The sequence below is a fragment of the Dermacentor silvarum genome, chromosome 7, assembly GCF_013339745.2.
Source record: "Dermacentor silvarum isolate Dsil-2018 chromosome 7, BIME_Dsil_1.4, whole genome shotgun sequence".
In the NCBI taxonomy this organism is placed as follows: Eukaryota; Metazoa; Arthropoda; class Arachnida; order Ixodida; family Ixodidae; genus Dermacentor; species Dermacentor silvarum.
This window is the reverse complement of record NC_051160.1, coordinates 176,540,902-176,685,080: the sequence shown is the minus strand read 5'-3', so window position 1 is coordinate 176,685,080 and position 144,179 is coordinate 176,540,902. Positions and strand designations below refer to the sequence as shown.

Here is a 144,179-nt window from a genome sequence, read left to right as displayed (position 1 = left end):
AGCACCACTGGATTCTCCGCTTTCTTTCTCCTTCACGGACGCGAACCTTCTTGTACCATGGACACTATTCTTTTATACCGACCCGACGCCTCCGAGTCCACGACTCTATCTCAAGCAGCTACATACGCTGAAGAATGCCGCCAACTTGCACGTTCATTCACATCACAAGACCAGTGGCGCCAGAAGGAACACCACGATGCCTCCGCTACTCCTACGTGCTATGCTCCTGGCTCGCTAGTCTGGCTGCGTGTCCCGTCCACTACACCTGGCCTTTCAACGAAGCTGGTCTCCAAGTACCAGGGACCATATCGGCGGGTAATCGGCGCTCTGTCAGGCTTTCTGAGCCTTTACGCCGATCCCCTAGGCAACTATGTAGACTGGTTGTCTGAAATAAACATTTCATTTCATTTCATTTACTTCAACAAACATCTCCGGTGAACTATCTCATCGAGCCGTTAGAACCGTCTTCTGACCATCGTCGTCGTGGCCAAGAAATTGTCCACGTGTCCAGACTCAAGCAGTGCTACGATCCCCCTGTGTTTTCTTGCCCCTAGGTCGCCAGGATGGCTCCTTATTCCGCGGGGGGTAATTGTACTGAAGGCGATTGACCGCGCTTCGATGTCTGGGGAAAGAAGACGACGATGAGTGTGGTTGTTGTTGACGCTCTAGCTCGCGCTCGCCGGTAACCAGACCTGCCTTTCGGATAGCCTTCTGTAACGCCACATCGAGGCCTGCTTGAAGACCAACACCCCCATTTTTAAATATATATATATATATATATATATATATATATATATATAATATAGTTGGTGAGAGCTACATGGCTTCCAGGAACGACATGCTGCACCGCAGAAGCCATTCGAGATCCACGAAACGCAGAACCGATACGCACTCAACACGGGCGCAGGTTCACAAATCAACCGGGGAAAGCCCCGGCACCCTTCCAAAACGTTTCCAGCGGCATGCGGCAGAGGGCAGCACAGGAAAATGAAAAAGGCGGATTGAAACGCGATACTCGAATCGCATGGTCGCCAGCGCTTTTTGCACTGACTGTAAGCGCTGGGGACACCAAACTGACGCATTGTGGTGTAGAGTGAAAGCAAGAACCTTCGTAACGCATTATGACAGCAGTTGGTCCCACGGCGCTCACCTGTGGCGCGATAAAAAAAACGGTGGCAGCCGCGAGCTGCCAGCACTTCAATCGCTGGGCACTGTACATTTCCGACGCTGATTTGCTATGGTCTAGTTGTTCTACCGTTAATGAAAGAGCCGTTCATACGCAAGAGCTTCGTGTCCCACTTGCCTGTCTTCGCCTCCGCAGTGTAACGGCTCCGGAGCTTGGGCCCTGAAGGCGAACACTCAGATTTGTAGTCATTTTGCCGTCTTATCAGTGTATCAGTCTCCCTTTTAATGTACATTTTCCTTCCTAGCAATTCCCAACTCTGGTTGCGTCCGGCTGTGCTGTGCATCGACGGCGGACGCCGACGCAGTGGCGTATTCCCACTCGCGCTAAGCTACGGGAGCCGTCGCTATATAAAATGGGCCGTGACTGAAGATTGGGCTAGTTTATAAGCAATTAAGAATGGAGAAGCATTGCAAAGATAAAAAAACTACAACGGACAGAGAACGGGAACTTACACATGTGCGATCGGCGATGCAGCTCAAGAAACAGAATAAGGAAGACGTATGTCTCCTTTTTTTTCTGTCCATAATTTATGTGTTCTTCGCCTATTTACATGATGAAATACGCGAGAATGTTAACGCGCATAGCAAAATAACATCTGGAATATAACTGCTGGAGTTCCACGTCTTAGCTTGCCGCGGTGAGCTCCGTTCGCGTGGTGCATTTGCATCGCTATTGGCGCTCGTTTTCTGCTTTATATACTACCTGATGCCACGAATGTGATCTGCCTCGTACAAGTGACGACCTTTCTCAAAAGCACACACACGAAAATGCGTTTTCCGGTGCGTCAGCCCTTTAAAACCTGCAGTGCCAAATCACTGGGAGCACCGAGCGCTTTCGTTCCGTCGTCTGCTCAGATGCCAGTGTTCTGACAGCTGCCGTTCGCGGCGCTGTTTGCCAGCATGTCGTAAAACCCCTTGATGTTAGAAAGTAGCGACACTCTCCCCCACGCGCGCGCTTTCCTCCTCAATTCTCCTCGGATTTCTCCCCCTCACCGGGCCGGCGCGGTGCTGAACCCTCCAGTGGCTCGCTGCAGCCGCATTAGAATCAATGCGCGCGCTTGTTTATTCGGCCCTTTGAAGCGTTGTATGGGAATTTATCCCTTGTGAAACTGTCATGACGAAAGTACGTTTCCGATAGAACGTCGTGCCATTTTTTAGGACGATTCGATAAATACAAGCGGAAGCGCTCCGAAAAAATGAGTACCAAGCAGTGGCTGAGCTCTTTACCTCTACGTCGCCACTTGGGTTGTCCGTAACGCGGAGGTGTATTAGGTGCATACAATATAAGCAGCGTAGAGTATAAACGAGAATTTGGTTCACAATATTGGCTCTTAAAAGACTCAGAGAAGGTAGCCAAGAAGAAATGTGATAGTTCACTTAAAGTGAATTCGCCAAAATGAGTGGGCCAAAAGCCTTTGTACCAATGCCACTGTGCAAAATACGTGCTGTGTTTGCCAAACAGCCAACATAGAACTTTACGCACGCGCCTGTATTCCATCACTATGAAACGACGAGAAATTACATTCCATCACCTCTGGGAGTAGCCTAAGTCTCTCTCTCTCAAAAAAAAAAAGGCTGATTGCTTACACGGAAACTGCTAAGACTGGCACTTGATAATTAACTTACAGACTTCAAGATGTCAAGTTTATCAGAATTGAGGGAGATTATCAGAAGCGCGTGGCTCGTACTTAATGAGCATGCGCGAATAATACATAATACCACTTATCTACCTATATATTGCGGTTCATGCCTTCGCAACATAAAGTACGTAAACAAAAAGAAATGCTCGCAGTATTGAAACTTTGCAAAGATACAATAAGCACGCAATAAGAGTAAAATAGTTACTTGGCTTCGCAAGTATCAGGCGCAAGGATCACACGCACACACACACGCGCACACACATACATGCACACAAACACGCACACAACTACAAAATATGTGTTACAGGCATTAACTCACAAATTACATACATTTGAAAACTAACGCACGCGCGAAAACACAAAAAGCTTTGTCACGGCTCGAAGAGTCAACGACAATTTCAGCCGACTCACTTAAAAAAAACTATATGCACAGTTATCGGTGCTCTGTATTAAACTGAACGAAGAGTCCGGCTATGCGAAGAGCATTAAAATCTCCATGCAACTTCATCCACAAATATGAGGAAAGCTGCAACATTCACCTCGCAAAGAACGGCGTGCTTAGAAGGGGCGAAATCCCTTCTCCCGATGTTATGGAGCCACTGCTTCCGACGCACGACTATCCGTTCACCTCGGGGGATATAAAATAAGGCTTGCCCTTTCTCTGGCCTGCTGCTGCATTGAAACGCGCAGCAGCAAGGCATTTTCACGGAGAACAAATCTCAGATTCCTACGAAAGGATGGAAAAACTTGGGAAACACACGTTCGAAGCGGCAGGGCGACCACCACTTGGACTGCTCACTAAAGGCGCGCGAAAGCAAGTTTCGCGCCGTTTTCGTGACGTCAGGGTCACTTGACGGGGTAGTCTCGAGCGCCGCAGCCATTCAGCGTGGCGGATGCGCTGCCTCCGCGAAAGAGGGGGAGAAAAAGAGGAGGTTCACCGCGCCGGCGAGGGTCTTGCGGCGTAGATCAAAGCGTGTCGCTACTTTCTAACATCAAGGGGTTTTAGCATGTCGTAGGGCGCCTCGATGCCAGCGCGGCTTACAGGGTGGAGACCAAGGAGGTTATAAAAAAACTTCTGGACTGGAGATCCCGTATGCGCGCTCATGCTACAGTGCCTATTCTAGCCACTGTACTCATGCGACCGGCTGAAGCCTGGGAAACCGGTTGACGGCCATCTCGCTCCGGGCAAGAGCGAGGGCTGCTTGCGCGCTGGTAGCGTAACCAGTGCGCTTTCGTGGTGGCGTTCTATGATGACAGCGGGAGAAATACTATGATTTATTTAGCGCAGATGTTTTTTTTTTTTAATGCGACAGCATATTATGCATACCTCATGGTGGGGTGTCCGTCTCAAGGCCGTTTCAAAATCCTGTTGTTGACACAAAATGACCCTCTTATAGGATAAGAGGCGATAACGCGCGCAAAACCACTATTAAATATACAATATTAATTAAGCATGTGAACTGAAGTAACAAAAGAATGCAGAGAGGTGAAAGAAGTGTATTAAGACTGCAATAGTGTTGAATTTGCAGTAAATAATGGTGGATTAAAGGGGTTTAGCTGGGTGATAGGAGTTTAACGAAAGGTAATGATGGCAAGAACACGCGGTGCTGTTCTAGTTGATGATGATGATGAGAAAGCCACATTTAACAGCCTAAAAGTGATTACGCAATTCAACTGAGGCGATAATGCGTGCACAGAGAGGTGAATTAGGCGAATTTAGACTGACTTTTTGCTGAAAAACCTGTGACGAATTAAAGTGACGAAGACTCCGTAAAAGAAGTGTAAAGCGGCTGTCGTATCATTGAGTTAGCGACGCTAGAGCTTTCATGTCGCCAGTTGTATCATTAGGAATCCCCAGTAATCTTTGTCATGTCAGGTTAAGGACAAATGCACAAGGCAGTTGTTAATGCAAGAATACGTGGGCTGAAGCTGGTAACGCCTTTTATGCGCGTCAGCTGGCCACATTACCGAAGTGACACGAAGTACAAGGTGAAATCAGCAAACTGTTAAATAAATTTTTATTATGTCCTGGCTATTTTGATAAAAATAAGCATAAAAGAACATGGTGGAAAAAATGAATAAAAATATTGCATAACTACCAGGTGCATCACAGTGTATACTATAGGAAAACAATACCGAAAAGGCATACATAAAATTCAAACACATCAAAACAAATATACTTTTGGCTGCGCAAATACAAAAAATTGCACCAATGCCCAAAATTAAAGGCATTCTGATAATGTCACTTCTTAAGGCGCACGGTTCAGTAACTACGAATAATGGTTTTTAAATATTGTAAAGATCGTGAGCACGGTGTAAAAAGGAAGGTGATCTGACGGCGGCGCGAGGCGCGGCCACTTAGTGTGACTCTACGCACGCCGCTGCCGCAAGGGGCAGCACCTGTTCTGGGGGCCACTTTTTCGCTCGCTTTGCCGGCGCTTTTATGGGCACGCGCGGCAGAAGTGCTTTATTTCGATGAATATATGTCGTTCGCCTGCTTAAAACGACTCTACTTGGTTGGAGGAACGTCCCTTTATATTTCTGCCGACATTCCGATTGACTCCGACGCGGCGAGCAGCCGTAAGCGCAGCGCGCCGTCTGCTCGAGCAGACGACGCGTCTCTCTCGTGTTCGAAATGACGGTATTTTGACTGTAAATTAGAGCACTGCACGGGCCGATTTTTGCGGCCCGGGCCCGGCCCGGGCCCGTTTTTACATTGCGCGGCCCGCCCGAGCCCGATCAAAACTTTTATGGCGAGACCCGGGCCCGGCCCGGGCCCGGAAATAATCTACGTTACCCGCCCGGCCCGGCCCGCCACCCCTTTACCTTAAGCCCGAGCCCGGCCCGAGCCCGGCTCGAAACCGGCCCGAACCCGGCCCGAGACCGAAAAATACATGTTTTCAGAGTTGAGAAGCCCAAGAATAACTCGCAGAAAGCCCGAGCCCGGCCCGGGCCCGCGTCAAAAAACCCGAGCCCGGCCCGGGCCCGGGTCAAAAAGCACACGCCGTGCCCGAGCCCGGCCTGAGCCCGTGAAAAAACTGCTCTACCCGGCCCGGCCCGGGCCGGGCCCGGGCTTTCGGGTAAGCCCGAGCCCGTGCAGTGCTCTACTGTAAGTGGCATGAAACCTTCTACCTGCTCAGGATTTGGCGTCTAAATAACGAAAAATTGTATATCTTTAGGTATGGGTGTTTAAATGCTGACGGAGGTCGTAAATTATGCACTGTTGTGCCGCTTCTCCGAGGCCTCCTGAACACGTGCTGCCCCTAGCGGCGGCGCTCACTTCCGGTCACACGAAGTGGCCGCTCTCTCACCCCAGCGCGGGCGCGCCGTCGGAACACCTATCTTCTTACACCGTGATCGTGAGTTCGCAATAGATGAATTTGTATGAACTCTGATTTGTATAGAACTTTACACGACGGCATGCAACAGCAACTTGATCTCAGAAAACAGTAATATTCGCAATCCAACCTAAGTTAAATTACGCCAAGATAGGATACCTATGATTCCAAAAGAACTGTTGTTGCTCCAGGCACATATCGTGTTGTTACACACACGATATGTGACTGGTAATACTCTTTATTTACCAGTTACGTCAGTTATTTTATTGTTTTCATGCAAAACAGTTGCCTGCCGATATTTATGGACGCTTATAAACAGTCAACGTGTGAGACGCCGCTACGATGTCCGCCAGGTCTCAGAGCTGTATCATTTTATATAAATAAGTAGTAAATAATTCCTCTCGACAAGCGGAATCCCATATGCAAGCGCACTGAAAATATATACGAACAGCAAGCATTTCTTACGAACTCGCTTTTTTATGCAGATGTGCGGAGAACACTAGAAAAATGGTTGGAATGCTGCCCTGTCGCAGCCTTGTCGTTTGACCAGACCTGTAAAAACAACCCTCTTCAAAGTGCACGAGCAAAGAACATCCGAATATTTAGGCGCCCAGCCATCTCTGCGAACAGCGGGCTTCCATGCGTCACGCAGCGTTTTCTCTTTCGGAAACCTGTCGCACAAACATACGCAGAAAAAAGCTTGTTTCAGCCTATATTCGCCAGTTAAAAGGTATATTTCAGGTACAACAGCGCTCCTCGACGGAGATAGTGCACACGAATGGTCGAGATATTGAAGGCTTTTTCGCGCTACTTACACGTGAAGCATTATTCCTGACTTTTGCTTCGCACGATTTGTGCAGCCGAAGGCGACGCAGGCGTTCACCATCCCGTTCAACAGAGCTTGGATGTTCCCTTACAAACGCAGAAGAGAGGATAAATGCCGCAACTGCCGAACTACCGCAAGGGCCCAAGCGGCGCAGCTGCGTTTTCTGCCGGGAGCAATATGGCGGTCGCCGGCATCAGCGGCGGCGCGGCATCTCCACTCCAGAAGGTTTTTTATAACCTCCTTGTTGGGGACAGCCTTTGAACTAGAGTGTACTAGAAAATGGTCGAGTGGGACGAGCGGCTGGGGCGGCGCATGCTTTGCAGTGAGGCGCCCGACGTGGAAAAAAACTGAGGCGGCGCTGCGGTCGAAGTGGATTGGGCCGCATCAAGGTCGCGCCGTGGGAAACTGCTGGCGATACTGCTCGACAGGGTCATTCGTACTACTTCGCGCGCTGGTATTTGCGTTCAGAATGCTCAAATGGGGTTCATAATTGCATATGACATGTATTTATGCCTTAAGAATAAATTACTTTCTTTCTCTTCTTTATTTATTTTTTATTATTTTTTTAATACCGCTCGGTCATTGCGCGTGCATTGCGGCCGCAGTGTCGGCTTTCATTCCACTATGTTATTGCACGGTTCCCTTCGGAGAAAAAAAATACTTTTCTGGTTCTTCAAGCAGCATGCATCTCTCGTGTGTATTGTTGCGCATAAAGTTTTTCATCAGTAGGTCCTGCGAAACGCAGAAGGAGAAACATATGCAACCTTCCTGTTTGCCGCTTCAAGCAAATAAAACATAGCTGCCCCATCCGGCGCCTTGTCCTCAGATTTACGGGAAGTATTGTTATAGAAAGAAAAAGCTGCAGCGCAACATTTCATTCAAATTTTCGCCTTTCTCGCGTAACAGAATGCGGAGTAATCGGTAATTAAGGGGTCATTTATTGCAGTTGGACCTCGAGCACCGAAAACGGTTTTAGTTAATTAAATCAAATCAAAGGGGAATTTTATTAGACAATAATATAAAAATGCGTACAAAAATATTTGGTATCATAGCCTAAAGCGGCCATTCTATATGCTAATCTTTGGCCGTAAGCCGTACGTGGAATTTTTTTTCCAGTCGATACTTCAAAAAAAAAGAAACAAAAGAAAAAGAAAAGAAAGCCTGCGCGGTAGCCTAATAAGTGGCTATATAGTATAGTGGATACGGTCTTGAGCTCGTGGGTTTAATCCAGGTCGCGGAATTCGATGGGAACGAAATGGAAAAAGACTCGTGTACTTCTATTTAGGTGCACGTGAAACAACCCCAGGTGGCAAAAACTATATAAACCGGGTGCCTTAATCATATCCTGGTTTTGTCACGTAAAACCGAAGAATTTGCTTACATTAAAAAAAAGAAAAAAGCAGGTGGCTGCGTTCTTCGGCCTATTTCTGGGGGTGTCAACAAAATAAATTATTCTCGAGTCTGATTTCCGAGAAAAACATGTTACGCTTATCCTACATTTCATGCATAAATGTAATGCCGTTCCGAAATGTATGACCGCTTAACTGAGCAGCTTGTATATTATAAACAGCTGCTTTCAGTTATTCGGTGCACTATCATAACGACCATAATGAAACAAAGGAACGGCATGTCTCACATACACGTAGAGATATGTGCAGATGTGTTGCGTTCGTTGAAAAAGATAAGTGTGGCACCACACGGGGCACTCAGTTTTAATGGGTTGAAAACACGGTGAGACTGTCAAAAATCCTTGTCTGAATCAAGTTAGCAGATTTACAGGCTGCCCTAAAACGGGGCGTTTATATTGATTGAGAGCTAGGAACTTGTTAAGCAGGACTTATTACCACCCGTCCGTTAATTCTCTCAGGAACTGCGCCTCTGCGCAACAGCCACGACCCTCCGGCAGCACAATCATTCGGAATGACAGTCCTCACTTGCATGCAGTCACTCACCTTTGAGACTTCAATAGTCCTGTTATGCGTTACATTCGAACGGAAACGACTATTCAGCGTCGTACACACTTGCTCTCTCTCTCTCACACACACACACACACACACACACACACACACACACACACACACACACACACACACACACACACACATAAGATGGTTTTGCCTGCTATGCATATTATTTCTGTGAATGCGAGTTTCATTTGCAGTATTCACTAGTAAGCGTGTTTGTTACTGCAAACACGTGCGCTTATTCCAGTCGGGAGTTCTCACTTTTTCAATTATTGCATTTAGAAGATTTGTTATTTTTTCCCTTATATATATATCGTGAATATATATGTCTATGTACCCTTTGTTTTAATTACCTAGAAACACATTGGTCATTCTTCGCGCCACGCAGTTAATAAACCTGGTTTATTTCACTCTAATATTGTTTTCTTCGATCATTGTCCCTGATCAATATCCAGCAACAAGAAGCGCGGTATCAATAATAAAATTTTCAACGTAGCCTTCATGGTGCGGAGATACCAGTTACTTTTAGAGGACAGTGGTAAAAACAGCAGTTCACCTGGCTAAAACTACATTTGGTACCGACCGTCAAGAGTCATGGGCACACCGAAGCAACTAAAACATAAAAAATGTACTGCATAGAGGTTCTGCGAGAAAACTGGGCGTCCCGCGCTCGCCAGCAGACGACACGCTCGACAACGACAGCAAAATTGAAGACGTCGCGTTGTATATATAATTCATGCCTCAAATATATACGTTTGGCAAAATGGTGTAAACATAAATTTGCAGTTGAAATAAAGCACTATTTTAAGAGCGTACTATGCGCAATCGGCCTCGGCGCCCGCAGCGAAAGTACGTTGAATATGCCGCGGAGCGCGTCTCCGCCCCAATTCGCGACTCCAGCAATTCATGCGACACCTAGCGGCGAGCGCCGGAAACCTCGTATGGAGGTCGGAGCGTCGGAGCAGACGCTCCGTCCGTAGCCTTCGCACTGCGATCGGGTGCGCGTCACCATCAACGAAACTCCGCACGGCCGTGGAATTATGCTGCGCTTTGCAGTTTTGCGGCGTCGAAGAGCCACATGGATTGCGAATCTTATCATAAGCTGCGACAACGGCAATTGTTATGTTCGCAACGTCTTGCTCGAGAAAGTTCTTTTTTTTTTTTTCAGCCGAGTTTCGGTTTGTTGTTCGTGTGAAGAGAACGCGATACTGTTGCTTGTACTATGTTTGCAGTAAAGCGCTATAGCGAACTTCAGGAAGTTTGCGTTGAGGTTGTTACTGCCATCGTGATAACGTTCAGCGTATTGCTGCAACATGCAGTTTCATGTGATAGCCGGCGTGGTAATGCAGTTTATGATGCAAATGTCGCCGCGGTACTCAAGCTTTCCTTCATTAAAGCTGTTATATCGGATACATGCGGCGCACAACGTGGAACTACCGAGTATGGTACATCAGCGAAAATCGTTACATCGGAGTTTCAGATACTCCCTGGTAACGTCGGTAAATCGTTCTATGTAAACACATGTACGCGCCAGCGTGTAAAATAACTACGGGATGGCATAGCGGTACGCCTTCCTTGCGACCTGGACACGCTACCCGTGTAACTAGTGCAAATTAGTAGGCGCTCATTTGAAAATGCGTAATTATCAAAGCAATTGTATCTCTTATCAGTGTCTGAAGGAAATTGGCAGTTCAGAGGCGAACACAGTTTTGGCCACTTAAAGTGCAGGCTACGTAAATTATAGAATAACATGAAAAATTAATTAGATTCATAATGCAGTAGCTTAGTTAACATTAATTTACACAGATACATTTGTTTTATTTCATTAGTACACAGCAGCCATAAGCGACATGTTCGTAGACAGCGGGGAGTAATCAATCATGGTCAGGCCACGCAGCACAAGCCATACATGTACATGGTGTGCAAATGTGTTTTTATTGTAGTAAGCAGATCTTTCAGTTTCTTATTTATCGTTTTGTTCTCTACAAGAGAAAAAATGGTTCGCCACAGATTCGTAGTGCATGCTGGCGATAAAGTGCAAAGCTTGATTTTAGGTTCGCTTGCTCTCTGGACTGAAAAGAGCGTGCAGAGTTTGCGCCTTCGCCGAACGAAAATGTGGCAACAACAATGAGAAAGTGCGCGCCGGCTGCGCATTTATCCGCATTTACAGCGGCAACAGCTGATCGAGCAAGTCGGTGCGCTGCTGCGGGCCATGTTAACCGTACCAAACTGAGCAGGTTGTAATATTTCGGCAATCCTGGCGAGGCCAGCGTGACGTATTCAACTTCGCCGGCCGCCGTCTCGCACACTCGAAACACCGGACTATCTATCCACGCCTTAAAAGTGACTCAAAGCAGCAGAAACGTGCTTGTACTTTTCCGGCCATCCAACAGTGCACGAGCACTTCGGTTCCAGGACCAATGGGTTCAAGAATCAGAATCTCGTGCGGGTCCGCTGTCACGCCAGATGTTTGCACACACCGTGCGACCACTTCAGCCTCATTACCCACTGTGCCTCTCTCAGATCGGCTAAAATGATTTGGCCGGCGTAAGCTCCTCGCTTTCGTTCCACAAAACAGCGCAAACCGGCATCACACTATGTTCGCTCGCAGTGCCCTCGCACTATTTTTCCACACGCGGCGCCTCAGCGGCAGAGCGCCGTTCGGCCCACTCGACCATTGTCTAGTACACTCTACTTTGAACTAGAGTGTACTAGAATATGATCGAGTGGGACGAGCGGCTGGGGCGGCGCATGCTTTGCAGTGAGGCGCCCCACGTGGAAAAATACTGTGGCGGCGCTGCGATCGAACTGAATTGGGCCGCATCAAGGTCGCGCCGTTGGAAACTGCTGGCGATACTGCTCGGCAGGGTCATTCGAACTACTTCGTGCGCTGGTATTTGCGTTAAGACCTCTCAAATGGTGTTCATAATCGAATATGACGTGTATATATGTCTTAAGAATAAATGCCTTTCTTTCTCTTGATTTTATTTTTTAATGCCGCTCGGTGATGCGCGTGCATTGCGGCAGCAGTGTCGGCTTTCATTCTACTATGTTATTGTACGGTTCCCTTTGGAGAACAAATATTTTTCTCGTTTTTCAAGCAGCATGTATCTCTCGTGTGTATTGTTCCGCATATAGTTTTCCATCAGTAGGTCTTGCGAAACGCAAACGGAGAAACATATGTAACCTTCCTGCTTGCCGCTTCAAACAAGTAAAGCATATCTGCCTATCCGGCACCTTGTACTCAGATTTCTTTCTTCTTTTGGGGTTTTTTACGTGCCAAAACGAGTTCTGATTATAAGGCACGCCGTAGTGGAGGGCTCCGGATTAATTTTGACCACTTGGGGTTCATTGACGTCCACTACAACGCCAGCACACGGGCTTCTTGCATTTCGCTTCCATCGAAATGCGGCCGCCGCGGCCGTGATTCGATTCCGCGACCTCGTCCTCAGCAGCGCAACGCCTTAGCCGACTGAGCCCCGCGGCGGGTACTCAGATTTACGGGAAGCATTGTTATTGAAAAAAAAAACTGCAGCGCAACATTGTATTCAAGTTTCCGCCTTACTCGCGTAACAGAATGCGGAGTAATTGGTACGGGGTCATTTATCGCGGTCGGTGTCATTCTGGTGTCATTCTGGAAATTCATTTCAAGTTGATGCGTTTTGCAACCTCACCGGCTAGATTCGTAAATTGCAATATATGTGTCCTAAAGTAATTAACTAAGAAGTTCATTAATCAATTTTGTTAATCAGTTGAATAGATGTTTCGATTTCTCGTGCTACTAATGTCCGCCTCTTCGAATAACCTAGCTCATCAATGAGAATTGTGCTAACTGCCACAGGAGATTTTTAAAAATTCCCTAAACCTTAATTTCGAACACCCGGTATAGTGGATACGGCGTTGCGCTGCTAAACTGGAGCTCGCCGGTTGAATCCGACGCGGAATTCGATGGGAACAAATGGAAAACACTCGTGTACTTCTATTTAGGTGCACGTTAAAGAGCCCCAGGTGGGGAAATATAAACCGGATGCCTCATACTCATATCGTGGTTTTGCCACGTAAAACCCACAAATTTGTTTGAACTAAAAAATAAAAAGACAGGTGGCTGCGTTCTTCGTATTTTTTCTAGGAGTGTAAACAAAATAAATTATTCTCGAGTCTGATTTCCGGGAAAAACATGATACGCTTATCCTATATTTCATACAATGAATTTGGGAATGTAATGCCATTCCTAAATGTCTGTCTGCTCAACTAAGCAGCTTGTATATTATAAACGGCTGCTTTCAGTTATTCGACGCACTATCATAACGACAATAATGAAGCAATTAGAGAAACGGCATACCTCACATACACGTACAGATATGTGTAGATCTGCTGCGTTCGTTCAAGAAGATAAGTGCGGTACCACATGGGGCACCCAGTTTTAATGGGTTGCAAAGATGGTGAGACTGTCAAAAAAAGTTTTCCTTGCCTGAATCAAGTTAGCAGATTTACAGGCTGCCCCAAAACGGGGCATTTATATTGAATGACAGCTTATTACAGTTATTAGCAGGGCTTATTAGCAGCTTATTAGCCAGACTTATTAACACCCCTGCGTTAACTCTCTCAGGAACTGCGCCTCTGCGCAACAGCCACAACTCTCCGGCAGCACAATCATTCGGAATAACAGTCCGCACTTGCATCGGTCACTCACCTTTGAGACTGCAATAGTGCTTTTATACGTTACATTCGTACGGAAACGACTGTTCGGCGCCGTACAGCATATGAATAACACTTGCACATATATATATAGTTTTAATTGCCTGCTATGAATATTATTTCTGCGAATGAGAGTTTTATGTGCAGTATTCACTAATACGTGTGCTTCGTATGCAAACGTGCACGGTCGGGACTTCTCACTGTACCATTTGTGCCATTCTCAATGTACCCTTTGATTTAATTACGTAGAAATACACCGGTCATTCTTCGCGCCACGCAGCTAATAAACCTGGTTTATTTCACTTTAATATTGTTTTCTTCGATCATTGTTCCTGATCAATATCCACCGACAAGAAGCGCGCGTAAAATGACACGCTATCAATAATAAAATTTTCGTACGTAGCTTCGTGTTGCAAAGATGTCAGTTGCTTTTAGAAGACAGTGTTAAAAAACAATGGTTCACTTGGCTAAAACTACCTTTGGTACCCGCCTTCAAGAGTCATGGGCGCACCAAAGCAACTAAAACATTTAAAAAATGTACTACACAGACGTTCTGCGAGAAAAACTGGGCGCCGCCAGCGTCCGCGTAGCGAACGTGCGCTCGCTAGCAGACGATGCACTTGACAACGACAGCAAAACTGAAGACGACGCGTTGTATAATCCATGCCTCAAATATATATGTTTGGCAAGATGGTGTAAACATAAATTTGCAGTTGAAATAAAGCACTATTTTAAGAGCGTACTATGCGCAATCAGCCTCTGCGCCCGCTGCGCAAGTACGTTGAATATGCCGCGGAGCGCCTCTCCGCCCCAATCCAGTTCGCTCGCAGCGCCCTCGCACAATTTTTATTGCGATAGCAATTATATGGACACTTCAACCGGATTTCTGCCATCGGCGTCGCCGTCGCCGTCGCCGTAGCCGTCGCCGTCGCCGTGAGGTTCCGTATAGATAAAATCTTCACCGCGCGCCGTATGCCCGAGCGGAAGCGTGCGGGGACGCGCGCTATCACGGAGAGCGAACACACTCAATCTCCCACGCGCAAGCAACGAAGCGGGAAGCCAGCGCCGGAGGAAGCGGGGGGGGGGGGGGGGGGGCGCACTTTTCCTCTGCCAGCAACCGCGCTCGTCGCTCGCCGCACCGTCTCTTATCTCCACAGGGCTCTGACCTTTATGCACTGGCCGCTCAGTTTCCGTTGAAGCGATAGACCGCACGTACCTTCGCCCGCTGCTTGCTGCCAGCGTTTTGACAGTCGTTGTCTGCAGTCATTCAGTGTGATCTGTTCATGTTTGTTTGTGCGCGCTCACACCGCGCTTGTTCATTCAGTTAGTAATAGTCGGGCCACAATTTCCAACGCACGCTACACATGTAATGCTGCCCGGATCGGCAGTGCAGCGCTATAGGTGTGTCCCTTCGCACGCGCGCTGCCCACGGGAAGCGCTTCTCATCAACACCACCGTTTCACACGCGCCTTCTCGTGGTCATCGAGTCTCTCTTCATGTCGGTCTACTTACGCCGCAGCACACCTGCTTACTTAATCAGCTCATGTTTACTACAATTCATATTGCTACCAAAGCCGCTCACCTTACATCGTATGACATTGCTGTGTTGCTATCGCATTCATTGCTTCGCCCTTAGGGCGAAACTGTGACATTTTTCCACACGCGGCGCCTCGGCGGGAGAGCGCCGTTCGGCCCACTCGACCATTATCTAGTACACTCTACTTTGAACCGCCCCGCACCGCCGCTCTGGCTTTTCGGCGCCATGTTGGTTCTTTCGAGCCGGCTGTCGAGCTGAACGGACGCGCGCTCGATTTGCTTTCTTTGTGGCGTTGTGGTGCAAGAGCTCGTGTTTTGTGTAGTCCCTTGTGATGTTCGTGCTTGTTAACGAAACATGACGGGCTGCTTTGTCTCTCTGTACACTGGATCGACCGCAAAAAAGCCGCGGGTATTTCCTTACTCCTGCAACGTTGAACGAAGGAAGAAAAGGGCAGCGCAAGTAAAACGTGACAGCTGGGTACCGACGGACACAACGAAGATATGCGAGTGAGGATCATGATTTTGTTAAGGATAATGTCCCTTTGTAATCCTTTTCATTTTCACAGAGAAGTTGCTTGTATATGTTGGCGTGCTTTTTCTAGTGGTTATAAAGCTGCAGTATGGTGTGATCGCCGTGTTTGACTTGTTGCAACGGCGTAAGTTTATTCTAGACGTTTGTGAATTGACATTTTTTTGTAGCTAGAAGTATTGGGGCACTTGTAAACTCGTTTCCTGGGGTGCTATGCAGGATGCGCCGAGTTTGGCGAAACTCGGGATCTTCCCGAGCTCTGGCGACGCCCCAAGATGAAAGAACTAATGGTAACAAGACAAAGTTTGTCCGTTGGCACGCCTCCCGTTTCATTGGCTTATCTAGGTTCCCTCTGGGTGGCTATAATCTCTTGGTCGTTGCCATATGGGCGGTCGACAAACTGGGGCTCACGTGATCATACGGTCGGTGCATGGTCGTGCCTTCTTTCACTTGTTTGTCGTTCCACCGAGTGCGTTACAGGCACAAGCAAGTTATAAAATAAATGCATTTAGTACAATAATATTAGTCACTTTAACCTGGCTTATACGTATATTAAAGTTTACAAGATGTACGCTGAATGTGTATTAGGCTAATTTGTAGATTAATACGTTTCGCGTTATACCACGAGGGGACGCTAACCTTTCTTTTTTTCCCTCTTGATTGGATTGGCGCGGCTCAATACGTGCTTGCGCTAGCATTCCCGAGCACATATTCGTGTGCGCTTGGTTTCCGCACTAAGCTTTCAACAGATCGCTCGCTGCTCCTTCTCTTTCCTCTGGATTGAATTGGTGCGGCTCGCTGCGTGCTTGCGCTCCCATTTCCGAGCACATATTGGTGTGCGGCTGGTTTTGCACTGGTCTTGCAAGATCTCTCGTTGCTCGCGCTAAAGTAAGGCTGTGAGACGAAGTGAGCGCCGGCTAGCACAGAAGTGGTTTGCCGCACGCTTAGCGTGTAAGCACGCAGTAATGACGGAAATCAATGGGTCAGAAAACTGCGCTTTATTTTCTTTTATATTGTGATGCACCTTCATACTAGCTAGCGCCATGCGATGGCTTCTAACAACCGCAAGAAAGAGTCTTCATAGTGGGTAGCCCGAGCGATCCGTGGCTTCTAACAAACGCAAGAAATTGTCTTTGCAGCGTACGTGGCCGTTGACTGCCATCACATCCATCCCAGGTGGGACTGCAGCATTGGTGCAGTTACCCTGTACCCACCGCTGACGAGGTGGCGCTTCAGTTTTTGACAATAACATTCTATGTTTCTTTTTTGCGTGTGAACGCCCGTGATGGGGTCCACAAAGTTCACGCTCTGGTTTACTCTCCCAATGCACATTGAGCCACAGCCCCGTTATCATCAACTAAATTTGGGATACAGTTGTATGCGGACAATTCGGTGCTATGAATAATGGTCCCGATTGAACATTGGCTGCAATAATGGCGCCTAGCGTCGTCGCCTTTTGTCAGTCGACCTTGAAAAGTCGCAGCACCCCTCTGGTCGCGCAGACCATGCCGAATATCCATGGGCCACCATCTTTAACACCGCCCTAATTTTGGCGGCTCGGTGAAACGTTGTCGCCCGTCATTAGGCGGCCTCGACTGTACTTTTGCTCGCCGCGAAGAAGGCACTCATCAATTTGCGCTATCTTCCCGGGGCCACCGAGTGGAGGTCGCGCCAGCAGTTCGTTCCTCGAGACCTCACGGAGGTATTTCCTGCAGTCGGCGATGATGTGCTCGGACAGAGGAAACAAGTCGCCAGTCATCTCCTCCAACAGCCATATGTATACGCTTTTGCTCACGCAGTACGTGAGCCAAATCATTTGCCGCCTGGAGGGGTGGTCGTTCGGAGGGCCGAGGCGGACGGTGTTGGCGAAGTAACTTCTTTCGCCTCTCTGCCCGTGTAGTGCAGCGGTACCGTATAACTGCGAAAACTGCTTTCGGCACCTGTTACACCAGAGGGCAGCCCGCCATCCATTCTGAGTCTTCCTATATAATGAGACCACTTCTCCTTCACAGGTTGGCTAGTCCGGGTTGAACCCCAGGTGCTCGCAGGTGCCCCAGTACTTCAATGACGACACCGGAACTGTCCTGGCGCTGGGGTGCAGTGGAAGAACAGCGCTTGAAGCCGGAGGGAGCCGAAGCGATCGCACGAACTATTCCTCCACAGCCTAGTCACACCAATCTGTGCTGAGAAAGCATAATTTGCCCGCCACGCTGTCTCCGCAGACGAGAGCCTTCGCCTAACTCGTCACACAGCCAGCGCACTCAAGTTTTGGAAAGGCAAAAATGACGCTGAAACTCTACGTCGGACATGTAGGTGAATGGGTCCAGACGATCATATTCACGCTTGCTGCCGCTGTATGCGATGGCACATGCTGCTGCTGCCGCCACCATGTTCCCGAGTTCAACTCGAGGGGGGCTTCGCGATGTACGAGTTTGGTACGAATTCGCGTGTCAATCAAAACCATAGGTCACGCCCTGTGAGAAGCATGTAACTCTTGTGCGCACGCCCACCACGGTTGGGCCACGCCCAACTTATTTTCCGGCAACAGTGACGTGGTGCGGAACTGAGAGGCATCAACAATCTTGACCGCCGACAGAAAATACGCACAGCACACTGTCATCGGTGATGTACTGAGAACCACTACCAAAAACAAAGCGGTGACTTTCGCTGGCTTATGCATCTATCTTCTTAGGTAGTGGTGGCCCCACAACACGGTTCATTGTCTGCATTGTAGCGACGTAGCGCACAGCAAATAATTATTGGCACGACACTGTAGCTGCTTGCAAGGCGTCGATGTGCCATGGTGGATGACGATGCTGAGCAGTGCGTAGTGTTTTCCAACGTCAAGGTATCGCAGCTGTCGTTTGAGATGGCTACTCTGTCATCGGTGATGTATCGGACCCGCAGTGTCGCAAACACGGTGAGCGCCGAGAAACGCTCGCTTTTTTAAACCCAGTGCGATGACATTTCTTCATCACAAGCACGGCGCACAGTAAACAGTTGCAACCCCTTCCTGCTTTCGAAGTCTAATTTCCTAACTGTACACAGGAGCCACCACCCGCCAAAATGCGATTACTGCGCGGTCGTTACTATATCCATCTGCGATCGCTGTTAGCTCAGCAGCAAAGGCAATCGGCAAGCACATGGGAGAGAACAACGCACTCAAATTCTGCGTACATGCGCACGGAGCACCTTAACTGGGCAAGCGATGACAAGCGATGAATTAATTGTGTCGCTGGGCAGCGTGCTCTCCTTTGCAATGCATCGCGGAGGCTTCGCGCACGCAGATAAACGGACTCATTTTCACTGTGCTGCGTCACTACGGACCCTAGAATACCGCACAGCTGTTTTGCAGTGACAGTCGTTGCTCCCGTCTTTATGGCTAGAGTGTCGTTTCAGTTGGTAAAGCGGCGGCCTTAATAGCCGCCTCAGTGAAGCACCTGCGGTGAACAATCCATGCCGCAGCGCTGCGTTGCCATTCCCCCAATAGACAGGGAATTGAAAGATCATTGTCATGACTGACTTTATCGAGGATAGCACTGCAGCGCCATTGGCGACTGCTCACCGTATGAACTCCCTCGTGCGTGCGATCCTCTACAATGTATCCGCTTGTAAGCTTTCGCCTCACTGTCGCCACTCGCGGCAAAAAAGTGCAAAATTTATTAATTCGCTCGATCTCTGTTTGCCATCAAACATTTATAGCATTCCAAACGAAAAAGCGATACTTTAAGAAGTAAAATTTTCGTTATTTTATTTGTTGTATTTTAAAGTATTCGATTGAGGGAAAGTGTAGGTGCAAGAATGCACCGCATGTGCCCTGTTCGCGTTCGACTGAGGATAGAAAGATAATGGCCAAAAGAGGAGGCACGCCCTTGACGCGCCCGAGAGAGGCGTGGCAAGCGGCTCACGGCAAGTGTGCAGATAGACAGCGGTACAGTCACGGTATTGCTAAATGGTGATAATACGTTGATAACAATACGCGGCGCTGGCGCGTTTTGCTGCGCACTCTTCTGTGTTGAAGCAAGGAAGCACTGTGCCGCGCAGGGTGCGCTCATGTTGTCATACGCGGCTTTATCTCGACATTTCTTTTTGCCTGCTGTTCTTGCACGTTCCTTGCTATCTCCGTTCACTGACTGCCATCGAGCAAACTCGGGTAAAACTCGTGCGAACGAGAAACTCGGCGCATCCTGCATAGCACCCCTGGATACGCGATCGATGACAGTACCTACCTGGTCGATTTTTTCTCGGCAAACATTAAACAAGCACAAGGCATCACTCAGTCGGAAGAGAGTGATGAGAGAAGATTCTCGACTTAGAGGAAGTTTCTTCGCGTGGGGAAGGTGTGCTCGCCCACTGGCAGGCTTTTTGTTAAAGCCGATTATCCGCACTGTGGAACACTGCTCTTGTGCATGTGCATGCTAGCGGCTGAAGAACCTGGACAGGAACACCACCTTGCTCAACTAAATTAATATGTCCAAGGCGGCAAATTTTAATTTACGCAAGCAGACAAATTCTGGATTTAGTTTTTTAATGTGAGGGTGTTCTCAAGTCTTTTGCTGAAGCTCAAGATTTGAGCTGTCCGAGAAACACCATTGAAACCACTGAAGGAAATTATCGGAAAGAATGTAACCTTGCCAGAAAACCCATGTTATCAGCACAAAGATGTGATTAGAAAACTCCTCGAGCGATTTGTGCCCACACAACTCCGCATCTATCTGCGATGGCATAACACTCCAGAAAAGGCACCTGAGTGTTATGCTAGCGAGACCGTATCAGGTACGAGCTTGCAGTAGGACAACCACATTTTAACCAGATAACCTCGCTGAGAGCTTATAAAGTGGATTAATTAGTGCTTTCTTTTGTAAATAAATTGTGTTCGAGTGTTGAAAACTCTTCTCAATGCATTTTTATTCTTCAGCAGGCACCTGAACTGCTGCAGGCCTACTCACGCGACGTCTCCTAATTTTTCTCCTAGTTTCATATATATGACGGGAAAACCCCAAGAAGCAAGATTACTATTAAAAGAGCTTCAAACTTAACATTTCATCAAGTGTCCAATTCCAGTAATATTTTTGGGTCGTTTACCAGTGAAATGAGCAAATAAAAAGAGGGGGGGGGGGTAACCTCGCAAACAAATCGTGCTACCTTCAGGTTGCGATCGACGCAAAAAGTGTCGGACAACCTCTTTTGAAACGAGCACTCTATGCAAGCAAACTGTTTATCAGATGGTAAAGCAGAAAATCTGCATTTAAATCGCGTAGGTATCGCCCTTAGCACGCCCGCGGCCCTTTATTTCTGCCCAATGGTTAATCTGTAGCCGCCACACGCCCAGCGCCTCCGTATTGGAAACAACCAAGATGGCGCCGAAAAGCGTGGGTGTCCCCACCCTGAAAGCGGCGCTGGGCATCGAGGCACCCTAGCATGTCACCGGCGCGCTGCTGGCGCCTTACGACGGCCGCCCGGTGCCTATTACCATATGGTTTGGCAGTGCAACGGTGTCACGGAGGTACCAGCAAATAGAGCGTCATCTGAAGAGCAGTGGGAGCTGACCAGCTCGATCTGACCCGGAGGACCAGCGATGATGGCGCACCGAGCAAGGCGGACAGCTGAGGGCCATTGCATCCCGGACTAAGGAAGCCACCCACCGGAGGGTGACATACACAAGATCGCCAAAGGCGTATTTTGCAACCGGGCGTAAGGGGAATTTGCCACTCAATCTCCCACGCGAAATCAAGAAAGCGGGAAGGCAGCGCGCGAAGGAGGGGGGCAGCTTCTCCTCTGCCAACAACTTCTCTGCACTTTTCCCGGCGGTGGCGGTCGCCCGCACCGTCTCTTATCTCCACATGGCTCTGACCTTTGTATGCGCTGTGCATTCACTGCTCAGTTTCCGTTGAAGCGATAGACCGCGCGAACCTTCGCCCGCTGCGGCTGTGCTTGCTGCCAGCGTTTTGACAGTCGTTGTCTGCGGTCATTCAGTGCGATGTTTGCTTGTGCGCGCTGACACCAGGCATGTTCATTCAGTTAGTAAGCGATTGTGTCCAAGTTTATGCAGCCAATAAAACTACTATCCCTACTCCGAATAGCTCTCTGCTAATTTGCTATCGCAATTGATGCTCGCCTTTCGGGCGAAACTGCGACATTTTTTAGAAAGTTTACTTCATCATCATCATCGTTCCCATTTTCTTGTTAAACTGGGCCCAACACCAGAAATATATGCATACACACGTGAAAACAACTTGTTTTCTTTATGCATATGTCGGTTGTGCCTACTTCTATCCAGTGATGTCGAATCAAACCCCGGGCCGGATGTGCTGGATAACGTTCTTGCAACTTTGCAACGTATTGAATCCGGCCAGGACGAGATTCGAAATGACCTGCGAGCACTAAAGAATTGGCAGGCGTCAGTTGATGTCGAGCTAAACCAGTTGTCGAGTAGGCTGCGTGCTGTAGAAGTGGATATTATTGCGATAGCAATTATATGGACACTTCAAGCAGATTTCTGCGGTCGGCGTCGTCGTCGCCGTGAGGTTCCGTATAAAGTCCAAGGGCGATAAAATCGTCGCCGCGCGCCGTTTGTGCGAGTTGGTGCGCGCGTGGGACGCGCTCTATCACGGAGAGCGAACGCACGGCGGAAAGCAAACGCGACTTCCGTGGCGCGAAACGCCGAGGTGGTATGAGAGGGAGGGAGGGGGGCGACGCTTTGCTGCGGCACCAAATGCGTGTCTTGCAACCGGGGACAAGGGAAACTGGCGACGCAATCTCCCACGCGAAAGGAGCAAAGCGGGAAGGCAACGCGGGAGGGAGGGGAGGGGGGGCGGCTTCTACTCTGCCAACAAATGCGTTCATGTACTTTGCGCTTTACGCTTGGTTCTTTATTATATGTTTGCGCCAGTACGGACTGCCGGTGTTGTCACGCGCGCCGTATCTTGCAAGCGATCTCCACACGGCTCTGACCTTTGTATGCGCTGTGCATTCGGCCGCTCAGTTTCTGTTGAAGCGATAGACCGCACGAACCTTCGCTCGCTGCGGCAGCTGCGCTTGCCGCCAGCGTTTTGACAGTGGTTGTCTGCGGTCATCGAGTGTGATCTATACATAGTTTGCACGTGACGTCATATCAGCCGCCTACCCCGACCGTCCGCCATCGCTAGACACCTCGCTACTAGCCGCTGGCCCGCTGCGCTTGTGTTCGGCGTTCGCTTCTACGTGTCAGCGGCGCATGTTTGCTGTCGTGAAAGCTTTGCGATGGCAAAAGTCAGGAGCCCTCAATTGGAAGAGCTTGTAGGGCCGACGTGGGCTCACTACAAAGAAAAGGTCGGAATGTGCGACGGCGTGGACCAATACTAGCTGCACGTTGGCGTGGATATCAGTTCAGACCCCGAGGTGCTCCCGGCCACGACGTACGTGGATATTGTTACGGTGAGGAAAACAGACAATGTCGACGAAGGGGAAGAGGACGAAGTGGCAACAGCCTCTCTGTGTTCTCAGCTGCTGTCTATCTCCTGTAAAATTGTAAAATGTAAAAGAATGTAAAATTTACATTCTGTAAATAGTTTATACCCGTGACATTTTGGTGGAGGTGCGGGGTACGCGTCTTCGCCACGGAGCTCCGCAGCGGCCGTCTCGCCCAGCCTGGGAACATGCATTCAGCGGCAGGCACCTCGTCTGCAGCTGCATCGCCGACTACGCTGACCCAGTACGTTGCTCTACCTCAGCCACAAGACCCCGGCAATTTCAACGGCCTCAATGGTGTTGACGTAGAAGAATGGTTGAAGATGTATTAGCGCGTCAGCAAGGTAAACAGGTGGGATCCGACCATAATGCTGGCCAATGTCGTGTTCTATCTCAACGGAACACCGCGAACGTGGTATTATACACACGAGGAAGAGCTCACCAGCTGGGAGTTGTTTAAAGAGAAGCTGTCCGACGTTTTTGTCAATCCGACCGGTCGACAGCTAGCCGCTAAGCAACAACTCGCCACGCGTGCCCAAACTACTACCGAGTCGTACGTCTCCTACATTCAAGACGTCCTCGCCCTCTGCCATAAAATCGACACGTCAATGCCAGAGGCGGACAAGGTTGGGCACATTATCAAGGGTATCGCGGACGACGCATTCAACCTTCTGGTCTTTAGAAACTTATCGACCGTCGACGCCATCATGAAGGAATGCCGCCGTTTCGAGCAGACGAAGAGCCGCCGTATACATAATCAGTTTACAAGGCTTCCAAATACTGCAGCGACCTCTTCTTGCACCGACCCAACCGACCAATATAGCGTGCCACCACCAAGTGATAACGTGACCCGCATTGTGCGCCGCGAACTCGAAGCAGCGTTTCCTGTCTCGCCTCAACAGACGTCTTGGACCAACACAGCTGAGACGATATCGCTGATCCAATCCGTGGTTCGCCAGGAAATCGCTAATATGGGTCTTCCCAGCGCCTGCTCTTTGAGTGGTCCTGGCACCGGCCCTGCACCTATGCCTCGGTCCTATCGCAGTCCACCGTACAGTTCCCGTTATCACTACACTGCCCGGAATCCCTCGGACTGGCGTACACCTGATGACAGGCCGATCTGTTTCTGCTGCGGCCGAATCGGTCACGTTTCCCGTCACTGCCGTAGCCGTTGGTCGTCCCCGCCTCGAAACACGTTCTGGAATACAAGTTCGCCCCGCAGTTCTTCACCCCGTCGCTTCTACGACGCTTCCGACGCCGCTACCTCTCCTCGCCGCTATACTCGCTCGCCCTCGCCTCAGCGTCGCCAGCCATGTTCGGCCCAGCTTCACCGCTCGCCCTCGCCGACCTACCCAGGACCATCCCAGCCGGAAAACTAGGCAATGCGGCACCTCGGGGTAGTGCTGCAATGTCGAATTCGCCGCAAAATCCTCCTTTGACGCTGTTTACGAAACGTAACCTTCTCGACGTCCACGTTGATGGCACACCCGTCACAGCACTCATAGATACCGGAGCACAGATATCGATTATGACCAGCCGCCTTCGCCGCCATTTGAGGAAAATTGTTACGCCTGCCGTTACTCGGGTCGTACGAATCGCCGACGGCAGCATGGTGGCCGTGGTCGGTTTGTGTACTGCACGCGTGAGCATTTCCGGCCGCCATACTGTCGTCCTTTTCACTGTGCTTGACCAATGCCCCCATGACCTCATACTAGGCCTCGACTTCCTCTCTGCCCATTCAGCGCTCATCGATTGCTCCTCAAGTACTGTGCGTCTTGACCTGCCTCTGCTGGACGATCCTACAACACCTCACGAAATTCGCCTGAGACCGACTGATTTTGTTCCCGTTCCACCACAGGCCTTGCAATACATCGAAATGGCGCCATCTATGCCAGTTCCCGATGGTGATTACATCTCCGCTCCAATAACTGCCATCGTTCTCAGCCACAACGTTACTGTCCCGCATACAATACTGAGAGTCAAAGACAATCGCACCTATCTCCCTGTGGTGAATTTCGGGCTCACAAAGCAAATTCTGCCTAAAGATATTACCCTGGCTACTATCATTGCTTTAGAAGTTCATTGCGTTGAAACTTTTGCCGTCGACACGTCCTGTGAACCTTTCCGGTCTACCAATTGTACTGACCACGACATTAAGAAAATGATCGCCCCAAGTCTCACGCCTGTGGAGGCTAAACAGCTCTGCAGTTTATTTCTTTCGTTCAAGGATATATTCGACTAAACAACCGTCCCTTGGGCCAGACGTCTCTTGTCAAACACACAGGCGATAATCCTCCCATCCATCGGCGACCCTACCGAGTTTCAGCTTCGCAGCGCCAAGTCATCAAAACGGAAGTGGACAAGATGCTCGCGAAAGACATCATTGAGCCATCGTCAAGTCCCTGGGCGTCACCTGTTGTGCTAGTAAAGAAGAAGGACGGCACATGGAGATTCTGCGTCGACTACCGGCATCTCAACCGCATCACGACGAAAGACGTCTACCTACTACCTCGTATAGATGACGCTCTTGATTGCCTATACGGGGCACAGTATTTTTCATCCATCGACCTAGGGTCCGGATATTGGCAAATCGCTGTGGATGATCTCGATCGTGAAAAGACCGCCTTTATAACGCCTGATGGTCTTTACCACTTCAAAGTTATGCCTTTTGGGCTCTGCAACGCTCCGGCTACCTTTGAGCGTATGATGGACTCATTACTCCAAGGATTCAAGTGGTCGACTTGCCTCTGCTACCTAGATGACGTTATTGTGTTCTCGCCCACTTTCAGCACACAGCTTGAGCGCCTTTCAGCTGTACTTGCTGTGTTTCGCGAGGCCGGTCTGCAGCTCAACTCGAAGAAATGTAACTTCGGCCACCGTAAAATTACAGTTCTTGGCCATGTCGTAAATTCGTCTGGCATCCGACCGGACCCGGAGAAAATTCGCGCCGTGAAAGATTTTCCTGTCCCACAGTCCGAAAAAGATGTCCGCAGTTTCGTGGACCTTGGCTCCTACTTCCGTCGCTTTGTTAAAGACTTTGCCACCATAGCACGCCCTCTGACAGATCTTCTGAAGAAAAATGTGCCGTTTTCATGGGGAGACTCTCAGGCCGCCGCCTTTTCTCGCCTTACCACCATACTCACCACCCTGCCGATTCTAGGACACTTCGATACGTCAGCCCCTACAGAGGTGCGCACCGATGCCAGTGGCCACGGCGTCGGTGCCGTCTTGGCACAAGTTCAGCACGGCCGTGAACGTGTTATCGATCGCGTACGCTAGCCGTCTTTTGTCACCTGCGGAGCGGAATTACTCTATTACCGAGCGCGAATGTTTGGCACTTGTGTGGGCAGTAGCAAAATTCCGCCCCTATTTATACGGCAGGCCCTTTTCTATTGTAACGGACCACCACGCCCTCTGTTGGCTTTCCTCCTTAAAAGATCCCACAGGGAGGCTTGGGCGATGGGCTTTGCGGCTACAGGAGTATTCCTATTCTGTGGTGTATAAGTCTGGTCGCCTACACAATGACGCTGACTGCTTGTCCCGTTACCCTGTACCCAGGCCCGCCAACGCCGACACGGATGCTTCCGCAAGTGTTCTTTCCATTTCCCAGCTTTTGGACATGGCCCACGAGCAACGCCATGACGCTACCTTGAGGACCCTCATTGACCGAGTGCAATCTGCTCCCACTGACCCATCGTTACGGTGGTTCGTCCTCAACGACGGGATATTGTACCGCCGCAATTTTCACCCTGACGGTCCTCCCCTTCTATTTGTCGTTCCCCAACACCTCCGCTTAACCGTGCTTCATGATGCACCTACTGCCGGACACATTGGGGTTGCTCGCACTTAAGACCGCGTGCGCCGCCGCTTCTACTGGCCCGGCCTCCCGCGCTCCGTACGGCGATACGTAGCTGCTTGCAAGTCCTGCCAACATCGGAAAAAGCCAGCAGTGCTTCCTGCCATGTACTTACAGCCGATCGAGATTCCAACTGAGCCATTCTTCCGCGTGGGTTTGGATCTCCTTGGCCCTTTTCCTGAGTCCAGCTCCGGCAACAGGTGGATCGCTGTGACTACTGATTACGCGACGCGCTACGCCATCACTCGAGCTCTTCCCACGAGCTGCGCAACTGACGTTGCCGATTTCCTACTCCGGGATATTATTTTAGTCCATGGCGCCCCGCGACGGCTCCTTACCGACCGTGGCCGCACTTTCCTCTCCCAAGTCATCGCCGATATCCTACGCTCCTGTTCTACCAAGCACAAACTCGCTACCTCCTATCATCCCCGGACCAACGGCCTTACTGAGCGACTTAATCGGACCATCACTGACATGCTATCGAAATACGTCTCACCCGACCACAAGGACTGGGATGCTACCCTATATCACGTTCGCCTATAATTCGTCACGCCACGATACTGCTGGGTATTCCCCCTTTTACTTGCTCTTCGGTCGTGACCCTGTATTACCATTGGATGCTTCGCTCCCCTTGGTACGGAATTCACGGACCCAGTATGCCCGCGACGCCATCGCCCACGCTGACCATGCGCGCCAGCTTGCCCGTACTCGTTTGTTGGCATCGCAGGAAACTCAAAAGCACACTTACAATTGCCGCCATCGTGAGACATACTTTGCACCAGGCTGTCTCGTACTCCTTTGGTCCCCTTGCCGACGTGTGGGGCTCTCCGAGAAACTCCTTCCGTGCTACAAAGGTCCTTACCGCGTTCTACGTCAAGTGACCAATGTCACCTATGAGATCATCCCAGTGACATCCGTCGTGCCAACCGGTTCCACATCACCCGACATCGTACACGTCTCTCGGCTTAAGCCCTATTATGCCCTTCCCGATATGGCCCCATCTGAAGCACCGGGACGGTGCTTTTTCCGCCGGGGGTTGTGTTACGGTGAGGAAAACAATGTGGACGAAGGGGAAGAGGACGAAGTGGCAACAGCCTCTCTGTGTTCTCAGCTGCTGTCTATCTCCTGTAAATACATTCTGTAAATAGTTTATACCCGTGACAATATTATTAGTTATCTTGTCCCGTCCACGAGCTACGTCACGCTGAACGAAATAAAGGCTTACAAATCGCTGAAGGCGCACAATTACTTCACGAGCGGTTGGGTGAGGAAGGTTGCAGCGAAGCGCTTGTCGTCGGGTCTTACCATCGTCCTCGGCGAGGTGAGTCAATGAAAGCATATGTTCCTTGGCGCGCGGCAGAGAAAACTGTCTCAGTATTTTTTGTGCTGCTCCATTTAGGGACAGCTTTCTTGCCACGAAGGTTCACCTATATGCACTTTTTCCCCAAGCTTCAAAACGTGTGTTCGCTTCTTTCTGCGAGTTTTGGTTTACAGTTCGGTGCATGTCCGTGCATGTGAATTTTGTTGCGTTAACTAGAAGTAGCCCATTATATTGAAAGCATTCAGACATTCAAATATTGCTTAGCATATCGCTAAGCGAAGCACACATACCATGAAATGACGATGCGAAGCAGTTTGCAGGCCGTTAAAAAAAAACAAAAAAACAAAATTGGGGTTTTCCGTGCTAAAATCACGATCTAATTATGAAACACCTGGCAGTGGAGGGTTCCGGGATAATTTTGACCACCCCGAGTTCTTTAACGTGGACTACAACACAAGTACACGGGCGTTTTTCAGAGCGGTAAAAGCGACCATGCGTGTGCGAGCAGGCGGTCACCAACCAGTACGGGGGCTTTCGCTGCCGCCCTTTTACGATCATGCGTGATATGCAGTGTTTTGGCGTGTTATATACTCGCCCGAAACAAAGTGACGACACGCAGGTTGTTCAGGTCCTTCCGATTTATCCGGGAAAATCACAGTCACCGACGTTTCTCGGACAGCATTCTTGTGCGTTCGCGCTGCCATGTTATTACTTTTGGTGCAGACCTACGCCCGGTTCTGCGTAGCTCGGCTTCGCGGCGATGTGACGCGCGTGCGAACTATGTATTCATGTGTGCTTGTGCGCGCTGACACCACGCTTGTTAATTCAGTTAGTAAGTGAATGTGTCAAAGTTTATGCAGCCCTACTTCGAATAGCTCTCTACAAATTTGCTATACCCACCGTGGTTGCTCAGTTTCTATGGTGTTGGGCTGCTGAGCACGAGGTCGCGGGATCGAATCCCGGCCACGGCGGCCGCATTTCGATGGGGGCGAAATGCGAAAACACCCGTGTACTTAGATTTAGGTGCACGTTAAAGAACCCCAGGTGGTCCAAATTTCCGAAGTCCCCCACTACGGCGTGCCTCATAATCAGAACTGGTTTTGGCACGTAAAACCCCATAATTTTTTTACAAATTTGCTATCGCAATTGATGCTTCGATCGCCTTTCGGGCGAAACTGCGACATTTTTTTACTGGCCTCGGGAGCGACTGAACTATCCCGCACCCCGCCGCCGAGCTCTTTTGCTGCACTGTCTTGAGACCGCCCAGTCAAAAAAAATCTATTGACTCCAATTGGCTTTTCCAATAGGAATCAACTGGGACCAATAGGAACCAATTGGAAAATGCTTACTTCCAACCGGTTACGATTGGATCAGAGGAGAAACGTATTGGAGTTGCCAATTGAAATGAACTGGACCCAATTGGAACCGATTGGAAAATCCCTAGTTCCAACTGGTTACGATTGAGTCAAAGTGAAACCAATTAAGTCCGATTGGACTTGCCAATTGGAATCAACTGGCCCCATTGGGAAATCCTTACCTCCAATTGGTTATGATTGAGTCAGGGATGGAATCAATTGAGTCCAATTGGACTTGCCAGTTTGATCCAGCTAGGCCCACCTTACATTCCCAACTGAGTCTAATTGGACTAGCAATAGGTCGAATAAACTAACTAGAATGTAACCAACTGGGAAATAATACTTTTAGATTATGAACCCATTCAAGCAAACTGGTATGAGTTATAGCTATATATGCATGCAGTACTAAGGCTATAGCAAATCTGTTTCTGACAGCTGGAATCCTATTTAGGTTTGCTTTGTGGGGTATATATGTGTATTGGTATTGCCCAGTGCTGGTGCAATTGGCCATTCTAACCAATTGGTTTCAAACCAATTGGCACCCATTGGGTACAATTGGTCACTCCAACAAAAACCCATTGGTCACATTCCAGTTGGTTCAATTGGTCCAGTTACGTACTAATTTACGATTGGAAATTTTCCAATTGGTACCAATTGGAAATTTCCCAATTGGAGTCAATTGCTTTTTTTGACTGGGCGTAGGACAGCAAATTTTCGGCGCGCTTCCGCCGAGTACGCTGCAAACCAAGATAGAGCAACCGAGCGCCGCAGCCGCTGCCACGCCCACTTCACATGACGCTGCCGTCACAGGAACCGCCGCAACTGCCAGAACGCAGACGCTGCCGCACGACGGAACCGCAGAAGCCCCACGCTTACCCAACAAGTACGACGTGGCCCTCGACATGCTAACAAGACCCTTGCAACATTCGCTTGCAACGCTATCGATTACGTGAACGTCGCCAACTGCAGGGGGAGCCCATCACGGACTTCGCTATTGCACTTCGCGAGTTGGCGGCTCTTTGCGATTTCGCCACTCAAGCCGACGAAAACGTGTGAGTAGCTTGTAGCCGATGTCGAGTGCCCGCGGCTCCAGGAGAGATTGCTACTCGAGGGTGACAAACTGCATGACGTTCGATCATGCTGTCCAGATAGCACTTCTGCGTGAGCGGACCCAACGCGAATCTGAGGCCTTCTCCAATCCAGTGCACCGAATTCAGCAGCAGTTGCGGGATAATCAAACTAGACAGGGCCGACGAGAGGATCGCTCCGATAACGGCACACGCCCCCCGAGTCACCGCCGCTTCAGCTCACGCAGGCACACCGCATCTGCTCCTGATCTGAATTCCACCGCCGCCATTCCTCTGGGGACCGGAACTGCAACTGTCTGCTGAAACTGCGGCGCAGAAAGTTGCTTGCCATCAGCATGTCCCGCTCGCGGTCGCAGATGCTTTGCTTGCGGACGCCGCAGTCACTTTCGGAGAGCTTGTAGAAGCTCCCGCCGCACATGAGAATGGCACTCTGCCGAGGTCCACGAAATCGCACCGCAAGAAAATGCTGCAAGTGTCATTAGCATTTTGGCGGTCTCTACGGAAAAGAACACCGGCGTCTACATCGATGTCAAGGTTGCATGCGCAAGTTACCGCGACGACACCCGCACTTGCCATGACGTTCCTGGTTGATACAGGTTCGGCCGTGTCCATTATGGGGGAGCATCTATTCCAAAGCCTCTTCAGCCACGAAGCACAGCCGACAAGTTCCCACCTCACGCTGCTGGACTTCTCGCGCAGGAAAATTCCCGTTCTCTGGCCATTTCACGCTCGAGTCTGGTACAAAGGGAAAGCAGCCATGATAACATTTCATCTTACGCCATGTGGGACATCTCTCCTCGGCCTGAATGCAGTTCAAGCCCTCAACCTTCGCATTATGGGAGAAGAATTGCGTTGCCTGCACATGTCCACGGAGGGACATGCAGAAGTTCCCGCCATGAGCCCTGGTTTTCAACCTCGAAGCGCCACACCAAAAGCAGCGCTAGGCCCTCCCAAATTTGGTATGCCGCCAATACTATGGATCATGTTTGGCCATTTGTTTTTGCCTGGCTTGGGACTTCTCAAAGGCATGCAACATAAGGTCACGATGAAAAACTCGGTCACGCCGGGGTCACGCCGGTCTCGCAGAAGCTAAGGCCCCTACCATTTTCTGTAGCTTCTTGATCTCCAACGAGATCAAGAAGCTACTTGCAGCAGATGTTATAGAGAGAATTAATGCCTCCGAGTGGGCCTCTCCAATTGTAGCAGCTCGCAAGGCAGACGGTAGCATTCGACTGTGCGTCGATCTACGAGAGCCTAACAGAGCTGTAGTAGCTGACAGCTTTCCCTTGCCTCAGATGGAGGAACTGCTCCATGCCCTCAACGGAGCACGCTGCTTCTCCAAGGTGGACCTGGCATCAGCCTACTATCAAGTTGTGCTCCATCCAGAAAGCAGAGACGTAACTGCGTTCATTACGCATGAAGGCCTTTTCAGGTTCAAGAGGGTCTGCTTCGGGTTGGCGTCGGCACCGGCTGCATTCCAGCAGATCATGACGAAGATTCTTGAACGCTGCAAAGGGGTCTTGTGATACTTGGACGACATAATCATTTTTGGGAAGACTGAGAACGAACACAAACAGAACCTGAAGCAAGTTCTTGAATGAATAGCGGAAGCTGGGCTCTAGCTCAATGAGAAATGCGTCTTCAAAACATTGGAGCTGTCTGTCTTAGGACATCGGTTCAGCGCAGAGGGTACAGCACCGCTCCAGACCAAGGTTGATGCAATTGGTAAGGCTCCTGCGCCTACAGATGCAGCCACGCTACGCTATTTTTAGGGCTAGTTGAATACAGTGCCAAGTTTGTCCCATGACTGGCAGATGAGGTAGAGCCAATGCGCCGTCTCTTACGCAAAGACGTAACCTTCGACTGGGATGATGCCACTAAAGAATGTTTAATGAGGATAAAGAGACTCCTAGCATCTCACAAGTTCCTGCGAATGTTTGACCCGATGCTGACCGTCATTGCCTCAACGGATGCATCTGCATACGGTCTGAGCGCTGCATTGCAACAAGTGGAGGGACCCCACATGCGAACTGTGGCATTTGCATCGTGAACATGAACAGAGATAGAACGAAAATACTCAGCTGGAGAGCGTGAAGCCCTGGCCTGTGTACGGGCCTGTGAGAAGCATCACGTTTATCTCTGGGGCCGGCCGTTCACCCTATTGACAGATCACCAGGCTCTGGTCACCTTGCTCTCGTCCCGGAGCACAGGACAGCGGCCCCTTTGTATCGCAGGGTGGACCGCATGACTCCTGCGCTACAACTTCAAAGTCTAGCATCGCAGCGGAGCCCACAACCAAGTAGCAGACGCCTTGTCCCGACTGCCTGTTCCAGAAACAGAGGGTGGCTTCCAAGTCGATAAGAGGTTGTGTCTTTAGTTACATCACCTGTACATCTAGAGGATCTTCGGGTTGCTACCGCCGAGGATGGCATACTACAGCAGGTGATGCACTTCATCCAGTCATCATGGCCAACCCGGAAAACACTTCCTACGGAACTGACACCATACCATGATGTACGAGAGGAGCTTTCTGTAGATGGGCTTGTTTTGCGCACAGAATGTGTTCGGGTACCTGCCAAGCTAACTGATACCTTCATCCAGTTAGCCCACGAGTCCCACCCGGGAGTAGTCAAGACCAAGCAATGCATCAGGGAAAAGTACTGGTTGCCGTGTCTTGACAAGCAAGTGGAGACCGCCATCCGAAGCTGCACTGCTTGCCAAGCCTCGGACAAGTGCGCGAAGAACTTACACACTCCGCTCCAGCCTGTCCCACTGCCTGACAGGCCCTGGGACAAAGTGTCAATAGACATCATGGAGTCCTTTGAACGTGCACCAACTGACCGTTGGTTTGTCATCGGGGTGATGGACTACTCCAGATGGCCATAAATTGCGTTCAGCAGTGACATCACTTCCCGTACGGTGATCAGCTTCCTCCTTCATGTCTTTGCACGAGAGGGTTACCCTACAGAACTCGGACCATGGCCTCGGTCTCGGACCATGGCCGACAGTTTACGTCAAGTGAATTCGAGTGTTTCCTAGAGGGCAGGGGTATTAAACATTTCTTCTCTGCAGTTTACCACCCTCAAACCAATGGTGTGTTGGAAAGGTTCAACAGGGTTCTTAAATCATATATACAACTCTCTCTACTGGAGCAGCGACCCATCAAGGCCACCATTACGTAATACTTGGGTATTTACCGCACCACCCCCCACAGCGCTACTGGTCTGTCAGTGTTGCTCCATGGACGCCACATGAGGACATCGTTAGATGTCATCGGCCAGCCAACCGCAGACTTCGGCAGCCACCCCGCCCGGGAACTGTGTAGACTTCGGCGCCGTGTATACGATTACCAACAAAGAAACAAGGTGTGTTCAGACAAGCGAAGAGCAGCCAGGGAGCCCAAATTCAAAGTGGGTGCCTATGTGCGTGCCAAACGTCCTCTACCTGGATAGAAAGGCACCCCCAGTTTTGGTGCTCCACTCAAAATCCTGAAACGTATAGAACGTTGGTCATTCCACCTCGAGGACGGCCGGACGTGGAACGCCTCTCAATTATCCGCTGTGCCCTACGAAGCTGTACAAGAAGCAATGGTGAGACAAGAATCCCTGCGAGTGGACACGGACATAGACATGCCGGCAGGCAATGCCAGAACTCGGACACCGTCCTCAGGAACACAGAGCACCACATCCCAAAAACACCAATGCCTGATGACGCAGTCTGCAGAACCGCTGGTGTCACCACTGCTTCCTTGCATGCCAAGTCCACCGACACGGCCACTGAGTCCACTAGCTGGAACCATGACCTCTGGACTGTGTGTGCTGATCGTGGTGGCGAATCAGGAAACTCTCATCAGCCAGTAGAGTCAGGGCTCCGCCGTTCTACATGGGAGCGGAGACCGCCAGCAAAGTACAGGGATTATGTGCAATGAACTTACTGATTTCCGTGACTTTATTAGGCAATCGCCACCAGTGAGTTTACTATCAATTTGTTAGCGCAATAATTTAGTTGGCCGCCACAAGCAGTGACGGTTTTTTGGTTGTGTGCATATAACCTGAGTTCTCTTGCTGAGGGAGGGCTAGATGTAGTGTCGTGCCTTCTGCTGGCAGATGACACTGCTGACGTGACGCAGGTCACATGCGACAGATGGCACCGCAGTGCTCTTGTGTATAAGTTATGTTCGCCGGAATAAAGGTGGTTATCGGCATGGAGCCGGCAGTGGTGTAGCGTGCTCACTCCGTGTTGCTGGGCCGGTGACACGACAGTTCTAATGTGTTGCCTAGTGTGCTTGGGAGAAAAAGTACGACTTGTCAACAGAAATATTGGTAGATGGTCACTAATCGGTGTGCTAATTACACCAGACACTACGTGCGTGCTTTCAATATTAGTGATATACATGTCTAGTAATGTAGATGAATCCCTTTGAATATGGGTAGGAAGAGTTACAACATTATGAAGTCCGTTTAGTTCTAAAAACCTGCACAATTCCTGCTGTTATAGAAAACTCTTGCATAAGTCCATGTTCATCATCATCATCGTCCTATATTTATGTCCACTGCAGGATGAAGGGGCCTGTCTTGCACTAGCTGATTCCAACTTGCACCTGCAAATTTCCTAACTTCATCACCCCACCTAGTTTTCTGCCGTCCTTGACAGTGCTTCCCTTCTATTCGTAATCATTCTGCTGATGTGTATACTAAGAAAGCAGAAGAAATCAGTAATAAAATTTTCTAAAGAGCTTTCACTACCTTAATTACGACAATGTCTGTCAATTTTGCATTAATGCTTTCAGCCCGATTGCATATAGAATTGAAGAAATTGCTGCAGGGCTACTTCATTCCCATAACCCATTCATGGCAGATGCTGTGCCAATTCACACTGAAGTAGTCCAAGGCCTGCTTTGGTGAAGGTAACTTGAGAACTTTGTACAGCTGCAGATATTCATCCTCATTTGGAGAGTAGCCAATACGCTGCAGAAGATCCAATGCAGTCCCTTGCTCAGGTTTTGATATCCCAAGCTTCTGCATGCTGATTTCACGCTGGAATGCACAGATGTGCAGAGAAGCCTGTGGAAGAAGCTCGGTTACGATTTGCCTCTCCTTCAAATCTTTGTCGGCCATTACTATTCTGACAGCAGCTCAGTTCTTGTTTAATTGCTTAAAAATATAGAAGAACCAGTGGAGGGTGTCACCACCTTCAGCTGCAAACAACCCAACTGCAACTACCATCTTCTACTATGACTAGGAAACATGACATCCGTGTCTCAAGAAGTTAGTGGATTGCATCAATGAAGATGATTTCAGGGTAATCCCCAAAGGATTTTTTACTGTTTCGTCTTGGAAATACATTGCCCTCAACTCATTAGTTTCATCAGTTAGCAGTTACTTATGTGAGCATGCTGTGAGCATTAATTGCATTAACTGTAGCTTCATAATTGTCTTGCAACACCTTGACTGTGGCTAGCAGATCATTCCACGGGTTGTCCATTTTGCTTTTGGCTGCAAGGTTTGAAAGGTCGCGCAGTATCAAAACCTTTCTTGTACAGATGTCCAAATGCTCCCTCAACAGCTTCTTGTCTGGACGAAGACATAGCATGGTCATGGCCTCTGCTTGTAGCTCAGGTGGCAGTCTTCGTAGCTGAGGCAGGTGCCTCAAAAGTGGCTCGATGCTACATAGTTGCTGTGTTCAAGGGACATGCTTTGGACCTCCAGACTGCCACCATCTTGGGTGGCCACGAGGTTTAAGTGAAACCAACAGTCTTGTTTCAGGGTCCTGCAATAAGATATGAAATTTGCTGTGAGCATTAATTGCATTAAAAACTAAAAGTCGTGACATGGCAGCAACGTGGCTTACAAAGTGGTTGCAAAAAGTGAATTCTCAGAAACTCTGACCTACAGCGCGTAACTGGACAGGGACGAAACGAGGGGCGAAGACAAGTGCTTGTCTTTGTCCCTCTTTTAATCCCTGTCCAGTTACGTGCTGTAAATCAGTGTCATGAACAATCAACTAGCTTGGTCACACAATTCCCAGAAGTTCATTTTCCAAAAACTTTACAACTGTATTTTAGGCTTGCTATAGACTTGACAAAAAGGCATGTTGCGTGACATATTATGCCCGAGTCACGCGAGGAACTTTCGATCGCTATCAAGCCCGATAGGGCTCGAATTCACCGATTCCGATACACTCACTTCTATAGCTTGCACAAAGAAGCCAATTGCGAACGAAAAGTCCGATCTTGGTCGGGCTCGTTGGTGATTGAAAAATGCATCGTGTAACACCTGCGTTGGGTCACCTGCACCTGCACTTTCAGAGCTAGTTTATGGCGCTTCACTGCAGGTTCAGTGCATGTGCAGAATGAACCTGAGGGGGGATGCACCTCTCTCAGGACGTGCAGGAAATTGCGTGAAATATGTCTGGCCTTAGTACAGACAGATTGACTCAAATGCAGACGCATCGAATGGCTCTTCCTATGGTGACAACGTAATGCGAGGCAGAGTTCTGAAAACTTGTTTACTTGCGAATATGTTCCTGTCAACACTTTTGGCGTGAACCTTTTCCATCCGTGAACGCATAAATACTTGACGCTGTGATATTTCAGCACGTCCGACGTCTTGCTGGCTATCTTCCCGACTCGCTTTTTGCGGCCTCAATTGTGCGCACATTTCTCTTCCACAGCTGTACAAAGTAAACAAAACTATATGCCGTGATCTTCTGCTCGAGTTCAGCAAAACTTGAAAATTGGTCGCCTAAGTAAAAAGTCAGTTGCGATGAAACCGGGAACCTGCTCAATGCTTTCCGTTGATTCAATGACGAGGGTCCTACCTGACCCACCGATGGCAATGTCTCTACGAAATCGTTGTCGTCTGACATTGTCCACATCACAAGCTCCAACACTTCCGACAACGTTCGTTAACGCCTGACCACCACCACATGAAAAACGTACACACCTAAGAGCGACACGCAGCAACGGCGTACATGCATCACGCACGCACGAAGGAACGGCACGCAAGCTCCAGTCCAGGTGGATGGCACTAATTTCATGGGAGCCCACCAATGGTGCCATTTTAGTTCATGACATTTTAAATAATTGCTGGTATGAAAAACAATTACTTTTAACTATGGAAACTTACTATAAGGAATAAATAAATTTTGGGCTGCAGTCCCCGCAGTCACGACAGCCAACTGGACGACAGTGCCGGCACATTATCCGGGGACGGTAAACTGCCGGCTGCCGACACAATATCCACTCCCATATACTTATAGTAACACCTGATTAGCGTGTTTTCTCTCTGATTTGCAACACCCTTCCGAGTAAAATTTTGGTCTTTAAATTATTAAGAGTACACACATCGTTTCGTAGAAAAAATTTTGCAACATGAAAAAATATACAGGGCTGGGAGAGAAACTGGTGGCATCGATCCCATGCGCTGTGAGCATTTATTTGTTACACATTTTTTACATTAATATGGTGGCATTCGATTCGCGAACTATCAACCTGTCTTCTTTGATAATCCACGAGTATCAGACATGACACGATATCGTTCCCGACATTCCTGGATGATTATTTTATGATGATAAAAGGATGATTATTTTATGATGATAAAACAAGTTCGATGTTCATATAAATGGTTGTGGCATGAGCCCTGCTGCAACAGTACCACTTACAACAGGGTCAAGCTTAGACAATGAAATTCTTTGGTTTTACTAGTCAAAACCACAATCTCTTTATAAGGCACGCCGTACGGTATGGCTCTGGATTCATTTTCATCCCCTGGGGACCTATATCTAAGCACGAGCGTTTGTGCATTTCACCCCATCCAAATCCAGCTGCCGCGGCCAGAGTTGAACCTGCGACCTCGAGCTCGGCAGCGCAACGCGATAGCCACTATAGGCATACCGCCACGGCTAGGGACGAGCATGAGAACACAGGCGCCCCTGTTTTAAGTGGTTTGATCTCGACAAACTTGCCGTCCAGATCAGCAGGCCAGGCCGCTAAGTGCTCATCTTAAATAGACGAGATGCCCGCACCTTTGTGCTCAGTCAACTTCAGGCGGATGCAACACACGCACCTGGACCGGCCCCGCACAAAATCTTTTGACACCGGCACCACGCGTCAATCAGACATTCAGCTGAGAGCTGAGTAATACACACAAACGAGACAAGCGCTTATCAAAGTAAAAAAGTATTGTCGAGTCGGCCAGTGCTCCTTTCTCCATGCACGCTTCCATGCAGCCCAGCATACCTCCGCGTCAGCCGATGCACGGACGGGATCCAGGGTTCGCAGCGAGTGCTTTCCCATGTGAAAAAAATTCATCCCATCTTGCGCCCAATGATGAACTGCACTCTAAGAACAGTTGCACCCTTTGGGGTGCATTTTTGCCACACAACAATAATCGTCATCTGTCTTGCTTGCGTTTCCTATCTTGAAAACTCTGCACTTGCTACTTTCCTGTCGAGAACGCTGTGTCACGCTGATAACGCTCTAGTCGTTCGTGACCGAGAAGTGCCGGGCACACAGCGTTTATGCATTTCACCCCATCCAAATCCAGCTGCCGCGGCCAGAGTTGAACCTGCGACCTCGAGCTCGGCAGCGCAATGCGATAGCCACTATAGGCATACCGCCACGGCTAGGGACGAGCATGAGAACACAGGCGCCCCTGTTTTAAGTGGTTTGATCTCGACAAACTTGCCGTCCAGGAAAGCCACGCAAGTCAGATGACGATTATTGTTCTGTGGCAAAAAAACGCCCCAAAGGGTGTAACTGTTTTTAGAGTGTGGATAGCTGGGGACCCCGACCATATTTAGGGCCGTGCCGGCCCATTGTTAATTAAGGCAGACTGTCCCAGTCGACGCTGTCATTCTGCTCAATGCCTTCTGCCTCTCAACAGACCGGCGAGACTCAACAGCGTACCGACGTTGCACGACACAATCTTACAAAATAGTGCACGTGAATCTCAAGGACAGGCGACGACTTCGGTTTTTAGAGCACAGGCTAACGCTATTATTTAATTCACAACGAAAGGCGCACAGCAGAACCTTTTACTAAGCAAACACGCAACAAATAACTATCACGTGAAACATCTCGTACAAGACAGCGGAACAGAAATTAGCAAGAAAATACGCACCGCAGTTTAAAGTACACAACGGCTGATTTGACGAAACAATAGACCACGCTCGGGCACACTCTGGATGGGTTTCGAGGTGAGAGCACTCTAACTGCGGTGGTAAGCGTAAATGATGTTTTGAAAATTATGTAATCATGGGTCTGGCTCCCCAGTCTTTCGCCACATTTCAAGGCAATGCATTTCAAGTGAAGAACGACACCCGTGGTAGCAGAAACCCACGCGTTATACTCCCTACGTGCCTGCATGCCATTGACGTCGGCAACCACGTGGGCCTATTCATACCCAAAAGGCACTGCGCAGAGAACCCCCAGAGAGGCGTGCGTCTAAATGTCGTACAAAAATCCCTCACGTGACTCGATCCTAGGCACCTAGGGACACGATCATTTAGAGACTTTTGAGAAGGCGCGATGGTGGCGCCAAGCGACGACGGCATGGGATGGCGTGATCATTCTCTGGCCCGCGCCGACCGCGCGTTGTTCAACATTGCGTGTGTGATTGTGCTTGCGTTGCTTGTGTATTGGTTGTAGGTTCTGTGTTGCTTGGCGGAAAGCCGTGAGTAGTGCTTGTGTGGCAGTGCGGCTTTGGCCTCGGTGAGCTCTGGCAATACAGAACCTGCGTTATGTGATCCATGTTCCTTGACAATGCGGAGGTGGTGACGATTGAAATGTCGAAGTGGCGTCGCCGTGTCCGCCTTTGCATAACGGACGTCGAGGGATGTGCTGCTCTCTACAAGTCGCAAAAATGTGACTGCGTCGACCGCCCACGATTACATTAATCAATCATTTTATTATTATACATTAATACAGTTACAAAGTAATAGTAATACAGAAGGAGGTCCCAAAGTAAAAACTGTCAGGGGGACCTCCTGTTAGTACATGCATAAAAATGTAGAGCATACGATTAGCAACTAAGGTTCAGCGCTGAATGCGTGGTTTGAGTACTGTGCTTGAAACGAGTGATGCAGCTGTGGTGCCCTAATTTCGCACAATTGAGACGCGTGTTTTTGTGCAAAAAGGGCAACAAATCGTATCTTAACCCGCTGAGGCGATGCTACAATGTCAACAATGCCGTGCATGTTTATTATGATGGTAGTCTCTACAGCAAGCAAGCGTGCACTGCAGCTATGCTGTGAACATAGCCTCAATTCGAATGTGGCGTTTGCAGAACCCTTACATTTGTTTCTGCTTTCAAACAAGCTGTATGTTGTTAGGATTATCACTCACTGCTCACATGAGACATAGGAGTCCATCGTGTGGGTTGGGGCTCAGCACGAATGTGTGGTGAGGGGGGTGTGGAGTTGGTGGCTGTGTCAGGTGCCTCACTGAATTTTGTCATTGGAATAAGCTCAATGTAGAAGGACACACCCTATACCTGATGGCTCACTTTCACGGATATTGCCTTTTTTTCCTTGAAATTTCCAGCCTCTGGACGCGCCTCGCATTATATTCGGGTTCGTGACACATATAATCACAATAAATGTTTCTTTAGGAGAGACCAAAAGCAGCTCATTGCATCATATTTGTGGTCGTGTTACTTACATGCAAATCCAGTACTTTCAGTGCCCATTGACTGACTGAGGGGTGCAGGACTTTGGCAGTGGTAGCAGCACCAAAGCAGCTGCCCAAATGGTATACCCTATAGTGTTAGATTTCTTGTGCACATGGGTGTACTGTGAAAACACGTGAAAGGAATTCCACAGTTGCTGCAGCATTATGTCTGTATCTGTGGATCACTGAGCGGTTGTTTGATCACATGTCTGAATTTCTGTTGTCACTGAGCGGTTCTTTGATCATTAGCGTAGGCTGTCTGTTTTCTACATATTATATTATAGCAATGGCGTCAGAGTAGCTGCAAAAATGGGATTTTGCTGTACAATCGCAGGTTGGTTGCTTTTCTGACTGTTACATTGCTCTATTTGCTGAAACTGCCGCCAAATGTTGCTTTACCATGTCTGGTGAATGCCTTGAACGTGAACCACATTTGGATGATGCTTGTGAAAGTATAACATACTCCTTGTATGTAAAGAAAACTATCACACCGGTAGGTGTGGTGGAGTCACTGATGAAATAGAAGTTGAAAAATGAAAGTTCTCACAAAATCTGGAAGTGTTCATGGCGCTTGCCATCAAAAATGTGTAACAATCCAAGCAAACATAAAGATAACCTACCTATCCTGAAGAATATGAAAGTGATGCGTCAAGTTGTCAACTTAAAGCTTGATATACTGGTGCCGATCAAGGAAAGAGTTGAGATTATATAGAAGGATTCAGTGCAATTCATGTTTAATCAGCTTGGCAATCTTGTCAAAACGACCAAATAAAATTGTGACTTTTAAGAGATTGCCATGATAACGTGATGAGGTTGCCGGCATTATTTGGTGCTTGGGAAACAAAGCATCACACGTATGTGGTGATTGAGCTTCTCAAAAAAAAAAAAAAAAGAAATTAGGTGTGCCACTAAAGATATCTAATGAATTGAACACATAAACCACTGAAAGAAGTTGAGTGTGCAAAGGCAAATGACTACAGCTATACTTGCACAGTAATAGAAAAGTTGTAATCGGGCTGATGGTGCACAGGTGATGGATGTATATTGCATGTTCGAGTGCTTAATTTTTCATGAGCTACTCATTCTTGTTTTCCTGTTTTGTTTCCATGTGCCTTAGTGAGTGGAATGCCTGACTGCAGACTCCCGTCATTATGTACAATTAATGAAAAGTAAAGTAAATTTTTCTATGGAACTCTTTTTTTGTAACTTCTGTTCAGTTGCAAATGACGCAGTTGTCCCTACTCTGCACTGAATGGTGAAGGGGGGGGGGGGTGAGCGCATGCAGGCACCCTATTTACTGGAGCTTTGGGGCGCCCTCACCATGGCTGCTCACATTCCCATTTTTCTGGCTGTAACAACCTAGAGTCAGTGCACAGGTGTTTTTAATGTTCCAGGATTAAGTAAACTTGACGTCACTATGCACAAAATTTAGATTACGACAGCCCAAGATGGCAACTGCCATGAACTGAATATAAAATTGCTACAAGCATGCATTGTGCAATTGAATGCCTGTGAATTCTGTAATGCCACTTTCATGAAATTGACTGGCATGGTTTGGTTGAAACTGAAAACATGTTCGATCCTCAGTTGTAGCAGACTCACTTCACTATAACATATTTGATAATGCAGGTGCAGATTGTGAAGGAATTGAAGTGGCTGTTACTCTTGGTGAGAATCAGTCATGCTCATTAGAAATTATAGCTAAGGCTATATATACATTACTTCAGTTGAGATCAACTAATGTTGAGATAGAAGCTCAGCTGTGGCACATAGGTACAGGCGAATAAATTTAGAAAGAAAAATTCTGGCACAACCCATTTCACGATGATGCTAATGCTAATACGATGGCATTGAAACAATGTAGAGAAATTGTATTGCCACCACAGAGATCAGTCATGTATGAGCCGGGCTCCTCTCTCGCGAGTCCCTCTGGACATTCTATGCCTGTTAGCAGGGTTGCCGCTAAGTCGGTGCTTGACATTCGATTTGAATCTGCCCAGCACCTAAGAAAATTTTTTTTGTCATTGGTGAGCGGCCCGGCCCATACCTCGTGACCTATTTTTGTTTCAAACTGGGTGTCCTCAGCACAGCAGCCCCAGTGCTCTACCCATTTTACCATGGATTACCCAGTGACTCAAGTTTACGGAAAAATGGATAAAGATCCGGACAGACAGGATATTCCACACTTTTCAGGGTCTAAGAACGATAATTCTAGGCAATATACACAACTGGCCTGTTATGGATACGTTGCCGGCATTGCAGGAGAACCATTTACAATTTAGAGCTTCTATTGGTAAAACCACAACAATATACACAATTTTGATTTCACAAGAAACAGTAGTGCCATCTGGTTTATGTATTCATCTACGTCACAGGCTCCAGAAGGAGTATTGCGTGGAGGGGGGATGGCATCGCATAACAAAGGAGCAAAAAAGTTATACAACGTTAGAAATATAAACAACGACACAAAATCAACGCAATAAATTGAAAAGAAGAGAAATTATAAAATCGTGAAGTCATATTCTACCATTAGAAAGCTGTGTTATACAGTGAATAGTACGATTGCATAATTACATAAAAAAGTTACATACACCAAAAACAGAAACACTTGCACACTACCCAAACATACTGATTTTTTGTCTGAAGGTTACAGTATTGTTAATGTCAGCAATATGTTATCGAGAAGACCATTCCAATGCCTAATGGCACATGGCAAAGCAGACAAGTCAAAGGCATTAGTTCGACCAAAAATGTGCTGGATGCTAAGGCGATTGTGCGAGCACCTATAAAAAAAAAAAAAAGTCGGGTACAACTTTAGAAGACAGGAGGAGGCCCCGCCCAGTTGACCGAAGCGCAGCAGCCAATTCCTCCAACCCTACCATTACAAACAGCCCAACCTTATCTGCTTTTTTAACATTAGTCAAAAACAAATTGCATGCTTCACAATTCTGACCTACAATATATGTGTTACCATTCATTTCTGTGCCATTTTATTCTATTTTATTGTATATAATATTCCAATTTATTTATAGATTATCACCTCTTGTGTAAACCTAATATTAATACCTTGTACTTTGTCATAGCTGAGTTCCTTGGTTTATTTATGCTAACTTTTACCTCTTTACCAGTTGTTTATTATAAAGTTTTTTGCCTTGTATTATTCTGTTATTACTTACTACCATTCTTTACCGCTTATAATTGTTATCCTATTTCATTACCTCTTGCTATTCCAAAGCATATGCAATAAATATGTTGTAATTAATGCTACGATTTCGTTCACCTTTGACAATTGTCTCCCTTTTTTTGTACTCCTCGTTCATTTTTTCATACGATTTATTTGCTTTGTTATTTCTGCCAACCTTACTGTTTGTCTTTGCTAATTGTCAATATATTGTATGTAAACTAAATATTGTATTAATTGTTATCGTAATATTGTAAGACAACTATGTACATGCCCTTCTGTTATGATCCCTGATGGGATCGACAGTATTAATTAATAAATACATAAATAAATAAATAAATAAATAAAAAGGCGTATTTGTCGCTATAATTAATATTTGTGTATCTTGACGAGTGGTTTGGTAAAACTATCATGATGGAAATGCTACCGCACATGCCGGATTGCGAGAGAAAAATAACTCCGTGCCTTCTACAACGCTGTGCAATTTCTTTCTCTATGGCTGTGCGTCGTCTGCTACAGAGCAAGATCGACGGCACCGGGCGTAGCAGTCGCTGGCTTAAAGGGAAACTGAACAGGTTTCCAAAAAAATCGAGTTATAAGCACCATTTGATACTTTTGAACACCCTGAACACGAAAATCGACAAGAAATTTGACATGGCGCAGCCAAAAACGCGTTATTAGCAAAAAAACTCTGAGCTGCGACTGGGCGGCGCGCGCGAATCCGGCTCGCATCGATGATTGGTGGAGCGCACCGTGACGTCAATCCATGGGTCCACGAGAGCCCGCCGCAACGTGACAGCTTCTCACCAGGTACTGCGACTACCTTCCAGACGATTTCGCACAGTTCAATTGCTGTTATGGATAATTTTGATCACTTATGGGTGATTGGCGTGACACCATACGCGTTTGAACCAGTGGCCCGACAACGAGAAACACCTACGCCAAGCGCGAGCGCGATCGCCAGCGCGGAAGTTGGAATGGCCGGAGCCCGCCGGATCCGAGAACCTAATTGCGACATTTGCCATTGCGGCGTTTGTGCCAGACAAATATACGCCGCACGGAAGTGAATTTTGCTTATTTTTGCAGTATAGCTGTACTGTTTTGTGACCCACGGTGCTAGAAGCAGCGTTCGACATTGCCTTAGCAGTCAGAGTGCGATTGTATTATTTCATACCGGGCGTCCTTATAACAGAATACGGAAAGAAATACTCGTTTTGTACACGGTAGAGAGACTCGTTTTGTACACAGTGCATTCTACTGTTGCTGGTTTGCAAGTAACAAAGTGCGACTGCCGAATTGCCCTGAAGGTACACATCGCATGGAAATTATTCTATTTGCAATATAATTTAATTCAGTGTAGATATTTCTTCCACAGATGCATTCTGCTGTGCTGTGACCGCAACAAACAATGCGTGCAATCATTGTGTTGTTCGATCTTGCAGCGAATGCGGAGACGCACTGTCAGCACAGTGAATTTTGCAGTTACCAAGTTACTAAGATAACAATACAAGGTGCAGACGTGCCAGAAAAATATACGCCGCACGGAAGTGAATGTTTCTTATTTTTGCAGCATAGCTGTGCTGTTTTGTGACCCACGGTGCTAGAAGCAGCGTTCGACGCCGCGACGGCGTGCTTGGGCTGCTTGCAATGTCGTGCGGGAATTTGACGAAAAACACAAAAGTGTGCCACTGAGCGTTGTTATGCATATCTCTGCGGTTTACTGTAGTTCTATTTTATGCTTTTTGGCCCTCGATTCCCGGTTGTGTTGAAACGATCAGAGGTAAAAGCCCACTCTTGTCGTTTCACGCTTTTGAACAATCTGCCGCTTTCCTTAAAGCAAGTGATGTAAGCACTCAGGCGTATGGGCACTTAGGTATCCGATTGAAACTTCATTTTAGGTGTCTTTTCTACGTGACGTATATTTCTGTTGCGACAGGTGTTCCTGCATGCACTGCAGTGCGATGGAAATAGAAGAAGAATGTTTGTGCTGCCAGGAAGTAAACGAAATTCTTGCAAGACAGAAAAGAACAAAGTGTATCACAGAAGGCTGCTCTCGGTGGCGGCGATTCATTTCGTTTATGAGCGAAGATCGATGGCACCACGCCTGGCCTTAGTCGAGCAGATTTCACCAGAATTCCCATTGCACGCATCAGCGATAAACTCTGATGGTAATCACTGTCCCAAAAATGTTTTGAACAGAGAAGAGTGGTTCTTGAAGGTTTGAAATTAATTCGTTTCACCGCTGCGATCCACTGAGCAGCTTGTTTTTTCTGCCGTGGGAAATTGTGAAAGACGACGTCGTCTCGGCCGCCGTTGGTCGTACAGCCGTAAGCAGCGCAAAATGACGGCATGGTGACACTGTATGCTTCTTAGACGGAGTTCTCCTTGCGGTAACAGTCCTTTGAAGCGTTAGCCGGAAACGCAGGGTGGAGATCTTGATCATTTGCGATAAAGGCCACGGATACAACACGACTGACGCACAAAACCTGCACACGCTTTACGCGCGGGTGCCTGGGACCCCTATATTGACGTCATTTCCGCTAGCTTTCCCCTTCCGCCGCCGCCGCGGGCTGACTCCGCGAGCCGCGGTGGGCGGAGCATAGCTGCGATTTTAATTCTTAATTACGCCGCCGCTATTTGTATGATGGAAAAACAAAACTTCGTACCGGGCATTTCAAGTGTCTGCGCTTCAGGAAAACGTCACTTTTTAGAAATCTAAAACCTGTTCAGTTTCCCTTTAATAGCATAAGATTCATATATACTTTTTGTGTGTTTGCACAACCTTATTTTTTTAATGTGTTGGGCTTATTTTTAATTATTATTTTTTGTTCTTTTTTTTTTTTCTCGGTTGCGAACCTGCGATCTCGTGAGTTCGCGAACGATCGCGCGCGGCATTCCGTGCCAGTTTTCCGCCATGGAGCCCAGCGAGGTGACATCGGAACGCGATCCTTTGTTGCCGAACGAGCCTTGTGTCGCCTCGATGACCACACCACCAAGGAGCCTCGGTAAGAATAAGAGCGGCCACATCCTGAACAGCGATTCACGCAACATGATCTTCCACTGCTACACGTTTTGGCGTAACAGGCAGCCTGAACGCAGCGTGGAGGACACGAGCAAGTTTGTCACCGACATGCTCGGTGTCAGCGAAAGACTGTGTTCAGGGTGAGGGAGGAAGTTAAAGCTTCGCATTTTTCGAGTGGCAAACTGACGACGCCCTCGCGAAAGCGCCCACGCAATGCGGAGAAGAGAAGACGCAGCGCGAAGTTTGACAGCTTCACGTTGTGCGCGCTGAGGTCATGTGTGCACGATTTCTTTCGCCGCAACGAGATACCGACGGTCGAGAAGATAACTACAGAGTTCTCGGAGCGTATGGAACTCCCATCACTAAGGCGGTGTACCGTGCGTCGCCTGCTTGCCGAGATCGGCTTCAAGCACGAAAAGAGAAGCCGCAACTCGCTGCTTATCGACCGGGATGACATCTTCGATTGGCGGAATCGCTACCTCCGTGACGTGGAGCGCTACCGGGCGGAAGGCCGAAAGATCTTCTACCTGGACGAGACATGGGTGACGGCGGGACACACTCGGTCGATCGTGTGGACAGACACCGTGGTGCAGAAGCGCAGACGCCTGTTCGCTCGAGCAAATGGCCTGACGACGGGTCTGAAACAACCTTCTGGGAAAGGTCAGTGCCTGATCGTGACGCACATCGGCAGCGAGGATGGTTTCGTCGACGGCTGCTTGGATGTATTCAGAGGTCAAAAGACAGGCGACTACCACGAAGAAATGGACGGCAATCGCTTTGAGGGCTGGTTCAAGGACGTTCTGCAGAAGTTGCCAGCTGGTAGCATCATTATTTTTGACAATGCACCTTACCATAGCCGACGAGAAGAGAAATTGCCGACGACGGCCTGGAAGAAGGAAAAGATACAGGAGTGGCTCACAAGCAAGAACATCACCTACGGTGAAAGGATGATAAAGAAGCAGCTGCTTGAGCTGGTGGCATCTGTAAAGTCACGCTTTCTGAGCTACATCGTAGACAACACAGCTGTACGGGCTGGTTGCATTGTACTCAGGCTCCCGCCGTACCACTGCGAATTTAATCCCATTGAGCTTGTGTGGGCCAAAGTCAAGAATGGCATCGCTGCGGACAACAGAGACTTCAAGCTGTCCACGGTCGACGTCATCTTGAGCGAGAAAATCAAGCAGGTAACGGCGGAAGACTGGAGGAAGAGCATTCAGCATGGTGATGGACTTGGAGGCAAAGGTCAGACTTGACATGTCTGGGAGTGAGCACATTCAACCCATCATCATCCAGCTGAGTGAAGATGACAATGAAGAAAAGCGACTCCGACTGCGAGCTGTCTGGCATTGAGCCACTCGACGAAGCATAAAGGCTTCTTATTAACAAAAGAACAGCCCTTATTAGGGCTACCAAAATTTTGCTGGTGGGTTCCCAACAACCAACCATCCATTCCGCGACCTCTCAAATAAATAAGCAGTTCCATTTATGGCATATTCCTTATAATAGAAGCTCAATTCTGATAAGCAACGTGCTGCACACATTGTGCTCGATTTAAGAAGTGGCATAGAAACGCATTTAAATGCTGGCATATCTGAATTGAAACACTATTGTTAACCCTGATTATCGTTGGCGGGCTCAAAAGCTCATTCGGGCAGCCACCGTCGAGTTTGACGCGCCCCATAGTGAAATAGCAGAAGTCAGAGCACGCTTTATGGTTCTGTTAGCAGTCTGCACTGGAAATCGCAGTCATGTCATAGCGAGTGGTGGTGAAACAGCAGCCACACGAAACTGACAGTCACTGTCAGCAGCTTGAATGCCAAAGCACATTCATGTGGTTGCATTGTTTACTTTGTTATCTGGCTCACACAAGTAATGCAATTAAGAGAACAAATATAAGACATCATTAGCTTAGTGAGGCCCAAAATGCTAATTCAGGCAGCCACCGTCGAGTTTGACGCGCCCCATAGTGAAATAGCAGCATTCAGAGCACGCTTTATGGTTCTGTTAGCAGTCTGCACTTGAAATCGCAGTCATGTCATAGCGAGTGGTGGTGAAATAGCAGCAGACAACACGAAACTGACAGCCACAGTGAGCAGCTTGAATGCCAAAGCACATTCATGTGGTTGCATTGTTTATTTTGTTGTCTGGCTCACACAAGTAATGCGAATCAGAGAACAAATATAAGACATCATTAGCTTAGTGAGGCCCAAAATGCTCATTCGGGCAGCCACCGTCGAGTTTGACGCACCCCATAGTGAAATAGCAGAAGTCAGAGCACGTTTTATGGTTCTGTTAGCAGTCTGCACTTGAAATCGCAGTCATGTCATAGCGAGTGGTGGTGAAATAGCAGCAGACAACACGAAACTGACAGCCACAGTCAGCAGCTTGAATGCCAAAGCACATTCATGTGGATGCATTGTTTATTTTGTTATCTGGCTCACACAAGTAATGCAATTAAGAGAACAAATATAAGACATCATTAGCTTAGTGAGCCCCAAAATGCTCATTCGGGCAGCCACTGTCGAGTTTGACGCGCCCCATAGTGAAATAGCAGAAGTCTGAGCACGCTTTATGGCTCCGTTAGCAGTCTGCACTGAAAATTGAAGTGTTGTCATAGCCAATTTTCAATTTATTAATCTGACTCGAACAAGTAATGCGAATGCAAGCACAATTATTAACGTGATTAACTTTGCTAGCATTTTTTTGTCATATTTACGTACCGGAAAAATGCTCGGTAAAGTTCAACGTGTTTTAGTGAGTCACTTTGTTCATTACGAGCCACAGGCAAAGTGACGGACAGATTCAGACAGTGATATTGGGGAAGTAATAAATGGTGAAAGTTGCAAAAGCTCTCACAGCACTGCTTTGCTGGACTCCATTCACTAGAAAACTGCATTTGTAATGATGAAAGCGTCAAGACAGGAAATGATACCCCACTGCAGTAGCGCACCCAGGATCTCTGCCAGGGGGGGGTTGACAGTTTGCCAATACCATCTAAACAGCACTAATTTCGATTTCTTCACGGGAAATGGTAAAAAAAATGCGCTTTTTGCGTGTGCAGACGATTGCGCGTCTTACATCTTAGTTGCAGTACTCAAATGCGTAAGGAAAGAAAAGGGGTTAAACAAAAGGGGGGGTTAAGTCGGCCTCAGGGGGGGGTTCCAACCCCCGAATCCCCCCCCGTCGGTGCGCCACTGCCCCACTGCACAATGTTATATATGTGTACGACCACATGTGATGGGCAGCAAAACCATCGGTTTATTAAGACTGAATGCAACAACATAGCAAGGGGCTGTTTCACAATATGGCACCTTTTCATGTGCACTTCTGGCAAGCTACCGTATGCACTGATGCATAAACACATTAACAGGGGTAAGAGACGAAGTAACTGTGCAAGCCATGTGATGCTTTTAACATTTTGTATCTGTCAATGTTTCTGTTGTCACAGCTGATAGAACTTTCTTTGGTGTAAGTTGGCTAATCACGTTGCGGCAACAGCACAAGAAGCAAGGTCAGAATAGTAGGAGGAAACAAAGCAAGGTGACAGACTGAGGAGCCAAGGTAGACAAGAGAGAATGGCTTTAATGACATCGAAGAGGCCAGCCCTGCTATTCACAGGACTTGGTGCTTTGAATGAGACGAGTTAATGGAATTGCAGAGTAAGTCGTGGCTGCAGCATGCTTAGAAGATCGAATGGAAAAATAAAAGGATAAAAATAGGAATAAATACATACACACACGGAAGAACTCACATATTCACACACATGAACACAAACGCGAAAACTAAGATCTAAAATACAAAAAAGGGCAAAATAACAAATATAAACAAACACACAAGAAAACACGCACACATTTAACGCAGACGCGAGTAGAACTATTAGGAGTCAGTTCACAAGCAGCTGTGCCTACTTGGTCGTACTTTTTTTTTAATGCACACATTGGCTCTGTTGCCTTCACTGTCATAGGAATTTTTTAGTAGCGACATATCACGACAAAGCGCAAAGCTGTGTTGTGGGAAAGCAAGTCGAGCGCTAACAGCACAGCTTATGCGCGATTGTATCACAGCAGGCTTTCTAAAGCTGGCGCGTGCAGTGAGCGAAGAGTTCTAAGCCACACAGCGACGCGAATACATGCCAAGCTCCCTTGCAACGGCACCAGTGTATCAGTCATAATTTTATATTAGCATTCAGGCTGACATTAAGCAAACAAACACTGCTTCCAAACGCCTGACCGTTAACAATCCAATGACATTCGCTCAAGCAGCACGTGTTAGTCACTGATTGTTAGCATTGGTGGAAAGCAATCAATCGACGGTGCTACACAACACTCGAACGACGCTGCTAGACGCTCGGCTATCTTATCACACTGCTGCCAACGATCGGTCGTTTTCACGCTGAACTGGCAGCAACGAATCTTTGCGTTGGAGGTTGCTTTCACAAATCTTTTCTGTTGAGAAACTCGCAGGTTGGTTTCATCCGCGCACGCTTTTCTCATTTATCCTGATAATGGTTTTGCTCCATCACTTCACCACGTCCGACGAGAAACGCAGGGGCACAGTACACAAACACACCCGCCGCTAACAGTAGGTACCAGACTTTGGCGAACTCTCCTCGTCGTAACTTCACTTAGGAGCAAAACAAAATACCACGGAACAAACACGTACGATGTTTGTTTGCAGCGGTATGTCGCCGCGGGATCCTGTTTCCACACGAAGCGCAGCGTCACCGATGTTCGCTGCAATCTTTCTTCGCCAGCTCACGACTCAGAACAAAAGCACGCGGCACAAATTGTGCATCATAAGCTCACAATAATATTTCCGGCATGACAGACCACCACAAACAATTCGAATTCACTCTGCCGAAGGGAGGCGCACAGAGCTGACGCGACTCGGCCCAGTTCGAAGCGAGGGCGGCCATGTTAGGCATGTTCTCCGTCGGCGGGGACGTGGGCGGGGACAACGGCCGTCCGGCTCATGACGTCACTTGAAGTGCGCGCCTATTGGTGCCAGCTCGTGTGCATCCGCCAACGCATCCGCCTTTGAGGGGCAAATGCCGCTGTCTTCTAAAGTTGTATCCGACTAGAATAATATTGGAGAGTATCCAAAGCGCCGGCTCCGGCGAGGGCCTTTTTCTGTGAACTGCCGCGCCGCTGCTGCTCCCGACCCGTTAGGGTGCCTCGATGCCAGCGCCACCTTTGACCGCCCCCGCGCTATAGTGCCTAGAATATACTTACATTCTAGGCACTATACCCGCACCGCCGCTTTCTCGCTGCGACGCCATCTTGAGTCACAGCGAGCGGTTGCGAGTGCTTGGTGCCGATGCTTAGTTCGAGACACAGTGCGCGCGGATGCTTCGCTGACGCTTCTACTTGCTGGACAGTGTTCAGCCGCATGAATGACAAGCTTGTCAAGTGCATCGAGTCGACATGACGGGCTGTTGTGTTCCCAAGTGCACCGGATCGACGCGTAAAGGGCTTCGTTGTTTACGCTTCCCCCGGGACCCAGAGCGAAGGAAGAGATGGGAAGCCCAAGTAAAGCGGTATCACTGGAAGGCAACGGATAACTCCTACATTTGCGAGGTAAGTGTCAAGAAAGTTTAGACTATCGCATCGTGTTTTTCATAAATAAGAAAGTATTCTCTGATCCTCGCTCACGTACCTACGTTCGCTCACGAACTAAGCACTGCACCGATGCTGTCTGAGTAGCCTATGGTTTGTGAGCGCGCGTCGCATAGGCTTTTGCCGTCTTGATCGGCGCAGCTAGTCTATGCGAGTAGTAGCCTTATTCTTCGCCGCGAAATAGTCTTGCATTAGCTACAAATCGTCATGTAAACCACCTATTTTACTTACGGGAAGCACACATCGTGTGTCTCTTGTTTCCTTTATTTTTTTCCCTCAGTTTCTTTTTTCGCTACTGGTTATTTGGGACTAAAGAACGCAGTGCTTCTTCTGGGGAGAGCGGCTGTTGTGTACGTGGCTAGCGAAGCATTGTGATTTTCTCTGATTTCTCAGCAGATATCTTGCGGATCTCAGGTTGTTACGTTATATAGCTGATTTTTTAGACGAATATATTTGTAGCGTGGTGCTCGTAAGCCGATGGTCATTCGTGCTCATTCCCGATCGTAGTGGGTACTGTGACGGTCTTTAAATGCCTGTGCACGGTATGCCCAGGTGTAGTAGAGTTAAGGGGCATCATGGGACCAAAATGTTTCGGCGCTTTCTGGCATGGTGTCTGTTGTAGCCTGTGCATTTCTTCGAAACGTGTGAAGCGAGGTAATACAGCATTACTTCTGCGAAAATTTATTTTTAGGCACTGTAATGGGTTCTCTGTATTTACAAGGCAACTTTTCATATCAATAATCACTTTTGTTGTCTTGTACTTAGAAACACTTTGAAGAGGACCAGTACGAGGGAAATCGACAGGATGGGCGCCGTCTGTTAAAGTCAACAGCCCTACATCATCATGGACTATATTTTGGAAGTGAAAAACATTGCTAATCTGTATTTGACTGTCTTAGTTTCATTTACGTTTTTTTTTACGCGATATGTATGCAGTGTTGTTTATTTTTTCAATGTAGTTATCAGTGTTCTAATGGTTATTTATAAAATGTTCTGTACTCGCCATCGATGTGTTTGGCTGATGCGACGTATTCGATGGTAGCTGATGTATTCTGGCTGGATATGTTGATTAAGATTACCCGCGGTTGCGTTTTCTTGTTTGGATTCTTGTTTTCGATTTATATTGTGTGTAATAAGGTTGATGTACTCACTTGACCCCCCTCCCCCCCCCCATGTAATGAATAAATAAAAAAAAACTCTCACTATCCCGAATTGTGTGTCGAGCCTACCTTGCGCATTTTTTTTTAATCTCGTCTTTCAACATAACCTTCAGGCGCCACACAGTACATATAATTTTTCATGTACATATCTCTTTCGTGATTGATTGTACTAGACATTATAAGTAAATGTATTTTGTGCATCGTTTGGTTTCTTGTGTGTACTACGCAAGATTGACACAGACAAGTTACGTTACATGTTTCTCTACAGCACTAACGAAACCTTATTTTCACATCGCAGTTATTTTTACACCAGCTTAATCCTGTCAGCACACAGTTTTGTGGGCAAAAAAAAGCAAAATTGCGCGTAGATATCGTGAAATAATTGCAACGAATGCGAACAGCACGCGCAACGCAAGGGAAACTAACCGCCGTGCGCGAGTGGCGGTTAGTTTGCGTAGCGGTTAGTTGAGTAGCGAGTGGTGGTAAAGGAGGCGTGACGTGTAAACCAAAATACAACAGCGAAAAAGAAAAACTTCCACACACAGGGGGTCGCAAACCTTATATGCCAAGCATCGAAGCGCAAAAAAAAAATAGTGCGTATTTCAAACATACACACGGCATGTTAAATGTAAATTGAATTAGGCAACTTGGGGCATGTTCCCGGCGCCATACATTTACGTCTTGGACCTTCTACGAGTTAATGGCTATTGGTTATAAAGATGTGCAGATGCGATACCGATAAAAAAATCCTCATCAAGGCAAAGCACTTGGAAGTGCGCCGCGAGTAACACTATTTATGAACGCAAGCGTAGCTGAGTCTCAGCTCGTGTGACTCAATATGGCGGCGCCAGCGGGGTTGTCTCCACCCTGGACGGCGGCGCTGGGCATCGAGGCACCCTAGGACCCGTGGGCTTTTCGCGCTCGCGAAGCGCGCGGGAAGCGAAGGTCGTCTGCTACGCGCTGTAGTTTTTTGCATTCATTTCCCACGCAAAGCACTTAAAGCAGACAAGTCAAAGGCGATTGTGCAAGCACCTAGATGTGTGGGAAGGACAAACAAGAGGCAAGGTGGACGACTGCTCACTATGAATGATTTTATGTAGCAGACAAAGCGACACTACATTCTGGCATGATTGCAAGGGTGGTAGTGACAATGACAACATAATGTTCGATACGCTCAAATATTGGTTGCAATTATGGCGATTAAACGTGCAGCACAGTTTTGGCTATACTCAAGAATGCGGATTAGATATGCCTGGTGAGGTGACCAAATTGAACCTGCCAATTCTAGTTGGGGCAAGAATAACGTTTGATATGCAAGCTTTCTTGTGAAGGAAGGAGCAGCATGAAGGTTGCATTTTTGAAGATTGATGATCAAAGCACTTGTGTACGTATATGGAGGCTAATCGATAGTACATACAACACTGCCACGGTGCAGTCAAGACATTGCAGTAGTGAAAAAAATTCAGAGCACTTATCGAACAAGGACATGTATGCAAACAGCAACACAACACACATGGAGATGAGATGCAGTGCAACAATGCCTTTGTCGCCTACAATGTGTGGTTACTCAATATGTAGAAGCAACAGTACTACTAGGGCAACTAGAAGTGTTGTGCACGGGTGACGAGTTGACCGTAGTAGCAGCAGAAGGCACAGGCTGTGAACTTGCAGGGCGATCAGCTGTTGCGACAACAATGAACAACAACGACAACAATGAGGTCGAAGGGAACACAGTACGTTGGCCTGTTGGCTCTTCACTGATGTTGCGTAAAGGCCTATAATTTGTGCAGAAAGCATGTGGCCATCCATGGCTCAATCACAGTTGTATGGTTGTGGGTGCCGATATTGCTCTTAAATTTTCTAAAAATTCGGGCATGACCAACTTAGTCGTCTGCAGTTTCACTTTTCTGTCACCACCAAAGAACACTGCCAATGGTGCAGTTTTTTGGTAGGCTTAACATCTTTTAAAAGCACCTTAAAAGAATATTGCCAAGAATTTCTCATCAAATTGACAAAACACAAAGAAAAAACCAGCTTAGCTAGCCTCCCCATTTTGCAAACAGAATAGCAGCTCACTTTGAAGAAAATGGGCCCATATTGTCATCATGCTTACTGAGGGCATCCAAAGCGTGGAATGCCAGATTGGGAGCAGTACTGGGGCACTCCTGACAATCTTGTCATGGTAGACATTGTCTTTTAACACATGCTAGGCATGTATATATGCTACATGTTTTTAATGTGAGAAAAACTGCAAAGCTGGCCGGTAGCACATCGCAGCACCTTCACCATCGGCGTCTGTCAAGCAAGGACTGGTTACGTAAATATTATTGCGTCGGCGCTACCGAATAGGGCGGGCACAGAGGCGCCGCTCCAGGGCGCCGGTTCGCGAACTGGCCGTTGCCAAGACGCCGACGTGAATTGGATATTTCGAGCGTCTGCACAGCACGGATTTCACGGCGTTCTGCCACAACAGCTGCACCACTCGTTTGAAGCACAGAGCACAAACTGAGGCCTCATGGCATTCTGCCACCACAGCTGCGCCATTCGTTTCAAGCACAGTACTTGAACCACACATTCAGCACTGAACCGTGGGCGGTCGACGCAGTCACATGGAGATGACTTGTAGAGAGGAGCACATCCCTCGGCATTCGTTATGCAAAGACAGACGCGGTTCGCTGAACTGCGCTGCCGAGGCCCTACGCCACTTCGACATTTCAATTGTCACCACCTCCGCATTGTCGAGGAACACTGATCACACAACGCAGATTCTGTATTACCAGAGCTCACCGAGGCCAAAGCCGCACTGCCACACAAGCACTACTCACGGCTTTCCGCCAAGTAACACCGAACCATTAAAAAAAAACTTAAACGGATTCAGTGTTGAATAACGGTTCTGCGTGAAGTGACATTGCGAGGTGTAGTGATATACGCTGCTGGTACGCTAAAGGAGATTTCTCAGCTTCTGCTTTCCGACATTCAACAAGGAGGATGGCCAGATTTAACACAGATTGGATGTTCGCCACCAGTCAACAGGTGTACTACATGCGTGCCCTATTCTGAGCCGACAGAAGAGGATATCAGCTTGTCCTGATTTGGCTGAGCGAAATTTTGTATGTGGTCTATTTTGTATTTCCTGTTTAAATCGTATACTCTAACAGCATTTGTACAAGTTATGTATTTTTATTACGCCTGTTTCGAGCAAGAACTCCACACTTGGTGCTCTATAGGGTGTATTATAAACGTGCAAGATAAATGTTTTTGTAGCCTGTGAATTCATTTAAGCAGTGGTGGGTTGCCGTACCTCACACTAAATGACAGTAATTAAGGTGGGAATAGAACAGTGAGTTATACAATAATAACTTTATGGGCTTTGGAAGAATAGCTCTAACAAGACCTACTATACCAGTAACTGAACTTAGACATCGTAACAAGCGCTGATGGATGGGAAGACAAAGAACAGACAAGTAGACTGGACGGGCGCTAGCCATCAACTGAAGGTTTAATGACACTAACAGCAACATATATACCACCGCAGAAACATACAAAAAATACAAAAATCATCAGGCAGAATTATCAGCAAAAAGACATCGTGTTTCGCTTTAAATACATTTTTTCTTTTGCCTGCAAGGCCAGTGAAGGTGCGCTGACACAATTATTACCTTGGGTACTGATACATAAGGCTTCAAAGATCTCCCTTGCTTGCTGTGTTGAAAAGCTGCGCAGAACACGTGTGCCCTCAAAGTCAGGCTTGCATGAGGCGGCAGTGCACCGCCGACAGTGATCTGCCAAATGTCCGCCCCCGCCAATGAGCTAACAGCTGCGCGATGCTCCCTCAATCTGTCGTTGACGCAGCGGCCGGTCTGGCCGACCTAGCGTCTGCCACATGAAAGTGGGATGTGGTACACAACGCCCACTCTGCACTCCACGAAACGAGTCGTGTGCTTTGTTGTGCAGCCGGCCTTGGAATTGCCATTCACGACATTGCACATACGTGCCAGCTTACCAGGAGCCGAAAAGGCGACCGGGATGCCACATTTCCCCGCAACCTTCTTGAGGCGGTGGGACAAGTCATGAACGTAGGGCACAATCACAGGCCGCGCCTTTTTGTAATCAGGCTGATTGTGGCTTGTCATACTCCGGGAATTGACTTCTTTAATCAGGCTTCCTGCAATTGAAGATGGCAATTCCGCGGGAAAGCCAGCATTGCGCAGGCGTAGCACTTGGAGCTGAAGGCTGCACGCAACCTGGTGGTCGCAAGATTTTTTGAGAGCAGCGTGCATGCAGTTTTTTGCAATACCCCTTTTCACAATCTTGGAATGGGCCGAATTGAGGTATCTCCAGCAAACCTGACCGTCATGCATCACGATACAAACATCAAGATACTGGAGGTATCCCTCTTCAGGTAACTCAAAAGTGAATTGAAGCCCTTTGCCACAAGCTTCAAAAATACCTAGCACTTGGTTCACAAGCTCTTCAGAAGTGTCAGGTCGCACATCCCTCAAGATAACTAAGTAGTCATCGCCATATCTAAAGATTTTGGCTGCGCAAGCGGTGTCAAGGCACGAAGAAATGCGCTTGTCACAAAACGATAAAAAGAGATCAATTAGTACGGGGGCAATACATGAACCAATACAAATCCCCTCCTTTTGAAGGACAGGGTTATGATTAAAATCGACTGTGTTAGATGACAGGTAAAATGTTAAAAATTCAATAAAATTGTCGATGTACAAACCAGTGGAATTCTGAAAGGTAACGGGACCAAAGTCACCGATGCTTTCTCGAACAGCGCATAAAAGTTGGCTTAGTGGGATAGAATAAAACAGATATACAACATCGATAGAAAAGGTGTAGAGGCTGCTGGGGATACTCAAACTTGGAAAGGTAATCTAAGACACTTTCCGAAATGTCAACAAGGTAAGGGTCATTCACTTGAAGCAACTTAAGGTGCTTTTGCAGAAATCTAGAGAGGGCTCCTTGCCATGAATGTTGCTCAATCACAATCGTCCTGAATGGCATTCCTTCCTTATGCGTTTTTACAGAGAAAAACAAATCTAGGAAGTCCTTTTTTGCACTACCTATGGTCTTCTTGAGGCTTAGCATGTTCATCTCATCACAAAGAGCCAAGGCTTTCTTCCTTAACTCCCTCCATGAGCACTTGACCGGCTTGAAATTCTTTGAAACAGCCTGTTCAGCTTTTTCTGAGAAGACAGCCTTAGGAAGCACCACAAAACCACCTTCTTTATCGGACAACAATAATGCTAAGTTACTTTTCTGCAAAAATTTAACGGTGTCCCGAACCTGTAAGCTAGCGTTACTACGTGGCCGTCTGGCTAAGAGGCAGTCGATGCCTTCAGACAGAACTCGGTTTTGATCATCAAGCTCAACGCTATTAGCAACATTCCTCACCATAGAAAGCAATTCAACAGGATTATCAATGACCTCAGTACAAAACTTTGGTCCATTGTCCAAGACATTTACTACATTCTCAGGCAAAGTGCCAGTTCCAAGACACGTCAACTTTCCAGAACGGCATTCATTCTTGACACGTCTCCTGGTCCAGACAAGCAGTGAAGGGAGAGCTGTTGCCCACAGGAATTCTGTCACATACGCGGCCTCATGTGACCAGCTCCGGAACACGACTTCACCCTGTTGGCCGCTGCTGACCAGGGATGCCGAGAGAATACGAAGACAGACCTGGTAGTGACGATACTGGTGACAGAGCTCAGAGCTCCACAGGTTCACTATTCTTTTAGAATGGTGAAGCGATCGCACAAACAGCGCAAAAAGCTTCAGCACCTCAAGAGGGATTAGCTGGTGTTTCATGCAGAAGGTCACCGCTCTTGCACGGCAGGCTGTTAAGGCAACAAGGTTTACCAAAGACGCAGAAGTTGCGGATGGACTCAGACATAAAAAGTTAGGAAGAACAGAGCCCATTGTACTAGAAAGCAGACTATTTAAAGCAGAAATTTGGGCTAGTTGGTTGTAACTGAACTTAGACATCATAACAAGCGCTGATGGATGGGAACACAAAGAAGAGACAAGTAGACTGGACGGGCGCTAGCCATCAACTGAAGGTTTAATGACACTAACAGCAACATATATACCACCGCAGAAACATACAAAAAATACAAAAATCATGAGGCAGAATTATCAGCAAAAAGAAATCGTGTTTTGCTTTAAATACATTTTTTCTTTTGCCTGCAAGGCCAGCGAAGGTGCGCTGACACATTTATTAGCTTCGGTACTGATACATAAGGCTTCAAAGATCTCCCTCGCTTGCTGTGTCGAAAAGCTGCGCAGAAGGTTAGTGTCATTAAACCTTCAGTTGATGTCTAGTGCCTGTCCAGTCTCTTCTTTGTGTTCACGTCCATCAGCGCTTGTTACAATGTCTAAGTTCAGTTACAACCAACTAGCCCAAATTTCTGCTTTAAATATACCAGTAACTTGAGATGCTTTTGTTAGGAGACAGCTAAAGTGGTTTTCCCATGACATACTCGCCAAGAACACAACGCCTAAGGATTTAAAATTATCTCAATCTCTATTTCTCGCGAATTTAACATAATACTCCGATGCAGAATAGCTGGCTTGTTTTTGGTTGAACTACAACTGTTTCAGTTTGATTTTCGTTTATTCACATGTAACTAGCATCAGATCATTTTTGAAGTTCTATTATTGTCTGATTGCATTCTTCTACTAGCCGATCTAGGTGAAGTCCTGAAAAGAAAATACTTGTATTACTGGCATAAATAATAATTTTAGCCACGGGGTTCACATTTATAATATTGTTACGGCACAATCAAGAGTAGTGCCAGTCAGAAGAAGACGATTTGACGTGTAGAGGTAGAATCGGTCTCGCCAGCCATCTCGTTTATGTATCGTTGCTTCTATTGTAAATATTGTAAATATACCTTTATAGGAGACTTCCGCAACCTAACAAATTGGTGGTGGTGCTGGATTGCACCTGACCTTCTTCCCGGCACAAGCTGCTGACCTCCGCCGTCTCTTGGAAACTTACTGCGACATTTATGACCTTGGCGGCCGCCCTTTGGCCCAGACATCGGTGGCCACCCATTGCATTTACACTGGATACGCCAATCCGATACGCCGCAGGCCGTACCTTGTCTCACATGCTGAACGAAAAGTGATCCAACGAGAAGTCGATAAGATGTTCACTAAAAGCGTTATCGAGCCATCTTGCAGTCCGCGGGCGTCCCCTGTTGTCCTTGTCAAAAAGGACTGCAGTTGGCACTTTTGTGTCGATTACAGACACCTCAACAAAATCACGCACAAGGATATCTACCCCTCGTCGCGTATTGATGACGCTTTGGACTGCTTGCACGGAGCCAACTACTTTTCATCCATAGACCTTCGATCAGGCTATTGGCAAATCTCGGTAGATGGCATGGACTGTGAGAAAACTCCCTTCATAACACTTGGTGTCCTCAGCCAATTCAAGGTTATGCCGTTCGGCCCTTGTAATGCCCCAGCCACCTTCGAAAGAATGATGGACTTCTTACTTTGCGGCTATAAATAGTCGACATGTCTGTGTTATCTAAACGACGTGATAGTCTTTTTACCAACTTTCGCGAGTCATCTCACGCGTCTATCGGCCATTCTTGCTATTTTCTGACACGCCAGCCTGCAGTTGAACTCATCCAAGTGCGACTTTGGCTGTCGTCAAATTACCATTCTTGGCCATCTTGTCAGTGCCACTGGCATTCAACCTGACCCTGACAAGATTTGCCCTGTCCAGAACTTTCCTGTTCCGTCTTCCCCCCCGCAGACGTAAGAAGCTTTGTTTGGACTGTGCTCGTATTTCCTGTCGTTTTATCAAGAATTTTGCTGAAACTGCCCGCCCACTTCCCGACTTACTGAAGAAGGAAATTGCTGTCATATGGGGCCTTGCTTAAACCAAAGCCTTTCTCTGCCGTCGTACGCTTGCTAACAGCTCCCCCTTTCCGGCTCATTATGATCCATCTGCCACTACTGAACTTTAAACGGATGCCAGTGGCCATGGAATTGGGGCTCTACTTGTTCAATGGCAGCGCAACGCAGAGTGAATAATTGCATGCGCCAGCTGCCTCCTGCCACCCGCCGAGAGGAATTTTTGAATTACTGAACGGGGGTGCCTGGTGTTAGTTTGGGCAGTAGCCATATTACGAGATCGCTCCACTGAACTCGCGTGTCCCCACTGACATTGCACATGTGTCCCGCCTGAAACCTTACTTTGCCGCGAATTCACCTTCCTTACAGTTAGCACCGAGACGGCGCCTTTACACGCGGGGGCTATGTTACAACGCAACCAAGAGTGGCGCAAGTCAGAAGACGATTTAACGCGTAGAGGTAGAATCGGTCTCACCAGCCAGATGAAGCAGATGAAGCAGATTTGCCCTGTTGAGGAAGAGCTAGCGAGGCGGCAAGAGGAAGCAGGGAGACTGGTTGGGTGTCCACATAACAAGTCCCTGCAGAGCCTTGAGGTAGGAGGATTGTCTCAGTGGTCGTGTTTAAGGCGATGATTAATGCAGAGCTTTCTTTGAACCGCGCCAGGCAGGAAGCAAAGACAAACCCACGGGCAAGACAGCGGCCGTAAGGAATGATGAACACGTCGCCATTGGTGATGTCCGTAGAAGAGAGAGTTATGATTTGCTCGTGGCCGGGAGGCAGTAAAGAATCAGCAGCAGTGAGAAAATGCAGTTGTGGCTCATCGGCACTTTGAAAAAAAAAAATTAAAAATTAATAGGACAAACTATTTCGAAATTTCTACTAATGAATCCTCTAGACATCGCCACAGCATGTATATTCCCCCACCTGTAACCCGTAATGACACATTTAAATATAGCTTCTTTCCCAGAACGATAAAAGAATGGAACATGCTCCCCGATTTTGTAGTCCAGTCTGCTTCTTTTAATAATTTTTTGAGTAATTTGCATGCCGTTATTATTCCGAGAGCGTGGTGCGTTAATCATCTGACTTTGTGAATCATCTGATTTTATGATTTCGTTATTATATGTGTATGTTGTTCTTATTTTTACATGCCTCAAGCGATATTGATTGGTTTTTTTTTCTGCTTTCTTTATTACAATGTATATGAGCTGCAATTTATTTTTTGTATGTTGTACTCAGATGTATTGTACGCCCTGCCTAAATCAGATGTGTTGACTTTGCTTGTTTTATTTATGTTTTCTCCACTCCTGTAATGGTCCTAAAAAAAGGGCTGACAGTATCAATAAACAAACACACTCCCGCTGCAGTGAACTGTCTCGGTCATATAGACTACACGTTGACGGCAAGAGATTAAAGCGGACGCTGACGAGAGGAAGTCCCAACCTAAAATGAGTTCATGAGCGTACAGGAACAAAATTGCGAACTTAATGTGATGACGGATACCATCAATGAAGACGCGTGCTGTACATTGGGCGGATGGCCGAATGATTGCTCCATTAGCCCCAATCAAGGATGATCCAACATAAGGCGTCTTCACTTTCCGCAGACGAGAGCACAGATTCGCATGCATAACAGATATAGTAGCTCCCGTATCAATCAGAGCTAACAAACGCACACCCTCCACAGACATCAATAACATGTTCGACGGACGTTGTGGGGATCGAGGTGCCTTCCCGCGCCTCGCCCCCCAGCTCGCAAGTGGCGCTTAGCTCGATCTCCGGGAACCGCTGCCGTAACGGCAACATGGCGGACATGGCTAGCGCGCCGGACCTACTTTCCCGCACAAACCGTGCTTCTTCCCCCCAGGATTGGACTTGCCCCGCGAGAACACGTCACCGGGACGCGCCCTGATTGGCCTCCTGCGTGACGGCCCCCGGGCACCTTCTCCACCTGAGCTCTTGTCCGCTGAGCGCTTACTTGCCGTGGCAGATGCTCACAGGCCCGCAACGAGGTGGTTGCATAAGACCTTTGTTCTCGCGACTCCTCGCTCTCGCGCTTGGCGGACCACTAACCGGTTAGCCCTGGCGTAGCGGGCGCGCGTACTCGATCGGTCTTGCGGTGAGCCTTGGCCCGTAAGCGCCTTGTCGCACTGTGCTGTATCTTGGGTGAATAAACCCATGTTTGTTGGTGATCTGACTCCGGAGCCTTCTCTGCGCCGTGTCGGAGAGTCGACGAACCCTGCCATAGCGCCTTTGTGCATTGCGGAGTGGAGGAGCGTCATGCCCTTTCCTGACCGTTGCTCGTAGGGTAACCCTTGTGCAAACCCGTCTGCACATAACTGGCGCCCAACGCGGTTTCGGCATGGCATCAGAGCAGGCCCCTTCACGGCCCTCGTTCCTGCTTGACCCCCTGGCTACAGACTTAATGTCCTTCGAAGCGGACGACACCGTTAGCACGAGGTAGGTTCGCCTTCGCGACCCTCTGCTTTCGGCCACCGGGAGCAATCCCTTCCTTGGAGCGCCCTAGGTGACGTCGACCTCTCGGATGTGTACGCTAGTCCTACAGCCACGCCAGTTACGGGTTTTCTCAACTGTTTGAGACGCGCGGGGAGCAGGTGCCTACTAGCCCCTCTGGCGTGCTGTCTCCGCTCGCTGGCCACTCTTTCTCCCGAGCGCAGTTGTGCCCAACGTGCCGCATCGGAGCCACCCTGCTTAGATGCCATCACGAATACGCTCGCCGGCCTCCCTTTGTCCCGAGCGTCATTCACTGCGCCATGTGCCACATCGGAGCCACCCTGCTTAGATGCCGACACGAATACGCTTGCCGGCCTCCCTTTGTCCCGAGCGTCGTTCGTGGGCCTTTCCCTGCACCGAGCACAGGCTGGTGTCGCACTGGAGCTACCCTGCTTAGGTGCTGGCACAAACTCGCTCGCTGGCCTTCGTCCCGAGCGCAGTTTAGTACCCAACGTGCCGCATCGGAGCCACCCCGCTTAGATGCTCGCATGCATACGCTCGCTGGCCTACCTTTGTCCCAAGCGCCTTTCTCGGTCGAATACGCCACGGTGCAGCCTTCCCGCTCCGCCGTAGGCGCGAGCTCGCTCGCTGGCCTTCCTTTGTCCCGAGCGCAGTTCGGTGTCCCGCGCGCCGCAGCTGAGCCTCCCTGCCTCGCTGTTGGTGCAAAACCGCTCGCTGGCCTCTCCTTGTCCCGAGCGCAGCTGGGAGGCAATGTCGAGCACGAGCCACCTCGCTCAGCTGACAATATCGCCGCGTTTTCAGACTACCGCTCGCTTCATGCGCATCCGAGCGACATTTCCGACGTACGTGATCCACCCCGTTCCGCCGTCGATCCGTCTGCTGGTCATGTGAGGCCTCATGCGCCTGTCGCAGCGGCAACCAAGCTCTGCTCATTGCCATTTACTGGCCCCACTGGGTCGGTCGCGCATTGAGTGGGCCACCTGACCGTTGGTCATTTTTTCTCTCCAGAAGTTGGCGTTAGTGTACATACCGTTTGCCGTGGAGACGTACAATCCGGCTTAAGCACTTGTGCGAGCCATCGGGCCGCCTCGTGCGCTGGGCGTTGACATGGTAGCGGTACCTTGTTATGCGCTACCGGAAAGGGAATTCAAACGTGGTGGCGGGCGCCTTGTCGCGAGCCCCCGTTTTGGCGTCTGATCCTTATTTAGTCCGCCACTCCTGTGAGCATTTGCACCAAGTAGAAGCCAGAGCCTCAGTCTCCAATGGCTCAAAAGGCGCGAACCTCACGCACTTAGTAGACACCGGAGCCTGTGTCTCCAATGGCTCAAAAGGCACGACCCCCGACGGCAAAGTGATCCCCGCATTGCCAGCCTCGGGAGAGGACGTATATACCCTTTGAACCCCATTAATCCCGCTGGTATCGTCTTCAGCAGGCAAGAGCTGCTAAAGGCTCAGCAGAGCGATCCATTTTGTAACTATAAATTGTTGACAGGCTCAAAGAGCCGACCCAAGCAAAAAAATTAGCTAGGCAGGAAATCGGGCGGGCACCCATGGCCAGGTAAAAAGACGAAGGCCCAATCTCGGCCTTCTGGGTCGGGCCGGGCTCGGTTGTTGCACGTGGCCAATCTGTTTGCCGACCACCAGTTGGCATCGGGCCAACGCCATGGCCGCCGGTTACTTCATTGTGGCCATCGTTGGCCACCGTACGGCCCAATGACTTCTGCACGGCGGTCACAACGTGGCTTGTCCACGGCCAACATTCTATTGCCGGCATTTATATGTAGGCTTTTTTTTTTACCTCACATGCACTGAGTGTTTTTTTTTTCTTTCTTATGTCGACTCTTTAAGGCCCCTGCTGCAGATACCAAATATTCTGCTTGTTCAGAAGAGTTACCTTAAGGTAACATTAGACATTACATTCTGGTGCAGCAGTGCAGCAGCTAGTGCAGCAGCATTTAATTGAAAGAGTCGCGCTAATTATGTTTTTAATTAATCGCGTTAGGGTACATGTCGTAATGGTGGAATTAGAGGCCGTAGCGGCAGGACATATTCAATCGGAACCAATTTTTTAACTAGCATCAATTTCGAGATATACAAGGTCAAATTAAGTCAGCAAAATGAGTTGGTGTCCTGAATACTGCCCTCGAGCATTGCATATATTCACAGTGCCGCAAGAAAATACAGATGACACCAAGGCATTTTTGCCCCATATTTTGACGTTTACCTTGAAACTGCATGGTACTAGTTACAAAATTGGTTCCAGCTGAATAGGCCCTGTATGTTAACAGGCTCATTTCCACCATTGCAACATGTGCACTAAAGTTAATAATTAACAAGATAATTGGCACGGTTTTGTCAATTAGCAACTTATGCAGTAGTATATCCTGATCATTTAGAAAGTAATGTCCACCTGTTAAATGCAACCCAGATGAAGAAACGGATTGCTGGTATCTGAAACAAGAATTAAAAAAATATATATGTAGTTTGACATAAGGAAGGACACCCTGTATAATTCGCTATTTATAGCATGCACACCTTTGTGTCCTTAAGCGCGCTATATAAAGAAGGCGAGCGCTTTGTAGACAAATTATCACTACAGTTGATTTTTGTCGACTTTTATTGAACTATTTAGATACAAACAAAACAGAAACTGGAATACTTTGTTGTGAAATGCCGTAATAGTAGGTTAGTGGTTGTGACAAACATAAAATGGGAATTAATCAATGACAGCCTTGTATGGATACTTGAAAATGTCCCTCCTTGAATTGCGTAAGCCCATTTACCGAAGAACTGTGCAGCCAGGTCACTTGACTAATTCTGCTATGGTCCCACTCTAGTATCTGAAATACAGACATGTACTACGTAAGTTTCAGAAATGGGACATGTATAACTATAATATTGGACCAGATGGTTTGTGGCCTCTCAATAACTCTTTAAGCATTGTACCTAATTATGAACAAGTTCTGACAAAACCCTGATTTTTCATGACAAACCCTAAATACGCATCGCACAAGCAAACGCAGTCTCACATTATTTAGCCTCAAAACAAGCGTCGCAAAAATCTCACGCTAGCGGGGCAAAATTCGCCTTTCTTTAAATTACCTGCACCACGACTGCAACGTAGTACACACATCGTGCGCACGGCATATACTAGTATAGGGTGTCCCAACTATCATGCACCAAGATTTAAAAATATGCAAATACAACATAGCTGGATGGAACCAAGGTAATATTGTTTGCCATCGCTTGGAGATACTCAGATCATTTTTTTGCATTCCGCCTAATTACATATTTAGTCCTAATTATTTATGAACTTCTCAAATAATATAGATGAAAAGTGTCAACGAGAAAATTGTAGAGCATTATGAAAAACTCCCGATACAGCTTTCTGTTGCTTAACACATGTTACATAAAATTGTTTTTCCAAGCGTGAAAGAAGCCCACAAATACACTTAAAATTGCCGTGCAACTCGCCGCTTCAGGCACTTTGCGTGTATTCGCCAGTTTCTTTCACACTCTGAAAAACACTTTTATGTAACACGTATTCAGCAACAGAAAGCTGTATCGGGGATTTTTCGTGTTGCTCTACAATTTTCTCAGTGACAATTTTCATCTATAATATCTGAGAAGTTGATTAACTAATTAGGACAAGATATGTAATTAGGAGGTGGAATGCAAAAAATTATCTGAGTATCTCCAAGCGATGGCAAACAATATTACCTTGGTTCTGCCCAGCTACGTTGTATTTGCATATTTTTAAATCTTGGTGCAAGATAGTTGGACCCCCTGTACAGTATACGTTACGGGCACAGCATGCACACATTGGTGCTTCATGCATATCACGACGCACCCAGTCTCTTAATTTGCTTGCACGACAAGCTTTGGCATGTGAACTCTTGCACATTGAGTGCAGCTCCATAAACCACAAGACATGACATTTGGACGCGCTATTATAATGTCGCTTTCAACAGATCGAAAAGGGCAGACGAGCTCTCGAAACTAAGAAATGCAGCCTTACGCGCTCTCCTTCCAAATTAACGCTACAAAAGATAGCCTCTAATAGCATAAATAATACGTGCAACTTGCGAGTAAATGTGGACGTCCATAGGAGGTGAAAATCCGCATTTGGAAATGTCCATTTTTCGCAAACAAGAAGCGCAGCGCCATAGAACCCGTGCGAAGCTGCGCCAATCAAGCAGCGACTGAACGTCTCTTCCCGCCAAGAGCTCCCCCGAACAGCCACCATCTACGCGCCTGCCTCTTGCCGGTTCCTCCCCGTGAATGCTGCATAAACCGACATGCCATGGACGGTTGAGGCGACCTCCTCCTTTCTATTCTTTTGCGCCCAATCCTCTCGCCCAGGTGGACGTCGGCGCCAACTAGGTGGTGACTTCTATTTGGGCGCCGAGTAGGCGGTGGGCGGGGGCATCCTGTATGATCGGCCAGCCGCATCAGGCCAGCTTGAAGCCGATGTCTCTGGCCAGTCAAAACTTTCGTGTTCGGCATTATGCAGCCCTACGCATCTGGGCCAGCATCCCTGACCAAGCCAGCGCCAACAGAGTCGGCAACATAAGTCGGCCTTTTTGCAGCCCAAGCTCTTCAAGCCGACATGATTGGCTCCCAGCGATCTGCCGAGCACCACCCGATGGTCGGCCCTCGGCCAATTTTGCTTGGGGAGCTCCCAAGAGGGGCGGGGCGGCAAAGCCGTCGGGCACACATGGACAGCTGGTATTGCTGTTGGCGCCGAGTGCCACGCAGCTTGTATTGTTGTGAGCACGTGGGATCCGTATCTGCTTAACCAGAACGATCCATTTTGTAAATAGAAATCGTTGACAGGCTCCAAGAGCCGAGCTCCCAAGAGGAGCGGGGCGGCAAAGCCGCCGGGCGCACCCGGACAGCTGGTATTGCTGTTGGCGCTGAGTGCGACACAGCTGGTATTAGACAGTTTTAGTTTAACGTTAGCGTAATAGTGGGGTTAAGGGATATAGCGTTACTGTTCCGCAAACAAACTTTGCTGAAAGAGAGTTTTAGTATAGCGTGAGTTTACGCGCGGGACGCTTTGAATTTCGCATACATAGGGCACCTAAGTCTATGTGTGTGTGTGTGCGTCCGGAAAGTGCCAGAGGCAGCACAATGGAAGCCAGGAGCGCGTTGTATTTTTACTTCCCATGTCTGCTGATCTGCAGTGAAACAGACAAGCAGTACAAGCCGTCTACCATGGCCTCCGAAATGTTCCCATCTCAGAGGCCATATGCCGTTGTCGCGCCTATCTCCCGACTTTACCGACAGGTGGTGCTCGCATCTAGGAGAAAATTTATCTCGTTAGGCTTAGGCGCGTTCGAAACGAGAAGCGATCTCGAAAATTCCTCAAGATTAGCCATAACACTCTCGTCGAAGCTGGCATGAGACTAAGCAAAAGCCGTTTACGCAGTCATTTGCTACAAACGAAGTGAATTCTACAAAAACAACACCAAATTCAGTTCGAAGCGGGTGACCGGGACTGCCGCCATGTTTTACATAAACTACGTAAACCACGCTAACACGGTAACGTTAACTCTGAGAAATAGCGTGCGCACGGTAAACGGTATGGGTTGTTTAGCGCTCTGCGCATGCGCATTTTGATCCCGCTATTCCGGTACGCCCACTATTCCGGTAACCACGCTAAACTAAAACTGCCCATTGCTGCGGGCACGTTGGATATGTATCTGCTTGACGCCGATGAAGTTCTCCTGCGCTATATCCCATCTGAGGAGGCTCCCCAGGAGTCTTTCAAGGTGTTGATACCCCGAAGTCTAAGGAAAGCCACCCTGGGCTATTTCCACGACTCGCGGCTGGCCGGACATGCGAGTGACCTTAAGACTTTCCAAAAGTTGTGCCGCTTCGCTGCCTGGCCAAGCATGAAGCGCGACGCTGTTCACTATGCCCGCTCATGCCGCGTGTGCCAATGTATGAAGCCTCGTGCGGGCGAACCCCCCGGGCTCATGCAGCCAATTAATCGACAGGCAGGTCACAAGGACCCTTTCCCAGAAGCCGGCTAGGCTACGTTTTTCTCTTGGCTGTCACAGATCACTTCACGAAATGGGTTGAACGTTTTCCCCTTTGGAAGTTAATGGCGCGTGCAATCTGGGACAAGTTGACCGAGGTTTTTAACCACTTCGGCTTTCTGGCGGAGCTGATAACGGACAACGCGTCCTACTTCACGGCCAAGGTGTTCGTGGATGCGTGTGCTGCCTTTGGCATTAAGCACAGCAAGACAACCACGTATCACCCACAGGCCAACCCGACAGAGTGGATTAACCGGAACCTCAAACACTTGCTCGCAGCCTTTGCCCAGCAACCCAGGGATTGGGATGTCTGTCTTAACAAGATAGGCTTCTCCTTGCAGTCCACGGTGAACCGTTCGAACACGTCCGCTTTCCTCAACTTCGGGAGACAGTTGCCAAACCCCATGGACCGCGTTTTGCGGCCCGGCAGCAGGGCGTGCGCCACGAAAGCCGGCCTTTCCGGCTACGTGGCGGAACTGCGCTCAAGGATGGACGCGGCCCTTGACCTGGCCCGTTCCAACCTGGCAAAAATGAGAGCTGGACAAAAAGCCCAATACGACCGGTCACATCGGGACGTGCACTACGGTGTCAGCGATCTCGTCCTCAGACGCAACCATGTCTTGAGTGACGCCGCCAAAGGCATCTCTGCCTCCCTGTCGGCCAAATGGTTGGGCCCGTATCGAGTGGAGACCAAAATGTCCCCTCTGGTACACAAGCTGGCTGACTCCCAAGGGTGACTAGTTGGCGGTCCAGTTCACGTCTCGGACCTCAAACCTTTCGTTGCCCGTAGCAACGACTGGGGAGAGGGGGAGACTGTCAACGAACCGCAGGCAAACCCTGACATGGCTGGCCTCAGGCCACGACACCGGTACAACCTGCGGAAACGCACCTAGACAGACTTTCTCCCACCAGATGGTAGCCGGAATTTATTACCTACCACGCCGGTGAACGGAGAAACGCAGCTACGGTGCGAGGGCGCACATTGAAGCGGCGACAGGCCCTTTTAGGCCTAATATACCCTCTCGTGCTCACCCACCTCCTGACGCGCCTAGTCAGCCTTCTCCCACTAGCAGGTAGCTGGACTTCATTCCCTACCATGCCGGTGAATGGAGAAATGTAGCTACGGTACGAGGGCGCACATTGAAGCGGTGACAGGCCCATGTGGCCTAGTATACACTCTTATGTGTTGCCCAAGCCTCAGCCAGGCAAACGCCCCTTTTTGGGCAGTCAGTCAGGCGGGCAACTTCCTTGGCACGCTGGGGGACTTTCCTGTCCTTTCCCTTGTGTCGTCCAGTCTTCTCCCTGTGCCTGGCTTCACTGTGCCTCCAGTCTTGCTGACCACGAAGCCAGCTGTCCCTGGTCCTACCATGCAAGTCTGTTGCTGACCTCAAGACCTGCTGCTCCTGGTCCTTCCGCCATGACTGACTCCCGCCTTGGGGGCCCCGAACTCGAGCAGCCTTGCCTCCTGCTGCCTCGGCTGCCGCTAACTGCGGCTGGTCCACCCACTCAGACGCTTTACCCCTGGCCGAGGATGGTCACTCCGACTTCCACTGCTGACCTGGCTGACGGTTATCCCGGCCTGCTGTTCCTGCTAGTGCGCAATACGGAGCGCCCTGCGACCTTTGTGGTGGCTGCTGCGCCAAAAGGGCAGCCATGCCACGCGCATTCCTGGCAGCTCCTGGCCGGCGGACCTCAAGGTGCAGCCGTGTGATTGTGGAGACGGTGCGGCTGGAAATGCAGCAACCTGGGCGTAAGAAGCCGGTTGTGGGCAAGGAGAAGCGTTGGCATGGTGGGCGTTCTGCAGGGAGGCCAATTCCTCCTTAATAATGCCGCGCAGGTCAGTAGAAGCAGGTTGGACGTGAGCGCTGCTGCAAGGGGGTGAGCCATGCACTTGCATTTCCTCACGAATTATGGCTCCAATGTTAGACCCGAGCTCAATACTGTTTGCCTGGGGGTTGTCGGAAAAGTCCGGTTGCAAGCGGATTGATTGCAGGGCGTCGAGGCGCTGACAGACGGAGACGACGTCTGACACCGCCGAAGGGTTTTGAGCGGCAAGTGCGCTGAAGGCAGTAGATCTGATACACTTAAGTAGGTGTCGCGCGCGGTCAGTTTCTGGCATGGCATTGTCGACATGGCGGCAAAGCGCAAGGATGTCCTCAATGTACGAGGTATACGACTCGCCATAATGCTGGACGCGCTCAGACAGCCTCTTTTTCGCAACTTCCGAACGAACCGTGGGTGTGCCAAAAATCCACCGCAGCTGCTCCTTGAAAGAAGACCAATCACGGAAGTTTCTCTCGCGATTCAGGAACCATGTCTTGGCTATTTGAGAGACGTAAAATGGTACGTTTTTTAACCTCGATGTATCGTTCCAGTTGTTGTACTCACTGACACGATCATAGTTGTCGAGCCAGTCTTCAACGTCCTCACCAGGCAAGCCAGAGAAGATTTCAGGATCGCGATACCGGTTGTTGGCAGCGCTTGGAGTGGGGGTGGCTGGCACTTGAACCGAGCTGGTGGACGCTGCGGGTTGGTCTTGCGACATGGCGGCCTCTAGGCGTAAGCAGCATCCTGAACGTAGCTCCAGGAGAGATCTTCAAGAGGATTGAGGTCAAAGGGATCTTAAAACGCCTCCTCCACTTGAAATATCATGGTCCAGACAACGCTTTATTACAAGAAGGAAAAATGGCGCCAACGCAAAAACGAACACGAGCTGATGATTGATGATGGCTTTGTGCAGATGAAGATGAAGTCGGCATAAATGCTCACAATACACCTTTATATGCGACATCCGCAACCTAACAATATAATATCACGGTCCTATTGTGATAATTAAGGAAAATTCCACAGTGCGCTAGTTGGTTCAATAATTAACACTGTTGCGCAAAGCAACGGAGGGAAGGGACAGGTATCGTGCGTTGTTTTTCTCACCCAAGTCCTGTTCCTTCGTCGTTGCGTTGTGCAACACTGTTAACTATTACGTTACTTTGTGGGACACCTGATACTAGAGCATTTGTTTCAGGATTACCATTGTTTATATGAACTAGTGCCTGCATTCTGTAGCCCAAATATCACTATTAATTAGCAGCATGACCCCGAATGCCATAGTACCCCTGTTTATTTAGAAGCAATTTATGATTAACTAAGTCAAGTGCCTTTGAAAGATCTATGAAGATGCCAATCAGAAAAGGCCGGTTTTCAAATGGTGCCAAAATATATTCTTTTTGTTGAAGTAGCACTAGCTCAGTGGATTTGTTTTTCAGAATCTAAATTGATTCAGTATTAACCGGCTGCATTTCTCTATAAATTTAGATAGCCTAATATACAATAGCTTTTCAAAGAGTTTTGGAAAAAATTGGAAGTACTGACACAGGCGTGTAATTTCCAAGGTTATTGCACTGTCCTTTTTTATAAGGAACTGTCATTTTCCCAACTTGCATTTTTAAGGGAAATACTTCTGTACTTTTAAGCTGATATTAAATATATGCGTGAGGATTGGCGCTATGAGGTCTGCGACATATTTCACAGGTCATGCTTGTATATTGCTGTTATTTTTAATTACAGATATTACTTCTTGTGTCGTAACAGCAAAAATATGGACTTTTCGTAATGAGTTTTCACATACTCATGTGCGCCGTATACCCACCCGCTAGAGACAATACATGAAAAGAAATTATTAAACGCGTCCATTGTAAATACACCTTTATATGCGACATCCGCAACGTAACAATATAATATCCCAGATAGTTCCTCCTGATTAACCTTCAGATTCTTAAGGGTATTACGTGGTTGATGATGGTGTGGCAATGCGTTTAAACGAGCCCAGATTGAATAATGTTGTGCTCCTGCTGTGCTCCTGAAATCCACAGTAATAATTGATTCGGGTCAATGCTGGAGCGTAGTTTGAACAACCTGTTGTACGAGTTCAGCAACTCTTTTCCGCAATTCCTTGATTTCAGTTTCATGATGGCAAACTGTTGTTTCTATGTCTTCGGCTAGGCACGGTAAGCTTTCTAGTTTCTGGATGACACATGCGGGGATTCGCTTTATGTCGATTTTGGGCTCACTGTTATCCCTATCACTCGCCTTTGTGTCCCACTGCAGCAAGAAAGGCATGGCTGTGTCCCACGTGCATCTCTGCACGTGGGACACAGCCATGCCTTTCTTGCTGCAGTGGGTTTTGCTTTAAACGACTTTTCTGTCACCATGGCGCATTTTCCAAAACTATATATTCAGTCACATTCCTTGCACTTCACTGCTACCTCATTCTCATGGATGGTCAACCCACATGACAAAAAAAACATCAGACATTGTTTCACTGGAGCATACATTTAAGTCAGCAGCATTAAAACAAAGGCTACCATCAAGGACAGGTCAATGACAGCTGCAGCAGTGGTGGTAAAGAGTTACATTGAATAGGATATAGGACTCGGTACTAACCTACAACAGAGGCAGTTTTCAGCTCAACAATGTTCTTCGTATGCTGCCGCCAAGAGGCCGCCGGAGCGCTGTTGGCCATTTATCTTGGCGAAGGCTTGTCGATCACACTTGCGCAGACAAGAATTAGTCCAGCGAGCGGCTGTCAGGTGTGGCAGTGAAGCAGTCAGAAAACTGATGGTCGTCAGCAGTGTGATCTGGTGTTCGTCTCCAGCAGATTTTGCCATAAAACAGCAGGCAGGAACATTTCCGAGTTGGCAACCTGCAAAAGAGGCAGTTTTCAGCTCAACGATGTTCTTCGTAAGCAGCCGACGCCGGGATAGGGTGATGGGTGCGCAGTGCCAACAGCAATGAAAGCAATCTGCAGCCATCACCAAGTGAGGATTTTGTCGATGAGCAGCTCCTTTTGAAGCCTGGAGTGTTACACGTTATATACATATGCAGAATAAAACGTACTACGTGGAATTGAGCTCCAAGAAATCCATTTTACAATAAAAGAGGTACAGCTAAGTACATCACTCTGTTATACCCCCGTTTCCTCTATAAATGGCTTAGAGAAAGCATTACTAACACTGAATGTATGTTTTGATAAGTAGCTTTCAATTAAGCTAAGCTATTGGAGCCGGCACGCTTGCCGACATGCAGCTCACGCCACTGTTGTTTCTGCAGGTTTTCCGTGCTTCCTGGATGGTCATTGCACATCGACCGCTTGGTGGGCGTGCGGTTAATCCATGCTATCCTGAGCAATCTTCTGACCCATCATGGCACATACCAACAATCGACGCAAACTCATTGCTGTACGAAGAACGCTGCAAGGCTCACGGGGATGGTTTCTTCGACCATGAGGTCGATGGCAGGCTCGTCGAGCGTTGTGAACCACGTGACCCGGGAATGGCTTATATAGCTGCGCAGACACCTTGACTGCGTGGGATTTGGAGCCGGCACACTTGCCGACATGCAGCTCACGCCACTGTTGTTTCTACAGGTTTTCGGTGCTGCCTGTATGGTGATCGCACATCGACCGCTTGGTGGGCGTGCGGTTATTCCGTGCCATCCCAAGCAATCTTCTGACCCATCATGGCACATATCGACAATCGACGCAAACTCATCGCTGTATGAAGAATGCTGCAAGGCTCATGGGGACAGTTTCTTTGAACATGACGTCGATGGCAGGCTCGTCGAGCGTTGTGAACCACGTGACCCGGGACTGGCTTATATAGCTGCACAGCACCTTGACTGCGTGTGCGGGCGAGTGTTGCATGTACAGCGCTAGTACAGTGCACTAGATGTGATACACGTTTTTGTTTCGTTGTGAACCGAGTTTTAAGACTCGTTCTGCTCTTGCTACTTTCCGGCGACATTGAGCTCTATACTGGGCCTTTAGATAAAGGCGAAATGAATTTCTTGAAGAAACTACATTGATACCAGGATAACTAGTCATGATGCCAAAATGGCTGAAATGGACAGCAAGCTTGACAAAACACAAGACCAGATAGGTAATGTTATGAAGCTAGTACAAGAACAAGCAACCCTAATTAGGGATCTAAGTCGTCAAGTAAGAATTCTGCAAAAGAAAAATGTAGACCTCGAAAACAGAAGCCACAGATTGAACCTCGTGTTTTACAGGACAGATGACAATGATCGGTCTGAAACGTGGGCACAAGTTGAAGCCTTGGTTAAGGGTATCTGCGCTACTAATTTTGGGAATCGAACTGCAGTCGGTTCAAGGGGCACATCGGGTTGGCCGCTTGTATGAACGGAAGAAAAGACCTATAATTGTAAATTTATCATCTGATAAAGAAAAAATGGCCGTTTTGAAAAATGCAAGCAAGTTCAAGGGCTCCTCTTCCAGCATAGAACAGGAATTTTCCTTTGAAACTCGAGCAGTGCGAAAGAAACTTAGGGAATATGGAAAAGTAAAGAAGGCGGATAAGAAAAAAGTTAAGTTGAAGGCCTACAAGCTGATCATAAATGGCATAGCGTTTACATGGGACGATGAAAAGGAAGAAGTTGTTGCCCTGTCAAAACAGTGACATACAAAAGATATTTGCTGTGTTTATCGTGATTTAGTCATTGCGGTGGTAACTTGCCATACTATAGTCAACAAGATAGATGAGTTTGCTGGACTGGTTGAGTCATTAAAGGCAGATATAGTGTTTGGTACTGTATCCAGGCTTAACCCATCCATCACTGATAGCGAGGTGTTCCCCTGCAACTGTACTGCTTATCGCAACAACAGGCTGGGTCATGGCAGTGGTGTTTTTCTATTAGTTCATTCGTCCCTTTCATCTTCGATACTGAACATCGGTCATGACTCGGTCGAGTCGGTTTGGTGCACAGTTACACTGGCTAACAATCTTTCTTTGGTCACTGGAGCATTTTATCAATCACCAAGCATGAATTTCTGTGTGCTGGAAATGCTGTACCATATCGTTGCGGAGGCATCTGGCCAAATAATATTGCTTGCGGATGATTTTAATTTGCCCGACGTAAAGTGGGAAAACGGCACATGCGAGTAAATGAATGCAAACCGTACTAATCTAGAAATGAAGAACCTGGTTGATAGTTTTGGCTTTTTTCAGTATGTCCTCGAACCCACTCGAATTAATAGTACCCTAGATCTTCTCTTTTGTAATTTGCCAAATTTAGTTGCTAATGTTGGCATCATTCCAGATATTAGTGATCATCGGTTGTGGTTGCAGGGATTAAAACGAAAGTACAGCGCATAAAAAGGCGCATCAGAAGAAGAAGAGCTTTCTTCTTTGAAAAGGGCAATTATTCATCAATTTCTGATAAACTTCTTGATTTTCTTCCTGTTTTTGAATGCTTTGTGGAGGAACATGAAGTAGAATATTTGTGGAACACATTTAGAAAAAAGCTGTTTGACCTTACAGAGAAGTTCATACCAAGTATTGAATCGGCTGGGCTCGAAAAGTGTAAAAACAACCTTTCGTGTATTGAGGCTAGTTAAAAAACGAAGGTATGTGAAATCGTGCCCACACCAGATGACGCCCAGTTTTAATAATCAGGTAAGCCGTCTTTTGGCTGCAGGGTTCCCCGTCTCGGTCTTGACTGCTGTTTCTGAAACCCTCCTTCAAAAATTCAAGCGTGGAACGGGAAGTACAATGGCGGAGGATCACCGGAAGGCACATAGACCTGAGGTGGTCCCCTACATCCATAAACTCTCCCACAATCTTAAGAAGGTGGCAAGAAGGCACGGCGTGCCAATTTGTTTTTCTGCCCAAAATAAGCTGGGAAAGTTGTGCTCACGTATCTGCAACACCAGTAAACGTGGATGCCAGAAGAACCACCAACTGCCATTCGTTAAATGTTCCACTGTATTGCATTCCCATGTCTCGTGGGATGTTTTACGTCTGCGAAACTGGTCGCTGTGTCAATGACCGTTTAGGGGAACACGCTCTAAAACTGAAAAAACGAGATGACAAATACGCACATATAGTTGAGCACGTTAGCAAGTGTACTGATTGTGTGGCCCGGTTAAAAGAGACGAAGACCGCGCGCATCAGCTTAGAAGCCTACCACATTAGGAAGTTCGGTAGCAAGTGCTTCAGCAACCCTTCCCTTGCTCTCTTTGATTCTGAATTTGATCTTCTGGATGTGACTATCGGGGGTTCAGATTGGAAAGAAAAATAATTGTTTGCGTCTTGTTGCGCTTGGTTGGCTGCATTGCGCTTGCGTTGTTGGCATCAGTTTACCCTTCCTATGTTTTTTTCCCCTTTCCCTTGCTTTACTCTGGCATATATAAGGTGTGTTATCCTTGCCAATAAAACCAGTTGTTAGTCAGCGCTTGTGTGTACGTGTCTCCCTTCTTGTGGTCGTCTGTGTTGTGCTGTTACCCAATGTTTCAAGATGTACCTAATGAAGTATTGATGGTGTTTCAAAGATATAAAAGAACAAAAACACACACATTTTAAAAGGCTACAAGAATTAACACGCGAATACAAAAGCCTGTTGAAAAAAGCAAAAGAACAGTATTTTAAACGATTAAATGAGAAAATGAAAACAAATCCTAAACCGTTCTGGCAGTATTTGAAGGAATGTGGGTCTGATCCTGTTGGAATAAATGAAATTATTTACAATGAATGCACTCTTTCTGACGATGCAGAAAAAGCAACATGCCTAAACAGATACTTCCAATCAGTCTTTCTTTCTCAATCTGCATGCAGCCCACAATCATCAAATAGCAACGTTCCTCTTATGCAGCCAATCGAACTTAGCGTTAGCGGCATTGAAGCTCTGCTAAAGAACCTTGACAAAAGTAAGGCTATTGGTCCTGATGGTATCTCTCCAAGAATTTTAAAGCAGTGTGCTCACGCCGTCTCGCTTTACCTTTATTTAATTTTCCACAAGTCGTTAACTACAGGTCAGATGCCACAGGACTGGAAAATAGCAAATGTAGTCCCAATTCACAAAGGAGGCTCGGCTCTAAAAAAGAAGTTACTAATTATAGACCTATCCAGTGTTGCCAGGTTTGGCTATATATAGCCAAATTGAGCTACAGGAAAAAATGTTTGCCGTCGACTTGGACGAGTTGGCTATGTCGCTATATTTGAGTTGCTGAAAATCTGCGACTTTGCTGCTGAGACGAATTCTCAGGATGACACCAGTTTCGAGATATTAATGCCCGAACTTTGCGGAGAAATGCATTGGCGTTCAAGTTAGGTTCTTAACAGAATGTCGCTTTATGCATTGAAGCACAAAATTAACTGGAACGCCAATGCATATCTCAGCCAAGTTCGGGAATTAATATCTCGAAACTGGTGTCATCCTGAGAATTAATTCTAAGTGGATCCGGATCGCCTTGCGAACTCCATGGCTACAATTTGTAAATTGCAATATGGGCCATCAGGTAAGTAGTTATAAACTTAATTAGTGAATTTTTGCTAATTACTCAATTATGCATTTCATTTTTTGTGCAAGTAATGTCCGCCTCTTCGAGTAGACCAGCTCATTAACGAGAATTGGGCTATCTGCCACAGGCAACCTTAAATAAATTTTGAAAGTGTTTGCTGAAACAAGTGATTGCGGTTATTGCTTTCTCTCAACTAACATGTGTAATGAAGATTGATTCATTAGACGCCGCTGATTCCGAATTCAATTGTCCATTTCATGGCTCGTAGGCCTAACACGGATTGACTTGGCTGGGTGAAGGTATGTAAAGTTGGTTACTCAAAACTAAGCGCAACAAGTTGCTTGCTGCTAACAGAATAAGTTCTAAATTGTAATTAAACGCAAAAACACGAAAATCTAAATCACTCTTCTTAACATAAAATGGTATATTTTATTTTAATATTTATAACAGCTTTTCTTTGACGCCGTAGTGATGCTGCAAGCGCAGCACACTATCCACAAACGCAAAAGGCCTATTCTAAAACTGTTCACGCCTGCATGCACCAACCCTAATACCCGCAAAGCTCTTTGGGGGCTCCTATTCTAAAACTTTATTAGCACATCAACATGGTTTGCTTTTTGACAGTAACCGGTTTTCACAGCATAACCACTGTTATCAATTTGTTGTTTACCTTTGCTCTTTGTGTGCCGTAGCGACTTTTACCATTTCGAGCGAGTTACGTTTGGGACGTGCTCGTCGCCGAAAATGACTACGCGCTTCTTACACTGGTGGGAAGTTTTGCGCAGTTATCTTCTAAAGCTTCGCTTACACCGATTCAGGCAGCCAATGGCATCTGTTATCTGACACTTCTTGCCATTCTTGCATGTTCTTGCCGTACAAGAGACCTAAGATGGCGGCCAGGTTGATGCAAATGGACAGTACTATATAGAGCATGTACCAGCTAACTCGGGTCAAGCTCATTGAAAAAAAAAAAAAACGAGTAAACAAGATAGGATGATGAGATAAATAACACGAGATATCATAGTGCAAAAGACTTGTTATAGCTCATTAAAAAAAGAAGCCGTGAGCACGTTGCAGATCGCTGGACAGCTGAACTTCTACGCCGTAGGTAGAGATAACGGACATATCTATGATGCTAAACATTATTTTTCGTTCACGACCGCTAAATCTAAAGCAGAGTTCGTGTTAATATTACTGTAAATAACTTAACATAAGACCTTAGTACTATCTGTAATAAAATAAAAGCACCGATTTCGCCCTCTGCAGCAATTCGCTAGAACTCAAGAGCTTCCGGCGTCAACCAAAAAGTGTTCTCTGCAAGCATGATGTCGCTGTTGTTGATGTCATGGGCGGACCGTCACGGCGGCACGGACATTTTGTTACGACGGGTTGTGCAAAAAGGATTGCCGTAGTCGAATGTGAAAATGTATCACAAATAACACTGCAAATAAAAATGACTATATTTGGCTACAAAATTTTTTGCACTTTTTAGTGTTTGGCTACATTTGGGCTACAACTTCTCTAGCTTTTGGCTACGCCACCTCGTTGGCCCTGGCAACACTGCGCTTAGAATATTGACACGTATACATGTTTATCTTTCACCGGTGGCCGCTTTCCACCGGCTACAGGAAGAGTTACAGAAGTTATGTCCAAGGTCGCCGCCTCAGGTGGCCTCGATCGCTGACATAGTTAAAGAAGAGGTTCAGCGGTCACTGGGAGTGCCAGAAGTTCCGGCATCACCTCAACCACAACCGGAAGCGATGACCTGAAGGATCCTTCAGGTCGCCTCGCACGATGGAGTCTGAGACTTCAAGCATTCGACATCACCGTCGTTTACAAGTCCGGGCGAAAGCACTCTGACGCAGACTGCTTGTCTCGTGCCCCCGTCGAACCGCCGCCACAGGATGACCAGGATGACGACACTTTCTTGGGACCCATCAGTGCCGACGAATTCGCCGAACAACAGCGAGCCGACCCGGAACTAAGGAGCCTTGTAGACTACCTGGAAGGCAAGACCGCCATTGTGCCCAAGGTGTTCAGGCGAGGATTGGCGTCGTTTTTCTTGCAAAACGACATTCTCCTAAAGAAGAACTTCTCACCTCTCCGAGCCAACTACCTCCTCGTGGTACCCTCAGCATTGCGTCCAGAGGTTCTGCAAGCTCTCCATGACGACTCAACGGCTGGACACCTCGGTTTTTCCCGCACGCTCGCGAGGATACAAGAAAAATACTACTGGCCTCGCCTTTCTGCCGACGTCGCCCATTACGTAAGGACATGCCGAGACTGTCAGCGACGCAAAACACCGCCGACAAGGCCAGCCGGACTTCTACAGCCGATCGAGCCACCTCGTCGACCGTTCCAGCAGATCGGGATGGATTTACTGGGGCCTTTTCCGACGTCGACGTCCGGGAATAAATGGATTGTCGTAGCTACGGACTACCTCACCCGCTACGCCGAAACAAAAGCCTTGCCCAAAGGCAGTGCTGCCGAGGTAGCCCGATTCTTCGTTGAGAACATCCTCCTGCGTCATGGTGCCCCAGAAGTCCTCATCACCAACAGAGGTACGGCCTTCACGGCTGAACTAACTCAAGCCATCCTGCGCTACAGCCAGACAAGCCATCGCCGGACCACCGCCTACCACCCGCAGACGAATGGCCTCACCGAGCGCCTAAATAAGACCATCGCCGACATGCTGGCAATGTACGTCGACGTGGAACACAAGACGTGGGATGCCATCCTTCCGTATGTGACCTTCGCATACAACACGGCCATGCAAAAAACGACGCGCATGGCACCGTTCAACCTGGTCTACGGAAGGAAACTGGCAACGACGCTTGACGCCATGCTACCGGATGTCTCCAACGAAGAAAATCTCGACGTTGGCACCTATTTGCAGCGTGCCTAAGAAAGTCGACAGCTCGCCCGCCTGCGCATCACGAACCAGCAGAGAACCGACAGCCGACACTACAATCTTCGACGACGCTACGTCGAGTACTAGCCCGGAGACCGTGTTTGGGTCTGGACTCCAATACGCCGACGAGGACTTAGCGAGAAACTCTTACGTCGCTATTTCGGACCATATAAGATCATCCGACGTATTGGCGCACTGCACTATGAGGTCGCACCAGACGGTATTTCGCAATCACAGCGGCGCCGCGCACGACCTGAAGTCATCCATGTGGTGCGTCTTAAGCCTTTCTACGCCCACTGACGAACTTAGGTCCTTTGTTGCTTTGTTATTTTTGTCCCTTTCTGTATGCGTGGTTTTGTTTTCGCTTTCGTGTGCTTTGTAAGGGGAGGGTATTGACACGCATACATGTTTATCTTTCACCGGTGGCCGCTTTCCACTGGCTAACAAATGTTAAACGTTATCGCTTGGCGCAGGATGCGCCTGTATCGGAAGTTTCTAGAACGTTATCGATGCTTCTTTCCGTTGCCTGTTTTCACCGACGCTTATGTTATCTGATTGTATAACCGACGCGAATTGTCTAGAACTTTCTGGAAGACCCGCGGGCATCAGGGATTAATCTGGAACCTTCGATGACTCAGGTATAAAAGCCGACGCGTTTCGCCGCTGATGAGATTTTTGACGATCGCCGACTGTGTTCGCCGCTTTCGTTGTGCTCGAGTGTAGCTTGCTTTTAAGGGCACAGGTTCGCCCAATAAAGAATCAGTTTCGTCATACACAGTTTCACGACTGTTTACTTCAGCGTCACTACTACGTCACAATATGTCACAGTTGTGGTTATGTATCACCCACCATTGGGAAACAAACCGACGTTCTTTGATTTCCTAGAACAGGTTCTACATTTCCGGAGCCATTTGTCCTCCCCCTTTATCCTAATGGGTGATGTAAATATAAATATGTTGTCGAACGACATATCAGCCAGACAGCTAAGCAATTCGTTCATGTGCACAAACGTGATTTCGGAAACCACAAGGCTCACGGTGCAATCGGCTACTTTACTTGATATATGTATGACCAATATACACCCAACTGACTGCCTTGTGGGACTGTTACCCGTTGAGATCTGCCTGTATTTTGTTTCATTCCTTACACGCACAGACGAGGGGAAGGAGGGAAAAAAACAGATTCATAGTTCTCACGGAAGAGCATTATAAAATTTTGTGCCCTGATCCTATCAACAGACTGGTCATTTGTATTTGAAAAACAAGATCCAAATGCAGCATATGAATTGTTCTTTGATAAAATGATTACACGCTATGACCAAGCGTTTCCATTGAAATTGTGCAATCAGAGGAGCAGAAAAACACGGAAACCCTGGATAAATGCTGCTTTGCTAAATATGGTAACAAGACAAAACAAAATGTACCACTTGTTTGTAAAATGCAGGAGTGCGCAACTGTTTACTGATCTAAAAAAATACAGAAATAAGGTCACCGCTGAATTAAAGCAAGCAAAAATTAAGTACGATGAAATAACCCTAAGGCCCGTATTCACAAATGGAACTTACCCTTAACTTACGACTTAAGTAGCCGGTCGATGCTTAACATGTTTCATAGACAAATCTTGTACTTAAGGTAAACTTAATCGACACTTGAGTGCCGGAAAGTTAAGTACAGCCATTGGCACCCTTAAGTGCGACTTTCGCTACTCTCGTCTAGCAAGCAAGATGGCCGACTGCTACGGCAGCCTCACCGACTTTGCCGATTTCGCCGGACGTGTGCACGATATTACGGAGGATGAGGCGTACCATGCGCGCCGCCACACGGTCACGGCTTAGGGATCGACAGAATCCCATGGAAGTACACAACGAAGCGGAATTCTCGTGGCGCTAGCACTTTTCCAAGCAAGCGGTGCTGCGGCTGTTGGAAATGCTGCCACTGGCCCGAAAAGGCAATGAACGCGGTCACTCCGTGCCGCCGCTGCTCCAGCTTCTGATCGCGCTGCGATTCTACGGCGCCGGAACTTTTCAGGTTGTCACCGGAGAGCTCGTTAAGTTTAACATGTATGGGGGCACGACACCGTTTCGGACATGGAGTGCTCACCTGTGCTCACGTTTCAGGTGTCCCTTCTTCTGGCTATGCCTGCGGCCCCGTGCGCAACAGACCCGTTTATCTGGAAGCAGTCACCGGACCGTTTCACGAATTGGATGCAACTGCCGGCCTTGGATGGTACTCACTTCCTCGGTTGGCAACTGGGATCATCAACTGGTTCGACTGACGACATTGGATACGCCGCATTTAAGCGACCATCCGCATCGGCCGCGTCGGGGCACGACACCGTTTCGGACATGGAGTGCTCACCTGTGCTCACGTTTCAGGTTGGTTACTTGAATCGCTGTTCTTGTCTGAAAAGTAGCAACCGCTGTATTATTGCGGTGTCGTGCCCCAGTGAGCTACTGCCGTTACTGAAGCGTTGGAAAAACTTGTCTTCTTTATGCCTATGTCGGTTGCGCCTACTTCTATCCGGTGATGTCGAATCAAACCCCGGGCCGGATGTGCTGGATAACGTTCTCGCAACTTTGCAACGTATTGAATCCGGCCAGGACGATATTCGAAATGACCTGCGAGCACTAAAGAATTGGCAGGCGTCAGTTGATGTCGAGCTGAACCAGTTGTCGAGTAGGCTCCGTGCTGTAGAAGTCGATATTGTGTCAATGAAAAGTTCCGTGACCAATACATCGCCCGAATCACTGACGATAGCTAACGGCATTTCCACACAGCTAAAGACAATAGAATCGCGCTGTGAAGACACAGAAAATAGACTTCGCCGCTGCAACTTGCTATTCTTTGGAATCACAGATGACAAAAGCGGATCATGGTCATCATCAGAATCAAAAGTCATTGACATATGTAACCAACACCTTGGTATCACTATCGATCCAGCTCAAATAGACCGCACGCATCGCCTTGGCCAATACAACGGTGAGAAGAATAGACCAGTCATTGTCAAGTTCGCATTTTTCAAGGATAAGCAGCGCGTAATAGAAAAAAGCTACAAGTTCAAGAACACTAATTTTGCTGTTCGTGAGGACTTTTCTTTGCAAACCCGTATCACTCGACGCAAACTCATTGAATTCGCAAGAATTAAAAACGCGCAATTTAAGCTAACCCTCGATAAACTAAGAATCGATAACAATGTGTACACATACGATGCAGCATCCGCCACTGTAGTTCCCCTCCCCGATAGCAAAGAACTAGCCTGGGAACACGTGCATCTAAGAAAAAACCCAATTCACCACATGAGCCTATCGCGCCCTCACACCTATCGATATCATTAACTAACATTCATAGCATTCTTCCTAAACGCAACGAAATTTCGTCATACTTAGATGACTGTGAATGCGACATATTGGCACTTACGGAAACTTGGCTCAGCTCTGAAATTACGGATGGTGAAGTTCTACCCGATTCTAACGATTACATTATCTATCGCAGAGATAGGGACGACAGAAGAGGTGGTGGGGTGCTGCTCGCCATAAAAAAACATATCACGTCATTTCTTGTACCGATGTCTTCGAGTCTAGAAATTCTGTGGGTCTGCGTATCATTTCCCCAATCGAATGCACTTTATGGTATATGCTACAGACCACCCGATAGCTCCTACAATTTCATTTCCGGATTACACGATAACATTACCTCTATTCGATCCAAATATAACAAAGCTGACATGTTTCTTCTTGGTGACTTTAACTTTCCAGACATTGACTGGCAGAACTTGCGAGGCCAATCACGTGCATCTTGTGAGTTCGTTCAACTAACACTTGATTTTTCACTTGTGCAATTAACCGACCAACCAACTCATATCAATAACATCTTAGATCTTGTTCTATCGTCCGCGCCCGAGAGGGTAAACACTATCACTTTTGCGGATGGGTTCAGTGACCACCGGTTATTACAATTCAGAGTTCATACACCTTCATGCTCACATCACCTGAAAACTAAACAAGTATTTGATTACAAAAGAGCAAATGTCAGCGCTATTAACAATGGTCTGGAAAGCTTCACGTCGTCTTTCTTGGCAACTTTTTCTGACCGGACAGTGAACGAGAATTGGTGCTTGTACAAAGATAAGTTAATAGAATTAGCACATGCGCATATACCAAAGGTTTCATTTTGCGTAAACTCATCGAAACCATGGTTCAGTAAAGCTCTTCGTACTCTAAAAAATAAAAAGAAGCGTCTCTACAGGACTGCCAAACGTGTGGACACACCTGTATCTTGGAGCAAACATAAGTCTTGTGATGCAGCCTACTGCAATGCCCTGCGTCAAGCTAAGCAAAAGTATTTCTCTTGCGATCTGCAATCACTGCTTCAAAACAACCCCAAAAAATGTTGGAAAACGATCTCTCCCGCTAAAGACTCCGACATTTCACAACTACTTGATAGTTCTGGCTTGCCGATTGCACGAGAGCTTTCAGCATCTATCTTTAACAATTACTTCACGACCGTATTTACAAAGGAAGACTATTCGAAAATACCAACACCCATCGAACTCGAATATCCATACACGACCTCTATCAATATAAAAACCACTGGCGTCGCTGAGCTGATCAACAACCTTAAGATTTCAACTTCTTCCGGCATGGACGGTATAAACTCAAAAATCTTGAAATATACAGTAGTACCCTCTAGCACCGTCCTTTCTCGCTTGTTTCAACAGTCCCTCTCAACAGGGGAAGTTCCGTATGACTGGAAGGTCGGTAAAGTTATACCTTTTTTTAAGTCTGGCGATAAGAGCACTGTTAACAATTACCGGCCAATATCACTAACAAGCATTCCCGGTAAGCTATTAGAACACATAATTTTTTCAAACGTAGCAAATCACTTGGAAACTAATAAGTTCTTTAAACATCAACATGGTTTTAGAAAAGGACTATCATGTGAAACACAACTAATCGAATTGACTACAGATATTTTCCTTAACATGGATGCCGGCCCACAGACAGATTCCATTTTCATAGATTTCGCTAAGGCTTTCGATCGCGTTGCTCATTGCCGTCTCATAGCTAAACTTTCATGCTTAAACATCGATTCCCTAACAGTATCTTGGATAAGAAATTTCTTGTCATTCCGTAAGCAGTACACCGTCGTCGATAACTATACTTCCAGTATCAGCGATGTAACATCTGGCGTACCACAAGGAAGCGTACTCGGACCATTACTTTTTCTTATCTATATTAACGACCTGCCATCCGAAATAACGTCATCCATTCGCTTGTTCGCAGATGATTGTGTGATCTATCGTCAAATCTGCTCACCTTCCGATCACGTGGCTCTTCAACGAGATCTTGACCGTATTACTAACTGGTGCTCTTCTTGGCAAATGACCCTAAACACTGATAAATGCAAACTAATAACATTCACCCGCAAAAAGACATTTTCCGCTTTCGATTACTCACTGGATAAGAACCCCGTTACTCGCACCAACTCGTACAAGTACCTCGGCATTATCCTTACACTTAACCTGTCTTGGTCTGCGCACATCGAAAAAGTAACTGCTAAAGCCTCACGTACGCTCGGTTATCTTAAACATAACCTGCGCGATGCTCCGGCCATCACCAGACAAATCGCCTATCAGACATTCGTAAGGCCACAACTGGAATTCGCAGCCCCTATCTGGTCACCTCATCAAGCTTACCTAATCGCGACTCTCGAGTCAGTCCAAAACCGCGCCGCCCGCTTCATTGTCAGAGATTATCATCGCGACTCTAGCGTGACTAGCATTAAGTCATCTTTATCTCTCTCATCTTTTGCATCGCGAAGAACCATAGCATTGCTTTGTCTGTTTCACAAAATTGTCCATAGCACGCGCCCGTCCACCCTGCCGCTCACACGTCCATCTCGTACATCTCGGCGTCTGCATAATCATCTCAGTTTCCGGTGTATCTTTGGCCGAACTAATGCTTTCAATTCATCCCCGTTACCACGTGCCATTCAGCATTGGAATAACCTACCAAACGAAATAGTTGACATTCTTGACCCTGATTCCTTCAAAGCATGCTTATGCATATTATTTCCATAATTCATCACAAGTAACCTTATTGCGCACCTAAGTAATTGCCTATAGCGCAGTTGTATAGTTTTTTTTTGTATTGCGTTAACATTGTTCTTTCATCTTCACCTGCTACCAATTGTATAATTTCTTGGTACTCCTTTTTTGCTGCTTAACACAGTCGTTTGGTTTCATTTATCGCGTTATTTATATTGTTAGATATGTGTTCTTTCATGTTTACCCGCTAACAATGTATAATTTCTTTGTACTCCTTTTTCCTTTTTGCTAATTTCCTGTACCCTCCCCTCACGCAATACTCCTTCGGGAGCCTGTGAGGTAACTGAATAAATAAATAATTAATCGATTATTTAATTAATAATTGATTCGCTTTGGCGCTCGTTGGCCACATCTGGCCCTTGCGCCAATAAACCACATTAATCAATAAATGTTTAATTAATTTCATTAATTTAACTAATGCATGAAACGAGCTCCAGGGGCATGGCGCATTCTTCTTCGGAAAAGTTTTTCTTTTTTTCCATCATCCACGCGGGCTGATAACACATAATACACACACACTCTCTACGCACAAACACCGCACGTTTTCTGCAAAAAAAAGTCGGGACGGCGATACAAACCGCAGTGGCTGCGAGAATCAATGTGAACTTGTGGCCAGACGAGTTTGAGTAAAGTGCTAAAACCAAATAGTTCTTTGCATTTGACTCAGCAGAATGCGCGTGCAAGCACTGCAACATTTATATTCACAGTAATGTGCTGCAAAAAAATTTTTTTTACGATTGAACCAATCGTACACGTAAATTATTTATGTACCCTCGACACCAGATGACATACTTGACCCGAAAAGTGTTACTTTCGAGAGTGATACTTAAGTTCCTAACCCTTGTACTTTTCCCACACTTATTGATGCCCTACTTAAGTTCTGTTTGTGAATACGAGCCTAAAAAAGTTTGGAATAAAGTTAGACACCCAACTTCTACAAAAAGACCAAACACAGAGATAAACATAAAGAAGAGAAGTAGCAGCTGCTCTGAATGAATATTTCGTTTCTAGTACCCAGCATCCCGACCCAGGGCCACACCCTTAGTGAACAAATTCAGTCTTAATAACTCAGGGATACTTACACCTGCTGAAGTTGCGCAACTACTGCCTAAAGTAAGAAAAAACAAAGTCTATGCTGGGTATGATTATGTGAAACCAGTGCCAATGAAATATACTGCGGATATAATTGCAAATGTCAATGTTCACATCATAAACAGAATGTTCGAAAGCGGTATCTTTCCTGATTGTCTAAAGACAGCAAGTGTATGCCCTATTTCAGAAGGGTTTGGGTGCGAGCTAGTTGGTATGGATCTTTCATATTTAAAACTGCGCCAAAAAACACGGACAAGAGAGAACACAGGACGAGCGCCAAAAATAGAACAGCGCTCGTCCTGTGTTCTCTCTTGTCCGTGTTTTTTGGCGCTGTTTTAAATATGAAAGTATGCCTTATTTACAAAGGAGCTGATAAACATTTAACTACAATTTTCCGGCCGACATCTGTCTTACCTGTTCTATCAAAGGTGTTCGAGAGTGCCATGAATGTTAGACTACAAGCATTTTTCAGTAAATATCAATCAATCAATCAATCAAAATGAGCTTTATTTATACAATTAGAGGAATGCATACAAAAAAAATCACAGCATATCCACGAAGTGAATGATGATGAGTGGGCGAAGCACCGGGGAATCATTCGGGTAAACCACAGCTATGGACGAGAGATAAAGAGAGAGCGCGTCGGGAACGAAAGAGAAAGAGAGCGCGCGTCGGGAACGAACGCCCTTGTGCATGCAATGCAGCGCCCCTAGCTACGGACAACAAAGAGAGCGCGCGTCGGGAACGAACGCCCTTGTGCACCGCAGCGCCCCTAGCTAAGGACGAGAAAGAACGAGAGCGCGCGTCGGGAACGAGAGAAAGAGAACGCGCGTCGGGAACGAACGCCCTTGTGCACCGCAGCGCACCTAGCTACAGACGAGAGAGAAAAACGCCGGAAGCGTTCTCCGGAAGCTGGCTTCCGGAACCGGAAGTAGAAACGGAAGCGGAAGTCGGCTTCCGGTTATACTAGACATATATATGTATATATGCGTATACATACATACATAGCGGTCTCCATGCCAACCAGAGCTACGGACTTACGCTATCTAGTGAACACTTCATAAATCTACAGGTGGCTACCACTTACGCCATCTAGTGAACACTTCATAAAACTACAGATGGCTACATACTACATCGGAGGAAGGACAGACCCACGCCCTAAGGAGCTTCGCCCCTAAAATAGTTGGACCAATAGCCTATGTGGCTATTGGATATAATGTAATCAGTGACATGCAGTACGGTTTCCAAAAAAATAAATCTTGTGAAGCAGCTCTTCTTAATATCAAACATAAAATAATAACAAATAGGGAGTTTTAGTATAGCGGAAATCAGCAAACCCAAGGATTTAGCGTTAGCGTTGCGTGCTGCAAGCAGCACATGCACAGAACGTAAACGTAGCCAGAACTCTTACGTTACGTACGCTATTTCAGGATTATAGCGTTCAACGCTAACTCACGCAAGGGATTCAGTACGTAGGGCAAAATGGCGGCGCCTGTTGAAGCGAGAGCTGTCTACTTCGGATCTATCGAGTCGTTGGCCTGCACTGTTCAGCTCATTCGTTCCCGACTAATACTCGTGTTTGCTTTAGATTTGTGTGATGATGCTTCGACAGCGGCGTACAGGTGACAAATGGCCGTTGTTTTCGATATACGTTCTCGATTGGCGGTGGAGTAGGCTTAACGAGAGGGTTTGCTCATGTTTGCTATATCCGCCTAGAGATGACGCCCAAGTGTATTTGCGTTAGTGTTTTTATCCGTTCCGCTATGCTAAAACACTACCTTGTACCGCGCAGTGCAGCCTTTCTTTCCGTTAGCGTGTGACGCAACGCTAACGTAAGCATTTTCCGCTATACTAAAACTCTCTAATATTGAAAATAGAATGTATACATTAGGTTTATTTGTAGACCTGCCACAATTTATTAATTAGCAAATTGGAGCAGTACGGTGTACGAGGTATTGTACTAGAACTTTTACGACATTACTTAAACAATCGTTATCAATATGTCAGTATAAATAATGATGTTTCATCTTACATGTAAATCATAACAGGTGTTCCACAAGGATCAATACTTGGACCTCTTTTGTTTATAATTTATATTAGTGATCTGCGTGACATCCCCGAGTGTCCTGAATTAGTTATGTACGCAGACGGTACCAACGTTACTAGAACCAACTCAGTTTTGCAGCTCCGCATATTGGCCAGCGCAAGCATGTGGGCCACTAGGTGGTTGCGCTAACTAACGGCGCTGCGGTCGAGTCCGGCTACCAGTTGGCCGTGTCGGCTGCTGCTGCAGCGGCACGGCAGCTTCGTATTGCACACACATTCGCTCGTCTGCGTCGATTTATTGCTCCACTGAAAGCTACACTGCCTTCGTAATTAGAGTTCATGGTTTCTACTATGAGTGACAGCTTCACAAGTGCTGTACGAATTCTAAGGGCGACGTTAACGCTTTGATTTCAACAGCTACTCCGACATCAATTGTGACGGGATGTCCTCGCCACATAAGGCAGTTCATAATCGATTATGCAGCAGGGGTATAAAAGCAGAATAATGATAGCTAATGAGGGAAGAAGCAAAAAAAAAAACTACTAAAAAGCGTGAAAAAGCTTTAAAAATGATTGTTTATTCGGCCATCTCCAAATGGAGAGTTCCCTATAGGAGTGTCCCAACTATAACACACGAAAATTTTAAAATATGCAAATGCTACGTAGCTGCACAGAACCAAGGTAATGTTGTTTGCCGTCGCTTGAAGATGCTGACATTATCTTTTGCATTTTGCCTAAATACATAATTAGTCTCAATTAATTAATCAACTTCTCAAATATTATATTTAGATTAAAAGTGTCAAAAAAAGTGCCTCGAGCGGCAACTGGCCACTCGAGGCACATAGCGTATATTCACAGGCTTGTTTCACGCTCAGAAAAACAGTTTTATGTAGCACGTATGACCAACAAAAAGTTGTATCGGGAGTTTTTCATGCTGCTGTACAATTTTCGCACTTACACTTTTAATCCAATAATATTTGAGAAATTCATTAACTAATTAAAATAATTATCTACTTAGGCGGAATGCACAAAATAATCTGAGTATCTCCAAGCGAGGGCAGACATTATTACCTTGGTTCTGTCCAGCTACGTGGCATTTGCTATCTTGGTGCATGATAGTCGGGACACCCTCTATAAGCCATGGATTTCCTTGGAGAAAATTAGTCGTATTGCGCGCTGGCCCGCCCCAAAATTTCATTTGGCTCACCCCTACTATAAGCTTCCCCATGCATTTTCTAAGGAGCCCTGTGTATCCCTATGGGTATTCCCTCTGATCAATTTTTTTTTTGTTCCTTATCTCTGTTTATGTTTCAGCAAAAACATGCTAATGCAGTGCTGCCAGGATCCTTTTTCACTCACGATTGACCGGAATGGAATATTGTCTTTGTGGGTTTTAGTTGAAAAAAAAAATACTTGCAGTGCATTTTTAGAACATTTGTTGAGGTTGCTAGCCAAACGAGTAAAGTTAACTTCCTTACACAAATGCTCGAAATCCTTCTTTGCACGCATTGCTTTTACCTTGACTTCGTTGAAGCTCTTGTGAATTGCTTGAAGCGCCTTGTCTTTGAACTCTGCGTTAGACAGGACGACGAATCCAACTTCTTTGTCCGCCTACAGCAATGACAAACCATTTTTGCGGAAGTGTGAGACAACTTTTCCAATGGGTAACATGTCTCTTCATGGTCTGCATTGGGATCCAGCATTGACAAGGCCATCTGCACCCTGTAGAAGGCAACTTTCGGTGGCCTCCGCGCCAGCTTTTCTTGCAACTCTCCTATTTATTCCAGGAGCTCATGTGCTTGAACATCAGGCGCAACGCCGAATTTTGGTCCTTTCTTGAGCACTGCTGCTACGTCTTCAGGTAAGTTTACTTCGCCAAGCACAACCAAGCCGTTGGTTTCTTGACCTTGCATCTTAGGCTTCATTCGAGTCGGCTGATGCATGTTGCGGAGCAACCCTTGCCATGACGCTTCAGTAATCCGAGCTGCCAAAGACCTGAAGCGCTGCAGCTTTTTTTTTTCAGCAACCCATGGAGGATCACTGGAAAAGCAGATGATGCGTAGCCAGTCCTGGTAGAGCCGCACTTGATGCCAGAGCTCAGAGCGGAGAATCTTGCAGATGCGCTTGACATGACCCCAAGACGGGCGCACATTGCCGAATAGGCAAGACAACTCGGTAGGGATGATGCCATTCCGGATGCAATATGCATAAAACCTAGAGCAGCATGTAGCTGTGACGATGTGGGTGACAAACAAGTCGATGCTGCGATGTGCACTTGAACACGGAAAAGACGGGCCCGGTGTAGAAGAAATATGGCTTGGAAGAACTTTCTGTAGGCCTAGTTGGTGCATACTTGATAAAGTATGATAAAGTTTCTGCACATGTGCCTTTTTCATATATATTTCATGACGACATTGTAGAATAAACAGTTGAAAGTAGCGCCTGTCCTGTGTCTGACCCTCCCTTTGTGCCTTGTCTCTCGTTTGCGCTCTAAAAAGTTTATCAAATATGAATGACAGCTTCGCAAGCATAGTATCAATCCTAAGGGCGACGTGAACACTTCGATTTCAACGATTATGCTATACTGGAAAGCTATTCCGACATCAATTGACTGGATGTGCTCGCCACATAAGGCTGTTCATAATTGATTATGTGCGGGAGGGGGATAAACGCAGGATAGCTAATGAGGGAAGAATAAAAAAAAAAGAAAAACTACCAGATAGCGTGAAAAAAACTTTAAAAAATTATTTATTTGGCCATCTGCAAATGGAGAGTTCCCTTACTTCCTGTACAGTGCCAACTATAATGCACCAATATTTAAAAATATGCAAATGCCACGGAGCTCGACGGAACCAAGGTAATTTTGGTTGTCATTGCTTGCAGATACAGTGTAGACTGCTTATAACAAATGTCACCGGAGTCTCGAATATTTGCGCTATAAGCGGTACCGCACTATAACCAATACAACTGTTTTATTGCGATAATGGACACTGCAGGCGCATTTCTGCCGTCGCTGTCACCATGCTCTAGGTTCCGTATTTGCTTATTAAATAAACTAGCAAGCACGGTGTCATGCGTACAAGCAAAGATGAACACATCTCGCTCGTTGACCGCGGTAACGAACTGTCAAAACGCCCGAGTGACGAAACGCGGCGAGCGAATTGACCTTCGTGCTATCATGCCTCTCGCTTCAACGTGACCTATAAGCTGCGAAAACACGGCGCGCGGCGCACTTTCCCCGTCGTAGATTGCTTTCAAGATAGGGCCAAGGCGATTGTATCGCCGAAGTGGATCGTCGCAGATTATGTCCTGCTGCGGTTCCACTGAAACCTTTCCGCATTGCTTTGCTGGCGAAAATCCTCTCCTTCTGTTTGCGCCAGTCCCGAACGCAAGTTTTGGATTCTCCGAACGCCCGTGATGTGGCCCGATTTCCGTCCGTCTCCGCATACATGATCACTTTCCTTTTAAATGCGGCATAATGATGAACTCGGTACTTCATTCTGATAGAGCAGACGCAGAGAACATGAAGACAGACGGTAGACTATTGCCTAAGCACATGTACTGCAGCACACGGTGGAATTAAGCAACGGTAGCTAGGCTCGAGAGTAGCTAGGCTCGACGCACATGCGAGGCAGCCATTTTGAAATGCCGACGGCTATATGGTAACACAGATTTAGGGTCGTACTTGATTCTAACGCGCACGCAATTTTTGAACCTGTTTTATCAGAAAAAAGTGTGCGTTAGATTTGAGTAAATATGGTATTTGTGGCTTAAGGGGAGCATTTGCCATCTAGTTTGACTGCCAAACTTCCAGGCCGCAGCACTGTAACCGGTATTTCGTGTCCCGCAACTGCACTATAAGCGATACGCCTATACATAGAGTGCTATGGGAAAATTAACAGGAGTCTGAAAAGACTGTATTATATCCGGTCCTGCACTATAAGCAGTTACGTTATAAGTGGTCTATACTGTATGTCCTAAATGTACCCAACAATCTGCACAACATAATATGAGAATACCCAAAAATAAGAACCAATTACAGAAACAACTCGTCAGTTACCAGGCACCTTCACTACTAAATCGCCTATGTGATTTTGAAGATGAAATTATGGAAGGTTCAAATAAATCATACAAAACTTATCTCATTGTGAACAATATTGAGTTTCATTAGAACCGCAGCATAAATTGTCTGTCTTTTGTTTTCAGGTTATAGTTGGGCTGAAACAAAATGTACTTTGTGTATTCTGTCATATGCTCGTATTTCTTGTAGACATGTTCTGTTTTTACGAAAATAATATTCTCTCTCGCGACACTCCAGTTGATTTCGGTATGTCTATGATTCATGTTGCTGTGCATGGCCTGCGTGCCGAATTGTTGTAGGAGCAGAAGCCTTTGTCAGGCCTTTGGCTTCTGCTTCCTTTGTGTTGTAAACAGGAGAGACATAAACTCATTCATTCATCCTAAAAAGTAACGAAGAAGGACCACTGAGCCAATCAGTCTGTTGAAGATTATGAATTATGTTGGACATTGCAAGAAGTGGGCTCTCTTGTGAGGCTAGACTAGCCAAAGGTTATCAGAATGTTTTGGGGTACAAAAGAAAGGACCCCACGGACACAAGGCTGTAGTTGTCTTCAGCATCTCTATTAAGCTAGAGTGCAAGAGAGGGCTGAGTTAGTAGGGCAAAGAAAGAAGTGTGGCTGTGGAATTAAACAAAAATTTAAATTTGAGAGATACACAACTAATGTATACCATTTATGTTATGGGCAAACAGGAAGATGTAAACACTTGCTCGAAGGAACACCCCTGTATTCTCCTAAAGTACTCACACTTGGCCAAGTATTGTAATGATTGTGGTAGTCAAACTATTTTCCACGACACATCAATTATGTTTACTCACAAAATCGGCTCAAATGTGAAATAAGAGATGCATTTCATATCGAGAAACGCGTTGAGAGCTGTGTTAGCCACCCGTCACTGGTACTCCTTGACAAAGAATTTGAATATTTCGACTCTTGATTCGCTCTTACCCAACTCATGTTCATCTCCTACACTCTCACATGCTGAAATGTATTTTTTGGTTGTTGTGCACATTTTTTTTTCTTCATGATTCTCTTTGTGGTTTCCTTGAAACAAAAAAATCGGCGCCTGTGTCCAAGTGCTCACTTCTTTTGTGCCCTCGTTGGATGTGTGCACTAAAATCTGCAAGAAATACGTACCAGTTCAACTAACTGGTACGTATTTGTTATGGAATATAACTCAGATAGTTCGGGATCCTCACACATCACCAAATCGCCACATTTCACTGGCTATAGCCATTCTCTTTAACAATTATCAGGGCCGCCAGTACCCTGCTGTACTGTAAAGAATTGCAAACCCTTACTGCTTTAAAATTAAGGATGTAGTGCAATCTTGAGTGCATTGGCAGCGAGGAGGAAATTTGCATAGCGTACGGTGCTCAACTGGATTGCCACTATCTTAGTCGTTAAAAAAAGTAAAATTGAACTATGGATTTTACGTGCCAGAACATGGATCTGATTATGAGCCATGCCATAGTGGGAGGCTTTGGATAATTGTGACCGCCTGGGGGTGCCCCATGCAGTACATTCCGGTCACCACAGCTCGAATGAGCAGCACAACACCACAGCCATTGGGCTACCGCAGCAGTTGATTCCTCAGCCATGTCCATGGCCAGGAAAGCTCCCCCAATAAACATGGCGACTCAATGGCACTCGGTCGCCGTGTAACTGGTGACATCCAAACCAGTGCACCAGCAAGGACCAACTCGGCATTGCCTGCTGCCCTCCTATATGGACCAGCCGGAAGAAGAATGGCACCGTCCCAAGACTGACAACCCTTTTGTAACTGGGGCCCTACCATCCGCACAGATGGCAGGGCCACAGGTGTGTTGTTCGTGCAAGTGGAGACACAGCTGTATGGCAGTGAAAAGTCTCAGCTTTGGCGGTAGCTGCTCTTCAAGCGAGACGGCCTCAAGAGTGCCTCTTTACAGCTATTTCGTGTGCTTCTACACCATCTAGGAAGCAACATGATGCACTCTCCAGGAGAGTGCCGGCCTCCCCTCCATGTGGGGCGTTCAGTGGCGCCGCATCATGGTGAAAAACGGAACATTTTGAAAGCGTAAATGAGTCGGACATGTAGGCGCTGTACTGGTGCAAATATTGCACAAAGAGAAAAATCCAGCTTCTTAGAAACTAATCAAGTAAAAGAGGAAAACCCTGACCACGTTGCGAATAGATGCCCACAACGACAACGATGGGAGAAGAGCTCATGCAGTAAGTGCATGTAGTACGCACAAGCAGTACAATCGGTATCAGCACGCCGAAGGTCGTATCCTCGATTACGGGGATGCTGTTCTGGACACTTGTTGAAATCTGCTATATCGTTGAAAACTCAAGGTCCCCTCATCTCGTTGATTGAGAGCAGGCAGGCTGCTCTCACTCTCAGCCGAGGCGACCTTGAGTTTTCAACGATATGGCAGACTTCAACAACTGTCCAGAATAGCACCCCCAACTGTACCGCCACAGTGTTTTAGAGGTCTAGTACTGCGATCGTCCGCGATTACCGCCAGCTTTCCGGCCTGTGTTTCTGGCTCGTGAGCGTGCGCGGCTGCTTGCCACCAGCGTCCATGCTTGCCCATAACCGGACTATCGCGCTTCCACTGCAGAGGCACAGAGAGTTGTCCCCTAGTACAGCAAACTTGAAGTGGGCAACAAAACCACTGCCACCCATTGTGGCCAGAACCCCAATTCTCCTTTAACTCGTGCCATTCCCTTCAGCATCCGCATCTGGTCACGGATGGTGAATCTTCTGCTACACTGATGCCAAAAGAGCCATGATGTGGAAATGCCACGCCCACCGCACATTACTCATCTCATTCCCTCCACAACAATAAACAACTTTTCACCACGCCATAAGGCCCATCAAAGCCACACTCGGTGAGTCCACTATTTCTCAGCGATAACCACCATGCATCTACACCAGTGCTTACTACCAATGCGGCATGTACTTTATTCGTTTTTCGTGGCATACCTGGGTCACACCATAGACATTCCGCAACCACTAGCAGCACATTTGCGGCTGGCAACTCCCATATTGGCATGCCTATGCTGAGTGGAAACGACATAGTGACAAATGACTCCAGCTTGCTACTGTAAAATAAAACGGTCGGACACAAAAAAAGGACAAACACTATGCTTCAATCGTGCTTGTCCAATGTCGTCTACATCTTTTCTTTGTGTCTGACCGTCTTATTTCACAGTAGCACACTGAACATGCGCAACCAACCAGCCCCAACGTAGCTCTTCTACCACCCTGGTCCACCAGCTGCAACAACCCTCCGCGCTGCATCAGTCTTCTTCTCATGCTGCCCTTGCCATCAAATCTCACTCACAATGAGCCTGCAATGTCTCCGATTTCCAGCCTCAAAGAAAGTGGCTTGACAGTTTCTCGAAGGGCTGCCTCATCTCTCATGCAACTCGGCATCAATAGCCTCTTGTTTACCAAAAACAACAGGCCCGCGGCTACATGTCCTTTCATTATCACCATCTCTGCCACAACATTAGCAGCTGCCAGGTTAAACGCTGCTATAAAATGCCTCGGAAGGGCTGAAGCACGCCATCGCACCTCTCACTGCCTGACCGAGTCAAATTCCCATGACAACACCCTGGGGCCGTATTTTGTAACTGTTCGCTTTGGCTGTTACGTCACTTGGAAAAAGAGTGGAACGTCGCGGTGCAAGGGAGACGAATCAATGAGCGCCGATCTGCCAGGAGTTATCACCATTTTCATTTGTACTTTGGGGAGGATATAGTAGTTGAAGGATGTTGCTAGTTCGATAAAAAAATATTGGTTTGTATAAAACACTTGTATGTTAATTTTCCAGTATTAACCGTGATCTTGCTATACTGAGAGCCACTGGTGGTTTAATTTCACATTGTCTTATCTTTTTGTCACTAGGTGGTGCACGATACTGTAGGCCGCAGCTCCAATAGGATTCCGTTATGCCAGCGCTGAGCTTCTTAGGGCAGACGATAGTGATGAGAGTCCCGCCCACACATCCCCCCCCCCAATTTCGAGAATCAGTCAAGGAAGCGTTCCTCAACTGCTGCTTTCTCCTGCGTCATGGAGGGGATCCACACTTTCTCTTTTCCCACAACCGTAATGGTCCTGGCTACGGCTGTGATGATGCGACTGGCTGACTGTTGCGACAACCCAATTGCTTCTTCATTAAAGACACACTGCTGAAAACTCATCGTGGCATGAAGAATGCAGCATACACAGCACTTTTGTTGCAGTGTCAATGCCACTAAATCATTGTGGTCTGAAATATTCCTCTCACTCGTCACGAAGACTGTGTCTTCGGAGAGCCTAAAATGCCTTTGGAACTCTTCCTCGCTCATGCCAAATGTGTCACACCGTTGCCTCTTGCCACATCATTGCCATTGTTTTTCCCAATGCTAACAAGCAACACAACCCCCGGTTGGACTGGACGACACTTCCCTGTCCAGCCGTACACAACCATAGGAGCGCCATCTCATGACGTCGACTAGCTGGCGGCCACTTGTTGCCCTAGTAACCCTCAAGACCAAGCTCGTGACCTTCGAGCAAACGCCTTCTTCACGGTTCCGCTCATAGCAGACGACAGGTTCTGTTTGCAGATGATTGACAACCTGTGTGATGACAACAAAATTTGTAGTCACGCCCATCAGGGATGATGACAGCCAAGAACCAGCCAATGGCATTCATGAGAGCAAACTGGTTCCAAAGCGAACCATTACAGAAGATGGCCCCTGGTTGCTGCATCCGCTGCTCCGTTGTGAACCTGCCATTCCTTCCTTGTCACCGAACGCAATGTAAAATCAAAGTGTTTTCACTTTGCAAAGCATTTTCTTGGGCAAGTTGGTTCATAATGAAGGACAAAAGAGTAGTGTGGAATATGAATACAAGATGAGTACACAGGAGTGGCACTTAGTAAGGTTTATTAAAAAAGCATTTAAATACAAGCACATAACCTGCATCTACTCTATTTACAGAAGAATAAAATTGGGTTGGAGTGCATACGGCAGGCATTGCCAAATCCTGACTGGGAGCTTACCACTGTCGTTGAAAAGAAAAGTGTACAATCATTGCATTCTACCGGTGCTAACATATGGGGCAGAAACTTGGAGGTTAACAAAGAAGCTCGAGAACAAGTTAAGGACCGCACAAAGAGCGATGGAACGAAAAATCTTAGGACTAACGTTAGAGAGCGGTGTGGATCAGAGAACAAACAGGGGTAGCCGATATTCTAGTGGACATTAAGTGGAAGAAATGGAGCTGGGCAGGCCATGTAATGTGTAGGATGGATAACCGGTGGACCATTAGGGTTACAGAATGGATACGAAGAGAAGGGAAGCGCAGTCGAGGTCGGCAGAAAACCAAATGGGATGATGAAGATAGGAAATTTGCAGGCGCAAGTTGGAATCCGCTAGCGCAAGACAGGGGTAATTGGAGATTGCAGGGAGAGGCCTTTGTCCTGCAGTGGACATAAAATATAGGCTGATGATGATGATGAACCTGCATCGGGTATCCCATTTGCAATAAAACAACCACATAATAGCTATACACCATGGCAGAACCATGTGGACTAGCGTTACATACAAATAAGATGGTGCTTAACACTTTTCTCCAGAAACTTACTTAAAGGTGAGCAAACAAAAGATGCACATGGACTGACCTACCAACTAACAAAGGACCTAAGAAACGACTTAAAAGCAAATGCTGCATTGGCAAGAAAAACCCAGGAATACTATCACGCACCCTGTGAACGGGGCACCAACACCAGGCCAAATTCCAAAGCCCAAGCTTCCGGAAATAACCCCACGAGAACACGCACAATTAATAAGAGGCCTTATGGTGCGCCAGCGAATGCCAGTTGTGGTCCAAAGACTGTGTCAGAGCCCAGAGTTGTCAAAACACAACAAAAGATATTCTTCAAATAAGGTAGTTACACACACACACACACACTTCGGCTAGGCTCATCACAATGCAATTCAGATGGGTGCTAACAAAACCGAAAAATAATTAACGACACGCACAAAGAGTCCAACACGTACAGTACAGAATGAATAGGAACACAGTGTCCACTCATATTCACCCGTGTTGGTCTTGAGGGGGATGATCTCGGCGTAACTCGAGGCAAATCTCAAAGAAGGAACTTCTTCCGGAAATGCAGACGCTCGAGGAACTCATCGACTAGCTTGCCGAGGAATCGCCTTCTTCCACAGAGGGTCAGTCTACACGTCACCTCTCTTGACCGGTGCGGTCTGACCTCCCTACTGATTCTCGCACGGTGCTTTTATTGCCTGTGCCGGCGTTTTCAAACTTTCTGACCGAGTCGTGCTCCCATAGCACGAACAAAGCCCGGGAATCTACTACACAATTCTTGCATTTTCGGCCGCGGCAGCCAAAGCGTCTTCGAGGAGGGTGGCGACTTATCCGTTGGCGCATGCTCGGGCTGTCGCCCTCCCTCTCTCTCTCTCGGCTCGCCGTGTGTTGGGGTCTGAGAGGGTCTTTCGGTGTGCACCCTCTCTCTCGATACCGTAGCCTTCGCGTATCTTGTCGAAGCTTCCAGTCTCCATGTTCGCGTCGGCCGTCTGTGGCATATGCGCTCTCTCCCTTTGTCGAAGCTGCTGTGGAGCCGACGTGCTCCTTCACTGGCTTGTGTGACACCCGGCGCGTGCTTTAATTATGCACACTTTTGTGACAAATATGGAAAAGAACATATAATAAAAAAAAACTAATACCAACAACAAAACTGTAAACATTTAACTCAAAAACAGCTTAAAGCAGACTCAACACCAGGGATCGGAGATGGTTGTTCAGAACGTGCGTTCACTTTTGCATCATGCAATTGGCCTAGGTCGTGCCGACGTCAGCCGCAAGGCACAGCCACGTTTTTGGCACTGTCAAAATGACAACAAGCCCCTGTCAATCATTTTGAAACCAAGCATGTCGTCTGCTAGGAGCAGAACGGGATGAGAGGCGTTCCACTCGAGCGATCACGCGCTTGCTACGAGACCGGCTTCGCATGGCATGTCTAGTGGATTGGATTGAATCTAAATGGCAGTGCAGCTACAGATCCAATCCATGGACTAGTTCAAGAAAATGGCAGTTGCAATGGGAGCTTCGGTTGTTGTGTTGGCACTGCTCGAAGAGGAAGCAGAGCCGTTGGAAGTGCGAAATGCGTTTGAAGACATGACAATGTCAATTGCGGCATTGCTTTTGTTTCTAAAAATGAACAGTGCATTCAACAGCTCTCTCTGATGCACCAAGAACCGGGGGCTCGGTGGACATGTTGTTGCCTCTTGAAAAGTGCTTCACTGTCCCACTCTTTTTTTTTTCTTTTTCGTGGAAGACCAACTCTGGGGCGTCCAGCGGGCCGAGGAAGCCGCCAGAGCTCAAGGGCTGACGCTTAGGCAGGGATATTCGCCTAAATCCTCAAATAACTCACCAGACTTTCAATAAAGTTATCGTTCTTCTTCGCGGTGCGCGACACCACCTAACGACCACACAGAGAAACTAATAGTAATAAATTGTAGCATTCATACGTATTACTATTTGAGAATGTGTTTAAGCTTGAGGAAAAAAATACTTTTTCATATAAAAATTTTATTCATTAGAAGGCAAGGAATATTTCATTTTGTAGTATACTGTCTGCAAGCAGATGACAAATGAGGCACGTAAGCTTCTGGGGAGTTGATGGTTTGCCGACTGGCCGCTCTGATTTAATGAACAAAGTATACGCGGACACTATCATGACTTTTCAAATCTGACTTCCCATGCTGAATTATTAGGATCTCGGAAACTTGGTTAAGTGACCACGACAACAACCTGTTTTGCTTTCCTAACTATGAAGCAAAATACTCAAATTATCAGTACAGCTGTCATGGCCACAATCTATATATCAAGTTCTCTTGCGTACAAAAGAAGGCACGACCTTCTTTTCAGCATAGGTAACTGTGAAACGGTATTTGAACTTAAAGGTGACTTTCTTAATGTGGACAACAAAAATCCAATAATTGGTTGTGTATACCACTCGCCTTTATCGTCTGTGAATGATTTCTGTGCCGCGCTTCATGACATGCTGAGTAGCCTCACAAATGAGAATAAAAACATTATAATCATAGGCGATATTAACATTATGCCTTATGCATAAGGCATAATGTTAGAATATTAACTTATGCCTTACAATGTTTAAATTGTTTCAATAGCTTCGGTTACGAATGCTTAATAAAAGTGATTTCGCGGTGCACCAACTATGAAGATAATACATTAATCGATCATGCGCCGTCAAATTTGCTGTCCCCACCAGACACAGGCGTCCTATTACAAAATCTGACTAATCACTATCCATTTTACGCTTCCAGAATACTGACAACGCTGTCAAAACCACTTACACAAAGCTAACACTTGACAAAGAAGCTTTCATTTATTCACTGAGCCAAGCTGACTGGTCTGCTACAGCAGATATAGAAGATCCACAAATGGCCTTCTCGTTCTTTATATCTGCACTAAAATCTTATTTTGACCACCACACCCGCAAAGTCAAATGCAAAAATGTTTGTCCCCCCGCAGAATCCTTGGCTGTCAGATAAGCTTCTAGCTTTCATGTGCAAAAAAGACAATCTGTATAAAAAAACTGAAGGGCCATTTAACGGCAATTTAGCTAGCAGGTCTAAAAAATTTTCCAACATTCTTTCTATCGTACTAAAGAAAGCTAACAAACTTTATTATGAGAAAAAATTATTAGTGCGGAAATGACATCAGTAAGAAATCGAAGGTAGTAAATAATTTTTCAAATACGCGAAACAATCGCGGTATATTAAAGGAAATCATTCATAACAAAGTACACCACCTCACAAGAAATTGCTGATGCTTTTGCAGATTCTTTCTTTAGTAGAGATTCACATATACCCACGCAAAATAACCATTTAATGCAGTTCCTACCTCATTCATTCTTTTTGTTTCCACCCGCACTACAGGAAATAGAAAACATTATACAAAATTTAAAAGCAACCAGCGCAGGCCTTGATAATACGCATTCAAATCACCTCAAGCTAATTGCACACCTAATCTCGCAATTATTAACCTCATGTCTGGAACTTTCTCACAAGACCTAAAACAAGGCAGAATTACTCCAGTATTAAAAAAAAGAAAGGGTGACTGTGCCTTGATTACTAATTATAGAGCAATATCCGTTCTACCCTCTTTCAGCAACGTTATTGAACGCCTGGTAGAAAAGCGCCCAACTAATTAGCTATCTAAATTCAGCACTCCAATTCAGCTTCTGCAAGGACTATTCAACTGAACTTGCTGTCATCGGTCTAACTGAAAAATTAAAGATGGCAATTGATAAGGGCATATATGCTGGATCAGTGTTCGTGGATCTAACTCAAGCCTTCGATAAAATTAACCAACACATTTTATCTTTTGAACTTGAATCTATCGGAATAACAAGTCTTGCTATAACTTTATACAAAATTACTTAAAAGATAGAACACAAATAGTCAGAATTAATGGTGTTCTTTCTAAATGAATGATAAGAAACATTGGCGTACCACAGGGATCCATACTTGGCCCGTGCTTGTTTTTAATATGTTAATGACCTACCTAATTGCCTGCTTTCTTCTAACTACATTCTTTATGCAGACGACACAACTAGCTTTAACTCCAACAATTGCGTAAGCAAACTAGTTTCAAAACTTACTACTGACTTAAACAACGTACTGGTGCAATATTAATCAGCTCGATATAAATCCGTCTAAAACTAAATTTGTTTTATTCACGTCCCACCAACGCTCATCCACATTCATTCCTCCGCTCTACCTTGGTAATATAATCTTATCGCCCTTAGTGCTTACTGTAGCTTTTTGGGTGTAGAAGTTGGTTCTAATCTTAAATTTTATCAACACACAGCCAACATAAGGCAGAAGGCAACCTACCGAATGAGGACACTTTTAAAAGCTCGGTATGCATTTAGCCATAGAACACTACTCTCACTATGCTATTCATTTATTCATTCACATATAAACTATTGCATTACATGCCGGGGCAATATGTATGCTTCCCACTTACAATCATTACAAATCTTACAAAACCAGGCTGTTAGAATAATTAGTTTTAGTCCTAGCCATTGCAATGCCAAGCAGTTACTACGTAACTATAGCATTCTTACTGTAGATGAACTTATTAATTGGTACATTTTTTTACGAACAACTATAACTCTCACCGCAACAGTCCGATACCTCGATCTGGTCTAACGAATACTAATCTTACACGATTTGCATTAAACAATCATCTGCAAGCACTTAATTATGTTCTTTTTTTTCCCTTTTCTCCCGCCAAATGCACTTTGTTAATACTTACGCTACAGAATTAAAAGTTCGGTTGGTTGTGCCTGATTATCCATTTACTTTCATAATGGCGTTATAGTTACTTCTGCCTCTGTAACTAGTGAAATGTAATATAATGATTATACTTTTCACTTCCATGTCTGTAGCCGATTTGTATTAGTACTGCTAAACCTAAACCAATACTGTTTGCTATTTTCTTTTAATTTTCTGACATAAGTGTTGCAACTGTTTACATCTTTGGTTAGCAGCATGATGATCTACATGGAAGCTAGAGAAGTGACAGGAAAGAGCGCTGACTTACAACAATTTTTATTGTGCACATAACCAAGGCTTAAATACCACACTAAGGCACAGCAGAAAGAACAACGGTGGCACGTGTTCGGGACTCGGCTTCCAACATACAATATGCAAATCGTGTGACTAAATATTGCACTTCTTTATCGCACAGTGACAATGAAGGGGCACTTTCACAGCGCTCTCCAGACTTGTTAATTTCAAGCGCTTCAATAATTTCTCTAGTATGTGTGTTTTTGTTGCGACTGATAATTTGTGTGCGATCGAATAAGGGTTTGCAACGGTGGTCTCTGCATTGGATACCGAGATGACCAGAAACAGAGTGAAAAACAGGATTATTGTACTCCTTTAATCATTTGTTGAGACAGTGTCCCATTTGACCAATGCATTCGTGGCCGCAGGAAAGAGGAATGTTGTAAACAACACCTACTGCGCACGCGACAAAGCGGTTATTATGGTTGGTTCTGCAGCTATTTTTTCTTTAGGATTGCAGTTAACCTGCCTGCATAAGCGTGACAGCTTATCTGGAGCCGAAAACACAACATCGACGCCAGCACGTCAACTAACTTTCTTGGGATTATGGGACAATGTGTGAATTAATTGCAAAGCAACTACCTATCTCTACTCACCTCCGACAAAGAAGGGGGATTTGCCGTCATGCCTAAGACTGCTTTCATGTGCAAAGCTAAAGAAGCTATTGATGCGTCCTTTTTTGTATCGTGATTATGTGGTGCTCTCCGTCGTTAGCAAAAAAAAAACTTTGCAAAAAACTTGGCAAGTGACTGCTGCCAGGTGTCCGCTTCCGAGACAATCACACATAAAAGCCAGTCCACCTTGTGAGTTTTTACAGATAAAAACATTTCTAGGCTCAAGGTGGTGCTGTTTTTTAGTGATGAGGCTAATTTGGGTAGATTTAGTTTCTCACAAAGCTTTTTTGCTCTTTTTCTAATGACGGAGAGCACCACATAATCACGATACAAAAAAGGACGCATCAATAGCCTCTTTAGCTTTGCACATGAAAGCAGTCTTAGGCATGATGGCAAATCCCCCTTCTTGGTTGGAGGTGAGTAGAGATAGGGAGTTGCTTCGCAATTAATTCACACATTGTCCCATAGTCTCAAGAAAGTTGGTCGACGCGCTGGCGTCGATGTTACATTTTCGGCTCTAGATAAGCTGTCACGCTTATGCAGGCAGGTTAACTGCAATCCTAAAGAAAAAATACCTGCAGAACCAACCATATTAACCTTTTTGTCGCGTGCGAAGTAGGTGTTGTTTACAACATTCCTCTTTCCTGCGGCCACGAATTCATCGGTCTAACGGGGTGCTGTCTCAACGAACGATTAAAGGAACACAATAATCCTGTTTATCACTCCGTTTCTGATCATCTCGCCATCTATTGCCGAGACCACCGTTGCAAACCCTTATTCGATCGCACACAAATTATCAGTCGCAACAAAAACACACATACTAGAGCAATTATTGAAGAGCATGAAATTCACAATTCTGGAGAACGCTGTGAAAGTGCCCCTTCATTGTCACTGTGCGATAAAGAAGTGCAATATTTAGTCACATGATTTGCATAATGCATGTTGGAAGCCGAGTCCCGAACACTTGCCACCCTTCTGTTCTTTCTGCTGTGCCTTAGCGCGGTATGTGCACAATAAAAATTAGCCTTTTTCCAGGAGTACTTAGAGAGCGGAACACAGTCTTCTTGGTGCATTCCTAGATTGGTAAAATCCACTTGGGCACTCCGGTGAAGCCGTGCTTTGATTTAACTACTCTGTTATGCTGTGCAGTGCTCGTGATCATTCTTTTGTATTACGTTTATATGCCTACTCTGCGATGTGTGCAACATGACTAAGCAACCTTTGGTTAGTTGCACGCTATATAAAATGATGTACATGAAGTCATCTCTGCCAGCCCTTACAAACTGTTCTAAAAGAACTTCTTCTTGGGCAAGTTGGTGCTCAGATTTCCTAGGTATACTTGACTGTGGCGCGAATTGTGAAAAGGGGACAGAAGAAAGGAGACGCTTCACTGTCTCCTTTCTTCTGTCCCCTTTTCACGAAATGTATTTCGCACCACAGTCAAGTATACCTAGGAAAATACAAACTGTATTTTCCCTAAAGTGACGGCCCTTAACAAAATAGCGCACACAGAAAACTGTGTAGGAATAGAATAGAAATTTGTAGGCATGGAATAGAATAGTGCAACCAGCACTCGTTGCAAGGTGTGCATCATGTCTCACCCTAACCTGTGGCACCACCCAGTCCAAGGTTCGTACAGAACGTTTGACCAAAAATGCAAGAACAATTCAAGGATGCCGAAGGTCAATATTCAAGGAGGGGGAAACAAACCTTATTTGTACATATACGCTGAGAAACAGTGAAATCTCATTGTTCATTGCACTTTCTTGTAGCTAAGCAGCTGCTGAGTTGGACAAGCACTTCTTCAGGTCACTTTTCTAAATTGAGCTTCCCCCAGTAATGATGTCAACTGCATTCTTGCATGATGGTTTTAACAATGAGAACCTGCTGCACTGTCAGCTTTTGTATATTTTCTATGGTGAATTAACCCGCTTACTACAATGCTCCTATTCTGCATTATCTGTTATAACGATCAAGTCTGGCTGCTGGGTGTCTGTGCGAAAAGGTAATGGAATGCGAAATCCTTGAAAAAAGAAATTCAAGCCGTTGCACAGTTGCCCCAACGGCCACCGTGCGCTCATACAATAGAACCTGCTTTCCAGCCATTTTCACATCGCCAGCCTCTTGCACCTGTCTCCCCTTGCCCTTCCACCCCTTTGAACACGATTGGACTGCGACCATAGCTTTACGCTGCACCATCCTCCGAAACACGAATGGACCGCACCAACTGCACTCTGCTGCCAGATTGCTTGCTGGCCCCTCATTCTGCGCAGTTATGCCAATGGATTAAGTCCTTTGTGCTCATCTTTCTTGGTTGCATAGAAGTCGTTCCTGATTATGGGGTTTTTCAGCCTCGTTTGACTCGCCGCCGAAACGGAGGATGGCTGATCCACCGACCGGATGATCCTCAGCACCGGATGGCTCATCATTGGCAATGCACGACGTTGCTGGTCAAAAGAAAGTGCACTGCTATACTTTTGGAAACGAAGTGCTCCTAACCGATGATGCAATTGTCGCGAACGTGCTTGCATCGGATAGCGACGACGACGACGGCAGCGATGATGCAGTAGGGCAGGCTGCCTCAACATTGTCCTCGCAGGAGGCCCCGCAGATGATTCAGTCCCTGTGGGGCTCGTTTTCATGAGGGACCTTCCACAACACGACGTGGACCACCTGGATGCCTTGGTGAAGGATGTCGGCAAGCTTTGCATAAAGTAAGCAAAGCTGACAGACGTGGGATTTTCTCGTGCAAGCCAGTGAGAACTACGTGGTGAGATGCTGGTAACGATATCGCCCCAGCGTTTCTTCTGGATTTCTCAAGCAGAGAGGCTGCCACGACAACCGTCTCGCATTTTTTAAAAGGCCCCTTTTGGGGCCACCAAAGCGATGCTCGGTAGAGCTCGCATGTCACTTGCCACCTGTGACCCCTCTTTGCAGTTGTTACAGCAGTGCCATTCTTGAACGCCGACAACCGCGGCTTGTTACACTTGATTGGAAGGCGCAGGACGCAGAGCTAAACAGTTAGTCGACAGAATCCGCAGCCGGATGGAGGAAGGTGGTGTGGAGGGGCCTCCCCGCCATTATAGCTTTCTCAGAACAGCTCTGCCATCCCTCTATTTTGATTTTTCCCATGCAAACCGGTTATAACAATTATCGGTTATAAATATGGAATTTTCGTGGCACTTGAATTTTGTTGTAAGTGGGTTTGCCTGTACTGTTGTAAACCCGATGCTTCTAGTTATGCAACATCTGGTGAGTAAAGAAAAAGCAAAATTGAAGAGAAGCCATTTGGGCACATCACACACAAGCTTCATCCCCGAGATCCTTACAATGGCAGTGCAAGGGAGCTCAGGCTCATCTCTCCAATAACTTGGAGGCAAGTATTATCCACGACAGCAAGCAGATTGCCCGACAATGGCTTACATGTTTATTCAGGGAAGCCCTGTTGGGCCTTACAGGGCAAACGGGTCAAGTGAGCGACACGGTTAGCACCCCAAAGCAGTGGAGGAGTGTGGGCTCACTTTGAGGTTGGTTTAGCATGCAGCCACATTCTGCCTTGCCTACTCGGGAGCAGAATGTCACTGGTGGGTGTAGGGGCATACTGTGTAGTCATTTTTAAAAACTCTTTGCACGCAAACAAACAAGGACGAAGAAAAGGAGCAACACAAGCGCTCGTCCTTGTGTTGCTCCTTTTCTTCGTCCTTGTTTGTTTGCGCACCAAAAGTTTTTAAAAAGGAATCTGTTCCAACTAGGCCAACTCGCAGTTATGCTTCTGCACAGTAGACTGCAGTCTACGTAAAATAATATTTAAAAAAATGTGTTCATGTGTGGCCTATTCAGAAAAGTAGCCAACAGTGGCCGCCTTCAACCATACTCAACAAAGAGCGGAAGTGACCATGGAAGCAAGTTGACTGGTCGACACATTCCGGTATGAAGCATGTCAAGAACAGTTCCCTTTAAGATGTGGTGCACGACGGCACGTCTGGCAGATGTCATCAAGCAGCTTGCTTGATGGGCAAGCTTCTGGTGTGAGCACGTGTGTTGCACTTATGCCAGGCCAACCAGCCCAAACACCAACAACACAAGATGAATTCCATCACAGCATTCTTTATCTGCCTCATGAAAGCTTTGCTTCACATAGACATGTGCATTAGAATTACATCATTTCTTGATTACAGATAACAGAACTCGAAGTCAGGTTGTCGTTTTTTTTATTTCAATACTGTGAGCCCTTTCGGGCTGTTATAGGATGGGAAAATTCACAACATTAAGAGCAAATATACAAACAGCGTAATACAAGCAGCACAATGCAAACTGAAGGCAAAAATGTATAACCAGCATGCAGCACACAAACAGCATACTACGATTCTGTACAATTCTATATGAAAATAAAGAACATCGAAATTAAACATTTAGTGATTCTAACTTTTTTTAAAAACTCGCAAGCAAATTTGTACTGTCAAATATTTCTGAGTTTAGTTTATTCCACTCCTCTACAGTTTTGACCAGTACGAATGTTCGTAAACATCAACTCTAGGCACATAAGGTCGAACAGCGTATGGGTGACAGGACCGAAGTGACACTCTGCCTGGAGGCTGCAAGTAGAGTCTGGGATTTATGTTTAACATGCACAGTTGATAAAAAAATTTCTGCCTGGCTATTTTCCTGCGTGACGCTACATTTGCAAGGATTGCCTTATCGATCAAGGCAGTACTAACAGATTCAGTCCTCTCGTACTAAGAAAAAATAAAGTGCACAGCAAGATGCTGTACTTGCGCGATCTGATTTATTAGAGTTAGTCGGTACGGGTCCCACGCTATACTCGCGTAATCCAGAGTAGGTTGAACAATCGTAGTGTAAGCCTTCAGCCTTACATCAGCAGAAGCTTGTTGCCGTCGGAATCCGTCGAAGCATTCCCAGCTTTTGCTGTGCCGATCCACAAATATAGGCAACATGTTCGTTCCAGTTTAAGTTGTGTGTAATGGTAACACCCAGATATTTCATTTTCATTGTTCATCGAATTTCCTTATGCCCAATTTTGTAAGTAAATTGCAATGGTAATTTTTTTGCTGTAACACTCATGCAGACCAATTTATCAAAGTTAATGACCATGTCGTACGCTGCACACCAATTAGAAATTATGTTTATTGAATCATTTAGCAGAGATCGGTCATGGACGCTCCTCACTCGACAAAATAACAGACAGTCGTCCACGAAAAGGCGAACCTCAATCTGAGGGCCCACATCTTTAGCAATATCGCTTATGTAAAGCAAAAATAGCAGGCATCCTATCACAGATCCTCGGGGCATCCCAGAGGTGAAAGGCAAAGAGGCTGAGCACTCATCAGCTATTTCCACAAACTGCTGCCTGTTACACAAGTGCGCCTCAATCCATTTTACTCCGTTGGAAGAACGGCAAAGCCACCTTTCTTGTCTAATGCAAGTATGCAGTAAGATTTGGCCCTTAGGTACGATGCTAGACGAAGAACAGCAGAACGGGCTGGCTCACGTTGGTCACGAAGCAAGACGTCTAAACCGCTGGACACACAGCGCTCCACCTCACTCGCGGGTGCCAGCCTTGAAACCTTGTGCACCATGGCCAGCAGTTCCGGTCCGGTGGTCTGCGGATGCACGGCAACCCGGTCGAAAGAGCTGCTGATGTCCTCTGGCAAGACGACATCGCCTTCGATGTACAGTATAGACCACTTATAACGTAACCGTTTATAGTGCAGGACCGGATATAGTACGGTCTTTTCAGACTCCCGTTAATTTTCCCATAGCACTCCATGTATACACATACCGCTTACAGTGCAGCCGCGTGAGACGAAATACCAGTTATAATGCGGCTTCCGCGGGAAAATCTCGCCGACAAGGGCAGCAGCGAGCACGCTTCTGAACAAGGTGCGTGCTCTCGGCCGACGTGTGCATTGTTCAATGCAATCAAACTCTCCTTAATTCGGACTTATTTGGCCGCACATCGGTTAATTCGGACTACTTTCGGAGCTCGAGGAGTGCTGCAAATGTGCGACGCAAAAGAGCAAGAACGGCGCTAGCGTCCAACCGAAACGAAGCGGCGGAGTCCGCATCGCCACGGCCATCAGTTGAAAACGTACGCGAATGACAGCAACGCCGGTACGCTTCGAGCCTATTTGTGTCTTTCAAGCCCGTATTCTTGCGTTTACCGCTGCGCATAACACCCCGTTGGCCGCGGGATTTCGTAACTGCATAGTCGTCATCCACGATCGCATCGATAGCGGCCGTGGTTTTCTCTGCAGCGGTTGCGGCGAACAGTAGTTTCGTTTTATTGTGATAGCAATTATATGGACACTTCAATCAGATTTCTGCCATCGAGGTCGCCGTCGCCGTGAGGTTCCGTATAGATTCCAAGGCCGATAAAATCGTTGCTGCACGCCGTATGCGCGAGCGAAAGCGCGCGGGGGACACGCGCTATCCCGGAGGGCGAAACCCCCCCCCCCGCGCGCTATCACAGAGAGCGAACGCTCGGCGGAAAGCAAACGTGACCGTTGCGCAAAAGACCGTGGGGGTATGGGAGGGAGAGAGGGAGGCGGGGCGGCACTGTGCTCCGGCACCAAAGGCGTATCTTGCCACTCAATCTCCCACGTGAAAGCAACAAAGCGGGAACAGGGGGGGAGGGAGGGGGGCGGCTTCTCCTCTGCCAACAACTTCTCCTTTGTGCTTTGGTTGGGGATGCCGGTCGTCCGCACCGTCTCTTATCTCCACACGGCTCTGACCTTTCTATGCGCTGTACATTCGCCGCTAAGTTTACGTTGAAGCGATAAACCGCGCGAACCTGCGCTTGCTGCCAGCGTTTTGACATTTGTTGGCTGCGGTCATTCAGTGTGATCTATTCATGTTTGCTTGTGCGCGGTGACACCACGATTGTTAATTCAGTTAGTAAGCCAATGTGTCCAAGTTTATGCAGCCAATAAAACTACTATCCCTACCCCGAATAGCTCTCTACTAATTTGCTATCGCAATCGATGCTTCGCCTTTCGAGCGAAACTGCGACATTTTTTACTCGGTATGCGCGTCGGCCGCGTGCCAAAAAACTGCGTAGTCGCCATCGATGATCGCATAGATAGCGACCGCGGTTTCGACTGCAGTTGCAGCTAACGGTAGTTAATTCGCCCAGACTTGGTGCGTGCGTCGGGCGCGTGACTTCAGCACCGCAAAGTCGCCGTTCATAATCGCGTCGATAGCGGTCACGATTTCTTCCGCAGCGGTTGCGGCAAACTGTTGTTTCGTTTTGACTCGGTGCAAAGCTGTCAAACTTAAAGAGCACCGGCTACATCGCGATTATGTTTTCCCCAGCTCACTGGCGAAAACGTAATCGCGATGTGCGCGCGATAGTACAAAGCGTGTCCACATGCTTGGTCTACATGTTTTGCATACGTGCCGGGCTTGAAAATCGTTGTTTTGGTTATAGTGGGGTACCGCTTAGAGTGCAGATATTCGCGACTCCGGCGACTTACGTTATAAGCGGTCTACACTGTAGATCCTGTTCCTATGGATCCTTTTCTGTTTGGGACGGTGGTGAGTTTTGACAGAGTACACTGCCATAGGAACTCGGTTGGCGAGATGGACGAGTTCCCTGAAAGACCTACCTTGCTTGGTCCGCCCCCATGAAGCTGTGCAGTTAGGTTTCAAGCTGAGCCTGTCTTGACCACTCCGACTTGAGAATGCTGCACATGTGCTTGCCATGACCCACTGAAGGGCCTTCAAAAAGTTCCCTAAGGGTGAAATCTTAGTGTGTACTTGCATCGGACAAGGAAGGACAATTCTTCCAACAGATTAATACAGAGTGAAAGTGCAAAAGGCTTTGGATTCAGTCTTTCAGTGTTGCGAGGAGGTATCCCTAAGAAAATTCAAGCGTGAAGCAAAGTAGCTCTGCGAGAAATCAAACTTGTCAAAACTAGTTAGGGATATTAAGAACAGCAAATCTGGCATACTAGAGGTCTTTTTCAGTGCCAAGACACACAAAAAAAACTGCCCCTCGAGAGTAATCGCATCGGAGAGCAACACCTGGTGGAAGTCCCTCGCTGCCTTTCTGTTTAGAGAAGCTAAAGCTTCTCCCGGTAAACAACCCTTTACTGGTAAAAGATTCCCTTGAGGTTGTTGACTTCTTTTCAGGGGATGCAGGGTCAAAAGAACTGATAGTTGGGCGAGTTGGTACGAATTCATAGTGAAATATTTAGCGCGCACAATCGACAAGGACACAGTGAAGAGGTCCTTCACTGTGTCCACAAGTGCTCGTGTGTCCCCCTTCACTGTGTCCTTGTCGATTGTGCACACGAAATATTTCACTATAGATGCAGGGTCAACCCTGGAGGCTTTCTCCATTGATTTGAAAGATCTTTATTATTCCACCCAAGAAAGAGCTGCTTCAGTGCATTCAGGACAGCACAGACAGATACGGCTCCCTGTCATTTCAAGATGACTCTGGTATACCAGAAGATAGATTCTTGGCAATGCTGGAACTTTATCTGAGTTCCACCTTCATTGAATGGGGTGGTTATCTTTACTTGCAAAAGAGAGGCATATGTATAGGTTCATGTTTAGCGCCAATCCTTAGTGATCTATTCTTAGCTCATGCGGGCAGAACCTTGTCTGATCTTCTTGAGGGTAGCGGTGTAGAAAAACTTTTGAGATTTGTTGCCGATTTTTTAATCCTTGTTGACAAGACTTCCTTTGACTCCGACGTAGTCGTTAGCAATACATTGACAACTTTTAAGCATATTTTATCATCCATACGATTTTTAGATTTAAACTGTTTTTATCAACTAACCACATCTGTTGGCAGTATAAGCCTCGGGCAAATAAGCCACTGCTCCCCTTCCACTCCTGCTATTCTAAGCTTGTCAAACGTAGCATCGCCAGTATGTGCCCGTTGAATGTCTTTAAGAAGTCATGCCCTCATAGGGCAAGGGATAGTTTCCTTAGGCAGATCGACCGTCTAGAGGAGGCCGGCTACCCGTACGCTGTTCATATATCGGTAGCGGAAAAGATGTTGAAGAAGTCGCGAGTTCGTCAACTCAACAAAAAGAAACCTCCGGAAAAAGAAAAGATAGCCGTGATTCCGTATGTACATTGTGTGTCCCACAATTTGAAAAAGATTGCAAAGCATGCCGATGTAAATGGGGTCTTCTCTGCCCCATTGAAGCTTTCCAGGCTCTGCAGGATGACTAATCCTTGTCTCCGGAGAGCCCCGCCCCGGCCTGCGTCGTAAACCACGAAAATAATTACGTCGCTTGCCAGGTTGGAGTGCTTTACCAAATTCCCTTGTCGTGCGGTAAAATATACATGGGTCAAACTGAGCAATGCTTCAATGATATGTTATGACAGCACAACAATAACGCCAGGAATGGCAGATTCATTGCCAAGATTGCGTTCACAAGTGTAAACCTAATCTTCGTGCCTGCTCTGTTGTCGCCAGAAGCCACGATAAGTGCGTTAGGTTAATCATTGAAGCCAGGAGAATTATCGAAGCAGGCGATAGGGGTGTAAGTGTGGCTTCGGTTTCACTGTCATCAAAAGAACTGAACTACCTGAATGCGACTACGCATGGATAAAACTGTGATAGCACTTTGAGCTTATATACTGTGGTTTTGTTTTTCCGAATGAACTATGCTGGAAGTGGCGCCCGTGTGTGTATGTGTTTTCTCCCACTTTGTCCATCATCATCTTCACGCCTCGCTCTTCAGAATATGCTCAACCAACACGCCCAGTCCTACATTCTTACCTTGTTGTCTTTTTAGCGCGGAAAGTTTTTAAGCGGAGCTTCATAGGTCACTTGTGTCGGGGTCGGTGTACGCGGTGTACCAGGTCGTCATCGTCTTCCGCAGCTGGCTCATAGGGATGGTAATATCGATGAACGATTAATCGATTAATCGACTAAAAGTACGCCGCAAAACGATTAATTGTCATCGATGTCTACCTTTAATTTAATCGGTTTAATCGATTAAAGCAGTTCGATTAATCGTTTTCCAGGCGGTGACTAAAGTGGCGTGAAAATTTTGAAATCGTGCTATAGAATGCGCAGTACGAGCAACGGCAGCGCGGCTGCGAAGACTGAGAACGACTGTTGACTGTTTTCACGAGTCCTGCCGAGCTGGCCAAGCGCTTCCCCTCTTTACGCACGCGTCACACAAGGTGCCTGGGGCCGGAGAGACGCCGCCCCAGTGGAGGAAGAAATGAACTAGGAGAGAGCATTACGTGAGGCTGCAAGTCTTGGCAAGCGAACTCACCGTCAAGCCATTTCTTTCGCTTTTTACCTCGCAGTATATAGTCAGCACGTGACCCTGAGAGACAACGTATTGGCCGATAATGTTTGGTTCGCAGTAGTTTCAAATGGTTGTGCTCCCGTTCAGCTGCGCTACTGCCCTGCACCCGGCAGCATTAAACCTACCACGCGCTCTGATGTGGTGATCACGTGTTGCGCCGTTACTTCATGTCAGTCGTGCTGCGATGATATCTTCTAATTTCTCCTTCCTCCATGCCCACCCTCCTCAGTAAGTGCCATTTTTAACATGCAGGGTGTTCATTTTTAAGTTCTACGGAATTTTTAGAAATCGCCTGTGGCAGGTAGCGTAATTTTTATCATTGAGCTGAGTTATTCGATGAGGTGGACATTAGCACGAGAAATCGAAACACATATTCAACTAATTAACAAAAATCACTAATTAACTTTAGTTTTTACTTTACGACACATATAGCAATTTACGAATTGTAGCCGGTGAGCTTGTCAGGCGTATCCACTTGGAATGAATTTACAGAATGACACCAGCTTGGTGATATGCACCATCGTATACTCGCCGTAAAAATGCACTGTTGTTCCACTTACTTTTTTACCAAAATGCATTGAAGTATAAAAGTAACTGGAACGCCCATGTATTTCGTCCCACCCTTTGAGAAATAATATTTCGAAACTGGTCTCCTGCCTGGAAATTCATTTCAAGTAGGTGCGTCTTGCAAACTCACCCGCTACAATTCGTAAATTGCAATATGTGTCGTAAAGTAATTAACTAAGAAGTTTATTAGTCAATTTTTGTTAATTGATTAAATATGTCTTTCGATTTCTCGTGCTACTGATGTCCGCCTCTTCGAATAACCCAACTCAACGATAAGAATTATGCTGCCTGCAACAGGCGATTTTTAAAAGTTCCGTAAAAGTTAAATATTGTCACGTAGTAGTGACGGTGAAGGAAACAGTCGCAAAACTGTGAATGACGAAACGGATGTTTTATTGAGCGAACCTGTGCCCACAACAGCAAGCGGCACTTGAAGCACAACGATAGCGGCGAACACAGTCACCGATCGTCGAAATCTGATCAGCGGCGAAACGCGTTGGCTTTTATACATAAGTCATCAAAGGTTCCCGAGTAATCCCTGGTGCCCGCGTGTCTTCCAGAAAGTACTAGACAATTTGCGTCGCTCATACAATCAGATTACATAAGCGTCCGTGACAGTAGACAAGGGATAGAAGCATCGATAACGTTCGAGAAACTTCCGATACATGCAGGTGCGTCCTGCGCCGAGCGATAACGTTTAACATTTGTTAGCCGGTGAAAAGCGGTCACCGGGAAAAGATAAACAAGTACACGTGTCAATATGAACACCCTGTATATTGCTTATTCCTTCACTAGTCCCTAGTGGCAATTATAGTTGGCCTCTAACAAATTAAACATTATTCTTTATCAAAGTTTATACGCTTGTATTTCTTATCCTGGTTCCACCTTTCAAACGTTAAATAGGTAAAATAGGTGAGTAGATAACTGTGTTTCAGCCTTTTTACAGCGCCCGAAAAAAAGTCGATTAATCGATTAATCGACGAAAAACCCCGCATCGAAAGCGATTAATCGATTATACGCTAAACCAACGAACGATTAATCGTTAATCGATTAAAAAATTTCATCGACCATCCCTACTGGCTCATTGGTACCCCTTGAGTTGCGCTCGTGCTACTGCTCCCACATTCGTCGTCGTCGCCGCCTTCTGTCACAGCTGGAGCTGTTGCCGCTCATCATTCCAGCGTTCACTTCTCTTCTGTCGTCGTAATGGGGAGGCTGTGTTTACGGGGGTATGAGCCATTCATTGTATAAAGCCCGACCTACATGGAGCGATTTTCTTGCAAATAACTGACGAACGGCCGCTCGCAGCGTCCTCCCGGCGGCTGTTCACCATCGATCAAGGCGGGCTAGATATGTTCGCAGGCAGTCAATCGCTTGCCGAAAGCGCTATGACAGCCCAGTGAAGGCTGTCAGTGCGGTCGCGTCCGACTTCCTCCCACCGCATTTGAATCGGCTAGCCAGCCAAAAAGCCTAGAGCGAACATGGTGTGCATCACATACAGTGATCGACTGATCACAGCCGTGCAGGCGCGACCAATGTGGTTCAATTGCAGAATAACGGTTCAGTTTGAGGGGATGCACGACTCTCACGCGTTCCCCTGATGTTGTTTTCCCCGCAAGGCTCCCGTAATCCGGCTTCGCCGCGTAGCTTTACGGCGGCGGAGTTGCAGCGTATTACGAGAGATGGTGCTAGTGTTGCGCTGCTAACGCCACTTGACGGCGGGGGGGTTAGGCGGACGCAAGAGGGAGAATGCGGTTCCTCTTCGGGTTGGGATCGGTGAGCGATGCGGACGTCCCGCGCGTGCGCTGATCCCACGCTTCGTGAGACCGCCTCGCGTGGCTAGGAGCACGGCACCGGTATGGACGAACTCGGATCGTTCGAACGCGCTATCGTTCGCGTGACCGTTCACGTGAACAATAAGGCGATGGTGTCATAGCATGGAGCGAACATATTCGCTCGCTATCCGGTCGCAGTGAGTCAGACTGCCTTGATTTGTCGCGCGCCCATGTGAATGTTCTATGCATAGTAATTCGGCTAGCGTGTATTAGTGTATTGAAAGGTGCAATAAATGCCCTTGTTATTATTTTCACTACTGTGTTGTCGTTCCTTTGTCCCAAGAGCACGTGTGACACCTCACAAGTTGCAGATACAAAACTACATTTTCACTGCATCTTACTGGGAATGGAATCACGCTGTTTCTAGCAGCACTGAAATCATGGTGGCGGAGGCTGCCTGTATTTCTCCGCATGCAGGTGCAGCACGGCGGCGGCATGCTGGCGTTCTGCCGCGCTGCTGCGGGCCGCGCGAAGTTTGCCGTGAAAGTTCGCTCCATGTGGGCCGGGCTTTATGTGACGGGCAGATTTAATTTTGAAGCAATTTAATTTCGAAGAATCGCAAGCGGCAATGGCGGGCGAATGCTGCAAACCATGCCGCCGAGGAAACTCGAGACATCGAACGCAAGCGACAACAGCGACGAGCAGAGAATCGTACAATGCAATGGAAGGAAAAGTAGAAGGAAAGGGAAGGACAAGTAGTAGGTCAGGTACCCACCATGACAAGCTTCACTTACCCCCATTTTCTCAACAGGGGAAGGTCTGGCGATTTCTTGAAGACAAGGTTTTTAATTGTTCAATGACTGGCAAAAGGTGCATTCACTGAAAATTAGCTGTGTCCCAGCTCACTGAAAGGCTGTTTCATCATCTGTTTGACTACCAAGGAGCCCCATAGTATCTCAAACCTAATGTTAGGGCTATTTTAACCTCTGGGGGTGCGTGAATATTCGAAACTTTCCAATGACATATTGCATAGCGCCTAATTAGATTTGATCTTCGAATCGAATAGTCACTATTCGTAAATGTGAATATTCTACAAGTACTTTCGAACATTTCATAACGTCAACTGCACCCAATAAAACAAAATTGGAGCAAATGTATTTTCACCACTGTGGGCATAGCATAGAACATGAGAACTTGCATAGTAGAGCAGGCTACATCGCTTAGGTAGCTGTAGTCGGGCTCTCTCTTAAGAGTCCTGTGCATGCAAAGAAACTACTTGCTTGCTCCTAATGCTCATTTGTGCTTTTAATAAGCACGTACTATGTAATGACAGAACTTGCTAACTTTAAGAATACTAGAATGTGAACATCGTTTTATATTAATTGTCATACGACAGTTCTTTACTCGAAAACTATTTGATTCGCTTCTGGTATTATTTAAATTTGTATTCGATTCGGCTTTACAAGTTACTGTTCACATACCCGTTTCAACCCCACGAACCCCAACCTACCATTTCTGATACACTGAATTTGATGCCTAGAAACTTTGATTTAAGCCCTAGAAATCCAATGGAGAAGCCATACTAGTATTTTCGATATTCTGGAGGGAGTTTTCAGTTGCGGATAGTTTAGCAAACCAATGTCTAACAAAATAACCACCATACTAATTTTTTAATAAATTATTTCATCGTTTTGATCGTGCGAAATGGTGCTTGCGCTTGGTGGGGTTAATTAAAAACTGGCATGCACAATAATTTACAAAAGTGGAAAGTTGGAGTGATTCATAATTGTGCCACGCAGGAACGTGAGGCAAACAGGAGTGCACATCACTAACAACAAATGTTACTGGAAGAGGTGTGCAGCATATTACACACTCACCATCATGCCAATACTAGTACTATGGTGTGCTACTCTATGCAAACTTGCTGCAGAGAATGTGTCAAACTCTCAGCATGTCTATGAAACACCACAGAGTAGCAAAAGTTTTACAACTTGGCACGTGACTCTAGCCGAATGTCTCAGAAAGCTTAACTCTTTTGGTATGGCTGTAGAGGGAGTGCTTAAAAGGAATCGTATAACTTTTCCAGCTTGTACGATTTCTGAAGCCAGGCAATTTCTGTGCTACTGAAAATAGTGCACCATTTCACATTATAGTTGGTTATTAAACAGGTGGCGCAAACACGACTTGGGCTATGCTGCACCAGCCACAATCTGCGACGTTACAAAATCCTCAGTTCATTGACAGAGCAGTCCATTTTTCTGACACGAGAGAGGTATCATGTACGGTGTACCTATTTACTATGCACCCAATATACTGGACTACATTTTGTCTCTCCTGGGATCCTTTGTTGCGACCAATTTATACAATGCTCTGCCAATTTGTGAATCAGTGTCGAAGCTTTCCAGATGCAGACAACAACTCTTACCTTTTTGACTGCTGAAACGTTCTTCAAGTTACTTGATATCTTGTGCATATACAGAATCAAAGCCCCCTATTCTTGTTCCTGGCAGCATCTTGACAGGGATCCACTGATGGGAAATCGTAGAACCTGAAAAGATTAGTTAGGTGATTCCCGGTTTCCCTATAAGCACAAATAAACACAAAGAGAACCGATTTTCGTTTGCACTCCGATATCAAGAATGTGTGGGATTGCGAAGTGGGCGAATGCCAACATAGGAGTACTATATGCTGGTTGGTTCTTTTACACGTAACAAGCACTAAGTGCACAATAACATTGTCAAAGGGAAACAGCAGCCAGAGCAGTGGCGTAGCCAGAAGTTTATTTCGGGGGGTGGAATTCTCTACCGACTGCTACCACTCCTCCCCCTCTATTTCTCTCTCTCTATATATATATATAGTATATGGAGATTGTACACCACGCAAAGACACTCCTAACATCTCCCCGGACAAGATTAATACTAATAAGGATGCACATTTTTACATTGCCAAAACACTTCGCTCAACTTCTGACAACAGTTTTTTATTGCTAAGGCGTGCTGTCACTTTGCATCAAATTATGCTACCATCCTTATGCTATTTTTAAAAATATTAGAAAAACATTTAGTTACAAATAGGTGCTTTTATAAATGCATGTTGGTGGCCTGGTTGGTACTTGACTTCGAAAAACAAACAGATCTAAAAACGGGGCCAAACAAAAACAAGACAGCGCACTACTGTTTGTCTTCTTGTGTGCCCAGGTAACAGTCGAGGTAACCGTTGCTTTCCAGCCAGATCTTCTAGTGAATGGTTTGGCCATGGCTACGTACAGGAGAGGGTGGGCACTATTTTGAAAGTTGCCTAGCTATTACTCAATCATGCTTTTCGGCATTGTGGGCATGCTATACTATCGTACATTTAAATATTCAGGGACTAACATTTGCACTAGAACTTCGATAGTATAATATGACGCAAGTTTCACTCACTTTCGGTGACCTGCTCTCCAACTTTTTTAAAGAGGTGTTTGGAAGTAACTTGCGATCATAGTATTGTAGTCATCACGCGACACATATTGTTATTTGATCACTCTTGGGAATTGATGATGCAGACAGTCCGAAGCAGGGCTGGTTCCTGTTTAGAAGCCATTGGCAAAATTACGGCATCCTTAGTTCGCAGTAAATTAAGGGCTAGCAGCTCCGAGAGATTTGAAAGTGTTGTGTCTCCTGACACGCGACTGTTGTGAAAATTGCCGAGACGTTTGTTTAGGATGGGCTCTCAGCAGCAAGCAGCATGTACTTGTTATGACGGAGTAGGTGACTGGCCGTGGCCGTCTGGTGTTGCGCGATTGGCACAATTGTACAATTCTTCATGGCAGTCAGGAGACACTCTCCCTATGTCCATAATTTTTCTCCACCTTCGTTCTTCATGCCTTTTATTCATGTCGCCTGCCCCCCTTCTCCTCGTATCTATCACCCCACTCCCCTTCGTAAAACTATTTTCCGTCAGCTACTGCTGCACTCTTCAACATTCACCGGGTTGTTAAATGGCGCGGCGGCCCCTAACATTCCAATATTTCTGGATTTGTATGGACTTCGAGGCCATGCACCTACCTCCCCGCCCTGCCTGTTTGTTGTGGCCATTTCTAGGTTACCTGACCCAGCAACCCCGTCCTTAATATATACTGCGGTGCACAAATGAACGTTCTGCAGATCTTTCTTCTCAGCGTGTACAAATTAACCTAATATCAAGTCCTTCACAAGTTTATTAACATAATGAAAGTCAGAAACAAGGCAACAAATAAGGGGTGACGTGCGTGCTTATTATGCGTTTCCTAGGCAAGCGAGTCACAATATTTTCGGAATGCTTTTCTTCCGCACAGTGTGGTCGACGATTCGGTCAACTACCAGAAATGAGAAGCTCTTAGACGACACGAACGCTTGGTGGGAAGCAACAATTATTGCCCCCAAGTTCTATGTGCGCACTCGTCCCATCTTTCTCATTGTGTGGAATTTTTAGTGTTGATCCACCTCGGCAGTTATGGTTAACAGAATCCGCAATGAGGTAGAGGTGCACCACGATGTTCTGCCTGCTACACCTTTCTCCTACTTTTCTCTCCGAAAGCAGTGCACTCCTTGCGCCCTTTTGGTTAAATGAGTGTGGCCCTAAACATTCAGGGGAAGGCGGGTTCTACAGCTCAATTTTTTTTTTCGTTGCCGCTGTGTCCACACCTCAAATATGCTTGCAAGCAGAAAGGTCAGGCTGTGCATCTTTTATCCACAGAGGATCTCATCACTTTGTGTGCGCAACCGGTGACAGGCACAAAGCAACAGCAAAGTCATCATTCTTTCAACAAAGAAAAATGTGCAGCTTGAGACAGCGTTTTGCATGCTTGTCAAATTTCCTTTTAATAAAGCGTTTCTCTCTCTCCGCTCCCGGAATCGCGATGTGCCTGTCATTGGCGTACATGCCTGGGGGGAGCAGTGACGCAGATGAACTTGTGTGTTCACTTGAAAAACGCCTCGACACTGCTAGCAAGCTAAGGCAGCCGCAAATTTCTGGCATCTTACTAGGTACAACAGCCAGATGGCTTGAGCCTGTGTTCTTGTTTAATTCGCTTAAGTTGCCACGCGGCATAATGTAACTGTGTAACTAAATATAAGCATACAGGCCCGTTTCATAGACATACCACAATAGTGACTTATAAATTGTGTTGTCCATAATCCATCGCTCATAGTCTTCAGTTTGATCAGTGTCCAATTTCACAGTTTCAAGCACACTTTCGAGCGTCTTGAAATGAGCTCGGTTAATTACCCACTAGCCAGTGTGTCCCCTACATGGGAGGCAAAATATCTGAGTAAATTGCCCAGTAATATTCACTATTGTAAATACTATAATTATTGTAAATAGGCCCTCTGTGCTTCCTCTAATTCTGTTCCCTCTTCATTGCACCCCTTTCTGGCCAATGTTCAGGTGTCAGCCCATCACCAGGAAAATTCTTCCAACAAGCACAAATGTAGTCACCTTTTCTCCAATCAGACACGAGCTGATGCCCATTTGTTCTTGGCGCGACAGCAAAGTCGTTTTGTCCATGTGCATGGGAGAGGGCATTGCCCCCATGACAACCTCCCACCCCACTTCGGACCGCCACTAGCCCTCGACTTCCTTTCACATTCAAGCTTACCCTTTCATCCATGTCGCTCTTTCTGCGCGCGCCTCCTGAAACTTTCTGTTCTGTGACAAAGGGGAGAAACGGGATAGTGGGGGCCCTCCTCTGGCTATGCCAATGGTTCAGAGCAAGTCTGGTCCAGCAATTTAAATTACGAGCAGTGGCTCTTTCGTGGCACGCAGCCTACTTACATCTGCTGCTGTTATCAAGGCCTGTAATGTGTGCAGGCGTGGAAGGTGTGCCTCGCCACATGAAGCAATGACGTGGTGAAGGCTTCAGCAAAGCTATGTGCTGTGGAAATAGTGTATCGCCACACTTGTATACCATGTCCCCCCTTCTGCAGATTTCTGTACACGTTCGGTGAGATTCACATGCCAAGTTAGAATTTCTAAGTTTTGCTGTTGTGATGCTTTATATAGAAATATGCGGGCTTCACACATGCTGTCTGCAGCATTGCGTGGTGTAGTGCCCCATGGCATGGTGGTAATCCCCAATGCATATATGCTGTCCGCCTTTCCAATAAAACTTCGTCTTCCTGCACTGCAAATGCAGTAAAGAATCTATGATAAAGTGAGTTTTGTAAGCCTGTTGAAGCAGCACAGGCTGTTAAGTGGACACAGTGCCTGCAAAGAGGAGATATCAAGCAAAGCAGCAAGATAACCTTTTGGGGTCATCCACAGAGCAACCACAGCCTGCCACGAGTGCACATTAATGAAAGCTTGTGACTTAACTCCATCACACAATGCAATGCTAAATGGCAAAGTGGCAGAAAAACTACAGTCACACATTTTAGCTCAGAGCAATGTTGCTTGTACCGAAACATGTTAGCTACTGAGTCTCAGTTGCACAATAAGAAACTGTTTGCACAGGCCAGCAGTACAAGCAGATACTCACTCATCAATATTTTTGCAGGCCACGCACTCACTCATGCAGAACACTTTGGGTCATCACAAAGCAAAATAGGAATGATAAGGTGTATCTCTCCTTCGTGGTGGCGTGGAGCAGAGGTAGAATCATCATCATCATCATCATCATCAGCCTATATTTATGTCCACTGCAGGACGAAGGCCTCTCCCTGCGATCTCCAATTACCCCTGTCTTGCACTAACGTATTCCAACATGCGCCTGCGAATTTCCTAACCTCAATCATCCCAGAGAAGAGAGAAGAGAAGAGAGAAGAGAAGAGAGAAGAGAAGGGAAGCGCAGTCGAGGACGGCAGAAAGTCAGGTGAGATGATGAGGTTAGATAATACCCGGCTTCAAATCTGAAGGTAGTAAGTTCGAATCCTACTCCAGTCCACCACATTTTCAGGCATGGAGTGGTGCCTGACACCGGCAAGAAAAAAATATTGCCAAGAGCTAGTGGGGCTATACTAGTTCAGGTGCAACCAAACTAGGAAGGCCCACTAAGCTTCATCAAAGTCACTTCCTCACCAGAACAGGAACTGGCCTCCCTGCTGCAGTATTCGGCCACCTCCCTCATGACTCCGACAATTAACCCATGGCCCTCAGTCCCCAGTGGCTGCGGAGCACCTGACCAAGGCGGCGCTCAGACCTGCTACGCGGCAGAGGGGGCTAAGGATCTCTGGGTCTGGACAGGCCGCCAATGGAAACTGAACCTGGCAATGTTCAACACGCGCACCCTCTCGAGTGAGGCTAGCTTAGCAGGACTATTTGAAGAATTATCAGGCATTGCCTGGGATATTATTGGCCTTAGGTTAGAAAAACCGGTGAGGCTTATACAATACTAACGGCCACGTCCTCTGCTACAGAGGTCTTCCAGATAAGAGAGAATCCGGGGTAGGATTTCTAGTTCATAACAACATAGCGGGCAAACATTGATGAATTCTACAGCATTAATGAGAGGGTAGCAGTCGTTGTAATATAGCTGAATAGGAGGTATAGAATGAAGGTTGTACAAGCCTACGCCCCAACCTCTAGTCACAATGATGAAGAAATAGAACAGTTTTATGAAGATGTTGAATTCGCAATGAGAAAGGTACAAACTCAGTATACTGTAATCATGGGCGACTTCAATGCAAAAGTGGGGAAAAAAAACAGGATGGTGAGCAAGCAATTGGCAACTACGGCATCGATTCTAGGAATGCAAGAGGAGAGATGTTAGTAGAATTCGTGGAAAGAAATAGGCTCCGAATAATGAATAAGGTACCTTCTTCAGGAAGCGCAGCAACAGGAAGTGGACCTGGAAAAGCCCTAATGAAGAAAAAGGAATGAAATAGATTTCATACTCTCTGCCGATCCAAGCATAGTGCAGTATGTAGACGTGTTGGGTAGGGTAAAGTGTAGTGACCATAGGCTAGTGATGTCTAGGATTTCTCTCAATTTGAAGAGAGAAAGCATGAAATTAGTAAAGAGGAAACAGGCCAACCTAGAGGCAGTAAGGGCAAAAGCAGACCAATTCAGGCTGGTGCTTGCAAACAAATATGCAGCTCTAGAAAAGGAATATAACGACAACAAAGAGGTAATGAATGAAACTGTAACTAGGTTGGTCTCAGAAGCAGCAGTTGAAGTGGGAGGTAAGGCACCAAGGCAACCAGTAAGTAAGCTCTCCCAAGAAACAAAGGACCTAATAAAGAAACGACAAAACATGAAAATGTCCAACTCAAGAGATCAGATAGAATTTGCTGAACTGTCAAAACTGATCAACAAGAAGAAAGTAAGGGATATCCGAAATTATAACGTGGGAAAGATTGAGGAAGCCGTAAAATATGGCCGCAGCATTAAATCAGTAAGAAGAAAGCTTGGCATAGGACAAGGGAAGATGTATGCACTGAAAGATAAGCATGGAAATATCATCAGCAATTTCGATGACATAGTAAAAGCAGCAGAAGAATTCTATACTGACCTGTACAGCACCCGAAACAGTCAAGCTACTTTCATTCGAAATAGTGATGAACTGGATACAGAGGCTCCTTCTATAACTAGCGATGAAGTTAGAAGGGCCTTGAAAGACATGACCAGGGGAAAAGCTGCTGGAGAAGATGGAATAAGAGTATATTTAATTAAAGATGGAGGAGATATCATGCTTGAAAAGCTTGCGGCCCTTTATACACAATGCCTCTCAACTTCAAGTGTACCAGAGATTTGGAAGAACGCCAACATTATACTAATCTATAAGAAGGGAGACATTAAAGAATTCAAGAATTATAGACCCATTAGCTTGCTTTCAGTATTGTATAAAATATTCACCAACATAATTTCCAATAGAATCAGGGCAACACTTGACTTCAGCCAACCAAGAGAACAGGCTGGCTTCAGGAAGGGATATTCTACGATGGATCATATCCATGTCATCAATCAGATAATTGAGAAATCTGCGGAGTACAATCAACCTCTGTATATGGCCTTCATAGATTATGAAAAGGCATTTAATTCAGTAGAGATACCAGCAGTCATAGAGGCATTGCGTAATCAAGGAGTACAGGAGGCATACGTGAATATCTTAGCAAACATCTACAAGGATTCCAGAGCTACCTTGGTTCTCCACAAGAAAAGTAGAAAGTTACCTATCAAGAAAGGGGTCAGGCAAGGAGACACAATCTCTCCAATGCTATTCACTGCATGCTTAGAAGAAGTATTCAAGCTCTTAGACTGGGAAGGCTTAGGAGTGAGGATCAACGGGGAATATCTCAGCAACCTTTGGTTTACAGATGACATTGTCCTATTCAGCAACAATGCAGACGAATTACAGCAAATGATTGAGGACCTTAATCGAGAAAGTGTAAGAATTGGGTTGAAGATGAATATGCAGAAGACAGATAATGTTCAATAGCCTGGCAAGGGAACAAGAATTCAGGATTGCCAGTCAGCCTCTAGAGTCTGTAAAGGAGTACGTTTATCTCGGTCAATTACTCAGAGGGGACTCTGATCACGAGAAAGAAATTTACAGAAGAATAAAATTGGGTTGGAGTGCATACAGCAGGCATTGCCAAATCCTCACTGGGAGCTTACCACTGTCGCTGAAAAGAAAAGTGTACAATCATTGCATTCTACCGGTGCTAACATGTGGTGCAGAAACTTGGAGGTTAACAAAGGAGCTCGAGAACAAGTTAAGGACCGCACAAAGAGCGATGGAATGAAAAATCTTAGGACTAACGTCAAGAGACAGGAAGAGAGCGGTGTGGATCAGAGAACAAATGGGGATAGCCGATATTCTAGTTGACATTAAGTGCAAGAAATGGAGCTGGGCAGGCCATGTAATGCATAGGATGGATAACCGGTGGACCATTAGGGTTACAGAATGGATACCTAGAGAAGGGAAGCGCAGTCGAGGTCGGCAGAAAACCAGATGGGTTCACGAAGTTAGGAAATTTGCAGGCGCAAGTTGGAATACGCCAGCGCAAGTCAGGGGTAATTGGAGATAGCAGGGAGAGGCGTTCGTCCTGCAGTGGACATAAAAGATAGGCTAATGATGATGATGATCTCTCCTTCGATAAGGTAAATGGAAAACTGTTCTGTTGGGACGAAGCTCAGAGGAAACAGACTCCGTTTAGGCCACAATGATTAGGCCGCCCCATTCATGACAGTCATCAGCAATGCAGAACTCTCAAATTTATTCCAACAATGCCAAACCAAACAGCCATTGCGTAAAATATGGCCCTCAAATGTTACCCCTCAAAATTGTGCGCTATGATGGCAACTCCAGAGATGGTGGTGTAGTGTTGAAAAATGGCTTGGAGTAGACACCTGTTCTGCCACAGCGTAGAATCTTAAAGGGGCCCTGAAACACTTTTCGAACATAGCAAATAAACATTGCCAATCCGTTAATGAGGCTGCTGTGAACATGAGTGAAATATTATTGCCCTGTACGGAGTAGAGAATACACAATCACATGTTAAAAGCAGTTAAAAGCATCCGCAATGTCGTCATCAAAAGCTGATCGAAAGCTGTTGGCCGACCAAAGCTACTGGCGAATTTCTTAATCGTGACGACATTCTCAGTAACACGTGATGGCTAATTTAGAGTTAAATAAATGGAAAATATACATGTCTGCTATCTCAAAAAGAAAGTAAAATTTTGTTTTTGAACTGCTGTGAGTGGCCTCCAAGATGGCAGTGGCATAGCACAGTTAACACTTCCGTCACTGCAACGCTCATCTTTTGGCCAGGGCTCAGCCCTCTGGGCTTCTCCGCTGTGTAGCTTTCAGTGCACTAGCGGAGATGAAAAGAGAGAGACGAAGCCAAGTGTCGGTGCGATAACTCTACTGGAAGATTAAGAAAAATTTTTGTGGCATGAGATTCACTAGACAATGTGGGGCCATTCTATGACTAGCTAAAAAACTGTTCTAGGGCCCCTTTATTGCCAGAAGTCTTAAATAAATATGATGATTTTGAAAGTGTCCTACTTAGCTACGGTCTAGATGTTGCAATAATAAGAGAAATGTGGCTAAACAGCAAAATTCCAGATGCAGATGTTATCCCTCAAAATTGTGCGCTATGATGGCAACTCCAGAGATGGTGGTGTAGTGCTGAAAAATGGCTTGGAGTACACACCTGTTCTGCATAACACAAATATTGAAATGCTATGGACTGCCAGCTCAGTCTTTTCGTGGGCGCTTTTTATAGGCCTCCCAATGCTGGAAGGATTGCTGGAAGGATGCTGGAAGGAAGATTCAATCCTGGAAGGATTGCATGATTTTCTTCCACTCTGTACCAAGCGCTATGCGAACATCATCCTGGGCGGAGATTTCAACTTGCCAAAGATAAACTTGCTGAGTGCTATTCCTGCATGCCACCACTCTGGCTGAGAGAGAGAGAGAGAAAATGACTTTATTGACATTAATCCGGCATGTAGGGGTGGATCAGGCCACGTAGGGCTCCATCAACCCCCTATCTCACTAGACCTCAGCGCGGACCGGTCCGGCGCTAGCTACTAGGAGTTTCCTCCGTTCGCTTTTGCCGGGCCAGGGCCGCGTCGAGCCGCTGGATGGCTTGGAGTTGCGCCTGATGGCCAGGCGAACTGGCTGACGGACTGTTCTTCTATCTAAAGCAAGTTGCGGACATGTATGACAGCACACACATGCTCTTTGTCTCCAGTACACTTAGCGATTCCGGTTACACTTTCCCGATATGTCTCGAGTCTCGAGCCATCACAATAAAAAAAAATTTCACTTCAACCATGCCAAACACTAGATCTTCTTGAGATGGAATACGACAGTTTTACCAGTAAACACGTAAATCGTCTATTATCTGTAATTGACTGATGGCTGCATTTTAAATTAACAGTCCTCACATGCGTATCAAAATATGTGCCTCTGAGTAAAAAAAAGGGCTGAGAATGTGAACCCTTCAATCACATGGGATGTACTACAACTGAAGTCAAGTGGCTTTCGCAGAAGAAAAACAGAATGGGACGCTTTCTAGTTTGCACCGGAATCTGATGGCGAAAATAAAAAGTTCCAAAACACCAACACAACAATCTCAAGAGCGACCCCAAGAAGTTCTGGTTGTACTTGACCGAGAATGAACCAGTAGGCAAACTGCAACATGATGGCTCTTACCTTACTGATACACTTGCCACAGCGTCATATTTTAATGATCATGCTTAAAGGCCCTTGATAGGATATCCCAATACAAGTTCATGGTAAAACTATGGAACCTTCTACAGGGATAGGACTGCCCAAAGTCATTTTGACGCAAATGCCCACAGATGCGCACGAGCGACGAGTGCTCGTCTGCATCTGTCGTCTCTTCTTTGTGTGTATGCGTACTTTTTTTGCGCTATGTCTGGAAATAACAATCTGAATACGGGAGGAATAATGGAATATGGCAGCGCACTTTGAAACCACGATGGAACACAGAATTAAACAAACACAAGCACTGTACTGCAACTGTCTTAAGCTGAACTTTGAAGCAGATTATCTTGATTCTGAAACCGTCCAGTGCATGATGCAAATTTTGCTAACAGTGCCTGTAGATTTTTAATTAGTGGCAGCATTCACAAAAAAAAAAAAACATGCATTCTGCAATAGTGAATGCGAAACTTCAAAAAGTGGCTGACATTTTTTATAAATGCCTGTTTATTTAATGTCTCGACAGTGTGGGTGAAGTGCTTGCAAATGCCCTTCAACAGACCGTATGGAGAAACCAGAGTTATGAACTACTGTGGGTTGTTTAAAGCCATTTCTACATATTAGAAATAGTTTCACCTTGCCACAATGTGAGCATGGGACGGTAGAAGCACGCTTTGTAGCTATCATCATCAGCCTATATTTATGCCCACTACAGGACGAAGGCCTGTGATCTCCGATTACCCCGGTCTTGCGCTAGCTTATTGCAACTTACGCCTGCAAATTTTCCAATTTCATCACCCCTCCTAGTTTTCTGCAGTCTTTGTAGCTATAGCGTACAAGAATATGGAAGAGTGGGTCAAGCAGCAGCACAGTGCATGCTTTTTTGTAAAGCCAAAAACATAGTGGTACTACGATCAAACTATCTATTCCCGCGCTGGCACTCATGATGATAGCAAAAAATGTTCTCAAATTATGCGGTCCAATGAATGCGGTAAGATAATTTTTGAGTCGGCTTATGTCACCGCAGACCCAGAGAGCCACAATCGACCCTGAGTTGGTATAACGTAAAACTATTCCAATCTACTTTTATTCTAAATCTCCCATTAGCCCTTCGTGATAGGTCAAAATGGCTCAGGCCTCACATATGGGCACAAAAACAGATTGAAATAGTTGTACATTACACTCGCCCTGGGGACAGACTGCTGAACCCGCACCAGTACGCGCCTCCCTAATAGCTCGCAGTGCCCTCAACCTACTTTTCGTTGTTTTGCGCCTCAGCTAGGAAGCGCCGCTCGGCCCGCTCAACCATATTCTAGTACACTCCAAACACATCCGTCCTGACAGCAGCGACGACATACGCCGAGCCGAGTGGCCGAGCATACGCCGGCCACTTGAAGGAAGAGTCGCGATATATAAGCGCAAAAATCATGAGAAACTGTGCGGGAGGCGCTTTCACGCGGTGTGCGGAATGTAAACGGCTGCACTCTTTTTTTGGAGAACGAATCCACTTGCTGTTCACGGCCACAGCCGAAGCCGTTCTGGCGCAATTTCAGTCAATTATCTGTGTTTGGCACAGGAATTTGCATTTGTATCAAAATGGCGCAATTGGCACAGGAGTCCCACCCCTGCTTCTAAAGAATGACAAGATATTACAGTGGCTTGACTCTCATCTTTCAGACAGACACCAGTATGTTCGAATAGGAGCATCTAAATCATTCATGCTGCCAGTCTTATCCGAAGTATCGCAGGGCTCAGTTCTTGGACCGCTCCTTTTCTTGATTTATTTAAAGGGCCCCTCACAAGGCCCCATGGCAAATTTTCGTTATCGTCTGGAAGCTGCCATCTAAGAAGCGTTTTACTGAATGAATTTTCAAATCAGTTCATTATTGGAGGAGACCTGCCCTGTCATCATGCCGTCAGGAGGCAAGCCGTTCCGAAGCGGTGCTTCCCACACCAGAGCCCTTCCTTGCACCTTCCGCATTGGGAGTCACGGTGAGTGAGGAAGAGGAACGTGGCTCTCTGGCTGAGAGCGCACTGCCTCCAGAGGGAGAAGGAAGTGCAGCTTTTTTCTTTTTGCAAATTTCAGCTGTTTTCGCCGCATGCGTAATACTTTGCCGACATGATTGTCAGCACATTATGTATGCACTGCGCTTGTTTGCTACAGACTGCCAAGCCTGGTGAGGGGCGTTTTAAATGACCCGTCATTCAATACATGAGTGTTTTTGCATTTCGCCCCCATTGAAATGCAGCCGCTGTGGCCGGGATTTGATCCGGCGATTTCGTGCTTAGCAGCCCAACACTGTAGCCACTAAGCAAACACGACGGGTGCCATTACTAGAGTCACGTCACAAACTCCACTGGCTCCATTTTTAATATTATTGCGATAGCAATTATATGGACACTTCAACCGGATTTCTGCCGTCGGCGTCGCCGTGAGGTTCCCTATAGATAAAATCTTCGCAGCGCGCCGTATGCCCGAGCGGAAGCATGCGGGGACGCGCGCTATCACGGAGAGCAGACGCACTTATCTCCCACGCGCAAGCAAGGAAGCAGGAAGCCAGCGCCGGAGGGAGCGGGGGGGGGGGGGGGGGGGGCGCACTAGTACTCTGCCAACAACCTCGCTCGTCCGCACCGTCTCTTATCTCCACACGGCTCTGACCTTTATGCGCCGTGCATTCGCCGCTCAGTTACCGTTGAAGCGATAGATCGCACGTACCTTCGCCCGCTGCGGCGTATGCTCGCTGCCAGCATTTTGACAGTCGTTGTCTGCAGTCATTCAGTGTGATCTATTCGTGTTTGTTTGTGCGCGCTCACACCACGCTTGTTCATTCAGTTAGTAATAGTCGGGCCACATTTTCCAACGCACGCTACACATGCAATGCTGCCCGGATCGGCAGTGCAGCGCTACAGGTGTAGTCCCTTCGCACGCGCTGCCCACGGGAAGCGCTTCTCATCAACACCACCGTTTCACACGCGTCTTCTCGTGGTCATCGAGTCTCTCTTCATGTCGGTCTACTTACGCCGCAGCACACCTGCTTACTTAATCAGCTCATGTTTACTACAATTCATATTGCTACCAAAGCCGCTCACCTTACTTTGTATGACATTGCTGTGTTGCTATCGCATTCATTGCTTCGCCCTTAGGGCGAAACTGTGACATTTTTATCCCCAACAGAACAAAACTTGACTTCTACTTCTTACATGCAGTACAATACAGCACGACAGACTTTAGGCAAACATGAAAAGACACTGATAATGCCCCAAATGAGAACAAACACCTATCGTTACGCTTTCTTTCTGAGAACGATACTGTAATGGAACTCGCTTCCTCGTGATATGCCATAGGTGACGTTACGAGAATCCTTTTCATCGGCTGTGACTAGTCTTCTGCAGTGTTGGAATTTACTTTTGTTACTTGCAAGGGTGTTCGTATCATGTTTGCGATTTTGTTTCCTTTTTGATGGTTTACTGAAGTGCCTTACGAGCCTGCAATCTCGCTCTGCTTGTTTAACTTACTTTTGCTACGCTTGGTACCTATTAGTCTGCTAGTTAGTTTATTATTACACTCTGATGTATATTTTGGCGCTTGTTCATAAAGCTGCACCGTGAATTAGGTGCCTTGGCTGTTAAATGGCAGTATTGAATAGATAAATAAAAATGTGTACACACATGCGTTGGCACTCACTCACATTCCTATTCACAGCCATTCATGCTCGCCAATGCTCACTCGCATTCATATTCACTTCCATACAGACTTGCTAGCCCCAACTCGTGCTGATACTCTCTCGTTCTTTCACTGATACTCGCCGACAGTCCACCCAAAATCACTTGACTGGCTCGTGTTGAGTGGCACTCTAATTCACACTCTTCGTCCCTACCTATGAATCGAGGGCGGAGTGATTGTGAGTGAGCGTGCTGACCTATGCATGTTTATGGCCAACCCTCCTCCAGCAGCAGCCAGCCCAAATAGTGAAGATGATAGTTTCACCCTTTTATAGGCATTGATCAGTTGACTAGATCAGGGACCACAATTCTCATCAGCTACACAAAAAAACAAATTGCCATGCCTCTGCTCAATGCCCTGCGCCTTTAGATGTGCTCAAAACCTAATTCACGGTGACATTTCCATCTAAAACTTCTGCTTGGCATACATATAGGTCTGATGCACTGCAGTTTTGAACATGCTGTGCCGATACCTGGTGGCGAGCAACTAAAGTGGCTGGGTAGAAAAAATTGCAAGTCTCTGCATTGAGTTACGCTGTCACCAGGCTGTAAAGCCTGTCTCACTTGCTTTGTTTGGGAGGTACGACTTCATTTCTTACTTTATTTGGGTGTTTACAGGAATTTACAACACTTGAGAGAATTTCTGACGGTGAAGGGGCACAAGGTAATTAGGTGAATGCAAAGAATAGAAACACTCTGCTGCGCGATTTACTGATAGGGAAATGTGCGTTTGCCACTTGTTTGTGGCCAGGAGTCAAATGGCAGCCAGTGTTGACACGCACCAGAATCAGTCAGACTCAGTAACGCTGCTAATGCTAGTGGCTTATTTATTATTTTCTTAGTGCGTCTTCTTCAGGAGTCACGGTTGCGAGTTGATGCACATTCAGCAAATAGACATACACTGCGACAATCAGCCATTGGAGCTTTTGATATTGTGCGAATTGAAGCAGCACCGCAGCGAAACTGCATCTGCTACTCCTTGTGAACGGTGCATGCATTCAACGCAGCACTTTGACTCTTTTGCAATGGAAGACATGCTAGAAAGCCTCCATGCACGAAGTCCTTCAAAATTTCGACCGCAGCGCAGAGACGCTGCGGAACCTTACATTCACCAATAGGGACTCGCATTTTGTACTACCCGGAGCTGATAAATGGGACATAGAGGGTGCTGCTGCCAAATCCTATGCAAAGCAAAGTGCACGCAACAAAATTTTAGAGGGTCTGACTATTGGATGCATTCCGACTACAGTAGCCTAGCTCAAAGTGGCCAGCAGACACGAACGAGAGACTAGAACGAGCGCTCGTCCTTGCCAGTTTCTCCTTGTCAGTCGCTTTGCGCTGTGTAGACAAATCATCACATGGACGATATTCTCAATAATTCGTACCGCAGCTCCTCAGCAGAAACTCGGGTTTTGTGCTTCTAGAAATCATGGAGTGCCGCATGAAAGGCGCACGACCAGTGCTACCCCAATGGCTGCAAGCGCCGCGGCAAGGTGTTGGACATTTCCAGGAAGCTCTTCGTTTAACATTTCCCCCAAAAGCTATCTAGCTCAAATGGGCAATCATCAGCTCGGTAACAACAGCACGACACGGCGCTCGGCCCAAACTCTGCAAGTGCGGGATGAACTGTGGCATTCAGGGGCCGTATTCTGAAATGTTCCACTTGGCGAAATTTCTTTTTTCGCTTTCAGGCGCGCACTGATCGGCTGGTTGACTAAAACCGGAAAAGAAGTCGCGCCACCTAGCAGTTTCGGTGTATGTCACTTTGACGTCACGGTGACAGTGGGTGCTCTCGACATGCATTGAATAAACGAACACGCCTGTGTCGTTCTGCGGCCGATACATTCGAAAACAACACACCCGAGCCGCTCTGCACTCGCACGGTGCGCCCTCACGTGTGTTTTGCAGGGCGTTCGAGTGCGCGTGTTGGTAGTGCATGCTGACGTCACGGATGAGCAGCCGGCAGACTTATTGAACGCGACTTCCGCCTAGGCGAAATTTCTCCGAAGTGGAACGTTTTAGAATACGGCCGCAGCCCAGAACACGTGGGACCAGTGCAATCAACTAGCCAACGCATATCGGTCGGCTTCGCGGCCAGCGCAGCTAGATGAGGCGCCTTACGACAGTGCGTCGTCCTCTTCCGCAGGGGCTGCTAGGGCCTCAGTTCACCGTCAAGTTTCTGCTGCGCCGTGGCCAGCCGGGAGGCGAGCCAGTCCCGGCGCTGCTTCAGGAAATGGATGCGAAGGCTTTTCAGCTTGTAGCCCACGCCGACGCCAAGCAAGAAGGAAACAAAAAGCATGAACGATAACTGCTTGCCGCTGAGTGTCACTGACATGCCACCACTCGTGCGTGAACAATGTAAACACGTTGCCGACCACCACGGGAACCGGGAGTCCGTGCAAGCACGAGCGGGAACGCTTTCTGCATGCCGTCTTAGTTTAGCGCTTGGCTTGGCTTGAAGTAGACATCCTATATAACTTTTGCGCCTGTCGGATCATCGGCGATCCAATGGGAAGTGGCCGTCGTTCGAACCACGACCTACTGAACTACAGACCTGCACAGATCTCCCTGCTCCAGCACGCCTGGTCTAGTTCACCCATTTTGCCGCTAGGGACAGGACGTACGAGCAGAGTGGCGCTAGTTATAACCTGTTCGCTGTCGTCTGCTTCTGCGATCTGTTCCAGTGCTCGTGCCGCTATTTCTGCAGCCACAGATCGTTTACATTGTTTGTAAATGCATAAATTCACGAAAATAAAAAAGAAAGCAAAATTTGCGAACGATTGCTTCTCATTTCAATCACGAGGTACAGTAGGAAGAGCGGTGCAAGAAAGGAAAACAACGAGTACAGCCGGCAGACGATGTTTTGAGGCAACAACAACAACAACATAACATTTCCTCCCGTTGCCTTCGCAGTACAGGAAAAAAATCTGATTACCAGAAGTAGCATGTTCTAGTACACTCTACCAGAAGATTCATAGAATAAAATATAGTACAATAGAGTAATAAAGAAATACAATAATAAAGAACTTGATGTATTGATATGAACAAGGACATTTAAAGAATCACGCAGACGATATGTATACGCAGACCACACACAAACTGCTGGAATCTGCAGACGCTGCAGAAGGCATGGAAATTCAGCCATAGCTACACGCAGCTTGCTTGAGTTAATTACAGATGGGATAACGTAAACGATCACATTGTGGTATATTGCTGTGTGCCATCATGTAAATCAGAACAAAGCAAGGACTCTGGCATCAGTTTTCACAGTTTCAGAAAAGCTTTGCGAGGCATATTTGACGGGCCGAACAAACACGTAAACAATTACTCCATCAGTGAGTTTTTTTTTTTTTTTCTTGTGTGGAGCGGCGCGACATTTCTGCATAATAGCAAACCTAGAAAGAATTCGTGTACTATTTTACGCGTTCTTACATACCACTACAATGAGTACACTTAAACAATTTTGACATACTAGCTGTTGTCTTCGTAAGAAATTGTCACATATGCTAGCAGCCCCCTACAGAAGAGCAGGCGCACACATTGGAACGCCGCCCAGCCACCCACCGAGTAGCAGACGATGATGATGATGATGATGATTTATTGGCATCCCCTTTGAAACGGGGCGGCGACAAATAGTCACCTAGCCTGCTTGTCATGTATATTATACATGTTCTTTATCCATCATTTTTGTATACCTATCATTATTTTTATTTTTCAAAAATTTACCTTGTACCGCTGCCTATGATTTTAAGAGATCAGGTCGTATCCATCTTTTCCCTGCTTTTTTTCCACCAGTACTCTAATCGTCTCTTGCTGATCTCTACGGCTGATCTGTTTATGTTTCCTTCCACTTTAAACCCAAGCGCTTCTGGGAGTTGCACGTTACCTACGGTTCTCGCTGGGTGGATCCCGTCGCATTCCATTAGGATGTGCTGAGTGGTCTCTGGATCTTTACTGCAGCATACACATGTCTCATCTAGTTCCGAACATTTGTTCCGATATGTTTTCGTCCTTAGGCAACCGGCTCGAGCCTCAAATAGCAAGGCACTGCCCTTTGTGTTATCGTACAAATTTTCCCTTCTAATTTCTTTCTTCTCATTCTTGTAAATCTCCATTGTCCTTTTTATTTCCATTCTTTGCATCCAATTCACGGTCTCTATTTCTCTCACTTTCTTTCTGATGACCCCTGGTTGTATATTTACAGTTTCGATTATCCTGTTCTTGGTTGCCAACTTCCTTGACCTCTTCCTCCATTCTGTGTCCACGCTTTTCATGTAGAGATACTTGTGCACTTTAGCCGCCCATTTATTTTCATCCATGTTCCTGAGCCTTTCTTCAAAACTAATTTTGCTCTGTGCTTCTCTGACTTCAAAAGAGGCCCAACCCATGTCACCCTGCACTGCCTCATTTGTCGTATTACCGTGTGCTCCCAAAGCCAGCCGGCCTACTGATCTTTGGTTAACTTCCAAACCCGCCAATATATCCGATTTTAAGCATATAATGGCATTTGCAAATGTTAGCGCTGGCACCATTACTCCTTTCCAGATTCCACGCACCACCTCATACTTATTGTGACCCCATAGTGCTCTGTGTTTCATTATTGCTGCATTCCGCTTCCCCTTTATTTTCAGATTATCTTGGTGGTTGCTTGAGTAATTCTTCCCTTCGTTTATGTGTACGCCGAGGTACTTATATTGCTTCACTATGGGTATTACTTGCTGTTGAATTGACACCACGAAGTTACTCGTGTGTTCATTAAAGGTCATAATCCCTGATTTCTCTGTGCTAAACTTAAGCCCTAGATTTGTCGCTGCGTTCCCACAGATATTCGCAAGTATCTGTAAATCTTTTTTATTGTCCGCTAGTAGCACAATGTCGTCTGCGTACATCAGTCCAGGGACCTTCTGTTGCACCATTTGTCCATTACGCATGTAGGATAAATCGAAACCTAATTCGCTGTTTTCCAGTCGTCTTTCTATACCCTTGACCTAAAGCGTGAACAACAATGGTGACAGAGGGCATCCTTGCTTCAATCCTTGGTGAATTCCCACCATTTCATTTCCTTTTCGGCCTTCCCATACCACTTGTACTTGGTTGTCTCGATATATCTCCTTTAGCAGCTCCACGAAATCGTCATCTATGCCTTCGTATTGAAGAATATCCCACAACAATTCCCTGTCTACGTTGTCATAAGCTCCTTTAATATCTAGAAATGCTATCCATAAAGGTCTTTTCTGAGCTACTGAAATCTCTATGCACTGAGTTAGTACAAACATATTGTCTTCTAAGCGTCTGCCTGGCCTGAACCCATTCTGTAGTTCCCCCAATACATCGTTTTCCTCCACCCACTTCGACAGTTCTAATTTTATGGCTTGCATTGCCATTCTATATATCACCGACGTTACTGTAACTGGCCTGTACGAGCTCGTGTTATCCTTATCTCCTTTGCCTTTGTAGATGAGATTCATCTTGCTTTCACGCCATCCATCGGGAATATTCTTTGTTCAAATCACTTGCTCTATGGCATTAGTCAGCAGTGCCTTGCTTTTTGGACCGAGGTTTTTGATTAGCTGTATTGGGATTTCATTGGGTCCAGCTGCCGTGTCGTTAGGGACATTTTCTGCTGCCTTTTTCCAATAAAAGCTTTCTATGCTAAATTTTGATCTCTCAGGCCTCTCTGTTGTTGCCCAGGTGAAAATTTCCAACTGGGAATGCAACTGGTTCCAGTTAAACTGGTTTATGGAACAATTCCCAGTTGTTCCCCGTTGCAACTGGTCCCAGTTGGTCCCCATCGCAACTGGTCCCAGTTGGTCCCCATCGCAACTGGTCCCAGTTGGTCCCCATCGCAATTGGTCCCAGTTGGTCCCCATTGCAATTGGTCCCAGTTGGTCCCCATTGCAATTGGTCCCAGTTGGTCCCCATTGCAACTGGCCCGTGCAGAAGCCTATCAAAAGTGTATTCTGCAGATGGATTTCATACAACTAAGGCAGTTCAGCTATTATTGCTTAATTCCCTAGCAAAAATTCTAACACAAAGCCTAATAGCCTATTCGGTTATCGACACTAATACAGTCTAGTAGGTCTATTAGTGTATTAGTGTAATAGGTCTATTGGAGTGAAAGAAAATGTTGCAATGTACCAGATACATAACGAAAAACGAAACTGATAAAAGCATTTATTAGCACAGCATGTATTTTTACAGATTCCTCCTTCGAAATCTTCGTCAGGTCAGCAATCTTGATTGAGAGCTTTTCGTTGACTTCGACCAAAGGACGTCCTTTTGAGGAAGTGGTTAAAAAAACCTGGGCACAAAAATACACACATAGAAGCAGTTAAAAACAGGGGTGCTAGTTCTACCACTAAACGTTTAAGCTGGCAATATTTGCTTCCACATTAGAGTAATGTGGCTCCGCAATTACCAAACTAATTTTAGGACAGTGTGATATATGCTAGCTCAAAATGTTTATCATAATAAAAAATGACGCCACGCGACACGATAGGACAATTATAAAGAACACGAAATCAACATAAGATGTGTGTTCCATCGAAACAGTAGGCAGATATAAAGAACTCTAGACACAAATCTTGCACAGCGTTGTCGGAAACAGGCATGTCGATCATTGCTGCAACGCACACAGCAATCGGCCCGATGGCACTGTACAGACCCAGTGAACCACAAATATCCATTGGATGTACCACAAAAGACCAAATATCCAAGACATTTAACGACGTCCAGTTTACATCTATAGTATGTTCGACTAGTACCTGGCAGTCAAGGGTCATCCAGAGGACGTCGAATGTCCTTATGATTTGGACATCTCTTGCACATTCAAAGCTCTCGTGCATTGATCGTACATTGTGCGTTATGAGTCGATGCATGCACTATGCCGCAGAAATACAAGCAAATTGTCTCTAATGCCTAACAATGGGAAGCTAGGAGAGCCAAAGCATTAAATTATTTATTTTGCAATTTAGCACGACCTTTGCACGCACTGCTGGAGGTCTAGTAACGTTGCTGCCGGACACCGCGCGCAAAAGCCCAATACTTTCGTCATTTTTTCGCTATGCTTTCGGTCTCGGTTACGTCATTTTCTTTCTCCATACAAAGATACTTTATTTTTCAGTTATATCTATTAGTACATTGTTAAAAATACGTAACCTTTAACTTGCTGATGTATTACGACAGTTTATAAAGAAAAAAAAGAAGCTTGAACTCGCAATAGCTTTGACTTCGCATCGCCACTGATATCAATTCAGCAACACGCGCCTCGATCCTCGATGCATGGAGCTCCATGCCTCGATGCAAGTGCGCAGCAATGTTCCCGGCGCGAGCAGCGTGTGCTTTATTTGTGTCTTTTCGACTTTTGTGCGGTTGACCATGGGCCAAGTACGTATATACTAGGCAGAACTGTACAGTTGCGTGCTGAAATTTAGAGCTGTGCTTCTGATTGCTATTTGTGGTACGTTTGTTCGCCTTGCGGAGCGCTTACGGGAATGTTCTGGAGGCAATGTTTTGATGGTTAATTTTCGCACATGTTTGTATCGCTTGGTTTCCAGCGTTCCTCTTCAAGTGTCAGGGATATTTCTCATTTGCAATGCCTATCTCTAAGTCTCTGGCAGAATTATGTTATTGGCACTGTTGTGATCTGGGAAGCTGCCTGACCAAGTTGCCTATCAAGATGAACATTCCATCTCTGGATTCTGCTTGCGTGGAATTTATTTTACCATATATTTTTCAATGCAGCTAGAAAGTACTGGCTTTCTATCTTGAATCCGGTGGCCCCAGAAGCAGGTGCTGCCAAGCAGGCCATGCACTTTTGGTCATTAATTAGTATGTGATACTACCTCTTACTAATCAGTTTTATTCTTTTTAATTATAATTGTGGCACTGTGCCTACTAGTCATTTTGTGCCTACTCGTTACTTGTGTTTTAATAAAGTTTAATTTTCAAGAATCTGTTTTTGATTACATTTTTTTTAGATACACGTTTAACCTGTTTGTATACAGCGAGAACATGTAATGCATAATTTCA

At 46.7% G+C, this 144,179-nt stretch overlaps 1 protein-coding gene across 1 annotated transcript; it reads right to left on the bottom strand.

Moving 5' to 3' along the window:
* Positions 1–59,074: 59,074 nt before the first annotated feature.
* Positions 59,075–138,296, bottom strand: LOC125947072 (uncharacterized). The gene is made up of 4 exons (XM_049671391.1): positions 138,270–138,296; positions 122,718–122,840; positions 75,275–75,533; positions 59,075–61,146 (listed from the first exon to the last, which is right to left on the bottom strand). The coding sequence occupies exon 4, from the start codon at positions 60,433–60,435 to the stop codon at positions 59,197–59,199; it is 1,239 nt and encodes a 412-aa protein (XP_049527348.1). The 5' UTR covers positions 60,436–61,146; positions 75,275–75,533; positions 122,718–122,840; positions 138,270–138,296; the 3' UTR covers positions 59,075–59,196.
* Positions 138,297–144,179: the final 5,883 nt, after the last annotated feature.

Coding starts and splice junctions, on each gene's coding strand:
- LOC125947072 (XM_049671391.1), bottom strand. CDS start 60,435: ATGATGTCTAAGTTCAGTTACAACCAACTAGCCCAAATTTCTGCTTTA.